The sequence below is a fragment of the Pinus tabuliformis genome, chromosome 2_1 (genome assembly GCF_031772625.1).
Source record: "Pinus tabuliformis cultivar Carrire ecotype Pingquan chromosome 2_1, CPIR1, whole genome shotgun sequence".
Classification (NCBI taxonomy): Eukaryota; Viridiplantae; Streptophyta; class Pinopsida; order Pinales; family Pinaceae; genus Pinus; species Pinus tabuliformis.
In genome coordinates this window covers 484,214,987-484,359,165 of record NC_142299.1, presented here as the reverse complement: position 1 = coordinate 484,359,165, position 144,179 = coordinate 484,214,987, and positions in this window count along the sequence as shown.

Genomic DNA, 144,179 nt, shown 5'->3' with positions numbered 1-144,179 from the left:
AAGATGATCAATGAAGCTGAAAGATGAAGTTGATCACTGATGTCAAAAATTGATCCCAATAGTACCAAATGAACATGATGGAATAAGATGATACTACATCGCAACTCGGATGCCAGCATATAAGATGTCGTTGTGGAGGATTGCAACATATAATGTGGATGGTGTCAACTAGAAACAACAAGAGCCAGTGACAAGTGAACCAAAGAATGCTGATGCAACCTGAGGTCTTCACGGACTGCCGCGATACATTTCTACACAATGGGAATAAATGATCTGAAGTCGACCATGTGAGAAATCATTTGATTACCGGTCATTGATGTATACCGTTAACAAACGTGAGACTACTCACTGATAATGATAATGAGAGTCAAGGTACTCAGTACAATCTAACAAGTGCGAATAAATGAGTTGAAGTCAAACACCTAGAAGAATCTATCAATCAGGGGACAATGATGGTTTCCCATTGTTGATAGTGAAGGATCTACCACTGATGACTGGAAACCCCAAGGTATTGCCAAATAGACTCTAGATCTTTGCCCCAGAGCAATGAGTCACAGTCGATAGGAAAAGATCCGCTAGAAGGAAGGCATTAAGGCATCGTTCATCAATCTGGCGCGAGTGTAACCCGTAGGCCAATAATGTGGAAGGAATCAGACGAAAAAGATGTAGTAAGCCAACCGAAGCACGTTTCTGGTGTACACAAGATGTAGCTAGTGCACGATAGAAACCCTCTGAACCAACCAATAATGAAAGCTGACACACAGAGGCGAGGAATCCACCAATAGGGTCAAATGGAAACCAAGGCACTGCACGAATCGTAATGGGTAATAGTGAAAGATGATTTCGAACACAAGGGAAACCACTCAGTCAAAGACCCATGATATTGATCGACGCTGAGCACAAGGTGAACTATCAATAATGAAAATAGGGCCAGGGTGTGGCTGTAGGCCTGCCCTCAGAGCAATATGTCATCATCGATAAGGACAAGACCCGCTAGCAAGAAGTCAATGGAGACCTTCCCAAATCGGCACGAGAAAAGGACCAATATAACTGATGTGATGAAAAACAAGACACTAACAACCAGGGATGGACGATTGAAAAATAGGTCAAAATACACCGCAGAGACGCCGAATTAGGTTTACTTCCCTTGAATAAAAGCATGACTCAATGATGACTATGTGGCAGCATATGATAACTCTGTATAAGTTCATCATGCAGGAGGCATGAGCGAACTCTCCATATGATTGGAATAGATAACCAATTGGAGGAGAATTGACTCAATAACAAGGTTAAGGTGTACCTAAGTCAAACTGAATCCCGCCCAAAATGGAGGAGAGACTTTCTTTTGAGTGCTTTGTTCAAGGGAGACACAACTGACTCTAGCTGCCAACAATATATGGAAATGTTGTCCTGTTCCTGCTCTTTTTTGGAATATATACATTTTTTTGTCTTTTTCTTTAAGTTGAAAAAAGAATAAAAGAATGCTATAGTACAGTGGAAAGAACGAGTGTAAGTGAAATAGATGATCTAGTTCCTGGGATGGGAATAATCCTATGCTCAATGCAGGGAGGCGAAACTGGTCAAGGACACTCAAAGGGATGTTCCTTCCATGGATCAAAGGGTGTGTCAAGTTGCAGAAGCTAAGTGATTGCAGGTGTTAGCGCTTGAAATTTCACCTCAGGCTGAAAAAGGTAAACTTCAAGGCAACATCAAACCACTTAGCCTCGTAGCTAGCCCTACGGGGCAGGAGAGGGCTCTCTCCGGTCTATCTCGGCAAAGATCTTCAACGGGAAGAGATAACCAATAAAGAACACTGATTTTAGGCTATTAAACTGATAAAAAGGTTTGATTTGGGATTTTTTAGGGTTTTGGTGGAAAGTTGGGGAAAGGCAATTCTGGGTGCGGGGATCGGACATAGTTTTTGCAGGGGGTTCTTTGGGGCAAGGTAGGAGACTGTACTGATGACTTTGAATTAAGTGAATGGATAGAAATGACCGGTGGTTGAAGGGAAAATACCCCTAGGGTCCTTTGGGCTAAGACTCTACCAGACTGAAAATTGCTTATACAAAGAAACACACACACACAGCCATCTTTTTTACTTTTAAGCAAATTCTAGTGTTTAGGGTACATACCTAAGGTCCTACGTTCGAGAAGACCGTTAGGGTGCAAACCCTTCTTGGAGTTCCCTTCTTCTTTCTCTGACCTGCAAGACAAACAAATCAAAGAACACAACAGTACATGTATAGAAGTTTATGTATAAATCATCTTTATGCTATAAAGTTAGTTATAAAAAATCTTTAAGTAACTACTTTCATAAGAATTCAACACAAGAATCTCATAAGCATAAAGAAAGATTATTCGGGAACAAAGACGTGTTTCTTTATATATAAAGGCAAATAAAGTACATATATCGGAAAGATATCACCTGAACACCTTTAGCAGGCTCCAAGCAAGCTTCCTCCCGGATTCGTTCCAGCCTCTAGCCTCCAACAAGAGCTCCTTCCAAGTCTTACTCAATGATGATGTCAAGGATGAATGATCACCAATACACATGGAAACAAGGGTTTCCTATGCAAAATGGGGGAAGTGCAGAATGCACCAAGGACTTCAGACCTGGTCTAAGGGAAAAATCTCAGCATAATAATCTTGCTCTCCTTTCTCTCTCCCCTTGGCCTTCCCTTTGATGTCTTTTTATACCCTCTCCAAAGTAGTTTTTTAGTTAGGAGTTGGTTGGGAACAGTTGGGCCACGGGCACTAACAGGTGATCCAGCAGGTAAACCCGCGATCACCGCCCGAAAAAGAGGAAATTATATTTTTTTAAGTGTTTTAATAGATACACGCGGGTTGGGTATGACAGACCCGCGTGTACACGCGTTTAACACAGGGCAAAGTCGCGTATAGGGAATAAAACACTGTTTTTTAAATTTTTGGACCAAGTCTGGAAGGAGGGGTTGCCCTAGGCCATAAGTGCAGCATCACAAACCATAAGAGTGAGATTTGGAGCTATAACAGATGCCCCCTAATGTATGAGGTCAGAAGGGGGAACATGATGGCCGAAATACATTAAGTAAGTACAAGGAGAGGAACTCTGCCGAAAAACCGAGGAGGACTTCACCAGAATTCAGCCTGCCAAGCCACCGAAAGGAGATCAGAAAGAAACACTGTCTGAGGCGGGCATACCCATGCTCAGGAAAAGTAAAGCATGTCCGCATATCGAGTACAAGCGGATCCACTAAGTATACAAGTATAAATGACTGTAAAAATACATAATGGATCATCTGATCATAATGAGTAAGTACATGTCTGAATATCACATATAAAACTGTCAATGATGCTGAAAGATGCAACGGATCACTGAAATCAAAGACTGATCCCATAAGGTACCAACTGAACATGATGGAATAGGATGGTACTACACTGCAAACTCAGGTGCCAGCATATAGAATGTCGCCATGACTGACTGCAACATATAAGGTGGAATGGTATCAACTAGCAGCAACAGGAGCAACTGTCAAGTGAACCAATGAATGCTGATACAACCTGAGGTCTTCACCGACCGCCGTGGTACATTTCTACACCATGGGAATAAATGATCTGAAGTCGACCATGTGAGAAATCGTTTGATTACCGGTCATTGATGTATACCGTTAACAAACGCGAGACTACTCACCGATAATGATAATGAGCGTCAAGGTACCCAGTACAATCTAACAAGTGTGAATAGATGAGCTGAAGTCGAACACCTGTAAGAATCTATCAATCAGGAGACAATGATGGTTTCCCACTGTCGATAGCGAGGAATCTGCCACTAATGACTGCAAACCCCAAGGTACTGCCAAATGGACTCTAGATCTTTGCCCCAGAGCAATGAGTCGGAGTCGATAGGGAAAGATCCGCTAGAAGGAAGGCATTAAGGCATCCTCCATCAATCTAGCGCGAGTGTAACCCGTAGGCCAATAATGTGGAAGGAATCGGACGAAAAAGATGTAGTAACCCAACCGAAGTACGTTTCCGGCGTACACAAGATGTGGCTAGCGCACGGCAGAAACCCTCTGAACCAACCAATAATGAAAGCTGACACAGAGGCGAGGTATCCACCAATAGGGTCAAATGGAAACCAAGGTACTGCACGAATCCCAATGTGTGATAATGTATGCTGATGTCGAACACAAGGGAAACCACTCAGTCAAAGACCCATGATACTGATCGATGCTGAGCACAAGGTGACCTATCAATAATGAAAATAGGGCCAGGGTGCGGTCTCTAGGTCTGCCCTCAGAGCAATGTGTCGTCGTCGATAAGGACAAGACCCGCCAGCAAGAAGTCAATGGGGACCTTCTCAAACCGGCACGAGTGAAGGACCAATATAACTGATGTGATGATAGACATGACACTGATAACCAGGGATGGCCGACTGAAAAATGAGTCAAGAGACACCGCAGAAAGGCCGACTCAGGCTAACTTCCCTTGAACAAAAGCACGACCCAATGTGACTATGTGGCAGCATATAATGAATCTGTATAAGTTCGTCATGCAGGAGGCACGAACGAACCCTCCATATGATTGGAAGAGATAACCAATCGGGGGAGAACTGACTCGATAACAAGGTTATGGCTTACCTAAGTCAAACTAAATCCCACCCATACGGAGGAGACTTTGTTTTGAGTGCTTTGTTCAAGGGCGACACTACTGACTCTAGCTGCCAACAATAAATGGAAATAATGTCCCTGTTCCCGCTCTTTTTGGAATATTTAATTTTTTTTTGTCTTTTTCTGATAAGCCGGAAAAAGAATAAAAGAATGCTATGGTACAGTGGAAAGAACGAGTGTCGGTGAAACAGATGATCTAGTTCCTGGGAAAGGAACATTCCTATGCTCAATGCAGGGAGGTGGAAAACTGGTCAGTGACAGTCAAAGGTATGTCCCTTCCACGAATCTGGGTATGTCAAGCTGCAGAGGTCAAGGGTATGCAAGGTCGATTTTTGCAGACGTCATGGTCAAAAGTGGGCTTAAACACGAGTCCAAGTGAAGCCGGCTATAGGCCAAAAGGTGCAAATGGTCAACATGTAATGCAGAAGTACAACTCAACACACATAGGAGCCTCTAGGGTATAAGGCCAGAACGAAGCGAGGGAGCAAAGAGGAATGAGTCTTCAACGCACAAGTCATGGCGGGACTACAGAGGACTCCCGAGCCTAGTGACAAAAAATCAGCATGAGTGCCAAGTGACGATCAGGTACTAACTAGGGCACCCATGATAAGGTAGGCTCTACCACACAAGTCATGATACTTCTAAGCAATGAGGAGGTTCCGCATCATAACTTGGTGGGGTCGATCCTAAGGCCAAAATGGAAAAGGAAACTGATAAATGCACAATGCAGGCGGAAAAACCTAACCTATATGCCAAGTTCGAGAACCAATACCTGTCAGAACGGACCAACCATAAACTTCCAGAGGAGAAATCTTCCAAGTTCTGTAAACATAAATAGGAACACTAGACACGAAGTTAATACATCCCACATATAAACTTCATATAAAATCTTTGTGTTATAAGATACAAAACTCGAAGATGCGTACCTCATATATACAATATGGTACAGGGAACCACGCAGCCTTGCGGCTTACGCATAATAGTTCTGTTGAACAAACCCCTTGCAGGGCTCAGGCCAAGGGCTCCTTTGGTAGTCATAACTCATGGCTTCAAAGAGTTCCTCCTGTGAAGGCAAAACAAGTTCTAAGAAATCATGAGAACTACAAGGATCAAAATAGGGAATTAAAGGGTCCCATGTCCCTATAGGAAGAATCTCTCGGTCAACTCTCGGGACCAAGTCCCAAGAAGGAGAATAATAAGTCAAAGGATCCTTCTTAGAAGCAATTGAACATTGAGGCTTCAATGCCACATAATTGACCCGTGGCGGGGTAGAGTCTACTTGAACACTTGGAACAAACCAAGGGGCATTCTGCAGTAAAGTCGAATTAGGGTGGTGATTGTCAGATGCAAGCTGATCAACAGTGACAATATTCCCATTATGAGGAAAGCACATTACTCGAAAGAGTGAAGACACCACAGCATTCATAGCATAGACATAATCACGCCCAAGTAGCATATTAAAGTCTAAAGGGCTATCAACCACCATCATATCGATTAAGACAGTCTTCCCACCTAAAGTGATAGGCACTTGAGGAAGAACACCCATAGATTCACCAGGCCTTCTATCATAGGCTAACAACTGACTCTGAGCTGTCAACAACTTTGGGGAACCCAAAGCTTTCCAAGTCAAAGAGGATATAATACTTGTAGAGGATCCTTCATCCACCATACATCGATAGACATTTGTGGAATTAACTCTGACCTTTATTTGGAAAGGTACAGCGGAAGGAAGACGAGGCTCAACAAGACTATCCCAATCAAAGGAAACACTCTTAGCACTTGGAGGGGGAACATTCGAAGAAACCGGAATGCCCCCTATACTAGAAGACTCTGTACTAGAGATCAAACAGACTCTTTTGTTAGGCACTTCACCCCCCAAAAGAGGAGTGTAATCGGCCAGCGATTGCACTGGCTTTACCACAGTTTCAACCGATGGTTGATGGGATTGATGAGAAACCATATCAAGTGTAGGAGTAGAAGTACTTTCAGACTCGGACCATATCCTTTGAACCTCTGGAATACCAGGGCATAAATGAGTAAGATGGTCTCCCTTGCATATCTTACAAGGGAACTTAGGTTTAAAACTTCTACGTCCAGGTTTCTTATCAACCTCCATTCCGCCAACATGACTAGCAGTGGTTTGCGGAGAGTCCTGAACATGACTTGCGGAGGTCGGTGACTCTTTGCTAGTATGACTCGCATTGACTAGACTCATGCCCCCAGCATGACTCGCAGCGGCTGAAGACTCATCTCCAACATGACTCGCAGAGGTTGAAGATGAAGTGCTAGTATGACTTGCAGTGACTAGACTTGTGCCCCCAGCATGACTTGCAGCGGCTGAAGACTCATCTCCAACATGACTCGCAGAGGTTGAAGATGAAGTGCTAGTATGACTTGCAGTGACTAGACTTGTGCCCCCAGCATGACTTGCAGCGGCTGAAGACTCATCTCCAACATGACTTGCAGAGGTTGAAGATGAAGGGATAGAATTATTTTTCTTCTTTGACTTCCTCTTTCTCCTCTTTTTAGATTTCTTGTTACAAGAAGGGGGAGAAGAAGGAATCGCAGATTTCTCTTTGAAAGAAGATGAACAATTAGCACCCATGTGATGCCCCTGAAATAAAGCATTCAACTGAGAAGCTTCAAGAGCATTCGGAATATTCGGAGTGGACCACAACCAAACGGGTAGTCCAACATTCAACCCAGGAATATTCAAAGTGGCCATCAAGGGAGTACCAACGTTTCCAAAGAAAGGAAAAGCACAAGGATCCCCTTTTGAGAGGGTACCTTGGTTGGTTTCCACAGGAATATTAGCCATATCTAAGTAATCCAAAGACCCTTTCCCTTGCGGGAATATAGAAATAACTCTTCAAAGAATATGGATAAGCAATCAAAACCTTTGCCCTTGAGGAGGCAACTCCACAACTTTTGAAAGAACAACCAAAAGCCTTTCAAGATCGGTAGAGTGGCAAGCCAGTCACTCAGAACACAAAGTCCAAATGTGACTAGACAAAAATACTTAAAGCCAACTATATACAAGGAGCAAAGAGCACTCACTATAAAGTCCCTAAAGAAACAGCTAGTCAAACAACTTTCAAGTATTTCCGCTCCGGGTGGTGAGGACCGGACACCAAAATACAAGAAAGTAGAGTCGAAGGGCCTTCCGAAGCTAGTCTGGGATGATGAGGGCCCAGTCCTATCAGCGAAGGTATCAGAGGAAGTTACGCTGACCTCCTAACAACAGCCTGCGCCGGTGCAAGCCCCCAAGCTTCGCAAGGGTGCCCTCCAGAAGTACTGTCGAGAGTGATACAACGTTGACCTCAGGTGCCACGGGATTCCCCTCCGCAGCCACCTATGCAGATCCCTAGGAGAGGCAACTATGGGTACCAACTCGTCGCAGAAGCCAGGCGGAACAGTCGTGAGGTAAGTTCGGACAAGTAGGAGAGGGGGTATCTCTCTTCCCTGTCTTCACAGACCCTCGTGCTTAACTCCCAGATCCGGAGCTTTCCTGGTCTTCCTAACGCTGTTGGATTTACTCTCTTTAATCAGACTCTTATGTTTGACGTTTTGTGTGGCCTTGGAGAGTTAACTCTCCACTCGCCTAATCCAAGGCCCTAAAATCCTAAACTTGTTGGTGTAATAACTAAAACAAAAAGTTCTAGTGGATTTTAATTAAGCGCTTGATTTTATTAGGCTGTTCTTTAAGTCAAAGGTAACGGAAGTGAAACTTGTGGTGTTTTTAGGACGCAAAAAGAAACTATCCTAACTACATGCACATGCACTTTTTCGTTTCAATGAAGACCAATTTCTATGAGGTTCAGATGTACTTCAAATTAAACAAAGTTTTTTTTTTGCTTTCTTTTCAAATTCCACACTCACAAAAGCTAACAAAACTATGCATGCCTAAAAGAGGATGCAAAGCTATGCTAATGCAAGAACTATATGTGAATGCAAGATTTTAAGACTACTCTGCAAACGAAGAAGGAAAGTTGCTGCTTTACCAAATTTTGTCTTGCCACTGAAATGCTTAGATAGAAGATGATTTGTTACTAATCATTTCGTCCAAACAATAAAAACAAGTTTTAAGATAAAAAACAAAGCACTTTCACTTCGCAAAAAAGGGAATCAGATGAGAAGCAAGTTTAAGAAAGCGAAACTCAAAAACTTTCAAAAGATTTTCTTTCAATCAAACCAAAAAGTCTTTTTCAAAGGAAAACTCTCAACAAAAAAAACTGACACTAATGATTGATAAACAAGCCACCAAACACTTTTGTGAATTGACACCTGCCAAATGATGAGAACTCAACAAAAATAAAATGTGTTCGAAATCGCTTTTGACAATCAAAAGCAGCAATGAAAGTCCAAGAAATCAAAAGACAAGTTTCAAGGAAATGGTAACAAACAACTTTCCCGAAACGAAGGAGCAAATGGTCATAAAAATGATTTCGTTAAGCAAACACAAATGTCATGAGAACAAAATGGACACAAAGATTTTAAGACAATCTTCCCACTCTGCCGAAACAGAGCAATCAAGATTCTTAAACAGAAACCTTGTGTGTCAAAAATCAATGACGCTTGCAATCAACGAAAAACAAGACTAGCACTCCTTATAACTAGAGAGAGTTCGAAGCAAGATGCCCCCTGTTAAACAGAGAACTGTCACTGGGAATTGACTGTTTTAAACTGACCCAAACCACCAGACAGACATTCAGCCAAAAGAAAAATTATAAATCTTGAAAATTATGTGATATACGCGCCTGCAATTATTTGCAGAATGCATGTACACGCGACTGTAACTAAGGAAACCTGCGTATACGCGGGTTTACTTAGTGCAACTTGCGTATATACGCTTCTGTAATCCAGAAAAAGTGCGTATATGAAGTGTTTCAAGAAAAATAAAAAACACAAACTGAAAAACTGGAAAAGCTTGGAGTTCAAGAAAATATCAGACAGTCAGAACCAACAAACAGAGGGACTGAGCCTTGATTGGATTGAGGACTACCCAAACTAGGAACAACAAGAGTGTTGTCCCCAGTGGAGTCGCCAATTCTGGTTGAAGGGAAAATACCCCTAGGGTCCTTTGGGCTAAGACTCTACCAGACTGAAAATTGCTTATACAAAGAAACACACACACACAGCCATCTTTTTTACTTTTAAGCAAATTCTAGTGTTTAGGGTACATACCTAAGGTCCTACGTTCGAGAAGACCGTTAGGGTGCAAACCCTTCTTGGAGTTCCCTTCTTCTTTCTCTGACCTGCAAGACAAACAAATCAAAGAACACAACAGTACATGTATAGAAGTTTATGTATAAATCATCTTTATGCTATAAAGTTAGTTATAAAAAATCTTTAAGTAACTACTTTCATAGGAATTCAACACAAGAATCTCATAAGCATAAAGAAAGATTATTCGGGAACAAAGACGTGTTTCTTTATATATAAAGGCAAATAAAGTACATATATCGGAAAGATATCACCTGAACACCTTCAGCAGGCTCCAAGCAAGCTTCCCTGGAAGGAGGGGTTGCCCTAGGCCATAAGTGCAGCATCACAAACCATAAGAGTGAGATTTGGAGCTATAACAACCGGTGAGGAGCTAAAGAGAGCAAGAAACCTTCAAGAGTTCTCTTTAGACAGATGAAAACATAAATATTAAGCAAACTTAAAAGCAGAGCATGGCAATCATGAATTCTACTTTAACACTTCATTTGCCTAATTTGCAGAAGGAAAAGTAAGAAGATGAATCACATAAAAAACTTACAAGTACAAAGAGAAACACACCATAATACATGTAACCACAGGAATCCCAAAAAGGACTGCAAAACCCTGGTCTTTCTTCCTTTGCCAAAATTGCAGAGATACAATGAGTAATACAATAGAGCTTCTCCCTCAAGAGTCCAACCTCTCCAACCTCTGAAAATGACTAAGAAAATACATAATATAGGCAAGCTAACACCTTTCCTTGCCTCTAGGGGTCGAGCTCATCCTTCTAGGAGCTGTTTCAACCAATTCTAAACTGAGCACTAAAATCTAGGCAGTCAAAACAACTTGCCTCTATAAGCTAGGAAACCAATTCATTCATTAAATGTTTGCTATTTCTTGAATGAATCTTCTAGAATAGGTAAATAAGTGTCATGTCAACATGAAAATACATTAATTACATCAAAGAGGGTGAAAAATTCCATCACAAGTCAAAACTGGTCAAAGCTGGGCGAATTCCTGAGCTGTAGATGAATTCCTGTGAAAACTGCCCAACGGGTCGCGCCCTCTTCCTGAACGGGTCTCGCTACTTTGGAGCTGATTTTGAGGTACTTCCAAGTGTCCAAATGAGGCAAAAGTGGGCTTGTTGGAAAGGTCTGGATGTCTACTTTCCAACCCAAGTAGAATTGCTGAATTTGGTGATCATTTTCCCCTCCAAAATTGCAATCTCCCAAGACTGCTTCCTGTGTGTCAAAAATGTGGCAGAAAGTCATTTTTTGCTTGTTTTTTTGACTTTCTGGAGGCCCAAAACTTGGTGAAATTTCTTGGAAATGGCTGAGCAAGTGTAACTTTCCATGACAAATCCAGAAATGCTGAGTTTTCCCAAAATGGAGTTTCCCAACGAAAGGGTCGCGTGCGGCGCGCGACCCATTGGTGGAGAAAACCTGTTTTTTGCCCAAAAAAAATCACAAATGACCCAAAATGCTCAATTTTTTTTGAAATTTGTGCTGGAGTTGAGTTATTTAGCATCATGCTCCTTCAAGGAAGCCTCAGCCAAGATATGGAGGGGATCGGACCTTTTCCTTCGTTTTTGTGCTTTGGCCAGCTGTCTTTGGAGCACCTTCATTTTCGCCTTGCATACGTGCATTCAGGCCCAATAGTGGTTTTTCATGGTCCGGAGAAGGCTCAACTTTTGGTTTTGACTCACGGTCATCACTTTGCTCATAGTCGGTTTCGGTTTCTGACATGGTTTCAAGAGCAAAGTGGCTGAAATTTACTGCTGCTTCTGCTCAAATGACCTGCTGTTTTACCCTGTTTGAAATGCTGCTTCAAGGGGACAAATAACACAAGGGAGATGTTAGGGAAGGGAGACTTCTAAGGGGAATTAGGGAAAATACATGAAAAGGGAATTAAGGGAAGGAATCATGATATATACAACATCATACCATGATCATTTGCAAAGATTTTATGGGAAGTAGGGTTTAAGTTTATATTATTGGATTTTAGGGATATGGGTAGGGTGTTGGGCCTTTGATATTTTTTAGTAGGGAGAATAGGTAAAAATGATAAGGGAGATGGTTGGGATTTAGGGAAAAAGTGGGGGTGAAAAGGATAACCTTGAAAACAACAAGACAAACCCTAGCTCAACTAACACTTTGACCTTCTTGAGAAAATATGCATTGGATTCATTATTTCAAAATGATGACTTTAAAATACATTCTCATGCTTTTCAAGCTTTGGAAAACAATGTATTTTAATGATGAGAGGCCTACCTGCAACCTTGAAGCAATCCGGGGTTATTTAGCAGCTTACTGGCGAAATTTGGTAGAGGAATTCCCAACAGGTCGCGCGCCCTCAACGGGTCGCGCTTGTGTAATTTCTGAACTGGAATGGGCATCCTGACGGGTCGCGCTCGCCCAACGGGTCGCGCGCCAGTCTCAATGGGTCGCGCGCAAGCAGACTAGACAAACTCACCCAAATTTTCTTCAAAACGATTCTCTCTATTGCTTTGAGGCACAATGAAGACTAAATGGAGGGAGAAAGGGGCTTTATAGTCTTGTTTTAAATTAATTTCATTTCAAACCCTCTTTCTAATATTTATCATGACACTTTTTCAAACTTTGAATGCTGCTGACTTTATGGTTTCCTTTTGTCCTGAAATTGATTGAATTGATGTTTTTCTTGAAAGTTTTTGCAGGGATAGCTTCTGAGGAATCTTGGCAAAGGGGACCAGGGCTGCATGCTGACTTTCAAAGAATTTTGAATTTTTGCAACTTTTTACAAAACTTTGAGAAAATGACCTTGGGCTTTAAAAACAGGGTTTTTAAATCCAAGGTAAAAATTAGCTGTACAAGATGAAATCTTTTTGAAGAAACACTTTGATAGTCATCCCTCTGGCCTGCTGGGCATTTATTGACTTTTAAAGACCTGACCTTAAAGACAAATTGGACCCAAACCCTAGACCTAGGACTTTTGACCTCAAGACAAGACAAGTAACCTTAAAAGAGTTTATTGACTGAAACAACTTGATCCAGCAGTGCCAAGAGGGGAATAAAGACACCAACTCCTCCATCAGGGTTATGGCATGCCTAATGGAATGCAAATGAGATGACACTGATGAGACACCTACTTATGCAAATGCAAAGAGCTTTGATCTCTGATGGAGGGCTACTAGACCGACTCTAACAGCAGGCTTGAGTTTGCAGAAGACGTGGTCAAATAAGTGGCTTAAACATGAGTCCAAGTGAAGCTGGCTCAAGGCCAAAAGATACAAATAGTCAAAATGCAATGCAACAGTACAACTCAACACAAAGGAGCCTCTAGGGTATAAGGCCAGAACAAAGTGAAGAAGCAAAGAGAAATGAGTCTTCAGAGGCATGGGTGCCAAGTGACAACAAGGTACTATCTAGGGCACCCATGATAAGGTAGGCTCTACCACACAAGTCATGATACTTCTAAGCAATGAGAAGGTTCTTCACCATAACTTGGTGGGGCCGATCCTAAGGAAAAAATGGGAAAGGAAACTGATAAGTGCACAATGCAGGTGAAAACCTAACCTATATGCCAATTTCGAGAACCAATACCTATCTAAACGGATCAACCATAACAATTTCCAAAGGATAAATCTTCCAAGTTTTGCAAACATAAATAAGAACACTAGACAAGAAGTTAGTACATCCCACATATAAACTTCATATAAAATCTTGTGTTATAGAATGCAAAACTTGAAAATGTGTACCTTATATATACAATATGGTATAGGGAACCACACAACCTTGCGGCTTACGCATAATAGTTCTTCTGGACAAACCCCTTGTAGGGCTCAGGCCAAGAACTCCTTTGGTAGTCAAAACTCATGGCTTCAAAGAGTTCCTCCTATGAAGGCAAATCAAGTTCTCAGAAATCATGAGAACTACAAGGGTCAAAAGAGGGAATTAAGGGGTCCCATGTCCCTATAGGAAGAATCTCTTGGTCAACTGCTAGGACCAAGTCCTAAGAAGGAGAATAATAAGTCAAAGGATCCCTCTCAGAAGTGATTGAACATTGAGGATTCAATAACACATAATTCACTCGTTACTGGGTAGAGTCTACTTGAACACTTGGAACAAACCAAGGGGTATTTTGCAGTAAATTCAAATTAGGGTGGTGATTATCAGATGTAAGCTGATCAATAGTGACAATATTCCCTTTATGAGGAAAGCACATCACTTGAAAGGGTGAAGACACCACAACATTCATAGCATAGTCATAATCATGCCCAAGTAGCATGTTAAAGTCTAAAGGGCTATCAACCACCATCATATTGATTAAGATATTATTCCCACCTAAAGTAATAGGAAATTGAGGAAGAACACCCATAGATTCACCAGGTCTTCTATCATAGGCTAATAATTGACTCTGAGCTGTCAAAAACTTTGGGGAACCAAAATATTTCCAAGTCAAAGAGGATATAATACTTGCAGAGGATCCTTCATCCACCACACATCGATAGACGATTGTAGAATTAACTCTGACCTTTATTTGGAAAGGTGCAGCAGAAGGAAGACGAGGCTCGAAAAGGCTATCCCAATCAAAGGAGACACTCATAGAACTTGGAGGGGGCACATTCGAAGAAACCAGAATGCCCCTTATACCAGAAGACTCTGTACTAGAAATCAAATAGACTCTTTTGTTAGGCACTTCACCCCCCAAAAGAGGAGTGTAATCAACCAGAGATTGCACTGGTTCAACCACATTATCAACCAATGGTTGATGGGAGTGTTGAGAAACCATATTAGATCCAGGAGTAGAAGAACTTTTAGACTTGGACCATACCCTTTGTACCTCTAGAATACCAGGGCACAAATGAGTAAGATGGTGTCCCTTGCATATCTTACAAGGGAACTTAGGTTTAAAACTTCTACGTCTAGGTTTCTTATCAACATCTATTCCGCTAACGTGACTAGTAGTGGTTTGTGGAGAGTCCTGAACATGACTTGCAGAGGTCAGTGACTCTTTCTAATATGACTTGCAATGACTAGACTTATGCCCCCAGCATGACTTGCAGCGACTGAAGGTTCATCTCCAATGTGACTAGCAGAGGTTGAAGATGAATTGCTAGTATGACTTGTAGTGACTAGACTTGTGCCCCCAACATGACTTGCAGTGGTTGAAGGTTCATCTCCAAAATGACTAGTAGAGGTTGATGATGAATTGCTAGTATTACTTGCAGTGACAAGACTTGTGCCCCCAACATGACTTGCAGTGGCTGAAGGCTCATCTCCAACATGACTAGTAGAGGTTGCTGATGAATGGATAGAATTATTCTTCTTCTTCGTCTTCCTCTTTCTCCTCTTTTTAGATTTCTTATTACAAGAAGGAGGACAAAGAGGAATCCTAGACTTCTCTTTAAAAGAAGATGAACAATTAACATCCATGCAATGCCCCTGAAATAAAGCATTCATCTGAGAAGCTTGAAGAACATCAGGAATATTCGAAGTGGACCACAACCAAACTGGTAGTCCAACATTCAATCCAAGAATATTCAAAGTGGCCATCAAGGGAGTACCAACATTTCCAAAGAAAGGAAAAGCACAAGGATCCCCTTTTGGGAGGGTACCTTGGTTGGTTTCCACGGGAATATGGGCCATATCTAATTTATTTGCAGATTCTTCCCTTACGGGAATGTACAAATGACCTTTCAAGGAAGATAGATGCAGAATCAAAACCTTTGGCCTTGAGGAGGAAACTTCACAAATTTCGAAAGAAAGAACAAAAGTCTTCCAAAATTGGCGGAGTGGTAGGTAAGTCACTCAGAATCTAAAATCCAAAAGTGACTAGACAAAAATACCTAAAGCCAACTATATATAAGGAGCAAAGAACACTCAACTATAAAGTCCCTAAAGATACAACCAATCAAGCAACTTCCAAGTATTTCCGTTCCGGGTGATGAGGACTGGACACCAAAATATAAGAAAGTGAAGCAAGGGACCTTTCGAAGATAGTCTGTGATAATGACAGCCTAGGCCTACCAGCGAAGGTATCATAGGTAGTTACACTGACCTCTAGACAACAGCCTTTGCTGGTGCAAGCCCCTAAGCTTCGCAAGGGTGCCCTCCAGAAGTACTGTTGAACGTGATGCAACGTCAACCTCAGGTGCTACGGGATTCCCCTCTGTGGCCACCTGTGTGGATTCCTAGGATAGGAAACTATGGACACCAACTCGTATCAAAAGTCGAGCGGAACAATCATGAGGTAGGATCCGACAAGTAAGAGAGGGGGTATCTCTCATCCTTATCTTCCCCAACCCTCGTGCTTTACTCCCAGTCACGGAGCTTTCCCGGTCTCCCTAACGCTATTGGATTTCGCTCTTTAATCAAACTTGTATGTTTTACAATTTAGAGCAGCTTTGGAGAGTTAACTCTCCTCTCACCTAATCCAAGGCCCTATTAATAAACCTAAACTTGTTGGTGTATTCTGATGACAATACAAAAAAGTTCTAGTTTATTTTATTAAGCACTTGATTTCAAAGGCTGTTCTTTAAGTCAAGGGATAAATGGGAGTGAAACTGTTACACTAAAAAATGTCACCATGACTATTTGCAGTTAGTATGGCTCCATCAACTGTCATACTATCCTCCTTGGCAAGTCTCATGCCTCAGCTTTTCATGTCAAACTCCAAGAAAGAGAGAAAAGTCATTTAAAGTCAATTATCTCTGGGTACGCAGTTTCTCTCAGCCTTACCTGCGTGTACGCAACCCAAGTTCACAAAACCTGCGTACTTGTACACTCTGTATGTAAAGCAATGGGTGCGTACTCCTGTAAAGGTCAAAAGGTGCAAGTTTCACTCCAAAAAAGTTACTTGTGGTCATTTCTAGAGCATTCTAGAAGCTTGTTTGACGTGTATTGAGCGCCTCCAGATGGTTCATGTATCCCTATGAAAGAGGAACTTATCCCATCAAGAGGGGAGCTAACCCATCCAAAGAGGGGCTTATCCCATTGATGGTGGACCTGATTAACTTCCTCTAGAGCACTATAAATACAGGCATTGGGCTAGAGGGAGGAGAGGTTGAAAGCTGAATATTCCTAAGGGTAGATGCTGCTGGAATTAGGACTTCCTTGTAGAAGCTTGTGAGGAGAGATTCCCATCCTTTCTTGTTTCATTTGGAAGTGGGTGAGCTGATCAAAGTAAAGGAAAACTCTTGTTGGACCCTGGGAGGGACTTGCACAACACCAAGGCTCAGGTTGTAATGGTTTCTTTTGTTTCCTATTAATACAAATAAGTCCATTCTTCTCAACAATTTGTTATTTATGAGTTGTTTCATATACTCCTTGGTCTGTATGTTAAATATGTTTTATTTTATGAGATATTCAGGTGCTATTTAATCGTTTGGTTGTTAGTGAATGCAGGTTTCGAAGAGAAGGAGGAGCTCATCCGGATCGACGAGGCTGGACTACTACAACAGCGTTGGACTACAGGTAGGATCTAAACACTTGATTTCTTATATGGTAAATGCATATTTAGAGAAGGATTGTTCTTAATTGTCTTGTTTGTCACTAGAAAGCCTTAAGCTTCTAGGGAGGTTGGTTTTGTCCGCAAAATTGACTCTTTCCGCATGACAGAAACCAATGATGTGTGTATGACTCAACCAAAATCAATGAAAAAGTAACTACATGAATGCAATCATATGGGTTCTACGAAACTTTTATAATGCAAAAACTTTTTCTTTTCTTTTCTTGCAACACACTTCACACACACAATGACTAAAAAGACTACTAATGCTTTAACAATGCAAGCTATCCTAATGCAAGGTATAATGAAGATGCAAGATCCTAAATCACTCTAAAAACGAAAGCAATTGTTTATAACCATTAATAATCCAACTTAAGTATTGAAGATAATATAAATTTTGAATGCAAAAATTATCTCCAAACAAGAAGGACAGATCGTAAAAGATCACAATTCACTTTCAAAAAATGAAAAAGGAACCAAAAACTTGGCTAAAGAAAAGAAAAACAATGTTTTTTAAGATCTTTTCTTTTTCAAGAAACAATCAAAACAACTTTTCGAAAGCACTCTAAATGCCACCAAAGACTCAAAGACCGAAATAAGAGCACAAGGAAACTTTGCAAGTCACAAATTCGACAACGAATAAAAACTTGAATAAAAAACGCTTCAACTTGCACTAAACGACCCAAAAGGCAGCAAAGAGCTTTGACAAACTAACCAAGAAGTCAGGAAAGAAACACTTTCAAATTTATCAAAAATAAACTTTCAAAAAGCAAGAAAAGTTGTAAGGCCACAAAATGACGGAAAGCAAAGCAAGTAGACCAATAATCAAGCTTGAAACAAAACTTAAAAACAATCTGATGTTATGGAGGACTAGAACAATGAAGAACCTCTATAAGAAGACTTGTGTGTTAAAACAGAAATCATAAAACTCACTCAAAAGCAAACCTAGGCCAAAAGCTTTTCAAAGCGGAAGAGAATTCAAAACAGTAAGCTCACTGAAAAATTAAATTCTTAAGATAGAAACTAACCACTCAGAAACCAAATAGACCAAGAAAAAAAACTTTTTGGGTAGAAATATTTGAAAAAAGCATGCAAAAAATGGTATATGCGACTATGTTCTAGCACAGGTGCGTGTAAACATGCTTCTAACAAAGAAACTCGCGTATACGCGGTTTTAGTTCATAGAAACAAGCGTGTGTACGCTTCTGTAAATAGAAAAAGGTGCGTATACTAATTTTTGCAAGAAAAATAAAAAACGAGGCCTGATAAAAAATATGAGACTTGAAGTCTGAGTTCCTATAGGAGCAGGAAATACTATCACAGCAAGGAAACCAAGAACTGAGCCCTGATTGACACTAAACAAACCAAACTAGGAATAACAAGATTTTTATCCCCAGTGGAGTTGCCAATTCTATTACGGGAATAAGTCCCTTGGGCTTTGGGTCAGAACCCCAATAGAGCAAGAGTAATCTACAGCAAGAAACACACATACAACTCAGGCAACATGCTTAAATAAACAAAATTTGTATGGATGAACATATTTGGATGTCCTTTGTTTGGGTAGTTCCACCAGGGTTCAGACCCTCTGCAACTCTTGATGATCTTCGAATATGCAAATCAACCAATCCGAACATACATAGCAACATATAGATAAATCACTTTAATGAAATCAAGTTTATATCATATAAGTAAGATGATTAATTATACATTCAAATGACATTCATACATGAGTTACATTAACATCTGATGCATAAACAAGGTCAATCTCAGGAACAAGACATCGTTTCTTTTTATTGTAGAAAACTATAATAAACATGGAAAGAGTTCACCTGAGTCTTGTTCTTCCAGCTCCAAGTAGAACTGTCCTCCAGGCCCATCTAGTCACAGTCTTCAACAACCTCCTTCCATAACCAATACCATGATATCTCAAGCAAGTGGGAGAATATCAAAACTCAAGGAAACAAGGGTTTCTTGAACTTGGGGAAGTGCTTGAAGCCAGAGATACTTCAGACTTGGTCAGGGGATAATCTCAGTATAGTAATTCTATCTAAACTGTCCTCCTTAAGGCTTTCCCATAGAAATCTTATTTATACTTCTCCCAATTATTTTTTTAGTTGGGAAATAGTTGGGAACAGTTGGGCCATGGGCACTAGGAGGTAATCAATAGGTAAAACAAGTGAACTTTGCCCATAGTGTTGGTCGGATAAATCATTCTTGCGGACAAGATCGATCTCCCTAGTATCAAATGATATCTAGCGACAAGCAGAACAAGCAAATCTACCTTTCTCTAAATATTGAGATTTATAAATAAAAACCAAGAGGTGTCTTTAGACCCTACCTTAAGTCCAATGCTAGTTTGTGGCAGCCACACTTCGACCGTCCGAATGAGATTCCTTTTAAGAACCTGCAAACAAAACAAGCACACATCAAATAACACCTGCATAGCCAATATAATAAATCGTATTCATCATGGTGATCAAGGAATCCATGAAATAAACCATAAGAGACAGCTTATTGAGAAAAATAAACTTGATTGTATTAATTTTAAACAAAAAAGAACTTTACAACCTTGGTGCTTTGATGCTATACAAGCTCCTCCCAGGGTCCAAGTAAGAATCTCCTCTACTTTGACAAGCTTCACACTCTTCCCAATGAGGTCAAAAGGTATGTAATCTCTCCTCTCAAGCTCAATTAAGAAGTCTAAATTCCAATAGAATTTACCCTAAAAAATATTCAGCTTTCAACCTCCTTAGTAACCATCCCAATGCCTCATTTTATAGTGCAGAGGAAGGAAGTTACCAGGTCCACCTATGAAGGGATAAAGTCCTCCTTCAAAGGGATAAGCTCCTCACATCAAGGGGTTAGCTCCTTTAGTTATGGGATGCATGAACCACCAAGGAGCGAACTTGCCACCTCAAGATTCCCTCTAGAAGCTTCCAGAAATAACCCAAAGTGAGTTTTTAAGAATGTACTTGCGCCTTTTTGACTTTTATAGGGGTTCGCACCCATTACACAGAAACAGAGTGGGCAGGTTCGCAGGGGACATGACCAGGGGGTGCGGGACCGCAGGTAATGCTAAGAGAAAGTGCGGAACCGCAGGTAATGCTAAGAGAAAGTGCGGAACTAGAGTTTTAGAGATTTTCAAGGACTTTCTCTCATTTTTCAAAGCTTGACATGAAGAGCTGAGGTTTAAGACTTGCATAGGAGGAAAGTATGAGTGGTGATAGACTCACACTAACTGCAGAATGTCATGGTGACAATATTTTATGCAATAGATTGCCCCCTAAAGTGCGACGTCTGTAATAGATAGTATTTGTCATCTAAGAAGAGTGAAGTACTTTATCATTTCGAGGATCATCTTGTGGAGAGCTTGGTTGGAACTTGTAAAAATATTCAATACAAAATATATATATGTGATCATATCACCGCTGAGGTAGGCATTCCCATACTCAGATCAAAACTGACTAGAAAACTAACTAAACTGCTCTTATATAGGAATGATCTTGTAATACATCACAAGTATAGACATATGTAGACATAGTATGGGAATAGCCATCTGTGTATGAATAGTCCACTGTATAATGAATAACAAAATTCTTCGCAGCCTGGATGGTGGAAACTAGATCCAGGGTCTTGATTTCCACTTCTTGAAATAGTACGATTCTATCCATGTGAATGAATATGTCGAAGTCGAACATGGTAGAAACCACTTGATTACCAGTCAATGATGTAAACTATTAACAAGTGTGAGAGAAACCACCAGTAATTTCAATGGCTCTCAAAGTACTCAGTACAATCCATGAAATGTGAATAGATGAGCTCATGTCGAACATGTCACTGAATCTTTTGATCGAAGGTCAATGATGTAACCTGTCGTCGAAGGTGAGAAACCTTCCATTGAGGCATGCAGATTCTAAGGTACTGATGATTTCTAGATCATCTTTCTAGATAATGAGCTGAAGTCGATAGAAAGTGATCCGTCGTAGGCAAGCCCACAACATGAAATCATAGATTAAGTTTGAAGAAATATAGTTGCAAGGACTGACTCAGGGATGGTCAAAATGGATGACAAATATTTTGCAGATGAATGGTTTATTTGCACTGACCTCTTGAACACATAACGACACTGCATATGGTTTGGTGACAATTGACCCAAAGCTAATATCCAGAAACCGGCTGAAGACTTTCAATATGGTTTGATTAACTGTTAGGCAAAGGATTCCCCAACCCAAGTGAACAAAAGGTGTCGTGTTCAAGAGTGGTTGAATGCTTTTCTGAGACACAAAGTATAACAAAAAGGTTCATTTTTCTCTATTTTCCCCCACCATTTCTGGCAAGTACCTCTTTATTTTTGACAAGCTTGAGGAGGATAACATTTTCTTGGTTATAAGCTCATCCTTCGGATGAGTCCAACTTAGTTTAAAATTCGAACCCTAAGAAGGAGTGGTCCGTTCGCGTTTGTAATTGAACAGGTCCTTTACTATTAAATTTTAACAAGTCCAATATAGGAGAAACTCAACGTTTTTCAATTTTAGGGAGTTAGAAGAAAAACTTAAGAAAACTCCATGGTTGTCCTTTTTCGTAAATTTGTGTCTCCCAAGCCTGAAAAAGTATAAAATAATACTTGAGAGAACTGCTTGACCATTACGATCAAAGAGTACTTTTCATAATTAGTGTCTCTAATCTAAAAAAGTAAAAAAGCGATCGACACGTCGTTTTATAACCAATATCGAATTTGAAACGACAAAATCCAGCAATCTTTTCATCTTTATGCGGTGAGAAAAGAGCTGTAAGTGGACCATCTTTGTAATTCCGTTTTAACGAGCTTAAAAAGAAAAACTCGGCAATCTTTTCATATTTTAGGAGTCAGAAAAGAGCTTAAAGATGACTCTAATGTTTTTAGTTGAAAATGATCAATTTTGCCTAAAAAATCCGATATGCTGCACAAAAACTCAAACATTACTGATACCTGTTTAAAAGTAGATAAACAATGCATTAAAAAGTTAACCCTTTAAAGTGAAGAATAAACAAATAAAAAATTCATTTATTCAAAAAATCTTATAAAAAGGGCTTTTGTGAATTCAATTTTACCGTTTGACTTCAGAGAGAGAAAAGAGAACTTTTGGGTAAGAAACTTCCTGTGAAGATTGCGGAAAATCCGTCTGTTGGAATCGAGAACCGTCACCTCCAGGTAATCCACATCACTTTAATCTTCCATTTCAACCATTTGAATTTTGTTTTTAGGTTTCTATTTTGATTTTTAGGAACAATTTAGTTTAAAAAACCGCTCACAGGGGTCCATAGGCGCAACATGCAAAACCTATGGACCCCGACTTTTTCTCACAGAGGAAAGAGCCAGGGGTGCACACTTGCTGCTTAGGCAGAGTGTGGACCTATGCACTGTCCCTAACTAGAGAGTGCAGACCCCACGACATAGGTTTTATAACTTCAATTTTTTCAATTTCTGCCCAAAAACTTTGAATTAAAATGTTCTAATCCGCCTTTTCTTTCAATGTAGGATATACACAATGCTTAGTTGGCGGGAATGGGAGCACGAAGATGTGGACCTTGCCACAATTAATAATCAACCTTCAATAGATGCATTGAAGGCATGTGGGTTATTTAAATTCTGGGCCATACCTGGCATGAGGGCCCATGTGGACTTTTTGCAGTGGCTGGTGGACAAATGGAATATACAAGACCAGTGTTTCATTATTGATGGCCACCAGCTCGAAATGGAGCCAGAGGACATTTACTTCTTGACTGGTTTGCCCAAGAGAGGTGAATAATTGACTCTATGCGGGACTAGGCCAGGTGGCCAGTCTGTCGATAGTCTCCGGCTAGAGTTTTGTAACGACCAAACAAAGGACAATTGATATCAAAACCATCTCTCGTCCTGAATTCAAAGTGATTGCATTTACTATCACCAGAATCTGCGGAAGCGTAGCACTGCATGTAGCCACTGGATCCCAAATGTGAATGGTAGTAGACTGCTATCGAGGCACCATTTTCAACTGGTGCGAAGCTGTGTTGGCTAATGTAAAAGGCCAACTGACTAGAGCAAAGAACAGACAACTAAAAAACTTTGGATATTGTTTCTTAGTTGTGAGCTTTGGTTTAGAGAGGGTCCCGATGTTGGTCCCACAACATCTTTCCGTTGGAGCTGGACTTCCCCGAGAGCCCAAGCTGATGCGTTGGGTTGTAGTTATGGCCCGTCATCCTGAGGAGGGTTCAGAGGTTGTTCGATTTCCTCTTGAGTATTTTCATTGGTTGGAGAACCAAGTTTTCGCGATTCAAGATTTTCCTTATGCTGGGATGGATTATCGTGGTGACCCAGACATGGATCTTCCACCAGGAGTGCAGTGGGATGACTCAGGTAAAATCATTCTCAATATTTTCTAATTTATTTATTTATTTTAAATCGTCCAAAACTAATAGTAAAAAGTTTCAAATGCAGATGTGGGTCCACGGCGACCAGCCACTCTCCGACCCTATGAGAGGAGACACCAACTGCAGCAGTACCAGCACCACGGGATGAATCTACAGAGACCCTGGCCGAATTGGAAAATCATCTAGAGCGTTTGACAACAGATATTCCAGAGACTAACATAGATGGCATTCCTCTTAGGTTACAACACTATGTGATTGGGGTCCCAGAACCTTTCAGGAGGTTCCTTTGTAGGGCGGCCCGAGCAGTGGTTTCTTATCGTGATCATCACCAGTGATAGGATGATTGCCTTTTGTAGACTCATATGACATTTTTTCTTTTTGTACTATCATTTTTTCCAATCATAAGGTGTTTTTCAACCTATGATCGAAGACGATGTATATTTGACACACTTCTATGCTATGCTATATCACTATTACTGGCTATCTTGTAAAACATGTTATGGAATGTTTTTTTAAATTTACTGTTTAATTATCGCAAATGTCTACTTAACATTCGAGAAGCAATTGCATTTGCTAATGTATTTAAATATCTTGGAATATGCTGATATTCAATATAGTCAAATTCACGTTCCAAGAGACGAACTCTCAAAAATAATCTTAATAACACTGGATTTCTAATGGCATAAACTCTATTAAGCTGCAATACAACAAGTTCAAAATCTAACCTCACAATCAAACTCCGAATTCCAAATGAGATGGATTCAGATAATAATTCAATCACTGCACTATACTCTGCAATGTTGTTCGTTGTTTGACTGAGGCTTACCCCATGCATAGATACCAACTCATCAGAGGGTGAATAGATAACCCAAGCTGCGAAAGAAATGTTCTGTGTATTACGACAAGCACCATCAGTGAAACCAATGTATGTTTGAAGAGATGTTGACATCTGCAATATCAAGAGTAAAATCAAGATAAGCAGGAATAATGACAAAAACACTCTTTAAACGAAGCACACTTTTCTAATCTAAAATACACCAGCTAGAAAGAAAACTAATCTAACTTAATTCTCCACACCTAGATTTAAGCATAATATTTCTTCAGATAAATACCATTTCTGGGCTTACCTAAAGAGATACCGTCAAAATCTACCAATTCATAGGCCCCTTTTGCCAGCTTTCTCTTAACAACATAATGACCATGCCACATAGGTACGAATTTTCCAGCCCCTAGCTTATTATTTGCTTGATCATATAGTAAGACGAGGTCTCGTTCCGAAAAATTATGAGGTGTAACATTTTGATCGTACTGAGCTTTAATTCGTTTGGCATGAGTTTCGATTGCTAGTGCAGCATCACTCGATTCTCATCTAGCTGAGCCAAGTACAACAAATGTTTCTCCTCTTCAGAAGTGGTTGGAAGTAATCCTATGGCTATTTGCAATGACGGGATTTTGCATTCAATGGGTAACACAGCTTCCAAACTGTAAACTAGTTGGAAAGGAGTGAAACCAGTTGATGTTTTTACTGAGGTTCGATACGCCCAAAGTGCTAAAAATAACATGTTATGCCAATTCGACCTATGAATCCCAATGATTCGTCAGATCATAATGACTAGAAATTTGTTGATGGCTTCAACCAGACCATTAGCCTGTGGGTAATATGGAGTAGAACTATCGTGACGCAGGCAAAGTTGATCTGTTAGTTCCGTCATCATGATGTTTCGAAAATGACGCCCATGATCAGTGATAATCGCTTGTGGAACATCGAATCTAGTAATTATATGATTGAAAACAAAAATTGCAGCAGTTTTGTCGTCTGCCGAAAATGTAGGCATTGCCTCGACCCACTTGGTAAAATAATCTACTGCAAGGATGATATACGCATGCCCCCCGGCCGAGTGAGGGTTACATGTAATAAAGTCGATACCCCACTTTGCAAAAGGACTGACGGTGTTAGAGTCGGTCTTGTTGGTCCTCCGTCAGAGATTAAAACTCTTTATGCATTTCATTTTTAGGAGTCCCACTCCATTCACTCAGTTGCATTCCGCTAGGGCATGCCATAATCTGATGGAAAAGGTCATTGCTAGTCATTTCCCCCCATGTCTGGCTCCTGCTAGGCTTAGGTCTTTTGTCAATGATCATAAAGTCCATGACAGTCAAGGTTTGGTCCTTTAGAGGACAAAAGTCATTTTCGATAGTTAGGTCTAGGGATTAATCAATTTGGTCTCCAATCATGTCCAGTAAAGCCGTGCAGGCAAGAGTGAGACCCTTACACAGTTATGATTCAGAGAGTTTCATCGTCATGTGGATAGACTTTGACTCTTCTTCAAAACTCTGTTTTGAAGAAAAGTCAAGCAATAACATTTGTGATAAAATTTTCAAAAAAAAGTCGTTAGTTTATTTCTTCAAGTACAGACATGGTTTCCGTGGACAAATGTCTTGTCATTCAATCCCTGCAAAGAGTGCCGAAAATTTCATCATTTGAGCTAAAATTTCAAAGGGAAAGTGAAAATCAGTGTTGCTTTAAGTCAGTGAAAAAGTGTCAAAACATAATGTTGGTACCATCCCATGACCTCCTTTTTTCCTCCTGAAACATATCATTTGCTTACCTCTTTCCATCATACATATCTTAGATCCCTTGAAATTGATTAGTTAATAGTACTATAGTTGTTAAAATGCATCAAAATTGATTTAGGAGTTTTATGTTAAAAAATTAGGAATTTTTAATAAAAAGACTACAGGAAGTTACAACATCCTGTAATTGGCTTATTGTTTGACATATGGCATGACAGCTAGGCTAAAGCAAAGGGTAGGGATGAAAAGTAGAATGTACAAGCATGAACGAATACCTATCCTACAGCAGAACCGACCCTCCTGCATGCGCGGTCAACGATGGTCAACGCACAACATTTTGGCGACAAAGGCAGCAACAGCATAGGATTCTAAACTGATTTAATTTCGTTCCTTTTTGAAATCAGTTCAGAATAGAAACATTTTAAAAATCATGACATGATAAAAGTGGCAACAGCCGCTTAATGAATGTACATTCCAAATGTATGCGGTGTTAGTTTTTAGAAAACATATGTAAACACAGTGGTTATTGTTTTTTAGTCTATGTATCGTTTTCGAAACGGAGCTCTTGGAACGTAATACGAAAAACTCAGTTGCAGTCACGATTTCATTCTCATATTGATTCTATAATTGTTTGATCACAGTCCAGTATACCTTTGAAAACGCGGACGGGCCCTGCGTTGAACTGGTATACTGTTATTTCATTTTATTCGCAACTTTTTGTTATTCAATGATATGCACAACAATTAGAATTGGTTTTTGATTTTATTAGAAATGCGTATGAGTGATGTTTATGATAGTGCTTGAACAGTTCATCACTGAGATCGTGAATCGTATCCTGTAAGGGATTCGATCTTTTGTTGTCTTTTAAAGCAACGTCATGAACCCTGTTTCTCATTTTAAGTATGCTTATGATTTCAGTATGTCTCTATCTTTCATGAATAAATATTGAATGCTGAGTATTCGCTGAACAGGGGTTTTATGCACAGTTTCTCTGTAAGGGGATTGAAATCTTGGTTTAAAGTGATACATAGTGTTTTAATTCGGTAGATGAAATCTTGGTTTAAAGTGATACACAGTGTTTTAATTTGGTAGATGAATATAGTGACAATGTTTTAATTAGGTAGATGAATTGAGTGACCTAAGTGTTTGGATGATAGGTAGCACACCTCAATCTTCCGTAAAGAAGTTCTGTAACCTACCATCATAACCACTTAGCTAATAATCCTTTATGTCTATAGATTGTAGACACATGCCTCTAAGTCTACGCATCCTGGTCGATAATAAATATAGCCTAATCTAGCACCCTAGATAAGACACTACATTTTGGCGCCATTGCCGGGGAGGCGTAGTTAAAGGATTTAAAAAATTTTATAAACAAAAACAAGCAAAAAACATAGATTTAGAAATCATGTTCACTTATGCCTACATCTAGAGATAATCAAGGTAGATTCATAAAAACCCCCCATCCAAAAACTAATTTATCATCAGGAGCAGACCTTTTGAAAAACACAACACCAGCTGAGGAAGTCACCATACAAGCATTAGAGGATAAACAAAAGTCAGGGAAAAGACTTACTCTCATTGAAAGACAAACTTTATTAGCACACAGATCGCAGAAGAAACACTTTCTTAGATCCTCTACACAAGGAGAAAGTAGTACAGTGACCGAACAATCTTTCTTTAATCTTCTCTTTGAAACAAGTGACACTGAGGAACCTATTAAGATGGCTGAGGAAGGAGATGGATCAGTACCACATCAAGGACGAAGAGATGAAGAAGAGTCAACTTTTAAGTTTCCTATTCAAGAACCACAAGAATATGATGAGATCAAAATGAAAAACATACCCCCATCCGTGCTACCAAACTTTTATGGCATGGCTTTAGAAGACCCTGACTCATTCTTGTTCGAGTTCGACATTGTATGTCGAACATATGGTTACACAGATGATGCCCATAGGCTTAGACTCTTCCCAGCGACATTAAAGTCATCAGCCTTAAGATGGTTCATGGGGCTTGGTGAGCAGGCGATAATTGTTTGGGATGGCATGAGAAGAATTTTTCTAAGGAAATATCAACCTTATTGTAGATCCAAAGATTCCAAAGATGATATCTTTAGAATGAACCAACAAGAGGATGAAACCTTAGAGGAATACTTAGAACGGTTTGTTTACAATTTACAAAAATCCAAACACCGAACTATGCCTCTTGATTTGATTCGCACAATATTCTTGAAATGCATCCAAGAAGAATGCATGGATGATCTTAATTTGATGGGAAAAGGTGACATTTCTGCGTTACCCTTTGAAGAAATCGCTGAGTTATGCGAAAAGTATTCAAGGAGCAAAGCTAAAATTGGAAGAAGAACCTTTTCATCCAAAGCTACAAAATCTGCTTCAACAAGTGTCACAAGGGTTGAAATAGGGAATCTGTTAGAAGAATTTAAAACAGATTTGTTAAGCACCTTAGGGAACCAAATTGACACTTTAAAAGCTAAGAAGAAACAAGAAGATGAAGATCAGATAATGGCTATCTTCTACCCAAAATGCCGAAAGAGACATGCCTTAAAAGACTGCCCATTAGAAAACATCCAAGTCTGTGCCTTCTGTACTGAAAATCATGATATACTTAATTGTTCTAAAGTAAATGTTTTGCAGAATTGTAATATGGCAGCTAATGCAGAGATGGAAAATGTATATTACATGGGAGCAAAAAGACCATGGCAGCCAATACCAGCACCTCAAGGTATGTTTCCAAATCAAAATTTACAATTTCCTGCTAATGATCAAATGTATGTTCAAAATTCATGGAATGTGCCCATGCCATGGCAGCAGCAAAATCACCCACAACAACAATGGAGACCATCTCAACAATACCCTCAATCATATCATACATATCCTCAATCCTACCAACCATATCCTCAGCCATATCAACAATATCATCAACCATACTCATCACATCCTCAACCATATCAGTAGTATCCTCAACAGCAAGCTGTTTACCAACCTCAACCTATTCAACAAGCACTGCCTGCTCCTCCACCAATAAATCCGCCACAACTACAATTTCCATCTAACTCACAACCTCCCAGACCTACTCAAATTCCTGCTCAAACTGTCCCAAATCCAAATAATAGAGCAGAGAGGCCAGCCTACAATGTAGAAGAGGGAACCTCATATCCCACACTACCCTTGCAAAATATTAACTTGAGGTCTGGTAAGGTACTCAACAAAGATTCTCCAATAACTGATAAACAAGAAGAAAACACAGAAAATGAAAACGAAATGACAAATCAAAGAAAACTAGACAATGGTACCAAAGATAAGCAAATGCAACCATTGCATCCACCTTTTCCAGACAGATTGGTCCAAATGAAACTTCCAATGTCTATACCACAGTTTGATGTTTTAGATGAACTCAGGAATGTCTATATAAAAATTCCGCTGCTACAAGCTATAAAAGACATTCCCATATATACTAAAGCCATCAAAGACATGTGCCTTAAGAAGCCTACTAGGAAAAGGATTGATCCACAAACCATTCATGTTATAGGACATTTAGCTGGCCTTATGACAAATACCATCTCCATGGAAAAGTATGTTGATCCTGGCATTCCCAAAGTGACCACCATCATTAACAACATACATATTCCAAACACTTTGATAGATATTGGGGCTGCAATAAATGTCATGACTCTTGAAACCATGAGAACACTCCAGCTCATAAATTTGCAACACACAACGATTGTTCTAGAACTAGCTGATAGGTCTAAAGTGATTCCTGAAGGGATTTTGGAGGACATAATTGTTTCACTGGACTCTTGGGAGTATCCAGTGGATTTCTTAGTTCTTCAACCCAAATCCAATCTAGGAGGTCACCCTATCATCCTTGGTAGACCATGGTTAGCGACCGCTGATGCATTTATAGGATGTCGATCGGGCAACATGATCATTTCACGAGGAACTGAAAGAAAACAACTCACTCTTTATCCATCGGCACAATCACCAGCAGTAGCACACAATTTATGGCTTGATGATAAATACAATGATAAAGAAGAAGTACAATCTATTTTTAGCATCGATCGAATCTATGATTTCCAGGAACAAAATAATAATGATTTGGTAGAATTGTTCCTTTCTCAACCAGATATCTCCGAAAATTTGAGAAACGACCAATATCATGCTGCAGATGTGCTTTTAGCCCAAAATTTTCAGGAAACATGCACCATTCAATCTTTGCAAACAACATTTCACGATATTTTTCCAATTCAATCCATCACAAGCACACAGAATCAGATCATAGAGATTAGTCCAGGGAAAACTTTGAACATTGGCAATCACCTAGACTCATCTCAACAAGAAAAATTGATTCGACTATTGAGAAAATACCAGAAGGCATTTGCTTGGGACTACACCGATATGCATGGGATTCACCCTGACACATGCACTCACCATATTTATACTGATAGTACAATCAAACCAGTGAGGCAACCACAGAGAAGGATGAACCCCATGTTTCAGGATATTGTCAGAGAAGAATTGCAAAAACTGTTAAGAGTTAATTTTATATATCCTATTTCTGACAGTCAGTGGGTATCCCCATTGGTGATAGTGCCCAAGAAAAATGGTAAGTGGCGCATTTGTGTTGATTACAGACAGTTGAACAAAGCAATGCTCAAAGATTATTTCCCACTACCATTTATTGACCAAGTGTTAGACACATTAGCTGGGAAATCATCATTCTCTTTTCTTGATGGTTTCAGTGGCTACAACCAGATCAGGATAACCTCAGAAGACCAGGAAAAAACCACATTCACTTGTCCTTGGGGCACTTATTCTTATAATGTTTTGCCATTTGGACTTTGCAATGCTCCAGCTACATTTCAGAGAGCTGTATTAGCTATTTTCGCTGATTTAGTTCATGATTGTGTTGAAGTTTACATGGATGATTTTTCAATGTATGGCAATTCATTTGAAAATGCATTAGAGAACCTTGAAATAGTTTTGAAAAGATGTATTGAAGCTAATCTATCCTTGAGAAATGAAAAGTGCTTTATGATGTTAAACGAGGGAATAGTATTAGGCCACAATATTTCTTTTCAAGGCATTAAGGTTGATCCAGCCAAGATCCAGATCATTGTTGATTTGCCAATTCCAAAGAATCAAAGAGAGGTAAGAAGTTTCCTTGGGTATGCAAGCTATTACAGAAGGTTTATTGAACATTTTAGTAAAATAGCTTTACCTTTGTTTAAGCTTCTAACAAAAGACATACTTTTCAACTGGAATGAGAATTGCCAGCAAGCATTCGAGACACTCAAGAAGAAGTTATCAACCACACCAGTCTTAAGAGGGCCTAACTGGAGCCTACCATTTTATATCTTTACAGATGCATCTGACACAGCGGTAGGTGCCTCATTAGGCAAAAAAGAGGAATCTTGTAATTATGCCATTTATTTCATTAGCAAGAATCTAACACCTGCAGAATTAAATTACACAGTCACAGAGAAGGAAACACTTGCTATCATTTATGCTGTGAATAAATTCCAACATTATATAACTGGTTATGAAGTCTTTGTACATACTGACCATTCCGCCATTAGACATTTAATGAATAAACCAATAACTAGTGGCAGAGTTACCAGATGGTTATTATTGTTACAGGAATTTAACATCACAGTGTTGGATAGACCAGGTAAAGAGAATCAGGTGGCAGATTTTCTTTCTAGACTGCAAAATCCAGGTGAGACTGTTCCGGTTGAAGATTCTTTTCCAGATGAAAATTTATTTGCAATTTCCATAGTGAATCCTTGGTATGCTGATTTGGCCAATTATTTGTCTACAGGAAGGACACCTCCACACTTTACTGCAAAGGAAAAGAAGAGACTAGTCAAACAAAGTGCTATATATTCATGGATTAATGGCGATCTATTTTACACTGGTTATGATATGATTATTAGAAGATGTGTAAGAAATGATGAGATAATTGATATTTTTAAATCTTGCCATGATGAACCGTGTGGTGGGCATTTTGCAGCTAAGCGAACAGCATTCAAAATTCTCAGTCTTGGATACTACTAGCCATCCATTTTCAAGGATTCCAAGAAGTATGTGAAGAGTTGTGACAGCTGCCAAAGAATGGGCAGGCCAACAGCCACAGATGAGATGCCACTTCAGCCCCAAGTACACTTGGAGCCATTTGAAAAATGGGCTCTCGACTTTATAGGACCCATTAACCCAACCTCCAATGGTAAGAAGTACATCTTAGTATGTACTGATTACATAACAAAGTGGGCTGAAGCAAAAGCACTAGTTAGAGCCACTGAACAAACAGTGGTAAACTTCCTTTTTGAAGAGATTTTTGTAAGGTTTGGAGTACCAAGGGAGATAGTGACTGATCAAGGTACTCAATTCACTTCAAAGTTAGTGAAGGACATCACAGACAAATACCAAATCAAACACATAAGAAGTACACCTTACCATCCACAGGCCAATGGGCAAGTGGAATCCACAAACAAAACCCTGGAAGGGATCATCACTAAAACTGTGGCAATGAACAGAAAGAATTGGGAAGAGAAGCTCAAAGATGCACTCTGGGCTTATAGAATTACATGGAAGAATACTACTAGATTTACACCATACCAGTTGGTGTATGGCAAAGAGGTAACGCTTCCTATTGAATTTCAAATAAATACTTTTAGATTGGCTGCAGATTTGCAAATTGACTTGAACCAAGCACAACAAGAAAGAATTCAGCAGTTGAACCAGCTGGATGAAATGAGGTAGCAAGTAGAGGAAACAAAAATCCTCATGCAAAAACAAAGGAAGCAGTGGCACGATGCAAATATCAAGAAGAAGCAGTTCAAGGAAGGAGACTGGGCTTTACTTTTTGACTCTAAGTTCAGAGATAATAAAGCCAAGTTTACCACACATTGGATGGGCCCATACCAAATTATTCAGGCTTACGACAATGGTGCAGTCAAGCTCAAAACTATTGATGGAGAAGGTCATTCCTTTACTGTCAATGGTCATCGCCTGAAACTTTACACAAAGCCCATCAGCAAACACAATTTCCTCCAAACAGTATCTCAAGAAAGAGAGGTTGAGATACTGCAGCCTCCAGCTATAGTATCTCCGCCTTAGTTCATTTTATTTTCATTTAGCTATTCAATATATATATATATATATATATATATATATATATATATATAAATCAAAATAAAAAATATATATATATATATATATATATATATATAAAAATAAAAATAAAAAAATAATACAAATTCTTACTTGAAAACCAATTTGTTGGCTGGTAAGGATTTCTTGTCGTTCTTGTTTCAATTCACTCATGACTTGAGGACAAGTCAACATTTTTGTGGGGGAGAAGCATCAATATTTTTATTTTATCTCCTCATTGTAAATTTCTTGTTTCAATTCCTCACTGTAAATTTCCATAGAAGTTGTTTCAGCACTCTAGATGTCAATAAAGAAATTGTTGTTGTCCTTATTTTATCTCAGAGGGACTTGGTTAAAAACATTATGCAGAGGGATTTGTTCTATCTAGAAGGTCATGTTACCAACACCAGCAGTAAGGGGACCTGTTCAAGACATATAAGAGGGACCTGTTAAGAGACTGTTACCTCAAGATTACTTCAACAAAGCTGTATCAAGTTTCAACAAGGAATCTACAAGTTACTGGTCACCAAGACTTCATCAAATATCAGAGATCAAGGAACTTGTATACATATAGTTCTCTTTTCTAGAATTCAAAGAAGCTGCATGAACATTTTCCAGGCCTCAGAGGGACCTATTACATTCAAACCTATTCCAAGGGGACCTGTTATTAACAGCAAGAGTAATCAAAAGAGACTAGTTCTACCTAGCATGCCAATGCAACACTCAAACAACCAACAAAAGTGTAATGTAATCCTTATTCTTAACATTTAATTTCTTAGATTAATTTTTAATGTTGAATTTAATAACTGACTGTTATGCTCAATTTCAAAGACACTACATTTTCCATCATCCCTTATCTTACTGTTAATTCCTATCATCTTCCATACTCCAACCTATTTCATACCTATAAATTCATTAACCCCCTTTCATATCAACTCTATTATATCAATTAGATCTTACAGCCATTCCAACATCTTCCATTTGGCTGAGTACCAATAGAAGCAGGACACGTGGTGAATTGTTTTTTTTTTTTTTTGTAAAAGAAGAGAGAAACAAATGTTATGCGGGCTTATTCATTGTATCCCACACGGCCGAATTATGATTCCACCACCCGATGAAGCCAAATGATACAGAGGACTCCCTGAAATCATATCCCAGTACCTCAAATACGCTTCCAGCGCTTCTATGATGGCATCCATACGATCAGTACAACCATTCCTCTGTTCCAAAAGATGAATATGCTATGAAGTAAGTGTAGTTGGTTATTTCATCATCATTCTCAGTTATTTCATGTTGGCATTCGACTCCAGTGACTTCCACAGTAAGGATTGAAAGCCGTGAGCGCCACAAAAGGGAAATATAGCCATTCGGGTTCGACTTCCACCATAATCACAAGACAGTCAACCGAGCATCATATGGGTTACTAAAGGAGCGACATCACCAGGTCAGCAGTGTTGGGGCGGAAGACAAAAAGGTAACAAATCGAAACTTCTTTGTTGAAATTGCAAAACATAAACAGAGAAGAGTTAGAGCACAAATCTCTGCCAAAATGACCAATAGGGTCGAGCCGAGTATGTTCGACAGTTCCCAGTATCACGAAGATTGCATTTCAATTCTCAAAGAAATACAGTGGCTGCCCTTTTTAGAGAAATTTCGTGGAAGTAATGAAGAGGTTACCAAACAATTCGCTTTTACATTCAACGGAGAGAAAGCCCTGATAGGTAATTTTTCATTCAGGGTTTCAGAAGACACCATAGCCCAGTCAATAGGGATCAGCCCAGAAGGGGAGAAGTACTTCAAGACAAAGCAATTTAAAGAGAAGTCATGGACTCAATTTATGTCCAGATCCAGGGTCTCATCTGTTAATTGGAAGAAAGGCATTCCAAGGAGTTGGCTGGTGCATCCCTGGGACGAGATGGTCTATATCATCCAGAAACTCGTAACTTGTGAAGGCCATTACAATATTGTTTATCTGTACCACATTAAACTACTGTTACACTTGAAAAGGCAGTGTGTTATTAGTCTACCATACTTCCTATTGCAAAGCCTAACCAAGATGTCGAAGACCATCCAAAAGCAGAAAGGAAATGAAGACAAGAGCTTATATCACTTTGGGTTAGTTAAAATTCTTATTGAGTATGAGTTGCAGAGAAGAGGGAAAACGTGGAAGGAATTCTTGGCCGCCAACCAAATTAAAGATGAAGAAGAGAAAGAAGAACCGCAGGAGAACTTAGGATTCATGAATGATATCGATGAAGAGATCCAAGTACCCAAAGAAAGCAAGGTACCTCCACCTGTGAGCAGCATAAGGACTAGGAAAATGAGAAAAGAGGATGCTCAGAAAGCAGAGCAAGATAAAATTTTTACCACCTATTCAAGAAGAACGAGGAGAGCATCAAAGGCCCAGTTACAAGAAGACCAGCTTGAATCTAATGCACCTATACCGATGGATATTGAGAGTAGTGCCCACTCACAACCTCGACCGGGAGCTGAAATGGAGGTTGAAAGCAATAACAGGCAAGAAAAAGATTCACCCCCTACCACTAAGAAACAGAAGAAACTGGAAAAACAAATTGAGAAGTTAAAGGAAGAACTCATGGAGGCCAATATGCTGGAAAAAGCTATCAAGAAAGAAAATGAAATGCTTGGAATACAGAGTAAAGAGACTCAACAGAAGAATGAAAAGTTAAATGAACGAATCAATGAACTTGAGGCTGAGCAAACAGATATCTGTAAATGGGCCACTAAGTGGTACAACCAGAAGAAGACCCTCAAGGACAAATACAAAAGATTAAAGCATGAGCTCCATGGTCAGAAAGATGCCCAGGTGAAGAAGAATGTGGATACATTATTGAAGGCAGCAGAGGTACAGGCAGGGACAGAGTTCAAGGGAAGCACTTCGGGGTTAGCATGAGGTCATGCTAATTCATTAAGTCGGGGAGAGATGTTGATACCATCCCATGACCTCCTTTTTTCCTCCTGAAACATATCATTTGCTTACCTCTTTCCGTCATACATCTCTTAGATCCCTTGAAATTGATTAGTTAATAGTACTATAGTTGTTAAAATGCATCAAAATTGATTTAGGAGTTTTATGTTAAAAAATTAGGAATTTTTGATAAAAATACTACAGGAAGTTACAAAATCTTGTAATTGGCTTATTGTTTGACATATGGCATGACAGTTAGGCTAAAGCGAAGGGTAGGGATGAAAAGTAGAATGTACAAGCATGGACAAATACCTATCCTACAGCAGAACCGACCCTCCTGCATGCGCGGTCAACGATGGTCAAAGCACAGCATGTTGGCGACAAAGGCAGCAACAACATAAGATTCTAAACTGATTTAATTTTGTTCCTTTTTGAAATCAATTCAGAATAGAAACATTTTAAAAATCATGACATGATAAAAGCGGCAACAACCGCTTAATGAATGTACATTCCAAATGTATGCGGTGTTAGTTTTTAGAAAACATATGTAAACACAGTGGTTATTGTTTTTTAGTCTATGTATCATTTTCGAAATGGAGCTCTGGTTGGAATGTAATACAAAAAACTCAGTTGCAGTCACGATTTCATTCTCATATTGATTCTATAATTGTTTGATCACAGTCTAGTATACCTTTGAAAACGTGGACGGGCCCTGCGTTGAACTGGTATACAGTTATTTCCTTTTATTCGCAACTTTTTGGTATTCAATGATATGCACAACAATTAGAATTGGTTTTTGATGGTATTAGAAATGCGTATGAGTGATGTTTATGATAGTGCTTGAATAGTTCATCACTGAGATCGTGAATCGTATCCTGTAAGGGATTCGATCTTTTGTTGTATTTTAAAGCGATGTCATGAACCCTGTTTCTCATTTTAAGTATGCTTATGATTTCAGTATGTCTCTATCTTTCATGAATAAACATTGAATGCTGAGTATTTGCTGAATAGGGGTTTTATGCGCAGTGTCTCCGTAAGGGGATTGAAATCTTGGTTTAAAGTGATACACAATGTTTTAATTCGGTAGATGAAATCTTGGTTTAAAGTGATACACAGTGTTTTAATTTGGTAGATGAATTGAGTGAGAGTGTTTTAATTAGGTAGATGAATTGAGTGACCTAAGTGTTTGGATAATAGGTAGCACACCTCAATCTTCCGTAAAGAAGTTCTGTAACATACCATCATAACCACTTAGCTAATAATCCTTTATGTCTATAGATTGTAGACGCATGCCTCTAAGTCTACGCATCCTGGTCGATAATAAATATAGCCTAATCTAGCACCCTAGATAAGACACTACACATAACATTAGAAAAATGGGTTTTTGGAGAAGTAAAAATTTAACCCATGACTTCCAAGTCTTTATATACCAGTTTTCACCAAAATCAGAGGCATTGTGCAAATCAAGTGCATAGGGAGAAATTGGAAAGTGTTTGAGAGGCAAAGTGCGTGTTTGGAGAGAGTTAAAGGCAGTTTCCAGGAGCACGGTGCATATACACAGGGGTGCGGTGCACACACAGGGCGCGGCGCACACAGAGCCACCCCTCAGTTCAAGTTTTCAACGGGTGCGGCGCACACCCAGGGTGTGGCACACTGGGTTTGGCGCGCAACGCACACCCACAAAGGGCCAAAACCATGCAAAATCACCTCAAATTTCTTATGAAGCCCATCAAATTGAAAGGTAGGCTCTATGACATGACTTGTTCATCAAAGTTTATAAATGATATGGTGGTTTATGGCTATGTTTGAATGCAACAAAACTCATAAAATCAACCACAAGAAAACACCAGAGGCCATTGTTGCTAGGGTTGCATAATTATGGTATTGAGGCCAATGTTCCATTTTCACCCACCATTTTTCCGTCACCTACCATTTTTCCCTATTCTCCCTTTCTCATTTTCCCTATTATCCCTACCTTAACACACTACCAAACCCTATTCTCTTTCCCCTCCTCTTATTTGTTAACATAACACCCCAAAAACCTACCTCATCAAATACCCAAACCCCCTACATATCCCTAAACAAACTTCTCCCCATAACCCCTATTCCCATCACATTACTCCCCTCATAATACTCCCTTTTGTTTCATTGTTCCCCTTGGTGGCAGATATCACAACAACACCTAGTTTCACACCATCATCAAAGGGAAGCCCAAGTACAGTACATACAACAGTCATGGCATCTGAGGGTTCATCAAAGTATGAGGTGGAAACTCAAAGTGATACAGCCTCGGAAGAGTAGGCTCCCTGGAGACATCACAAAAGAGGCAAACATGTTAGGGATGAGCCAACCACCCTCACAGAATTGCAGGCATGTCCTCTTGCTATGTCATGTTTCCAGCATCTATCATGTTTTGAGTTTTGTCAAAGAGTGGCTAATGTTCAAGTTCATCATGAGTTGCCCCGTCTTTTTGTGCTTCACCTACATGGAGATCACTCTATCTTGGCCAGGGTCACCTTCACACTGACACTCGAAACTGTCTCATTAGCAACTGGCATACCGAATGTTGGAGAATCATGGCACAAGAAACAGAAGGTTGATAGGCAGCATTATGCGCCTTACATTAAGGACAGTTGCTTGAGACAGCTCACAAGAGTCTTTCCATTCCGATATTTGAAAAATGAATATGCTCCACTCATGAGGTTGATCATGTAGTACTTCAGCGGTGAGAGGAGGTTCTCTCGTCTATATTCCTATCACATCAGGTTGCTCATGCACTTTACTAGGGTACGGATGATGAACATCCCATATTTCATTTGCAGGAAGATAGAGAGGATGAACACCTTCATGCAGCACAAGACCCCTCAGCAGTAGATTAACGGTGTTTATCACTTTGTTCTTATTAAGATTTTGGTGGATCATCAGTTGGGATTGCAGGGCATTACTTGGGATGACTTCATCTCCCGTGACCTCTTCAACACCTCACAGGTATTATCAGAGGTTGAACATGAGATAAGGGGTCCTTCTCATCAGTATGAGCGCCATGAGGCCACTACTATGCCAGTTTTCATCACCTATCAGAGAGGTAGTAGGCATTTGTTGGCAGCAGCAAAGCGAATGTTATCTCCACTCGAGGTGGAAGGGGCCTCACTTTCGACATCAACACTATAAGTACAGGACAGAGGTAAGGAGCCAATGCATGATGAGGGGCCTTCAGGAGAGCCATCAGGTGAACGAGAGACATAATTCGTTCTCCTTCATGATGATGATATAGATACAGAACCGATAAGTGCACAACTTAGAGAGATCATCCAGGAGCAGCAATCAGAGATCGAAGCCTTATCCCTTGACTTGGAGAGGGCTAAGTGGAACATGAAATATCTGGAGTAGAGGAAAAAATAGCTGGAGGATCAGCAAGCGATCATGGAGCTACAAAAAATTCGTGAGCATCACCAAGCTACACAAAGGAGAAGAGTTGAGCTCACGTCATTGGAGCAAGAGATCAATGAGGATCGGGAGGCCAATCTCGAGAGAGTTAACATGAACTTGGAGAGGCTGCTGGACAAGGCCGATAAGGACCATGCCTTACTGAGACACATGGATTTCCACTACATGGCGCGAAACAAAGTGTGCAAGGCCCGAATCAGGGATTTGAAGGCGAAATTGAGTAAGGTAATCGAGAAGAAAAAGAGGCAAAGGGAGCTCGATCGACTTCAGATATTGGCTGAATCCTCTTTGGCCCAGCGTAACACTTGATGAGGAAGCTCCAGCCCAAATTTCAAGAAATTTGGGGTGATTTTGGTCACATGGCAAATTTTTGTTCACAACACAGGTTTCTTCTCCCTGTGCACTGCGCCACTGGCGGACGCTTAGGATTGGGAGCTCAAAATGACAAATGGCTTACATTTTTGGATTCAGAATGCAAAATCACAACTACTGGTGCTTGGACAAGAAATTTTGGCATGATTTGAGTCTCCAGGAGGTCAACAACACTCAAAATATGACCTCTCTGCCCCTATTTTGACACACAGGAAGCAGTCTTGGGAGAATGAAGATTTGGAGGGGAAAATGAGCACAAAATTCAGAAATTCCACTTGGGTTGGAAATTAGACAGGCCAGGCTTTCCAACAACAGCCTTGGGAACAATTTGGACTCTTGAAGGTGCCTCAAAACAGCCTCCAAATTGGCGCGACGCATATAGAGAAAAGGGCCAAATTCACCTCTGTTTCGCGAAATTTCGATTCGTGAATTTCACCAAGTGGGCCCGCTCATATACACTTCACTTTTTTCGGCAACTAAGGCAAAGTTTAAAGAGTTTGGCTTCTATCCAAGTGGCAAAGGAAGGCAAACGGTCACCCAAGCCATTTGTCATCTTTGTAACGCTGCACCTGTAGCTAATAGTTGGCTTTCCATCTCCATTTTGTAATGATTTGAGAAACTCCCCAACCCTTGGTCGTTCTATTTCCTCATGGGATATTCTATTTATTGTATGCAAACCATTTGCAAAGGGTTGGCTTGTAATTTCTGGGAGACTATGGGAGAGAAACTCAGTTCTTCATTGTATATTTTGACAGAGGATTAATGAAAGGCAGCGACTCTGTTTCATGAGATTCATGTGGTTGTGAGTGTAGCAAATATGTCTCTTATGTTTCATATGTATTTCGTAATGTTTCACAGTTCATTTCATATTAATTTGCAGTGAAATTTTCTAAGTTAGATAGGGTAGAAATCATTTTTATTGCTCTGCCTGTGGAAAAATTTCATGTTCAGTGTTCTTCTTCCGTTGAAAAGGATTCATTGTACTTATGCCCTTTTCACCCTCCTAAGCAATTCCTCCGTTACGTGTTATTTCAAACTAAATTGCTAGACTTGCCGCCTGTCTTGCCTCATGAAGTAATCTGTACCTTTGTATTAAATTCTCTGTTCATTGCTATCTGTTGGTCCCATACCATCCCAGAAACTCAGTCATTCATAAAAAATCGCTTTCTTATATCCATATTTACTTACTAGCCTAAGATCAATATTTCACTATTAGTCATCTCAGACCATTCCGTTTACTTATTCGCTGAGCGTGACTCGGAGAGAGCCCTCTCCTGTTCTGGTAGGGCTAGCTACCAGACTGAGCGTGGTTTGTGGTTACCCTAAAATTTGCCTTCCTTCGGCCTAAGGCAGATTTAAGTGATAACATAGTGGCGACTCCACTGTTGAGATTGCAACAAGATGATGGAGCTTAGTGAAAAGAGTTGCCTTCACTAAGTGGGCCCACAGGCAAATTACGGCACAGGTTCTATTTTGGGATCACAACAGGGATGATCATAGCAAGAGTGACCACAGCAGGGATGATCACAATAGGAGTGATCACAACAGGAGTGATCAAAATCTATTTTTAGGTTAGCTATAAAAAATAGAAAAGTCAAATATTATGGTCTCATGATAATATTTGCACTATAAAACTGATCTTATTCTCTTGGAGCACTTCAATTTGAGCTACAGATGTGGCACATGCAGCTGTCAGAAGGAATTACGCTTTCTTTGTGGGTCAGTTGAGTTGTTGCATGCATGACTTCAATTAGAACTCAATCAGTTGAGTTTGGTGGAGTTGATTGTAGAGTTGATGGAGTTGTGTTCAGTTTGACTTGGTTAAACTAGTTGTAATTAGTCCAACTACAAATAGACTAATGATGAGTTGTTAAACTAATTATTAACTCATAATGCAACTATAGAATACATCAGTTAACTCAGTTGCATGTCAGTGCATGTTCAGTTCAGCAGGGACATGTGTTAGAGGATCAAATTGCTATTAGTTTTGACTATAGTTGTGCATGAGGATTTGCACAACCAAGGGATTGAGTTATGCCAATGAATTGGCCAATACCAATTGACTATAGGCTCTGCTCACGTCTTTCCCAGTGTGAGTGATTCTTTTGAGGTAAATACGAGTTTGGTAAACCATTCTCATTCATTCTCAGCAGGTATTGTGCAGTGGAGGCAGGCAAGCAGTGGAATAGATTTGGAGATCAAATCTGAGCTGTATTGTGTATAACAGGTGGAGCTGGTACTGGATTGCTTGTGATAAGTATTGTACTATGTTTGTTACATGTTCTTAATCAATATAGTATACAGATAGTTGTGGTTTTTAGCAAGATGTTTTCCCCGGGAAAATACTGTGTTGATATGTGTGATTGATGCTTCTATGTGCGCATGTTATTGTTTTTGCTTCTGTAAATTGATGATCAACGTAGAGGAGCTTATGTATTGTGTATGTATTCTGCAATAGTACATGATCAGGATAATCTCCATTGAACATGTGTTTATTATTCAAAATTTCTATAAGGTATCGGAGTTGTTGATCATCAGATCTACTATTCAGGAAGTGTTTACATTCTATTTCTTCAGGCAAAGTCTGTAATCAGGCCAGGTAGCCTCTGGATTCATCCTTCTTTTGGAAGGTGAGATGTCCGGTGAATGCTCATACAGTCAATCTCTGTACGAGAAATATTGTGTTCTCACGAATCTTAGATCCGAGGCGGTTGAGTTGGTTGCTGGTGGAATTCGAATTTGCAGCAGTGTTTTCTTGGTGTCAAAACTAAGATGTCTTTCACAGGATTGCGATTGGAGTATGCCCTTGAGGGTAGTACGAATTATATTGCATGGAAGGACAGGATGGAGGCAGTGTTAGATGATAATGGGCTGAAGGAGTTCGTGGATGCGGATGTCCCAAAACCTACTGATGCTGCTGAAGCTGAGGCTTGGCAAAAGAAGATAGCAAAGTGTCGAAGGATTCTGTTGGAGGGCATGAGGGATCACATTGAGTCTAGCCTCCATGTAAAGGCTACTCCATATTTGATGCGGAAATCATTAACATAATTATTCCAAAGCAAGAGCAACCAGAGGAAGTTGGTGCTCAAAGATAAACTCAGAAACATCAAATGTGAGAAGGGTGATACTATGCCCAAGTATCTCACGAAGTTCACTGAGTGTCGAGATGAGCTGGGAAGTGTGGGGGTTACTGTCGATGATGAGGACTTGGTGAGCTTGGCTCTCCTTGGTCTTCCGAAGAGTTGGTATTCCTATTAGGACTATGTCAATGGTCGGGAGAAATTTCCAGGATGGGAAAGACTGTGGTCAGATCTTGTGCAGGAGGAGATCAGGCGGAGTACCAGGGACAGATCTTCATCAAAGGTAACTGATGAAGAAAATTGCACTTTGGCTGCCAAAGCAAAGAAAGGGAAGAGCAAGAAAGCTTCTCAGTCTGGTGCGAAAGGCAAGAAGCAGGACATGTCCAAGGTGAAGCGTTTTCACTGTCACCAGCACGGACACTATGCCACTAATTGTCCGCAGAAGAAGAAGAACAAGCAGGCTGCTGGATCTTCAGCAGGAGAGGCTCTAGCCTCGTAGTTTGAGCTTGATTTTTCATTGATTGCATGGTTGGTTTCAAGTGTGATGGGATCGGTGTGGTTCTTGGACAGTGGTGTGTCTTTTCACATGACGGGAGATAGAGATTTGTTTTCTGATCTGGAGGACAAAGATCTTGGAGTGCACATCGAGATGGGCAATGATGGTAGATACAGTGCGACCAGTATTGGTACCATTTCCTTTGAGAGGGAGTCTAGTAAGCCCTTCATATTGAAGGAAGTCATGCATGTTCCAGGATTGAAGAAGAATCTCATCTTTGTAGTGATGTTAGAAGACAAGGGGTATGATGTTGTTTTCAGCAAGGGAAAAGCTTTCCTGCGCAGCAAGACAACTGGTGAGACTCAGAAGATAGGGGTTCGAGTAAGGAACCTTTATCAGTTGCATGTAGATGGATGCATAGCAATGGCAAGCAAGGCAGAAGGATTGGTGAGCCGGGATGATGGCGAGTTGTGGCACAGGAGATTGGGTCACCTTCACCATGGAGCCTTGAAGATACTGCAACAGATCACTACAGGGCTTCCTAAAGGCACTCTTGCACAGTCAGATCAGTGCAAGGGGTGTACTTTGGGGAAGTTTGTGAAAGCCACCTTTCATGAGAAGGATAGTTGTGCCACGACGATCCTTGAGAGAATTCACACAAACGTGTGTGGACTTTTCTCAGTTGCTTTGAGAGGAAAACACAGGTATTATGTGATTTTTGTTGATGATTTCTCTCGTAAGTGCTGGATCTTCTTCATGCAGAAGAAGAGAGAGACATATTCAAAGTTCTGTGAATTCAAAGCACTGGTCAAGAAGGAGTCAAGGAAGAAGGTGAAGGCTCTTAGGAGCGATAATGGTGGTGAATACATCTCAGACGAGTTCAAGGATTTCTGCAAGGCAGAAAGGATTCAAAGAGAGCTCATAGCTCCCCATAACCCACAGCAAAACGGGGTAGCTGAGCAGAAGAACAGAATGATAGTGGGTGCTGCACGGGTGATGTTGCATGATCAGGGCCTACCCCTTCACTTGTGGGCGAAAGCATGCAATACAGAAGTTTATGTGCAGAATCATTGTCCTCATAGGATACTTGGCATGAGTACACCCGAGGAGGCTTATTTTGGTAAGAAGCCTGATCTTTCTCATTTGAGGATTTTTGGTGCTAACGTTTACATGCATGTGACGAAGGATGCCAGGAAGAAGTTGGAGCCGACTACAGAGGTTGGGATATTTGTGGGGTACACTGATATGCCCCACAACTATCGTGTGTATTTTCCAGATAGTGGTAAAACTGTTGTGCGACGGGATATAAAATTTCAGGAGGAGAAAGCCATGAAGTGTTCTCTTGAGAGGGAGCTACACTTGCATACAAATGAGGAGCTATTAGTTCCTAAGGATGAGCTTCAGGACATGGATCAGCCACAGGACGAGGTTCATGGAGTGGAAGAGACCACTCATGCAGCACCAACCATCAGAGGGCAAAAGCGCTTGATAGAAGTTGAGCGACTGGCTCAAGATGCAGGGAAAGTTGTAGGACCACCTACAACCCAACGCAGGCAGAGACAGTCACCTGATCGATACACTGGATACATGGCTCTTATGAGCAAGTGTGTTGTGACTGAGCCATCCTCTTTCGGGGAAGCTGTGGAGGATCCTGCATGGGTAGACGCCATGGTGGAAGAGTATGATTCTATTGTCGTAAACAGTGCATGGGAGATTGTTCCTAGACTGGAAGGGAAATCAGTGGTGGGTTCGAGATGGATCTACAAAGTTAAGCAGGCAGTTGACGGGAGTGTGGAGAAGTATAAGGCAAGATTTGTTGCCTGAGGCTTTTTACAGATAGAGGGGATCGATTATGAGGAGACCTTTGCACTTGTAGCAAATTATTCTTCCATACGGACAATTCTTGCTCTCTCAGCGCAGATGGGGTGGCACATTCATCAGATGGATGTGAAGACTGCGTTCCTCAATGGAGTCATTGAGGAGGAGGTGTACATTGAGCAGCTCGAAGGCTTTGAGGTCTTCAGCAGCGAGTCGCATGTGTGCAGGCTCAAGAGAGTGCTGTATGGGTTGAAACAAGCACCACGTGCTTGGCGCACACAGATAGACAACTATTTCACAAGACTTTTATTCTCCAAGAGCGAGGTGGATCCTAACCTATACCAAATTGTGGTGGAGGGTAAGTTGCTTATCGTTGTACTGTATGTTGATGATTTTATTCTAACGGGTGATGAGCTGTTGATACTGTCATGAAAGAAGGGTCTTGCTATAGAGTTTGAGATGAAGGACTTGGGCCTCCTTCATTATTTCCTAGGATTGGAAATATGGCAGCGCAGTGGTGGACTGTTTGTTTCTTAGGGCAAGTATGCTCGGGAGATACTGGAGAAGTTCAACATGCATGGTTGCAAGCCTGTTGATACTCCTCTTCCTGGAGGTTGGAGGAAGGAGGATGCCACTTCGGGAGAAGAAGTGGATGCCACTGTTTATCGACAGTTGGTGGGGTCGCTAATGTATTTGGCCAATACACGACCCGATATATGCTATGTAGTTAAACAGCTTTCACAAGCTATGGTTAAGCTTACCAAGCTCTTCTGGAAGGCAGGCAAGCATGTATTGTGCTACTTGAGAGGCACATTAGGATATGGATTGTGGTACAGACAGGAGGATGAGGTGAAGCTATGTGGCTTCACAGATGTAGATTGGGCAAGTAGCCCAATGGATAGAAAGAGCACATCAGGAGGGGTCTTCAATATTAGATCAACAGCAGTTTCTTGGTACAGCAGGAAGCAGAGATCCATGGCACTCAGTTCAGCAGAGGCCGAGTATATGGCAGCACATTTGGCTACATGCGAGGCTATATGGATGAGGAGGATCTTGGTTGGTTTGTTCAGTTCTCATTTGGATCCTACTATGATTTACTGTGATAACCAGAGTTGCATTAAACTCTTGGCTAATCCTGTATTTCATGATAGATCTAAGCATATTGACATCAGGTACCATCATATCAGAGATTGTGTGCAGCGGAGGATCATGTTACTTTCATACATTCCAACAGAGGATCAGGATGCTGATATTCTAACGAAGGCTCTCACTAGGAGCAAATTTGAATACCATCGAGGCAGGATAGGGGTTGCTGATAATCCATATCTTGTTGAGAGGGAGTGTTGAGATTGCAACAAGATGATGGAGCTTAGTGAAAAGAGTCGCCTTCACTAAGTGGGCCTGCAGGAAAATTATGTCGCAAGTTCTATTTTTGGATCACACCATGGATGATCACAGCAGGAGTGACCACAGCAGGGATGATCACAGCAGGAGGGATCACAGCAGGAGTGATCAAAATCTATTTTTAGGCTGGCTGTCAAAAATAGAAAAGTCAAATATTATTGTTTCATAATAATATTTGGACTATAAACTTGATCTTATTCTCTTTGAGCACTTTAGTTTGAGCTACAGATGTGGCACATGTAGTTGTCAGAAGGAAATATGCTTTCTTTGTGGGTCAATTGAGTTGTTGCATGCATGACTTCAGTTAGAACTCAATCAGTTGAGTTTGGTGGAGTTGATTGTAGAGTTGATGGAGTTGTGTTCAGTTTGACTTGGTTAAACTAGTTGTAATTAGTCTAACTGCAAATAGAATAATGATGAGTTGTTAAACTAATTATTAACTCATAATGCAACTATAGAATACATCGGTTAACTCAGTTGCATGTCAGTGCATGTTCAGTTCAGCAGGGATAGGTGTTAGAGGATCAGATTGCTATCAGTTGTGACTATAGTTGTGCATGAGGATTTGCACAATCAAGGGATTGAGTTATGCCAATGAATTGGCCAATACTAATTGATTATAGCCTCTACTCATGTCTTTCCCAGTGTGAGTGATTCTTTTGAGGTAAATATGAGTTTGGTAAACCATTCTCATCCATTGTCAGCAGGTATTGTGCAGTGGAGGCAGGCAAGCAGTGGAATAGATTTGGAGATCAGATCTGAGCTGTATTGTGTGTAACAGGTGGAGCTGGTACTGGATTGCTTCTGATAAGTATTGTACTATGTTTGTTACATGTTCTCAATCAATATAATATATAGATAGTTGGGGTTTTTAGCGAGATGATTTCCCCGAGAAAATACTGTGTTGATATGTGTGATTGATGCTTCTATGTGCAAATGTTATTGTTTTTGCTTCTGTAAGTTGATGATCAACGTAGAGGAGCTTATGTATTGTGTATGTATTCCGCAATAGTACATGATCAGGATAATCTCCATTGGATATGTGTTTATTATTCAAACTTTCTATACTGGGGACGAAATTCTTTGTTTGTTAGTCTTCTCTGTTGCATAAATGACAGGCTTAACCTACGAACACCCCATACTTCGGATAATTCTAAGCTTCCGGATGATAAGTTTAGGATTTGATAGGCTAAGTAAGTTGTTCATGTCCTTTTGATTTTTTTGAAAATAGCACGCTGGCTTCGAGACGATATACCAGAGCCAATCCAGACCCGGATCCTCCTCATATCTACGAAAACCCCAATTTGATTCCAAGACTTCTTTGTCAAGAGAGCTCTATAACTCCCGTGTTCAAATCCCATTCATGTCTTGACATTTTTGAGTATCTTGAAGAGCTTGAGTTTGATGAGTGGTTTGAATTATCATTGTTCGAGACCAAATCCGAAAGGACTGTTGACTATACTGTCCCCAATCCACAATTTCTTGTAGACTTGGAGACAGAAAGGGCTAACTGATCAATTGATAATTACATTATAGCTCAACTTCAAACTCCAATTGCTAGCCCCTTAAAAACTGTGCACACTCCTCCAACACCTCCAAGGCCAAATCCACCAAGAGTAATGGTTGCCTGTTTTGCATCACTTGTTCTGCCTTAAGTTCTAGATGATATGCCCGCAGATTATCAAAGCAAAATCCCATTTTTTGATGGCACTCCTAACAACATTTCTGCTCAGCAACATGTGGAAAGAATGGCAGACTTCTATGAACTTCATGAAATCGATGCGGAGAATGTGGTAATGAGACTCTTTGTACAGACATTTGCAGGTGAAGTGAGGAAATGGTTCAGAGGTTTGCCGGTGGCACGTATCGCTACCTTGACCGACCTACAAGGACAATGTTTAAACCGATGGGAAGTGAAAAAGAATACCCTTCAAATTCTGGCTGAATATGAACAAATCAAACAAAACACTGGTGAGTCGGTCCAAGACTATTGCGTTAGATTCAATTCAGTGTATAATGAAATTCCAGATCATCTAAGGCCACCTGTGGGACTAGCTATGATGAAATTTCCAGATGGTTTTGATGCTGACATGGCCTGCCAACTGAGAGAGAGAGCTGGAAACAATGGAAGACATACAGAAAATCATGGTCAGCGTTGAAGCAAATCTGTTGTCCAAGAGAGATAGAGCAAAAGCAGAAAAGAAGGTCACAGTCAAGGAAGAGTCTTCTTCGATGGATCAATTACTCAAGAAGGTAGAGCAGATGCTTGAAAGGATGAAACTCGACAAAACTGAGCCACAAGTTAGGAATCCTAACTTTCGTGCCCAGCAGCAGCCACAATATAGGATAAGGCAGAGAGATCAACGAGCCCAAGATCAAACGGCACAGCAGCCAGTACAGCCACCTCTTCAGCAAAATTTTGTCAATGGACCGGACTGTAACGAGGAAGGGAAGGTAATAGGGGAAGAGAACCACTTCTTTACTCTAGATGATCTGCCTAATTATATTACTGGACAGGAGGAGTGTGCGGTGAGTTCAGTTGCACACAAAGACGCATATTTCATTATGGCAAGTGATACTATTTTAGAAGAAGAATCAGAGGAGTATCAAAGGGGGTATATGAATGCTCTGTCCACCCAACAGTAGCGATATTCACTTAGAAATAGAGATGTGCCGGTCAAACCAATTCAGAAAAGGAAGGATGTTGAGGCATCAAAGAATGATTCATCAGTTACAAAAAGGAAAGGAAAGGAGGCGGCTGGTCCGGAGAGTAGCAAATCACCATCAGCAAAACAATCACATCAGCAAGCTGCATCGAATGAAAAGGAAAAGAAAGAAATCACAGTCAAAGAGGTAGAAAAGATTCCCCACTTTTAATTTAGAGAATGAGATTTCTAAATTAAAGGTATCCATCCCCTTGACTGAAATAATGAGGAACAACAGTTATAGAGGGAAAGTATCTAAAATGTTGAATTTGGACCCAATGTCTGAAATGGTGAATGTCGAAGACGATCAACTTGAAATGATTTTTGGGCTAGCATTGAATGGTGAGTCTCCTGATAGTGATGTGCCACCCTTTTATATCAGTTTAAGATTGCATGATTTTGTGTTACATAATGCCATGTTCGATTCCGGAGCTTCTCACAATCTCATGCCCAAGGCTATCATGGATAAGCTTGGTTTGGACATCACCCGGCAATACCATGATCTCTATTCGTTTGATTCCAGCAGAGTAATATGTATAGGACTCATCAAAGACTTGGTTGTGAGTCTGGATCAACTCCCAATGAAGAATGTTTTGATGGATGTTGTTGTAGTAGATATTCCTCCCAGGTTTGGCATGCTTCTTTCCAGGTCTTGGGTAGTGAAATTGAAAGGGACACTACAACTACATTTATCCTATGCAACAATTCCAGTGTTTGGCAAAATGAGGAAATTGTATCGGGAACAAAAAATGAAATACATGATCACAAGCAAGGAGAAACTAATAAATCATCTGATTAATTATGTACATACAGATTTAGAGTCTTTTGTTTTGTATTCAGATAGTTTTAACGATGTAGATAGTCAGTTAGTAGAAGCAGATGATATTCCGAAAATAACAGAAAATTTCAGAGGAGTTTTAAAGAAAGAAGGACAAGAAAACCAGAACATCGTTGAGTGATCAGCTGAAAGTAATGGAAAGCAAGTAGACCAAACACAACAAACATATTTTCAACACTTGCAAGAGGAGGAAGAAGGTTTGTGGACCATGGATTTCGATGGAGCAGTGGGAAATGATGGTGTTGGAATTGGAATTTAGGTACGTAGTCCTTTCTCTGCCCCGAACAAACTGCCTAGTAGCGTGTGGGTATGCTCTTACAAGTTGGCTTTCGATTGTTCAAACAATGAAGCTGAGTATGAAGCTCTGATTACTGGCCTAAAGATTCTAAGAAAGCTGAACACTAAGAGGATTTCAGTATATGGCGACTCTGAATTGGTGATTAAGCATGTCAGAGGTGAATATCAAGCAAAGCATCCTCGGATGCGGGCTTACCGTAATGCAGTCCTGGACATCCTAAAATTATTTTTAGAATACACCTTGACATGTGTGCCTCGTATACAAAATAGTGTTGTTGATGCTCTTGCTAAGGCAGCAAGTAGTTTGAAGATCCCAATGAACTCTAGTAATAAATTCGAAATCCATGTCAAGCATCGTCTGACTGTCTCAGACAATCAGAGGTATTGGCAAGTTTTCCAAGATGATGAGGAGATTGATGATTTTCTGCAAAACAAAGGTAAGTTCAAAGAAACATCAATTGATGTATAGAATGACGATGGTAAAGGTAATGGTATAGATGATGTGCAGATCAATCAAATGGACGTGTTGCAGCTAAAGAATAATGTTATTCCTAAAGGTTTGATACCTTTAGAAGAACTCTTCGATCAAGATGATGTAGCCCGCAAACAACATTGCAGCCAACTGAGAAGGGTGTGGAAGAGGTAAATGTCAGAACAGCTGCTAATCCTAAATTGGTAAAATTGTCTAAAGCATTGCCACCAAAGATCAAGGACAAATATATCAGTTTGATGTCTTCATTTGCAGATGTGTTTGCTTGGGACTATTCTGACTTAAAGACATATGATACCAATATAATTCAGCACACTATACCCATCAAGCCCAATCGAGGTCTGGTCCTTTAAAGGATAAAAAGTCATTTTCGATAGTTAGGTCTAGGGATTAATCAATTTGGTCTCCAATCATGTCCAGTAAATCCATGCAGGCCAGAGTGAGGCCCTTACACAGTTATGATTCAGAGAGTTTCATCGTCATGTGGATAGACTTCGACTCTTCTTCAAAACTCTGTTTTGAAGAAAAATCAAGCAGTAACATTTGTGATAAAATTTTCAAAAAAAAGTTGTCAGTTGATTTCTTCAAGTACAGGCATGGTTTATGTGGCCAAATGTCCTGTCATGCAATCCCTGCAAAGAGTGCCGAAAATTTCATCATTTGAGCTAAAATTTCAAAGGGAAAGTGAAAATCAGTGTTGCTTTAAGTCAGTGAAAAAGTGTCAAAACATAACATTAGAAAAATGGGTTTTTGGAGAAGAAAAAATTTAACCCATGACTTCCAAGTCTTTATATACAAGTTTTCACCAAAATCAGAGGCATTGTGCAAATCAAGTGCATAGGGAGAAATTGCAAAGTGTTTGAGAGGCAAAGTGCGTGTTTGGAGAGAGTTGGAGGCAGTTTCCAGGAGCGCGGCGCATATACACAGGGGCGCAACGCACACAGAGGGCGCAGCGCACACAGAGCCACCCCTCAGTTCAAGTTTTCAACGGGCGTGACGCACACCCAGGGCGCGACGCACTGGGTTTGGCGCGCGGCGCACACCCACAAAGGGCCAAAACCGTGCCAAATCACCTCAAATTTCTTGTGAAGCCCATCAAATTGAAAGGTAGGCTCTATGACATGACTTGTTCATCAAAGTTTATAAATGATATGGTGGTTTATGGCTATGTTTGGATGCAACAAAACTCATAAAATCAACCACAAGAAAAAACCAGAGGCCATTGTTGCTAGGGTTGCATAATTGTGGTATTGAGGCCAAGGTTCCATTTTCACCCACCATTTTTCCCTCACCTACCATTTTTCCCTATCCTTCCTTTCTCATTTTTCCTATTATCCCTACCCTAAAACACTACCAAACCCTATTCTCTTTCCCCTCCTCTTATTTGTCAACATAACACCCCAAAAACCTACCCTATCAAATACCCAAACCCCCTACATATCCCTAAACAAACTTCTCCCCATAACCCCTATTCTCATCACATTAGTCCCCTCCTAATACTCCCTTTTGTTTCATTGTTCCCCTTGGTGGCAGATATCACAACAACACCTAGTTTCACACCATCATCAAAGGGCAACCCAAGTACAGTACATACAACAGTGATGGCATCTGAGGGTTCATTAGAGTATGAGGTGGAAACTCAAAGTGATACAGCCTCGGAAGAGCAGGCTCCACGGAGACATCACAAAAGTGGCAAACATGTTAGGGATGAGCCAACCACCCTCACAGAATTGCAGGCATGTCCTCTTGCTATGTCATGTTTCCAGCATCTATCATGTTTTGAGTTTTGTCAAAGAGTGGCTAATGTTCAAGTTCATCATGAGTTGCCCCGTCTTTTTGTGCTTCACCTACATGGAGATCACTCTATCTTGGCCGGGTTCACCTTCACACTGACACCCGAAATTGTCTCATTAGCAACTGGCATACCGAATGTTGGAGAATCATGGCACAAGAAACATAAGGTTGATAGGCAGAATTATGAGCCATACATTAAGGCCAGTTGCTTGAGACAACTCACAAGAGTCTTTCCATTCCGATATTTGAAAAATGAATATGCTCCACTCATGAGGTTGATCATGAAGTACTTCAGCTGTGAGGGGAGGTTCTCTCGTCTATATGCCTATCACATCAGGTTACTCATGCAATTTACTAGGGTACGAATGATGAACATCCCATATTTCATTTGTAGGAACATAGAGAGGATGAGCACCTTCATGCAACACAAGACCCCTCAACAGCAACTTAACAGTGTTTATCACTTTGCTCTTATTAAGATTTTGGTGGATCATCAGTTGGGATTGCAGGGCATTACTTGGGATGACTTCATCTCCCGTGACCTCTTCAGCACCTCACAGGTATTATTAGAGGTTGAACATGAGATAGGGGGTCCTTCTCATCAGTATGAGCTCCATGAGGTCACTACTATGCCAGTTTTCATCACCTATTAGAGAGGCAGTAGGCATTTGTTTGCAGCAGCAAAGCGAGTGTTATCTCCACCCGGGGTGGAAGGGGCCTCGCTTCTGACATCAGCACTACAGGTACAGACAGAGGTAAGGAGACAATGCATGATGAGGGGCCTTCAGGTGAGCCATCAGGTGAATGAGAGACAAAATTCGTTCTCCTTCATGATGATGATACAGATACAGAACTGACAAGTGCACAACTTAGAGAGATCATCCAGGAGTAGCAATTAGAGATCGAAGCCTTATCCCTTGACTTGGAGAGGGCTAAGTGGAACATGAAATATCTGGAGCAGAGGAACAAATAGCTGGAGCTACAAAACATTCGTGAGCATTGCCAAGCTGCACAAAGGAGAAGAGTTGAGCTCACGTCATTGGAGCAAGAGATCAATGAGGATCAAGAGGCCAATCTCGAGAGAGTTAACATGCACCTGGAGAGGCTACTGGACAAGGCTGAAAAGGACCATGCCTTACTAAGACACATGGCTTTCCACTACATGGCACGAAAGAAAGTGTGCAAGGCCTGAATCAGGAATTTGAAGGCGAAATTAAGGAAGACAATCAAGAAACAAAAGAGGCAAAGGGAGCTCGATCAACTTCAGATATTGGCCAAAGCCTCTTTGGCCTAGCATAACACTTGATAAGGAAGCTCCAGCCCAAATTTCAAGAAATTTGGGGCAATTTTGGTCAGATGGCAAATTTTTGGTCACAACACAGGTTTTTTCTCCCTGTGCACCTTGCCACTGGCGCGACGCTTAGGATTGCGAACTCCAAATGACAAATGGCTTGCATTTTTGGATTCAACATGCAAAATCACAACTACTGGTGCTTGGACAAGAAATTTGGGCATGATTTGAGTCTCCAGGAGGTCAAAAACACTCAAAAAATGACCTCTTTGCCCCTATTTTGACACACAGGAAACAATCTTGGGAGAATGAAGATTTGGAAGGGAAAATGAGCACCAAATTCAGAAATTCCACTTGTATTGGAAAGTAGACAGGCCAAGATTTCCAACAAGCACACTTGGGCACAATTTGGACTCCTGCAGGTGCCTCAACACAGCCTCCAAAGTGGCGTGGTACATATAGAATTGGGCGCGACGCATATAGAGAAAAGGGCCAAATTCACCTCCGTTTCGCGAAATTTCGATTCGCAACTTTCTCAAAGTGGGCCCGCTCATATACACTTCACTTTTTCCAGCAACTAAGGCAAAGTTTAAAGAGTTTGGCTTCTATCCAAGTGGCAAAGGAAGGCAAATGGTCACCCAAGCCATTTGTCATCTTTGTAACGCTGCACCTGTAGCTAATGGTTGGCTTTCCATCTCCATTTTGTAATGATTTGAGAAACTCCCTAACTCTTGTTCATTCTATTTCCTAATGGCATAGTCTATTTATTATATGCAAACCATTTGCAAAGAGTTGGCTTGTAATTTCTGGGAGACTGTGGGAGAGAAACTCAAATCTTCATTGTATATTTTGACAGAGGATTAATGAAAGGCAGCGGCTCTGTTTCATGAGATTCATGTGGTTGTGAGTGTAGCAAATGTGTCTCTTATGTTTCATATGTATTTCGTAATGTTTCACAGTTCATTTCATATTCATTTCCAGTGAAATTTTCTAAGTTAGATAGGGTAGAATTCATTTTTATTGCTCTGCCTGTGGGAAAATTTCATGTTCAATGTTCTTCTTCTGTTGAAAAGGATTCATTGTACTTATGCCCTTTTCACCCTCCTAAGCAATTCCTCTGTTCCGCGTTATTTCAAACTAAATTGCTAGACTTGCCGCATGTCTTGCCTCACGAAGTAATCTGTGCCTTTGTATTAAATTCTTTGTTCATTGTTGTCCGTTGGTCCCATACCATCCCAAAAACTTAGTCATTCATAAAAGATCACTTTCTTGTATCCATATTTACTTACTAGCCTAAGATCAATATTTCACTATTAGTCATCTCAGACCATTTTGTTTACTTATTCGCTGAGCGTGACTCGGAGAGAACCCTCTCTTGTTCTGGTAGGGCTAGCTACTAGACTAAGCGTGGTTTGTGGCTACCCTGAAATTTGCCTTCCTTCAGCCTCAGGCAGATTTAGGTGATAAGAGATGGAAATTATAGGGTGGAGAGGAGCAGGTGGAGCATGCATCTTTCAATAAAAAATTTGACAATTGTGGCATTTTCGGACCGCGTAAATACAATCTTTAAACAAAGGCAGCCAGAAATAGCCAGCGTGCAATATCTTTTGGGCTGTGGTATACCTAGACATATGACTGCCACACGCTCCAGAGTGACAGTCATTTAAAACCTTTTCAGCTTCTTCATGCATTAAACAACGTCGGAAAATGGAGTCCGCCCCACGACGATAGAGTGTATCTCCAATGATCTTGTATTGTTGGGATTGGAAACGTATTTTCCGTCGCTGAGATCATGAAATCTCAGGCCGAAAATATTGGGTTTGGAGATAAACTATGATATCTCCATACCATGGATGAAGAGTGCTGATAAGAAATAAGGATTCGTCCGCAATGGGCTCTTCCGCCACAGTTTCAGTATCAGCAAGCAGGAAGTCACACATCAACTTCGGAAAAACTAAAGATTTCTTTGACTTGGATTTCTTAAATTCCAAGTCGAATTCCTACAGGATGACAATCCATTTGGAATACTTGCCCCCTAGCAATTGTTTGGTCAAAATATAGATCATAGGGTTACAGTCAGAAATTACAATAGTTTTGCGTAGTAAGATGTAATGATGAAATCTTTGGACAACTTGAATAGGTGCCAAGGCCAATTTCTCCACATGTGAATGTTTTAGCTCAATCAGATTTAAAGTTTGACTAAGGTAGTAAATCACATGTTCACTACCGAATTCATCGTCCTGAACTAACACCATTCCGATGGTGGAATGAGAGGTGGCGAGATACAAGAAGTAATCATGGTTGTAGTTGGGAGGATGCAATAACGGTGCATGGGTCAACGCGTGTTTAAGTGCATCAAAAGATTTGTCAGCTATCTCATCCCAAAAGAATGGAGTATTCTGTTTCAACAACCTGGAAAAACCCTTTGTTATCTCGTCGTAGTTAGGAATGAATCGACGTAAAAAGTTTGCTTTCCCTTGCAAACTTTGGAGTTGGCGAAGAGTCGAAGGAGGAGGCAATTTGACAATAGCTTCAACCTTCGAGGGATGGACACGAATGCCGGCTTTCGAAAGAACAAATCCTAGTAAACGACCTGTTTCTATACAGAAAACACATTTGTGTGGTTTCAACCTAATTCGATAATGCCTACATCTCATAAAGATTACTCATAAATGAGTGAGATGATCGGCTCTGTGTAATGAATGAGTAGGTAAATCATCGAGATAAGGTTGTACAATGTGTTTGATGTCATGAAACGCGTAAGACATAGCTCTTTGAAAAGTTGCTCCCGCATTCTTCAGTCCAAAAGGTAATTTGCAATAAGCAAATGTCCCCCATGGACAAATGAAAGCCGTTTTTGGTTGATCAGCAGGTAGAATATTGATTTGATTGTAACCCGAAAAACCATCCATAAAGGAGAAAATTTCATTTCCGGCACAATCGTCAATTATTTGATTGATATAGGGAGTTGGATAATTGTCTTTGGGACAAGCTCGATTAATATCCCTATAATCGATACATATTCTTATCGTTCCTTTCTTTTTGTTAACAGGAACAATATTCAATACCCAATCCGTTAAGGGAATTGGATAAATGAAACCTGCTTTAAGTAATTTCACAATTTCTGCTTTAATAGCAGCTACTTTTCGCGGGTGGATCTGACGCAAACGTTGCCGGACGGGTTTAGCATCCGGGTAAGTTTTGATTTCATGAACAACAATTGCTGGATCAATTCCTAGCATTTCTTCATATGACCAGGGAAACACGTTGCGAAATTCTTGAAATAGGGCCGTATAAGTTTGGAGTTCATTTTCCGTACAGCAGGCACCTATATGAATGTTTTCAACAACTCCAGGTTTAATTGAAATGTCAATAGGAACCGTTCGAGAAATATTTCCCAAATTTAACTTAGAATTAGGATTTTGCAATGGATCTTGTGGTTCTTTGACATAATCAGTAGTAAAAATAGATTAAAAATCATTTTCAAAATGATCAATCTCAGGTAAGAACGAAGATCTATGATGGAGATCTTCCCATGGTAAGTCATCAACAGACATAATTTCACGAATCTACTCATCAGTATGAACAAGTTCGGAAAAAGTTGTTGAATGTGAGTTTGATGTTGAAAGTGATTCTCCATGGACCACATTCATCAGATCAATTTCGGTTGAAGAAGGGTTGGAAAATGACAGTACAACCTGATACACAATTTCATAGGGACTCAAAGGCATAACATCACCAAATGAATCCATCTCAGATTCGGAAGGTACGATCCAAGGATCATCATAAACAATAGTGTCTAATGAAATCATCTGAATGGCTGCAGTAGAAGGCGATACGTTAGGAGGAGGAAAGGAAAAAGTTCCTAGTAAACCAGAATCTTTAACTAATCCTACTCCAACATCCTTGTAAGGGATAGTTGTTTTGCTGACATGCTAGATACTTTTAGAAGAGGCTGGGTCAGATGAATAGTAAGTTAGCTGGTCTATAGTTATGTTTTTTCCATTATGAGGAAACTTTATAAGCCGAAAGACTGATGAAACAACAACAGTCATAGCGTAAGACCAACTACGACCCAAGAGAAAGTTGTAATATAGAGGGGCATTAACCACTTCCACATCTAGATTAACAATTTTTCCTTCAACCCCTATAGGTAAATCCTATAGAATGCTAAAAGGATGGAACCCACGGCCATCAAAGGCCTTTAGAATCGTTGGGGATTGATTAAGTGTAGGAGAACCAAGTGATCTCCAACACTGGATCGACATAATACATGTTGGAGTTCCCTCATCAATTATAGTCCTAAAGCAAGGTTTATTTTTGACTAACAGTGGAATTTGGAAAGCCATTTGATGAGGTAAGCGAGGTGTATTATTTTCTAAATCGAAGATTATAAGGTTCAAGTCCTGAATATCAGCACCTTCTATAGCCGACAATGGCAATTTACGCTGTGCTGGACATGATTGCAGCACCTCCAAAGCTGACATTGCTGAAGGGGAAATAACTAAATCTTCAACAATGTTATAGTTCTGAGCAGCTCTCGCATGCGGATTGAAAGCTGACTTTCGAAGTATACCTTTAGCAGGTGGTTTGATTACTAAGTATGGGTTAGGTTTCTTGATCTGTAGCGGATCAGAACCAGGAGTTAAAGTTGATGGGTTTGAATTAGAAGATTCTGCTTCCTTACCATCAACAAGACTTTTACTTCCATAATCTTACGATCATGTCGCAATCCTAAAATGGGACATCATCATTATGGGTTCTTTTGAGGCATTTGAGGAAGAATTGATCATCTTACTATCTTGAGTAGGAAAAGGATCCTTCAAGACAACAGGCGTTTGAGTACCTTAGACGATTTTCACAACCTCAGCGCGATGAAGACAGTCTCTTGTAAAATTCTATTTGCCACAAATGAGACAAGGATAACGAGGTTTATGTTTCTCGTTAGTAAATTCCGTTTTATCTAATTTATCTTTCGAATTTTGCTTATTTTTCTTCTTCCCTTTCTTTTTACCGCCAGATTTTGATTTGGCCGTAGATGATTCTACGACATGAATATCGGCAGGAATTTCAGCGGAAGAGTCTCCTGTCGGGGAATCTGGTAAAGTTGTGATAAGAGAAGAATTCTTTGAAGATTTCTTCTTACTTTTGGTGTTAACTGAACCAATCATACCATCAACAGCATGAGACCTTGAAGGGGTTGTAGTTATTTGATTTTGTTTCGGAAGGTCGGGGATTTTCTCATGTAAAGTAACTGACTGTGTATAAACGAGGTCAAGGTACTGAGATTGAGCAATCACTTGCTCTTCAGTAACAACTCCTGCCTTAGCTACATCATCAGTGATTTTAGGTAATAATGATTTAACAAACCATTCTGCTAAGATTTGATCCGGAATAAAAACTTTCACTAAACGACGTCGACGTCTCCATTCATGGATTTGATCTAAAATATAAGTGGATGTTGACTGTTTTAATGAAGTTAATAATTCTGTGCCATTGTCATATCTGACAGGCAACTGAAAATGAGTTAAGAGCGAAGTGGCTAACTGAATAAAGTTATAAAAGGAGGCTCGCGGTAACTCAATGTACCACTTGGACGCAAGACCAATTAGAGTGCGTTGAAAAGGACGTAAACGAATTGAATCATCTATAATGGAGTTAGATGCACACCAGAGGTGATAAGTCATCACATGGCTGATTTACCTTCAAACTTTGGGATATCACTTGGCAACTTATTCGGCATTGGCGGCCAAAATGGAAAATAATTAATCGGATCGTTCGTAAGGCGCAAAAAATCAGGGAAGTCCAAACTTGCAATGAACAGTAACTGACGGTTAGGGTCTCGAAAACCTTAGGTCACAAGACCAGTCCTAGGAGGACGATATCCAGGATAACTTGGAATTGGAATTGCATTTGGGATATTATATCCTCCCAGAAAACCAGGATTAACCAAACCATACTGGGGTTGTTGAGGTTGCTGATAAGTATATCCAGGGTACGGTTGATACTAGTAGACTAGGATCTGCACAGTAGGACCGAATTGGTACTGTCCCTGGCATGGTTGATAAGTAAATTGAGGTTGACTTGTAACAACTGTACTTGGACCAGGTTGTCCTACAGGCATCTGAACCAAAGTTTGAATTGTGGGTCCGCACTGAGGTAAAGATGCTTGAGGAGTTGATGCAGGGACAGTAGAAACTGGAGCTGCCGATACTCCAGAAGTAGGTGGGGTAGATTGAACAGATGCTGCAGTAGTTGCAGCAGTCGTTTGAGGCGAAGTTCGAGGCGAACTAGGCCCATACTGATGAGCTAGACTAGGTGCAGAAGTTTGAATAGTAGGCTGGACATGTTGCTGGGTCGAACCAGAAACTAAATGTTGTCCAGATTGAGATGACAACTGCACATTAGGTTGCAAGATCTGTTGAGATTGAGATGGGTCCCACACCATGCTCATTCCGGGGTATGGACCCATAGAAGGTTGAGCATATTGAGGACCATAACCGGTTGAGGGTAGGGTTGATAATTCAAAGGTACATTTCCAGCACCTTGGACAAATGATTGACCTGAAGGTGGTTGGAAACCTTGGGTTGGGTACTGACCTTGAGGCATGTAATGAAACTGGGGTTGACCTTGAGGCATATATTGACACTGGGGTTGTCCTTGAGGTACGTACTGAGTCTGGGGTTGACCTTGAGGAATGTACTGTCCCAAAGGTATGTACTGTCCTTGAGGTTGCCCCCTAGGCGGTAACTGAGTACCTTGAGGTTGCCCCCCAGGCGATAATTGAGTACCTTGAGGTTTCCCCCCAGGCAGTAACTGACTACCTTGAGGTTTCGGATTTGGAATAGTACCTGACATCATAAGAATATCTTCTACACTCAATGGTTTAGTTCCGTTATTACCAGTTGATAACCCAGGTTCAACAGGTTGAGGAGATGCTCCTGAAAAAGTACCAGTAAGTGACTGATACCCAGAAGGAACAGAAGGACTGCCATACGGAAATGATTCTGGAGATTGGGAAAACATGGATGACTGTCTCGACATATTAAAAGAAGGATAATAACCTCTAGGTGTTGGATGAAAAGGAACTCGAGGTGGTGAAAAACTGAGACCCAGATTTTCTAAAAAGTTGGTCAATGAAAGATACCAAGCGTCCCTCCTAGGTGGACTATAAAATATTGATTCACGCTCCCTAAGTTCTATAGTTGGTTGATTTTTAGGGATAGATATACCTTCTTCCGGATTAACAAGTTCTTCAATAGCAATAAGTCCAGAAGGAAGATTTTGGGTAATGATCCTTCCAACCCTGGGTGAACCAGGACCACTGGAAGTTGGAGAAGAGAATATTGACGATGGAGTAGCAGCAGGTTCAGTTTTAGGCTCAGAAATTTCAGGTTCTTTAGCTAATTCACTAGTAGAAGAAAAACTACCAGTAACTTCGGAAAATGAAATTGGTTCGGAAATATACTCTGTTGCTTGAACTTGATAATCAGGATGAACAACTAAAGAAGATTCTCTTTCTTCCAGTGACCCAACTCTACTGTCACTAGGAGTTACAAGAGCTCGTAGCCCTTCAAGCTAGCTTGGTGAATACTCGGGAGGTTGCCCTCGAAGTCTACGGGATTGTCTTGGTAATTCAGCCACGATTAAATATTTTAATTACTTCACACGCAAACAAAGAAAAATCTCAATAAAACCACCTAAAGTCTCTAAAGAACCAAACAATTTGAATCACACGCCTAAAAAATCTAGGAGTTCAAACCACACACAAATAGTAACTTTCCGTACAGAAAACACTAGTTGGTGATGAAATCCAACGTCGCAGAATTCAATACAGAAATGGCGGTTGGAACAGTTGCCCCGACAACCTGCTTAATGAAACAGATTGGCACAAGTTTCTTCACTAAACCATCTCGAGTGAAGAGAACCCCCCAGAGAGTCCAAGTGAGTCTAGTCGACGTCTACTCCAGGTACAGTGGGATCTTCCCTCCACCGTCACCTTAGGAAAGAACCCTATAGATTATGGTCACTATGGTTACCAACAGAAACAAATATACCCGAGGGAACAGTCTGTGATTCGATACACACGCAAGGGCAGAGTAACAAAGCTCAATCCCCTTGAAGGCTCCTTGACATAATCTAAGGTTTACTAGCAAGTGACCCCAGGCTCCTCGACAATGATCAATCCGAGGTTTATCGTTTTTAATATGTGTATATCTTCTATCATTCCCAATGAGGAAGGATTGATTACCCCACTGGTTCGGATATGATCTCGTGCTTGACTCCTTTAAGAGGAGCTTCCCAGAGCATAGATGTAACAATTGGAATTTATCTCCTACCACAAGATATAGCTACTTGTTTGTTTTAACTATCTTGGAGAGTTAATTACTCCCTACTCCAAGATACTAGCCTAAGCTATGTTGGTGATAAAGAGCCCTAGAAATAAAAAGATTGCTAGATAAATTTTACTTTAAGCGTTATTTTTATGGTTGTTTCTTAAGTCAAAAGGTGTGGAGATGAAACTTTATGGTGTGAAGACTCGACTCCAAAACACTAAAAATGCACCTAAGATGATAAACAATCCTTTTTCTTCAATGAATATCTAGCTAAAGAAAGAGTTGAGAATGCAATTTTTTGAAAAACAAATCTTTCCTTAACATATAAATGAAAAAAAAAAACTTTTTTGTCTTTTCCAACAAACTCAAAAACAAGACTACTAATTATGCTCACGAAAAAATCGTTTTTCTTTTTCCAGACTCAAAACTACAAAAAAAATTCCTTTCAAAAGAGATTTTAAAATTTCTAGAAAACACTCAAAACTATAAAAATCTAATCTTGAGATATACAACTTCTAAAGCCTAATTGAAGCAAAAGCTTACAAAATTTCTTTTCAAGGACGTTTTACTTAGTTATTCAGCAAACTAAGGACTAATTCGTTCAGGATAAAAAATTAATCAAAAAACGCCCATCTTATGTTTTCTTTTTAAAAATGAAATTCAAAACTTTCAAAACAAATTCTTTCAAAGCTTTGCAAAGAAAAAACGAGATCTATTTCTCCCCAAAGGCAGATTTCACAAATCAGTCAAACTCATTAGGAAGACCCAAAATACCAAGGTAATCTGAGGTCTCTTAGGCTTTTAATCTCTAAGTTACTATAAAGACCAAACGTAAATCAAGCTAGGCACGCAAAACTTCTAGAAAATCACCTAAAACCAAAATGCTAATGGAACTCACCTACAAGAATTTTTTGACAAGACACATGCAGATCTAAGCAGAGGCTAAAAAACATAAACAAATCCTAAGCTTAACTGGATGAATAGATTTTAGGTTTTTCAAAAATTTGACAGGGTCCACAGGCGTCTTGTATAACCAGGTGCGGTACCGCTCTGTGTAGTAAAGCAATAGTGTGGGGATGTCCGCACTATGTTACGAACAGAATGTGCGGTCCTTTTTCAAAAGCGTGAAAAACAAAAAACAATTCAGACTCTAAATAACTACCTAATCCCACACACATCAAGCAAAAACCAGAAACAGAGAAAAAGTTTCTCAAGTCAAAGTAAAAGCAAAGGAAAAAAACCAAAACTCAAGTCCCCAGTGGAGTCGCCATTTTGTTGGCCAAATAAATCGTTCTTGCAGACAAGACCGATCTCCCTAGTATCAACTGATATCTAGCGACAAGCAGAACAAGCAAATCTACCTTTCTCTAAATATTGCCATTTATAAATAAAAACCAAGAGGTGTCTTTAGACCCTACCTTAAGTCCAATGCTAGTTTGTGGCAGCCATGCTTCGACTGTCCGAATGAGCTTCCTTTTAAGAACCTGCAAACACAAACAAGCACACATCAAATAACACCTGCATAGCCAATATAATAAATCATATTCATCATGGTGATCAAGGAATCCATGAAATAAACCATAAGAGACAGCTTATTGAGAAAAATAAACTTGATTTTATTAACTTTAAACAAAGAAGAACTTTACAACCTTGGTGCCTTGATGCTGTACAAGCTCCTCCCAGGGTCCAAGGAAGAATCCCCTCTACTTTGACAAGCTTCACACTCTTCCCAATGAGGTCAAAAGGTATGTAATCTCTCCTCTCAAGCTCAATTAGGAAGTCTAAATTCCAACAGCATTTACCCTCAAAAAATTCAGCTTTCAACCTCCTTAGTAACCAGCCCAATGCCTCATTTTATAGTGCAGAGGAAGGAAGTTACCAGGTCCACTTATGAAGGGATAAAGTCCTCCTTCAAAGGGATAAGCTCCTCACATCAAGGGGTTAGCTCCTTTAGTTATGGGATGCATGAAACACCAAACAACGAACTTGCCACCTCAAGATTCCCTCTAGAAGCTTCCAGAAATAACCCAAAGGGAGTTTTTAAGAATGTACTTGCGCCTTTTTGACTTTTACAGGGGTCCACACCCATTACATAGAAACAGAGCGAGCACGTCCGCAGGGGACATCACCAGGGGGTGTGGGACTGCAGGTAATGCTAAGAGAAACTGTGGAACTAGAGTTTTAGAGATTTTCAAGGACTTTCTCTCATTTTTCAAAGCTTGACATGAAGAGCTGAGGTTTAAGACTTGCATAGGAGGAAAGTATGAGTGGTGATAGACTCACACTGACTGCAGAATGTCATGGTGACAATATTTTGTGCAACACATAGTTAAGGGAGTTTAATTTTTTTAAGTGTTTTAACACATATATGCGGGTTGGTTATTGACTAACCTTTGTGTACACGCTTTTATCACAGGGTAAAGTAGTGTATAGGGAGTAAAACACTATTTTTTAAAATATCTGGACCAAGTCTAGAACGAGGGGTTGCCCTAGGCCATAAACCAAGCATCACAAATACCAAGGGTGATATTTGGAGCTATAACACAAGGGAAGGAAACAAAATGGTTGATTCCCTTGCTGTAGCTGCAAGCTGTTTCAGGCCCCCTCAAAATCTGCTCCTCAGATATGAGGTAGAAGTTAGATATAGGCCCTCAATACCTAATAATGTTAAGCACTAGTTGGTATTCGAGGACGACAAGCAAGTGAAACGATTCATAGAAGTCATTAGGGAGTTTTCCCACTCCACCATCAATCAAGAAGAAGAAGAAGCAAATCAAGAAGCCATTTTGTGGAAAGACACAGTGGCTGGGCGCAGTTTTTTTCAATTGAAAGGGAATACCATCCCTCAAGGACTGGACCCACAGGAAAGGATTTTTAATAAGGACGACATAGTGTCCAAAACAATGGCCTTAGAGATATATGATCAAGTAGAATACTACAACATCCGCTGAGAGGAGTAACCCTGAATGATCAAGCTATCAAAGGGAATCACCTTGCAATACAGACAAAGGTATTTAAATCTATTCAAAATTTACAAGGATGTATTTGCTTGGTCTTATGAGGATTTGAAAGCATTTGATACTAACATCATTCAGAATAAGATTCGTTTGAAGAGTGGAATAAATCCATGTAAACAGAAACTCAGGCAGATAAATCCACTTTTACTCCCCTCCATCATAAAAGAGGTGAGAAAGATGCTACATGCAAAGATCATAGTACCTTTAAGGTACTCTGAGTGGGTGGCCAACCTAGTCCCTATCCAGAAAAAGAGAAGAGAAATAATGCTATTCATAGGCTTTCAGATTCTAAACAGGGCATCGTTTAAAGAAAACTACGCATTGCCTAAGATGGATCATATATTGCAGAAGGTGGTTGGCTCAGCCAGAATGTCCATGATGGATGGGTTCTCTAGTTACAACCAGGTGGCAGTCCACCCTGATGATCAAAAGAAAACTTCTTTCACCACCCCGTGGGGAACATTCATGTATGCTCACATGCCCTTCAGTCTTATTAATGAAAGGGCCACATTTCAGAGAGCCATGGAAATTACTTTTGTAGGGGAGAAAGACAAATTCGTGGTGGTTTATTTAGATGATATCACAGCCTTTTCTAAGACAGATGAAGAGCACATTGTCCACTTAAATCTCACCTTTGAGAATTGCAGGAGGTATGGTCTTTCTCAGAATCCTAAGAAATCCTAGTTCGCCATAAGTGAAGGGAATCTACAAGGACATATAGTAGTGAGGGAAGGTGTGAAGATTGATCCAAAATGAGTCAAAGCCATCAGTAGTATTCCTCATCCCAGGAATAAGAAATAACTCCAAGCCTTTTTGGGGAAAAAAATTTCTTAAGGAGGTTCATACCCAACTACGTAGAAATTTTCAAGGGTATTACAAACATGCCTAAGAAGGAGAATAAAGTCAAGTGGAGCCTTGCCCCTAGAGATTTTTTCATTAGAAATAAAGAAGATTTCACTAAAGCCCTGGTACTAGTTAGCCCCAACTATTCAGTGCCTTTCTACATATTTTCTTTCACCTCTCCACATACTATTGCCACAGTGATGCTACAGAAAAATAAACATGGTTATGAACAACCCGTCGCCTTCTTCAGCCAAGTTCTGAGGGATGCTGAGCTGAAATATAACATCCTGGAGAGACAAGCCTATACACTAGTCAAGGCTTTGAAGGAATTTCGTATGTATGTGCTACAATAAAAAATCATAGCGTTTGTCCCAACGACATCAGTCAAGGACATCCTGGTGCAACGAGACAACGAAGGAAAAAAGGGTAGGTGGATACCTAAAATACAAGAATATGAGCTAGAAGTAAATCCTACCAAGCTCATTAAAGGTTAGGGGTTGGCCAAGGTTTTATCCGAATCTAATTTCCAAGCTTTAGGGATAAACCTGATGACAGAGGAAGGCAGACCAGAGGATCATCAGAGTGGGATTAAAACATCTGAGCAGAAAATATATACCAAATATGAGGGTTCACCTTGGTATAAGAACATCGTTCGTTATCTCTTATTCCTGAGGTGCCCGTTGGGGCTAGATAGATCCAAATACTGAAGTGTAAGATTGCAAGCGCAAAAATACATCATATCCAATGGTCTACTCTACTGGAAGGACTTTGTGGGAGTATTACTACTATTTTTGGTAGAGGAAGAAACCCATGAGGTGATTGGGGATTTTCACGGAGGAGTTTGTGGAATAAACTACAACTACAAGACCACAACACATAAGACCACAACACATAAAATCCTCAAGGTAGGATTCTATTGGTCTACTCTATTTGGAAATGTTCATTGCTAGGTCAGGTCATGTCAGAAGTGCCAAATGTTTGCTGAGAGGAAAAAGCTTTCTCCTCTCCCCCTAATTCCAGTACATGTGGAAGATCCTTTCAGATAGTGGGGTCCATATTTCATAGGAGAAATAAACCCACCATCCAGTGGCCAACACAAGTGGATATTAATGACCACGGATTATTTCACCAAGTGGGTAGAGGTCGTCCCAACTAGAAATGCTACAAACTCAGTGGTGATCAAATTTATGGAGGAGAACATACTATCACACTTCGGTTGCCCCTTCAAAATGATCATTGATAATTCTCAGGTCTTCAAATTTTGCCAAGTTCACCAGCTTCTTCCTAAATTCAATAGCATCATTGGGCACTCCACTACATACTATCCTCAAGGTAATGGCTTGGTTGAGTCCTCAAACAAAATTGTGGTGAGGGTGCTGAAGAAGACCATCATCGAAAATTAGAGGAACTAGGATTCCCAACTGAAGTTTTCCCTATGGGCCAACCGAGTAACTCCTAAAATATCCATAGGGAAATCACCTTTTGAGCTAGTGTATGGCAAGGATGCAGTCTTCCCGATCCAATTAGTAATGTCAATGGCAAGATTACTACAATAAGCAGAGGAAGATCCAAGTGCCTTAACGTGAAGGATAAATCAGTTGGTCGAGATTCATAAGAATAGAGAACAGGTGGGGCCCAAATTGTCAAATTACCAACAAAAGATGAAATCCTCATTTGATAACAAGCTAAGGATCGACCGCTTCAATTAGGAGGTTTAGTTCTCTGCTGGGACGTCTGATGGGAAGACAAAGGCAAACATGGAAAATTCGACCCACTATGGTTTGGCCCTTTCAAGATTGTAGAAGAAAGAGGATATAACACATACATTCTTGGTAATTTAAATGGTGAATCTCTGGAACTGCTGGTAAATGGTCAATTCCTTAAACTCTATTTTCAAAACTAGAGGTACCTATCTTACACCCATTATAAATATCGGCGTGTGTATTGTAATTGTTATATGTAATTTTCAGTTTATCTTAGAAAGTCCATTTGCACAAAATTATAGTTTGTAACAATGTAAACTTTGAAATAGGAACTAATACTGTTACCCGTTTCATAGAGATAGCAAAAAAATGACCTGATTTTGAAAAAGGGAGATGTAGAACACACATGTTTTTTTAGAGCATAGTTTTTGAAACTTTAATTTTTTTCATGTACATTACGTTTTACAATGGTATTGATTTTCATGCTGATTTAAAAAAGTGAGTATTCTACATCACACCTTTTTATTAAAAGACTATTTTTTGACTTTAAATTTTCTAGTGTATGAAATGTAAATAGTTATTTTCTAAATTTGATAGTTTTTGAAGTGGTCGTTTTCTTCATATTTTCTTGTTTCCTATTTTAATTTTAATTTTTTTTGTAGTGTGGTTTTTATCGTTTTGCATTTTTAAATTAGAAAGTCGATAGTTTGAATTTTAGATAATCTACATATTTATACATCCTTAATTAATTTTTCAATCCACATGAAACAATTGTTTCTAAAAAACAATATTTTTTAACAATGGGAATAAAAATAACCATTTTTAACATAAATATAACAAAAAAATTACACGTTTTGATAATTTTTTGCTAGAATTGTCATGTCAAAATCACAATTTTTATACAAAAATTTTAACTAAAAATGGTTAAAATAATAGTTTTTTTGTTTTTTGTTTTTTGTTTTGTTTTTTTTCCTGAATTTCATGTCAAAAAAATAATAATAATCACTTAAAAAAAAAAAGTTAACTTAAAAATCAATGCGAAAATCACAAATTACAAATATTGGACACATAACAACTTTAATTGATTGATTATTCTTTTCATAAAATTTCAGAGTCAAAACATTGCAAAGCTTCATTTCCTAGTATAACTTAAATTTAATCAACAATGTCACGTAATCCAAACTCTTCATCCTCTAGAGTTTCATCATTGTCTTCTTCCACAATATTTTCTACTTCCTTCTGCTCATTTTCATCTTCTAATGGGTCTTTGAAGTCTGCGAATCTCCCAATGTATGTCTTTCCAAACATTCCATGTAATGGTGGTTGGGGTTCCTTTGCCTTTTTTGCCACACATGATTCACTAAAGACCCCTTTCTTCAACCCAATTTTTTGCATTGCATTTGGAAGAAATTGAAGAGCATTCATTCTTTGCTGAATGAAATTGCATTGTAATGGATCTTTCTTAATTGCAATGCAATTTCTTCCTTTTTGAAGGCAGCATCCTAGTGTTGTACCTAATTATCAAGCACAAAAAAAATAATGAAGTAAATTAGTACAATGACATATTAATTAAAAAAAGAACATATTGAAATTCAATTCCATATAACAAAACTTACCTGAGCCAGAAAATAAATCCAGAACCCAATCTTCTTCATTTGAACATATGTCTATAAGATAGTTAATCAATAATTGTGGTTTTTGATAAATGTTAACTATCTCTCCTTTTGTTTCTTTGTCTTCATATGTTAGTTTTCTCACAACAGCATCATAAGTCAGTATTTGGCTATGACTCTTTCCGTCCACCTGATTAAAAATCAAACATACAGCTATCATCTTTTGCCCAACTATCAATATGAATGAACTCACAGTCATTTATAAATTGTTGATCTTCATTGTTAAGAAGATTTGACTTTTGACTGTAACATGAAATAGTAAAAGTTCCGTTAACTTGTACATAAATGAATTTTTCAACATTAATCAAATATACCTTTTAAACGTCTTACCATGTAAGCTGCATCCTTGAATTTGTTTTCCCCTTGAAGCTTGACAATATCATTACCCCCGCTACCCATGACCCACCACTCTAATAGCCCTTTACCATGCCCCACCCCACTCTACGCCCCTCACCCAAGCGCCCCCTACCCAACTCGCCCCCCTACCCATGCGCCCCCCGCCTCTACACCACTCCTTACCCCCCCCTCAAACACCCTACCCACGCCCACACCCCTACCCCTCCCCCAACCCCCCTCCAACCCCGTACCCATGCCACCCTTTAACCCTGCCCCCCCGACCCCACTACCCCCCTCCACGCCCCGCCAAACCCCCATCCCCACCCCGCTACCCACGCCACCCCCAACCCCCCTAACCCTCCACCCAAACCCCCTAACCCCTAACCCCCCCCACGCACCACCACCCCTAACCCCCCCTCCACCCCCCACCCACGTCCCCCCCCTCCACCCCCCAACCACGTCCCCCCCCCCCAACCCCCATACCCCCTCTCCCACGCGGCCACCTCCACCCCCCTCTCTTCCCCCACCGACACGGCCAAACCCCCTACGCCCCCCCCTCCCCTCCCCACACCCGACCCCCACCCACGCGCCCGCCCCCTCTCCCCCGCTCCCCCCCCCTCTCCCCCACTCCGCCCCCGCCCCTCTACCCCACTCTTCCCCACCCACGCGGCCACCACACCCCACCGCACCCTCTCCCCCACCCATGCGGTCATCACCCCCTACCCCACCCTCTCCCCCGCTCCACCCCCTCTCGCCCTACCCCCCCCCCCCGCTCCCCTCTCCCCCCCATCTCCTCCCCTCCCCCTCTCCCATTTTCCCCTCCTCCTCTCACCTAGCCTCCTTCGCGCACCCGGCCGACAGCCCATCGATTCCCAGAATTGATGGGCTGCTGGCCGAGCGGGGCAGGGCGTCGCGGGGGTGGCGATGGCCTCGACCGCAACACTGCCGCGGCCCTCCGCCCTGCCCGACCGACGATCCGTCGATTCTAGGAATCGACGGGCTGCCCAATGGGCGGGGCGGAGGGCCGCGACACCCTCGCAGCCCTCCGTTCCACTCGTTGGGCAGCCCGTCGATTCCTGGAATCGACGGATCATCGGTCGGGTAGGGCGGAGGGCCGCGGGGGTGTTGCGGTCGAGGCCACTGCCACCCCCGTGGCCTTCCGCCTCGCCTGGCCGGCGGTCGATTGATTCCTGGAATCGACGGGTCGCCGGCTAGGTAAGGAGGGGGGCTGCGGGGTGGCACTGGCCTCGGCTGCGCCTCCCCCGCGGCCCTCCACCCCGCTCGGCCAGTGGAGGGACGTGGGGGTGGCGCGGCCGAGGCCTCCCCCGCGGCCCTCCACCCCGCCTAGCCGGTGGAGGGCCGTGGGGGTGGCGCTGGCCTCGGCCACCCCTGTGGCCCCTCGGCCCGCCCGGCCGGCGACCGGCTCGGCCGCACCACCCCCACGACCCTCTACCCCGCCTAGCCGGCAGGGGGCCGTGTGGGTCGAGCGATTGAGGCCAGCGCCACCCCTGTAGCCCCTCGCCCCACTCGGCCAGTGGCCTGTCGATTCCGAGCGCCACCCCCACAACCCCCTGCCCTGCCCGGCCAACGGTTGGTCGATTCCCGAGCGCCACCCCCGCAACCCCCCGCCCCGCCCGGCCGGCGGCCGGTCGATTCTGGGAATCTACCGGTCGCTGGCCGGGCTGGGGCGGGGGGACGCGAGGGTGGCGCTGCTCGATCGCGCCACCCCTTGCAGCCCCCCGCCCCGCCCAACTGGTGGCTCGTTGATTCCAGCGGGGCGGGGCGGGGGCCGCGGGGGTGGCGCGACCAAGCAACACCACCCCCGTGGCCCCCTCCCCACCCGGTCAGTGACCGGTCGATTCCTAGAATCGACCGGCCGCCGGCCAAGCGGGGAGAGGCCACGCCACCCGCGATGCCCCCCTCCCCGCCCGGCCGGTGGCCCGTCGATTTCGGGAATCGACGGGCCGTTGGCCGGACGGGGCGGGGGACCGTGGGGGTGGTGCTGTCGGACGGGGCGAGGGGCTGCGGGGGTGGCGCGGGGCGGGGTAGGGGGCTGCGGGGGTGGCACGACTGAGGCTAGCGCCACCCCTGCAGCCCCCCGCCCCGCCCGGCCAACGACCGGTAGATTCCCAGAATCAACCGGACGCCGGTTGGGTGGGCGGAGGGCCGTGGGGGTGGTGCTGGCCTCAGCCGCGGGGGTTACGGGCCACCGGCCGGCTGGGACGGAGGGTTGCTAGGGTGGCGCTGGCCTCGGCTGCGGGGTTGATGAGCCGCAAGCCGGGCGGGGCGGAGGGTCTCGAGGGTGGTGCGGCCGAGGCCACCGCAGGGGTGGCGCGGCCAAGGCTAGCGCCACCACTACGGCCCCCCGCCCCGCCCGGCCGGCGACCGGTCGATTCCCGGAATCGATCGGCTGTCGGTCGAGCGGGGTGGGGGGCCGCGGGGGTGGCGCTTGCCGAGAATCGATGGGCCTCCGGCCAGGCGGGGCGGGGGAGGTCGTTGGCCGGGTGGGCAGAGGAGGTTGGGTGAGAGGGGGAGGGGAGGGGAGTGGGGGAGAGGAGGAGGGGAGGAGAGCGGGGGGAGAGGGGAGCGGTGGTGGGGGGGGGGTGGTGGGGGTAAGGGGGGTAGTGGGGGAGAGGGGGCGGTTGTGGGTGTGTGGGGGCTGTGGCCGTGTGGATGGGGGGGTGGTGGGTGTGTGGTAGGGGCGGGGAGCGGGGGAGAGGGGGCGGGCGTGTGGGTGGGAGGAGGGGAGAGGGGGGGGTGGGCGTGGGGTAGGGGGTCAGGGGGTGGGGGGAGGGGCGGAGGTAAGGGGGGAGAGAGGGTGGGGTATAGGAGGGGTGTGAGTGGGGTAGGGGTTTAGAGGGGGGGGAGGGGGGAGGCCAGGGGGGTGCATGGGTGGAGGGGTAGGGTGGTTGGGTAGGGCGCATGGGTAGGGGGATTAGAGGGGGGGTAGGGGGGTGGCGCGCATGGGTAGGAGGTAGGGGAGGTGGGTAGGGGGGACTACATGGGTGTGGGGTGTAGGAGGGGCGGGTTAGAGGGTGAGGGGGCAGGTGTGGGTAGGAATGGGAGTGTTGACGAGTCATGTGGGGATGTGGAGAGGGGGTAAGGAGGCAAGGGCACGGGGTGTGGTTGAAGGAGGTCAAAGTGTCGAGAGTGGGGGGTTGGTGATAGGGTGTTAAATGAGAATTTATGACGCATTTTTATGTTGTTGGATTATATGTCTTAATTATGATAAATTTTATTGTTTAAAATATCTACAATGCAATATTAAATTAGAGATATAATGTATTTTTTATTCAGTATACAAATAATGACTTTTGAATTCATTTAGTGATGTAATTTGTTCATAATGTCATGGTTTTTTAATTTTATAGTTGAAAAAATTTCAATTTCTTTTGTATCTAGCATGTTATGGTTGAAAACTTGTTAAATTTATACTTAGGAAAGAAAAATGATATTCTACCAAAAACATTAATGTGTTTTTTCCTCATAAACAACTTTGTTTGAGACATACAAATTTGGTTTTATTAGCATTTTTGAAAATTTTTGAAAATTGACCCTAAAATAATCATTGTTCCAGTATCATCACTTTCATTTTGAAGCTATATTTTGCACGAAAATTTCATAGTAAATTTCGTAGTCACTGCCATTTTTAAAACATGTTCAAAATTGATGCCTAAAAAATAAAAACATCGTTCCAGTATACACACTTTTCGTTTTTAGCACTGTTTTTTATGTTTTTTTGGGGTTTTTTGGCCTGAGTTCCCGTTTCAAAGTTTACATTGTTTTGTTTAAAAATGACTCTATTCCCAATGAAAGGAAGGCTAATGGTCTGTACGTTCTCAGCACATTTTCAGCAAGGCATTGTCCCTAGTTCGAGCCAATGTTGTCATTCACTACATTATGATTTTTCAGTTGATCAAAGTTGCCAAACAGTAGTGAATATTGAAGCCATATTCCAAGCCACAAAAGAACTCAATGCCACATTAGACCCTTTCCATTTCATAGTGCTCTGAAAAGTCTTTCCAACTGTATATAGAAGTCCAAAAATGGACTCCTGGATCAGAAGTTAGAGCAGATTAAAGATACCCCTTTCACAGCCACAGAACAAAGGAGAAATGGCTAAGGGTTGGGCTCATCGCAAATCACAAATCAAGAATTATTGAGGCAACACCAAAGAGGAAGACATCAAAAGTTACGATCGGTCGATCGCTGATATCGCAATTCGCCTATCGTTGGGTCCAATCCATCGGCTTAGCCGGCATATCGGCGGGTCACGACGTAGAGTACCGATATCACATATCGGCGACCGCAGGTGCAAAGGGGTGTCACATAGGCATTTGGCCATCGAAATCGTCGATCATCGATATCACAAATATAATATCAACAGGACTAGGCTTATCGATAATTGAAGGGCCCTGGGAGTTCATCGCAATTGGTGAATCGACGGATCAACAGGGGTACCACTCTAAAAAACTTGCAATATTGCGATAATAGTGTAAAGCATCGAGAAAATGATTAACAAAGAAAAGCAAGAAAAAACCAAGGGTAGGCAGCCCCTTTCTCTCTATTCCTGGGGGGACACGTGGCGAAATATGGTTGATCCTACATATCGGATTTCTCATAGATCGGGGATCGACAATGTTAAACAGGACTGGGTTTAAATAGGTCGTGATGTGGGAAGTGTTGATATAATGTTAAATCACTGAGGAAGGTAAAAAATCTTTAACAAATAAAATCAATGCAAAAAAAGGGACATGTCATAGGGTGACATGTGGTAGTGATGACGTCACCCATCACAAACCACATATTGGCGATCGCACAATTTAAGGCCCTCCTCCACCGTAGTCCCTCCAATCTTGCGATTGCGATATGCGGGGGATCCTCTCAGATACGATATTTTATTTATCATATCATATGAAGACTTCGCATCCGGACAGTCGACCTGTGCTATGAAAAGAGGTGAAGGGGTCTATCTCTCCCAGCTTGCGATTGCGATATGTGAACACCCTGCCGGATGCGATCTATTATGTGTTATATGTTATGAGGATTTCGTATCCAGACAATTGGCCAACGCTATGAAAGGAGGTATAGGGGCTTCCTCTCCCGTACTGCGATTGCGATACCTCGGGTGGACCCAATCTTGCAGATCAATGATCGCAATGTCAAGGGGAAACATTAAAGGTAAAATGTTATAAGTCGTCAGTGTGCGGGATTTCATAGAATAAAGGAAAAAGGCCCCCAACAGGTTGTTCAATGGCCCTAGTGCCCGAGGACTAAGCACCTAGTCATAGCTCCTGGTCACATGAAGGAAAAGGGGTTGAATCATAAGTGGCCAAGGGGGATCAAAACTCGCCTGTTTCGTGAGGTTATAGTGAGAAGGGCCAGCATAGGAAATTCCTCTGTATTACACCATGAATGCATTATCAGGCATATCAGGGTGCCGATAGTGTTTTGCAGAGCTTTAAAGGCGTGATGGGTTGGGAGCTGTGGCTTTTAAGAAAATAGATGGTGCATTCAAACTTGACATGGGATGATCTATAAAGGCCCATTGTGACACAGAATCAGGGTCGGTGCCGATAGGAGTGAAAAGGGACTTAGTAGCTTGGGAGGATTTAATTATCAGGCATGGTGTCCCATACAAACGGAAGACGAACTACCGCCCCAGGGTCTCCTGCTTCAATGTTGCTGCATGAAACTGATGGTGCTCACTCCCATCTTCAAAGGACGAATGGTTCAAGAAGTAAAGTCAGAAGCGACAGGAATCAGTTAAAGCAACACAAGAGGCCATACAAAGAGCGAATTGCAATTGAAAGTAGAGGAAATCATAGGGATGGGCACAAAGATATTTAATTTACATTTCCATCTAATTGTTTACTTATTTACTATCTTGTAATGTGCCTCCTTTCAATGAGGTAATTAATTCTGCAATGTTTTTGGGCCACAGAGTCGTTCCTGGCTGAGATAGCTAGTCAACCTGACATATGAGACTCAGCCAAAAGATATTTTTGTTGTAATGAATGTCCATGCTCCCCTCTCCAGATAAATAGGGGGAAGAAACACTTAACAAAGGTTCAGAAATCCTAAAGAAAACTCTACATGTTATTTTTAGACTGTATAAATTCATAATACAGATCTTTGAGAATATGATGAAATGGTGGTGATTACCCCTTCAAGTATTACAATATGTTGTCCCTCTGTTAAAAAACATTATGTTCATGTTTCTTCTTTGAACTCATGCAATCATAGCTGCTAGAAATATTTCAAGCTTCCTCATAGATTCATTTGTATAGATATGTTAATGCATGTGCCTATAAGTTTGTCACAAATTCATTTGTATCGACATTGCTAATGCATGTGACTGTATGGATTATTGAAATTATATCTTTAAATATGCGCTACATGAATCATAGCATTCAGTCCCTCTCTTATCCATTACATCTACTTTTAACTCAAATAAGTATAGAAATGCCTCAAGCTCTTTGTGTTAATTGTAGAATTCTTGATGCCTTAAGCTCTATTTGATGAGCTGCTTTTTCTCCTTATCCTCACTCATTTTCTCTAAAAAAGCTTATTAAACTATAAGTCCTTGAACCACTCGGCCTCCACTATTTCATGCATATATTGATGTGATTTGTACATGTGAAGAAATACCCGAAATCCATGTCTTACTCCTTTAGACGAATGAACCAACCCATTCTCTTATATATATATATATATATATACATATCTATCTATCTATCTCTCTCTCTCTCTCTCTCTCTCTCTCTCTCTCTATATATATATATATATATATATATATATATATATATATATATATATATATATATAAACTATTTGTGAGGTCTCCCTTTTACTGAGAATAATTTGAGACACTCCAAATCTAGATGTGCTCAGGCACTAGTCTTGTAAGCAATTTGAGGCTATCTTTGGGAGCGACAACAAAAGGTTCCAAAACTTATCTTGACCATTTGGAGGGTGAAGATGAAGCACATATCATATCAATCATGAAGAGTTGAAGATATAGTAGCAAAGAAAATAACTTGGCATCGATGCATTATAGTGAAGTCTTATGTCCTAGTCACCAAGTTGTATCTCTTCAAAGTATCAACACAAGAGTGTTGTTTTTTATCATGTATTTTTTCCACATTATTGGTGAAACATAATTATATAATTTATAAAATTGGAAAATGTAAAATGTGTGGAAGCCCAAGGGTGACAAATGGAATGAAAATAATCACTAGGAAGTCCAAGAGTCATGTAAGAGCTCAAAAGTCATATGGGAGCTCAAGAGTCATGAGGGAGGTGAAAAGTGACATGTGAGGTGAAAGGTCACCTCACTAGTTATAAATAAACCCTCATAGTTAAATCAAAAGGAATTTTCACCTTAGCTTCTCTAGCTTGGCATAGGAGAGAATATCATTTGTTAGAGGAGCAAGTGGCGACTTAATGCTCCACCACTGGGGTTAGTGTTACATCATTGTAATTGTGTACTTTGAACTTTCACTTAATATCTTGAATCTCTTAGAGCCGACGCACTTTCATGCATGTATCATGGATGTTGTAATACTATTCTTTTAATGTTTATGGTATATGTTTGTGTTCATACATATTAATGAAAATAAATTGTTTTGTTGGCTTTGGTATATATCTTGTTGAATGTGCATTATTACTTGCTTTCATGATCATTGTTACTTTGTGAACTATTTCATGGGTTAATTAATGATTCTTTCTATGATCATGTGTTCCTTTATTATGATAGTACAATTACTTTTATTTCAAAGTCTGAATCTTTCTTTTATCATCCATGAAAGTTCTTTGTATGCATTGAAATTGGTGTTTCATAAAGTTAACTCACTTTCTTATCATAAAATTATGTGCATACTCTCTTGTGTTGATAATTGAAATGAAGGAAAATATTTAAGATCAATATAATGGTGGCTAGACAGAATTCCCAGATGGGACTCCTATCCAAACTGTTGTGAGGTCTAGTTGGGACTTCATAACAGGGATATCCCCTATGTTGGCGGACTTCTAACACTGTCAACAATTGGCACTAGAAGAAAGGAATGTGACAAGATGAGCCTGTTGATTCTATTTTGAATATTTCATCTTCAATGGCTCATTCCCAAATAATAATCCTAAGATTCTTTTCTAATAGAGAAAATATTGCAATCCCTATGAAACTAATTCATATCTTGTCTCAATCAAAGTTTGATGGTGAGGGTGGAATATCCATAATTGAGTATACACTTTTGTTTCTTAAGTTTTGTGATTCTGTTGAAGTGAATTGTGAAGATGTTGCTTGTAAATTATTCACCCTCGTACTTGAAGGTAATGTTGAGCAATGGTGTCATACCTTACCAGCTGCTTCTATTCATTTGTTTGAACAACTTTTCAAAGAGCTTCATCAATATTTTGACAAGCATAATTATAAATATGTGTCAAAAAGTATTTATCAACTTAGAATGAAACCTAATGAATTGCTAGAAGTTTTTCTCGGTCAATTTCTTCATCTTTGTTATGATTTTTCCAAAGAAGATGTGGAGTCGTATTTCACAGGTGAAAATTTTCAATGTTTGGTTCGAATCTCCTTGAAACAATTTGAATCTGATCCCTGAATGTTTTTTCTCTTCTAACTTAAATCAATCATGAGGCACCTCCAATTTCAAAGGAGGAACCTGCTACGTGTTTTGTCCCTTCTCCTTCTCCTTTCTCATTACCAAATAAGGTGGTCCCTCATATCGATCTTGATATTGGGAAATTTTAAAATCAAATCATTGATCCATTCATCCCACCTTCATTTCTTTCCCATGGTCCATATCTTATCTAGGAAAGATTTTAATTTCCTAATAAGTTCACGGAGCCTTAGGAAAAGGTTGATCCCCTGATTTCTCAAGGTGAAACTAACATGCATAATTTAAGTCTTGAATGTCATATGATTGAAAATATTGCTTCTTTAAGGGATACATGTCATCATTTATCATTTGCACCTCATGGCTCATTGTACCTTAATTTTTTCGATCAATCTTCTTCATCACCATTTGCTTCAGTCACTCTTGATTCTCAATCTGCTAGTTCAAATGGTGATCAAGTATGAGCTAGATATATCTCACAGTTAGAGGAGAAAAATGGTGACTCATTCCATATTTCTTCCCTTTTTCAAATTCCTCTATTTAAAAATAGTGCTTCTACATTATTAGGTGATCAATAATGTCATGATTTTGATAATTAGTCAAGTGAGATAGAATCCCTTAACCAAAATGAATCCTTAAGAAACCATCACATGATGACAATGACTCTAGTGATATATGTGGTAATGAATTCCCAAATACATTGGATGATCTCTTGTTTTCTTAAGAAGACTTAGATTTTCAAAGCTTTGATTAGGAATATGATTTGATAGGAATTTCTCCCTCATCTCACTAACCCTTGTGTCGAGATGTGTGTAATGAATCCACTGATATATCATGTTCTTCCAAGTTTCACTCTGATGAATTATATCTCAAGTCCACACAAGGTGCTATGATTGCCCATGATGAAGAAGATGATGTAGTAATCATTGAACATCTTTCTTACAATTTGGGTAATATATTTGGTGATGTTGAGACATTCGATGAAACTGTTGATTCGAGAAACTCTTATCTAATTCATAATACTACACTATAATTGTGTATGCTCGGTGGATCCTCGTGTTTACTTGCATAATTTATTTAATTACCAGTAAATAGTTGCTATTACTTTTAGGACTCTCATTGACTAACTATATAGATAGATATAAAATCATTACACTTTATTATATAATTACATATCTCATTACTACAACCTTTTTTCTCTATTTCGATATATATTATGGATTTATCTTAACTAGTCATGATTGTTCTCTTCGATTGTAGCTGATGCAGTTGATTCTTCATGTTTCTCCATCTTCTAACTTCACTAAGGAAATAACAAAGTTAAAGCTAAAAAATATAAAATCCATAAATTATAAAGATGCTCTCTCCCAAGAATGTTCTCTAATTACGATTTCTACAGAGTAGAGGTTATGAATGATCTCATTAAAATTAAACCTTGCTAAAAAATTTTATGATAGTTGTCTTCACACAAATGTTGACCTCGCGATGCTTATTTAATCATTCAACACTTGAAATTTTAGGTACTTGACTGGAATTTGAGGCATTTTAGCTTTAGTTGAAGGTTATGTTAGGTTCTCGCATCTTTATGAGGTCCCTGAACTAGGTTAGATCTGAATGTTCTCACATAATTATTTTCTCAACATTGTTTCAATGTATTTAAGCTCACTCTTGAAGGATTTTCAACATTTCCAAGTTAATTCTCTTAATCCTTAAGATATATTCTCTGATCGGATGGAAGATTCTTGTATGGTTAACTCTTATTCATGCAAATCCCTTGTATCAAATATAGGGTTGGAATGCATTATTTCATGGATGTACACAAATTTGAAACTTGCCTTTTAAATTATCATCAGCTGAAAGATTTTTCCCTATAAAAATATTCTGTGAATGATCAGTTTCTTATCTCTCGTGTATGTTATGAAGTTAATCATTTTTTTTTGCACAATCAATCATCTTGAGTGTCAGTAAATGCTTGAATTATCTAGTGGAGTAAATTCTGTGTGCTAACAAACTAATTTCTCACATCAATGTGAATGTTGGATATGATTTGACACATGCTTCTAATATGTTGTCAGATTTGTATCATGATTGGTTTTCCATATTTACAATGCCAAAAATTGTTATAATCCGAAAATTTATCATGTTCCTAGTCTAATGTGTAATCAATTGCAAGAGGAACCAATAGAGAATTGAGAACATTTTGCCAATCCACACATCTAATCATAATAATGGTTTTAATAACTTTCACTCAATTAATTATTTTCCTCCCAGTACATCTGATGATATTTGTTTTACATCCGTTGATCTTATCAAGTCCATTGATCCTTAAGATTTATTATCTAAAATGTTTAGTTACCTATTGAGAATTTGAGGCACTTCAACTTTTATTGATGGTTATGTCAGGTTCTCATGATCTGGAATTTTTTTCTATGCAAAGATTAGACCAAATTTCCCTCACAAGATTCTATTTATAATTTTGTTGTGTTGATTCAAAGTTCATCCTCCCAAGGATTTCAAGATTTTGAAATGGGTTGTTCTGACTATCATGATTTAATCGTTGAATGGTTAGAATAATCGTACTTAGAAAGCTTTGTTGCTAATAATAACTTTCAACCTTTCTTGATGTTTGTTAAGATTGAAAAAATGGATGAACACACATTTGCAAGAAACCTTCAAGGTTTGTATGATCATTGTTCTAATAAACAAGGTAAAGTTGAAAGCTAGTTAAAGCAGGTTGTTATATCACACTTTTCTTCCTGTAGACGTGACCTTCATCTTTATGTGCAAGCGATTCAGGAAAGTATTTTTTATTTTATATTATCACTAATGGTTTATATATTTCTACTTGCATGTCAGGAGCAACTCTTGTGGTTGCATGGGATATTATACTTCACATTATCCTATCCTTCTAGTTAGATAGATTAGAGTGTAGGTTTAGTTTCATTCTAGTCACTTTTTGATCCAATATCTTTTACTTATAAATGCATCAGAATTACATGAAACAGAGATAATTAACCATGGAACTTAAAACAATGCAAAAATAAAACGATAAGCAAGAAAATTATGACACAAATATTTGATTATGGAGTTCATACAATTTGGACTATGTCTCCAAGACTTGCTCAATAGTGGGGAGACCTTCTTTCATTAAGTGGCATAAAAAGAGATAAAAGTAAAAGCAACATTCAACTACAATACTTATACCTCCAGTATGGAATATGGACGAAGAATGGAGAGCATAGCTTCAGAAACAGATAGTACCACTAAAATCCTGGTGAAAAATCATGCAAAAACGTCTATCCGAACGCCCAATTCAGATAATCGCGCCTTCTGCACCTTCTCGGAACCTCCCTACTGCTCAAGGCAAGGCCCTGGCTTGCTGCTAGGTTAGGGTTTGCTACGCTTACTAGCTTCTGAACTAATATGCCATTCCTCTCTGCCTTTCTCCGATACGGGTGGTACTTTATATAAGCTGGCAACAAAATCCCTCAATACCCGGGTAGTTCCAAACAAATGATGAAGTTCAACAAGCGGCCATTTTCCAACAGAGGTTCTCAGGGCCCTGAATAGTATGTGGAAACAACCCTTATAGACATGGAAAAATCCTTTAACAACGTGTTGAACTTGGTGGTTGATCCAGATTTAAACAGAATGCAACAAATTACAGAGATAACCATAAACACAGAGATGCAACATAAATAATACCTCATTTCATTAATGTAAAATACTGAAATATGCTTGCAAACAACAATGGAAATAAACCAGCTAGGGCGATGGTAGCTTATCTCTAAGAAGAGATGTGGTGGCTACATGCCCCTGACTGTGTTACAATGAGGCTTGAAGGCCTATTTATTGTTGAGAAACAATGGAAAACCCTAAACATCCAAAAACCTAACCCTAGAAGATGAAACACCAAACTGTGGGCCCTGTTTAGGTAAATTGGTACATCAACTTCCTAGGGTCATAACTTTGGCATATGATCTTTGTTTGATGTGCACAATATCTCATTAGAAAGATCTATCTGAGAACTACAACTTTGGGAAGAGAAACATAGGCCCGTGGACACATGTTGCTCCCAATTTTTCCAAAAAAAATGTCGTTTAGGGTCTCAAAACGGCTCCAGAAGTTCAAGACTCGAAAAACTGCTAAAAATAGTAAATTGTGCTACAATTAAGGACACTGAAAAGCTGAAAGAAACAATGGTGGGGGTCCAAGTGGACTTGGCTAGTGGCCACCAATATCCACCTGGATCATTCCTCCCCCCTTAGGAAGCAATGGTCCCCATTGCGTTGAGTTCCTCCATGAGATGAGGAAGCTTCTGCTGAACTTGGTCCCTCGTGAGCCACTTGCCCTGGTGAAGGAGTTGGCTTGCTTTGACAACTAGATACAATTGAATATTCTATTGGTGAGTGTGCTTGATTTGTGTGTCCATGATCTGAACAGTTGCAGCTTGTTCCATGTAATCTAGATTTAACTCTGTGGGCATGAGTTGTTCTACAATGTCAGATGTGTCTAGTAATGGTGGAAAGTATGGCTGAAGGTGGTCCACATTGAACACTAGGTACAGGAAAAGGAATGGGGGAATGTTGAGCTCAAATGAATTGTCTCCCATAGCCTTGGTAATGGTGTAAGGACCATATCGGAGTTGTTTGAGTTTCTGATAGGCTCCGGCAAGGTGTTCCTTTTGCAAATGCAACCAGACTTTGTCGCCCACCTAAAACTTTTGTGGCACCCGATGCTGATCATGTCTCTACTTTTACTTGGCATTTGATTTCTCCATAATGTTATGGATCTGCTGGCAAATATGTTGGATGTGCTCAATGAAGCTGGTTGCCTTATCTGTTTTAGACTAGACATGAGCCGAATCTACATGAGTAGCTGCAAATGGCATGACCACATCAATGGGACATAGTGGCTGGAATCCCAAGCCCACCTAAAAAGGGTTGTGGCTAGTCGAGCTGTGAAGAGCCCGATTGTAGTTGTGCTAAACATAGGGGAGGCTCTCATCCCATGTGCGTGGATGCTTTGAGTTGTACATGCACATAATGTGTACGATCATCCTATTGACAACCTCTGTCTGGCCATCAGTTTGAGGATGGAAGGCTGTGGACTTAGTGAGTTTGGTGTCCAGCGTCGACTAGAGACTAGACCAAAATGTACTAAGGAACTTGCTATCCTAATCTGAGATGATAGACTGTGGGATACCAAAGTGTACCCACACTCGTTCAAAGAAGAGTTTAGCAGTGGCTTCTGCTGTGATATTCTTCTTGTAGGCTGACATAATGGCCATCTTCGAGAACCTATCAATGACCAAAAAAACACAGTCATTTCCATGCTTAGTGGAAGGAAGGCCTGACATGTAATCCATGGAGATGGATTCCCAAGGTTGATTAGGGGTAGGCAGCGGGGTATAGAGGCCTTGCTTCTTGATGGTCGGTTTGGAAATGGTGTAGGCAGTGCATGATATGATGTACTTCCTGACATCCTGTCGAAGATTCAGCTAATAGAAATAGTTTTGTAGTACTTCCACCATTTTCTCGACCCTGAAATGCCCAGCAACCTGATTGTAGTGTGCTTCCCAAATCATCTTGGCACGCTCTATTGAAGCAACACAAAGTTGACCCAGGTCGCATAACAGGGCATCCTGGAGGTGAAAATATGGAACATGCTAACCCTCCAAGAGTGTCTGGTATGTGTGGCCAAATTCTAGGTCACTTTTGTAGAGAAGTGGCCAATTAGAAGTCTCGTGCCCACAAGAGTTGAGCACGGTGGTTAACACCATGATCGGTGGTCAACTAAGGCAATCTGCAACATTATTGGTGCTGCCCTTCTTATACTTGATATTCAAATGGAACTGTTGCACGTATGTGGACAACTTCTGATGGTGATCATTCTGCAATTTCCCTTGGGTCCATATGCACTGCAGGGGTCGGTGGTCTGTGTGGATGACTGTTTCCTTCCCCCAAATGTAATGCTTCCATTTTCGACAGGCTTGCACAATGGAATACATCTCTTTATCATAAGTGGGATAATTTTGGGCTGTGTCTGAAAGTGTCTCACCGTGATATGCCACTAGATGCCCGTGTTGAGTAAGGACTGCCTCAATAGCATAGTTAGAGGCATCTGTCTTGACCTCAAATTGTTGTTGCAAGTCTGGTAATGCGATCACTGGTGTTGTGTAGAGGCAATATTTCAACTCTGTGAACACCTTCTGTTGAGATTCAGACCAAAAGAATTTTGCTTTTGCTCCTCCCTTGGTGACTTAATGCAAGGGCCAAGTGATATGAGAAAATCCCAACACGAACCTGTGGTAGAAGTTGGCAAGACCTAGAAAGTTGCAGAGCTCTGTCAGAGTGGTTAGAGATGGCCAATCCCGAATGACTTGGATCTTGGCTGGATCCACATGCACCCCTGTTCATCAATAATGTATCCCAGATACTGAACCTGGGTCATGCCAAAAGTGCATTTCTCCAAATTGGCATACAACTTATGTTGCCGCAGTGTTTGGAGAACCTATCGAATGTGGTGGAGGTGCTCTTCCCAACTCTGGCTGAAGATTAGGATGCCATCCAAGTATACCACTACAAATGAGTTGGTGAATGGTCACAAGATGTCATCAATTAGCCTCAGGAAGGTTGCAGGAGCATTCGTCATTTCGAAAGGCATAACCAACCATTCGAAAATGCCCTCCTTGGATTTGAAAGCAGTCTTCCACACATCAGAGGGTTCGATTGGTACCTGGTGATATCTTGACTTCAAATCAATCTCGCTGAAATAGATTGCCCCCTTTAGTTTGTCCAAGAGGTCATCAATCCATGGGATCAGGTACCTATTACAGACAGTGATCTTGTTCAGCGCCCGATAGTCAATACATAGTCTCCAAGTCCCATCCTTCTTCTGTACCAACATGATCGAGTTCCCACAGGGTGATGAAATCAGACGGATGTGACCTTTCTGCAGCAGCTCCTAAATCTTCCTCTTGATTTCATCGTTCTCCAGAACGGAGCACCGATAGATTGGTCCATTGGGCAGCATCGCACCTGGGGTCAGATCGATGGAGTGCTGGACCTGACAGTGCAGAGGAACCCTTGCAGGGGAGGTGAAGATGTCTTCGTACTCCTCCACAACCTTGTCCATGTGTAGTTGTCGTGTTGAGGGGCCCTGTCTGGAGGTCATGGCCACCATCTTCTTCTTTCATTGAGGGCGTATCATCAGGAAAACAAATTTCTTAGTTTTGGAAATGAGCTTACTTCATTGTTTTGCAGTAACCAAAGAGATGGTGGTAGGCGGTGCTATCTCCGTTATCCTGTACAACGTGTTTCCAAAAGTAACAATAACAGCACGGGGCCTTGATTCATACACAACATGTCACTTCCACAAGTATTGTTGTCCTAATAATACATAACAAAATTCAGGGGGAGCAATGTCACACAATACCTCATCCGTGAAGGGCTTGATGTTGTATGGAAGGTGACACTGCTGGCTCATGCGAAGATCCCGTCCTTGGTGAAGCCACTCGATGGTGTATGGTTGTGGATCTAATATGGTTGGTAAGCCCAGTTGCTTCACAGCCTTTGTAGAAATGAGGTTCTTTTGGCTCCTGCTATCGACAATGAACTGTAGTGGGCAGTCCTTTAACCACATTTGGGAGTGGAAGAGACGCTCCTCCTCCTATAGATCTTTGGGTTCCTCCTTCCATATCTTCATGGTGGAAATAGTGGCGTTGGGATCTGCATCGATAATCTGCTTCCCTTTGTCATTCCCCTTGTTGGGTTCTGACTAAGAGTCGAAACATGCATCTGATTCTGAAACCTTTAGTTCGGCCACTAGTGACTGCTTGGCCCGACACTCACTTGTGTTGTGAGTGGAGCTCTTATGGAACTCACACCACTTTCCCGTGTCCTTTTTTGGCTTCACGACGTTGTTCTTTGCTTGCAGCTTTGGCAGGTTGCCTTGGGCCGCCCCACCTTGGCTTTGTCCTTTGTTCTACGGTTTGGGGGCACCTTTCCCTTGCTTCAGATTCGCAGATCCAAAGTCTCGCTCCTTTTGTTTAAACTTTTTCTTGATCTTGACGGCATATTGGTATGCTGTGCCGAGTGAGGGGATGTTTAGGAATTCTATTTCTTCCTGGATGTACTTGTGTAGGCAGCCATGATATTTGAGTACCAAATTTTGCTCTGAATCCTTGATACCCAACTTTGTGCGAAGGGTATGGAAAATATTGGTAAAATCCAGCACATCTTGGTCCCTCCCCTGCTGCAGCGTGGTCCACTTTATGTATTGATCTTCATAGCTTCTAACAGGGTAGTACTGCTCCTTGATGGCATACCGAAATGAATCTCAAGTTGGTGCGGTTGAAAATATTGAGCCTGTAATTTCATCCTTTTGCTCGCAGTAGGTTTCCCACCAGTCCTTAATGTGGGGGGCTGCTTTGAGAAGAGTGAAAATAGTCTTTTCCTAACTGGAAAAATCATGAACAAAAAAATAACCCTCTAACAGATTTAACCATTTATCGACGACATCTGCATCTATCTGACCCTCGAATATGGGGATTTCAAAATTAATTTGTACCTTAAATGGTGTGGCATTTCTAGAGTAGCTGTTGGAAGTCGATGTATTTCCCCTGGGTAGTCACTAAAGGATCTGGGCAAAGTTGTCCATCATCGCATTCCTTTATCGCTCGAGGGCTTCTTTGAGGAAGATTTTGATAGGATCTCTTGCCCCCTTGTCTTTCTTTTCATCCGCCATGGGAGGCTGTCGGGATTCGTGATGCTAGTCTTGCAAAGGTTCAACCAGTTCAAGCCCTAACTCCTTATATCCTGATCTCGTTGGGGACATGCAAAGAAAAACAGAGAAAAAGTAGGCCGCTCTAATACCACTGATCCAGATTTAAACAGGAACGTAACAAATTACAGATATAACCATAAACAAAAAGATGCAGCATAAATAATACTTCATTTCATTAATGTAAAATACTGAAATATGTAGGTTTTAACGCTGTACAGAAATTACCTGCATACGAATTCTAAAACACAGAAAATAAACAATGCGAGAGAATAACACATAAAACACATATACACAGATATTTTCCCCTGGATCCCAAAACCAAAATTTTCCGAAGCACTGCCCTAGACCCCATAAGGTGGGGGTTACGGGTACGCCTCAAACCCCATGTGACCTACCCCCCTTTAACCCCCGGTTAACTACGTGGGCTAGTCATGGAAAGAATATAACACAACCCAACATTCTCCCACTTGTTGTTTTCTTTCCATAGGGGGCCACAAGAGAGCTTAGTCATTTATCTAGCCCTGCAATGCCCATTGTTTCTCTACACCAAGAGAACTTCTTAGAGCTCACAGATTTTGTCAATGCATCTACATTTTTCTTCAAAGTGTCCACCTTTACCAGCAACACCTTTTTGTCTTCTATCATATCCCTCACAAAGTGATACTGAATAACAATGTGCTTTGTCTTTGAATGATATGCAGGGTTCTTTGCCAAGAAAATTGCACTTTGGCTGTCACAGTCTATCCTTACAGCTTCTTGTACTAACCCCATACTTGAACATAGTCTCTGCAACCAAACTGCTTCCTTGCTTGCATGAGTGGCTGCCATGTATTTTTCCTCTGTAGTTGCTAGTGCCACTACAGATTGTTTCTTACTCATCCAATTGGCTGCACCTCCAAATAGGTTAAACACATACCCACTTGTAGATCTTCTCTGATCTAGATCTCCAGCGTAGTCTGCATCAACAAAGCCACGAATATCCAACACTATGTCCAATCCTGGTCTTCCTTGGTAGCACAAACCATAATCACTAGTGCCATGCAAATACCTGAAAACCTGCATCAGTGTTGTCCAATTCTCCTTCCCTGGTTTTGGCATAAACCTGCTCAATACTCCCACTTCATGTGCAATGTCTAATCTAGTACAGACCATTGCATACATCAGGCTATCGATTGCACTTGCATATGGAACATGGGACATGTCCTCTTCCTCTTCTTGTGTCTTGGGACACTGTTCAGCAGATAACCTCACACCTACAGGAATAGGAACCTTCACCGGTTTACTATCCTGCATATTAAACCTCTACAATATTGTCATGACATACTTCGTCTGGTTTAACCAGAACTTCCTCTTTGTCTAATCTCTTTTAATTTCCATGCCCAAAATATAGTTTGCGGCACCAAGATCTTTCATGTCAAATTTGGAGGACAAATGGGTCTTCAAATCATGGATAATTTCTTTGTCATTTCCAACCAACAACATATCATCCACATATAAGACCAGATAAATAACACAGTCACCAATTAATTTAAAATACACATAGTGATCTGCTTTGCTTCTAGTGAAGCCAAGTCCCCATATAAATGTATCAAATTTCTGATACCACATCCTTGGTGACTGTTTTAGCCCATACAAAGACTTCTTTAACTTACATACTAGTTCTTTCTTACCCTTCACTGCAAATCCTTTAGGTTGCTTCATGTAGATCTCCTCTTCCAGATCCCCATGAAGAAATGTTGTCTTCCAATCCATCTATTCTACCTCAAAATCAAAAGCAGCAACAACAGATAAAAGTAATCTAATAGAAGTTACCTTGGAAACAGGAGAAAAAATATCACCAAAATCAATTCTAGGCACCTGGGATTAACCTTTTGCTACCAACCGAGCTTTGTATTTCTCCACTTTTCCTTTTGCATTTGTCTTCTTTTGAATACCCATTTGCTGCCAATGGGTTTTCTTCCAGCCGGCAACTCCACTAGATCCCAAGCCTCATTTTTGTGCAAAGATGCCATTTCATCAACCATGGCCTCTTTCCAGAGTTTTCCATCCTCTGAATCCACTACTTCCTTCACAGTTCTGGGATCATCATCAGTAACAGATAAAGCAAAATGTGAACAGAAAGTAGATGGATTATACCTTTCTGGCTACCATCTTTCTCGAAATGACTTCTCACAACCTGAGTTTGTGGCTCTTCATCTTCTGATTCCTCCTCTGCTCTAGAGTCTGAGTCTTCCTCCTTTAGCTTAAACTCTATCTTCTCAGGTTCCTTTGGTTAGACTTCATGTTTAATAACATCTTTCAGCTCTCTGAACACCACATCTTGGCTGTACACAACCTTCCTTGTTACTGGGTTCCAAAGCTTATAACCCTTTAAACCATTCTTATACCCAATAAAGATGCACTTTTCATATTTACTATCCAACTTGGTGCGTTTCTCCTTTGCAACATGTACATATGCATCACATCCAAATACCCTTAGATGTGAAAGAGAGGGTTTCTTACCAGTCCATACCTCTTGTGGAGCCTTATCCTCCAATGTTGATGAAGGTGACCTGTTGACCAGGTAACATGCAGTATCCACTGCCTCTGCCCAGAATTCTTGTCCTAACCCGACACCACTGAGCATGCTTCTTGCCATTCCCATCAACGTCTTGTTCATTGTTTCTGCAACTCCATTTTGCTGAGGTGTATATGGATTAGTCTTTTGCCGTGATATACCACACTTCTTACAGAATTCTTCAAATTCCTTGCTACAAAACTCTCCACCATTAAATTCTTTAAACCTGCCAAAGACTTCAAATTTCTTCTTAAGGAAATATATCCATGTATTCCATGAGAAGTCATCTATAAATGATATATAGTACACACACTTACCTAGTGATGGAACCTTCACAGGTCCAAGCACATCATTGTGCACAAGCTCTAATATCTGTTTCGCCCTCTTACTACTAGAGGGGAAACTCACCCGATTCTGCTTCTCGTATACACAATTTTCATAGAAATCAAAATCTAGAGATCTATTACTCATACCTTCTACCATACCTTTACCATGAAGTATTCAAAGGCCCTTATCTCCAATATGTCCAAGCCTTTGATGCCACAACATGGTCTTCTCTCTAGAGACCACTAGATTTTTTGCTCCACTTTCAGGAACCACAGAACTATTGAACCCATCAACAACAGTGCTACCTTGCAGCTTGTACAGAGTTCCAATCCGAACTCCCCACATCAATACTAGTGCTCCCTGAACCATCTTGCAAGTATCCTTCTCGAACACTATTTTTACACCTGCATCATCCAGCTTGCTAATAGAAATAAGATTTCTAGCTAATGCAGGAATATGCAGAACTCCTGGAAGTGTTCTAACCCTTCCACCTTGTAGCTTCAACTTTACTTTTCCACGACCAATGATTCTAGCCTTCCTGTCATCCCCTAATAAGACATCACCACCATCATATTTCTCATACTTGCAGAACCACTCTTTATGGGGGGTGAAGTGGAAGGATGCACCTGAATCAATCAACCATGCCTCGTGATCTACATGTGTACTTAAAGAAGCCAAGTACACATCTGCACCTTCATCTGAGGTGGTTTCACCTCTATAGAAGGAGCATCATCAGATCCATTTCCTTTATCAAGAGCTTTAGATTTATAGTCTCTTTTGTAGTGCCCTTCCTTTCCACATTTCCAGCACACCACCTTTACAGGTTTTCCTGGAGATTTAGATCTCCCACTCGATGACTTATTTTTGTTTCTGTTCTGGGACCGTCCTCGTACAGACAAAGCATCACCATTTTGGCTCTCCATATTTTCTGTCTCATCTCCTTCGTCAGCAAGGATGAGACTATTTCATTAAATTGCAAGGCAATTGCATTGCTACCTATTGCAATAACCAAACTATCCCACGAATCTAGTAGAGAACACCACAAACTGATGCACTTATCTTCATCTGAAATTTTAATATCAACAAATGCTAACTGACTTACCACAATATTAAATGTGTTCAGATGCTCTGTCACCGAGACTCCATCTTTCATCCTCAGGTTATACAGCTTTTTCCGTAGGAACAATTTATTCACTAGAGACTTAGATTGGTACAAAGTCCCTAACTTGTCCCACAAAGCCTTCGCCGTAGCTTCCCCTGATACATTCAACAATATTGAATCTGAGACACAGAATCGTATTGTGCTCTTTGCCTTCTGATCCAACTTCTTCCGTTCTTCATTGGACACTCCCATTGGTTTAGTACCCGGATCTACGGCGATCCACTGATTTTTATCCACCAACAGATCCTCCATCATGAGTTTCCACAACTCAAAAATCTGACCATTAAATTTCTCGATCTCTATCTTTCCACTGTTCGCCATCTTCTTTCACCACTAGAATCGATCTCGCAGATCTCCCACTGAACAGGGTCTACCACAGGCCCAAGTGAAACCCCTCAACAACAAAGGCGTCCCCTTGAAGCCAAAATTGCTCTGATACCAAATGTAGGTTTTAACCCCGTACAGAAATTACCTGCATACGAATTCTAAAACATAGAAAATAAACAATGTAAGAGCATAACACATAAAAGATATATACACAGATATTTTCCCCTGGATCCCAAAACCAAAATTTTTCGGGGCACTGCCTCGGACCCCATAAAGTGGGGTTATGGGTACGCCTCAAACCCCATGTGACCTCGCCCCCTCTAACCCCCGGTTAACTACGTGGGCTAGTCATGGAAAGAATATAACACAATGCAACAAAATATGCTTACAAACAATAATGGAAATAAACCAGCTAGGGTGATGGTAGCTTATCCCTGAGAAGAGATGTGGAGGCGACATGCCTCTGACTATGTTACAATGAGGCTCGAAGGCCTATTTATTGTTGAGAAACAATGGAAAACCCTAAACATCCAAAAACCTAACCCTAGAAGATGAAAAGCCAAACTGTGGGCACCGTTTGGGTAAATTGGTACATCAACTTCTCGGGGTCGTAAATTTGGCATATGATCTCTGTTTGACGCGCACAATATCTCATTAGAAATATCTATCTGAGAACTACAACTTTGAGAAGAGCAACATTGGTCTATGGACCCATGTTGCTCCCAATTTTCCTAAAAAACGTCATTTAGGGCCTCAAAACGGCTCCAGAAGTTCAGGACCAGAAAAACTGCTAAAAATAGTAAACTGTGCTACAATTAAGGAAACTAAAAAGTTGAAAGAAACAATGGTGGGGGTCTAAGTGGACTTGGCTGGTGGCTACCAATATCCACCTGGATCAGCGGCCTTTTACTATCAGTGTTTCGCTGCAATCAACAATTTCATCATAATAGAGACCAACCCATACATCAAGCGGCCTGCGATATAGTGGACCTGATGGGAGGATTAAACATAACATATAAAATATCAAGTCTGGAAATCCCATCACAAATCGTAATCGTCAAAGCCCATCAAGTAACATATATATGGGCATGGTGCTTGTGCAACATGCAATTGCGATATCGCAATCACAACCTGATCTTGTCGGAGGTCGATTATGGACCATTGCACCTTACGATGTGCGATTGTGATTTGTCACATCACAACCCTAAGTACCGAGGTTTGATTCTTTCACCTTCTCCTTTTGCGATGGGTGACTGTAATTTGATCTCATTGCAACCTTGGGCCAATTTTCCTTAAGCCATGACCTCTGCTTTCTGTGATATGCGATATGTGGGACCAATGGTAGCCTGCCACTTGGCACTTCCCCATTCGCTGAGAGTATCTACGACGTCATCTCCTCCTGCCACTTGGACAAGTCAAACATAAACTTTGACTTTTTCTAACTTCTTCATATGAATTCAGATTTGACTGTCGTTCACACTGTTGGAACTAGGATGATGAGCACTTTGATCCGATGCTAAGTTTATCCAAATTATGCCACTTTGAGTTTTGAGCCTTTTACCATGCCACTAGTACTTATTTAAAGATCCACCTAGATCAATCCTCCCCACTAAGATCTTTTGCACAACCAAAAGCCCTTTCAGTCAATTAGGAAGTGAGGAAATTGTTCCCTCACTTTCTCTTTATCCATCAACCGAGCTTTACTCGAATGCATTATTTTGAAGACCACATGAATGTACTCCACCAAAAGCATTAACACATCCAACACACTGCTTGTGTCCTCGCCGAACCACACTTTCAACCACCTTCACGCAAAGCTGGTACATCCTTTGCAATCATATACAAACCAGACATGACAAACAACCCCACACTTGCCAAGCATTTATAACACACACTCTTTGGTCAAGTTTTACATGATAGAAACCAATACCCAAACTACTCATAATAAAATTCCACAAACATCATCGTTATGTTTTGAAGTGATGGAAAACACATCATCACTTTTTACATTTACTTGCAATGCATGATTTACAAACTGTGGCCATAACAAGCTACTATCTAAAAAAAGACCATCTTTTACTTAAGAAAGTAAATGGGTCATATTCCTGTGCTGGATTTGTTTGTGGAATATCCTTAATGACTGGATCCTTCATGGGTTCTTTTTGGGCCTAAAGTGTCTGGCATGTAGGTTTCTAATGTTCATCCTTGTTGCAATGATTCTTCCTTTTTTAGACATTCTGGATCATCTTGGAACACTTTCTCCCGATGTGCTTCTGATAAGTGTTCATGGATCCCTCATTGTCACTGAAATGTGATGAGGTGACCTCATCATCTGTCGTTGGTGGGCCACTGGTTGTTTTGGAGCATTCCCTAACTTCCTTCCTGAAATACCTAAGTCCTGCATGACGAGGCAATTCCTCCACTTTGATGGCGTTTGTGATGCCCTGACCATTAATGTTGAGGCCCTTCCCCTCATACCCCATTTTCTTCAACAGTTTGGATACGATACCCGTAGTATGTTTTTCAAAAGCGGCAAAAACATCATCAGGAAAGGTACATGAAACCAAAGAGTCACTTTTTACCTCAAGCTGGTTATGTTGCAGCTTTTCTAAGGCCTCGTCCTTAACTTGCAACTAGGATAGCAACCTTTTTTTCTCCTTTTCTACTTCATGTAAGAGTCACCTTAGCTCAATATTCTCTACTTGAATGCTTTGGTTGATATCCTCAAGTTCCTGGAGCCATGCCGCATTGGGTGTCCTTTTCACCTTTGGTACAATATTTATTGAAATTTTTGCTTCATCGCCCGAATCAGAACTGAAATCAACCGGTCCGTCTGTTACGATCCCAAGAGATGCAATCTTCCTTTCGTCACCAGAATCTGACTCTGGGTCAATTGGTCTACCTTGTGCGAATCTCGTAGTTGTGACCTTCTCGTCTTCATCTGATTCAAACTTGCAATCTTGTTGCATGGTGGTAGTTGTCTTCTGTCTCTCCTTTTTATCATTCTTCTTAGGCCTTAGCTTAGGGTGCAGTTTCCATCAATTCTCTTTGTCGTGTCCCTCTTTCTCACAATGTGTACAAGAGGGATTTCCCTCTCTTCTCTTGTCAGTTGCGGCTCCTTTTGGGTGGTCATTTTTTTCATGCGTCCCCCTGCTATCAAGATGAATGGCCCTCACACTGGCCTCATCGATAGTAGTAGGCTCGAACTCTAGTAATTATTGCCTTATGTAGCTATGTAAGGAATTGATATACTTAGTTATAATCTCTAGCGAATCTAATAGAATGCTCAAATTCAATGGTTGTTTCCTAAATTCTTTGGTTAAGTTTTTCAAATTTTGACCCTTACTTTTCCTTAGGTGTTGCCATTCCATTACTGATTTTTGTTTATATCCCAGAGGGTACAACTAATTCTTCAATGCAAAAACAAAATTTGACCATGAGGAAAGAAGGTTACCCACATTTTTGCTACCTTGCAATCTACTCTCCCACCAAATGAGAGTGGTGCCACTCAGTCGAAGGGATGCCAACTGGATCTTTGCCTCATCTTCCTTGATTTGTTGAATCCAACAATAGACCTCAATTTGTCTAATCTAATCGTTAATATTTTCTACATTACATTCTCAAGTATACATAGGCAAGTCAAAATTTACATCTAGTTTAAGGAAAGGTTTCTTAGATGTATGCCTATGACGTCTACGAGAATGATGAGAAGAAGAAACGGAATCGTCACTAGAAGATGGAGAGGGAGGGTGATCCACCATCTCCATGATGTACTGATCTATTGTCATCGACATCTTTCTTCTTGTGCCTTCTCATACTCTGAAAATAGCTTGTCCACTTTCTCTATCATATTGTAGAATACCGTGTAAATTTTGTTCCTCTTCCCAATGAGATTCTTCATTTTCCATGCTTCTTCATCATTGTGCATGTCCTTCTTCAGGAGCAAAGGACTTAATCTTTGCTTCACCCTTTTGTAGCTTGTTCCAAGTTAGCATATACTCATGTAATTCACATTGACAAAGACCTGCTCTAATACCAAACTTGATCAAAGATATTTTACTTATAGATGCATTGGAATTGCATGAAATAGAGCTTATTAACCATGGAAATTAAAAGCACATAAAAAAATGCAGAAATAACACGATAAGTAAGAAAAACATGACACAAATATTTGATTACAGAGTTCAATAATGGGGAGGCCTTCTTTTATTAAGTGGCATAAAAAGAGATAAAATTACAATCAACATTCAACTACAATCCTTATACCTCCAAGCTAGAATATGGACGAAGAATGGAGAGCCCAACTTCAAAAAAAGATAGTACTACTGAAATTCTAGCAAAAAATTGTGTAAAAACGCCTATCCAAACACCCAATTCAGATAATCAGGCCTTCTACACCTTCTTAGAACCTCCCCACTACTCAAGGTGATATCCTGACTTGCTACCAGGTTAGGTTCTACTGCGCTCAATAGCTTCTGAACTAATCTGCCAGTCCTCTCTGCCTTTCTTCGACACAGATGGTCCTTTATATACGCTGGCGGAAAAATCCCTCAATACCCGGGCAGTTCCAAACAAATGACGAAGTTTAGCAAGTGGATGTTTTCCAATAGAGGTTCTTGAGGCCCTGAATAGTATGTGGAAAAAACCATTGCAAACATGGAAAACCCCCTTTAATTGTAGGTTGAAAGCGGTGGCCTTTTATTATCGGCATTGCCCCATAATCGACAGTTTCATCGGCGTACAGACTAACCCATACATGGAACCACTGGGAGGATTAAACATAACATATAAAATATCGGGTTCGGAAACCCCATCACAAATCACAAACAACGGAGCCCATCAGGTAACATATATATTGGCGCAGTGCTTGTGTGACATGCGATTGTGATATTGCAATCGTAATCTGATCTTGTTGGAGGCCGATTCTGGACCGTTGCACCTTGCGATGTGAGATTGCGATTCGTCGCAATGCAACCCTGACTGTCAGGGGCCGATTATTTCACCTTCTCCTTTTGAGATGGGTGATTGCGATTTGATCACATCACAACCTCAGGCCAATTTTCCTTAATCCATGACCTCTTCCTTCTACGATATGCGATATGTGGGACCAATGGCAGCATGCCACTTGGTGCTTCCCCATTCACTGAGATTGTGTGCCATGTCATCTCCTCCTGCCACTTGGAGAAGTCAAACATAAACTTTGACTTGCTCTAACTTCTTCATATGAACTCGGATTTGAGTGTCGTTCACACAATTGGAATTAGGATGACGAGCAATTCGATTCGATGCTAAGTTTATCCAAATTCTCCACTTTTAGTTTTGAGCCTTTTACCATGCCACTGATACTTATTTAAAGATCCACCTGGATCACTTTTGCATCGCATTACAACACTTTTATCTACATTCTCTTTCTCATTTGGGGTTTTTTCTTAGCATCATCTTCCAAGTTTTTACATGTTACTTTCCTTTCTTCCTTTCTTTCTATGCCATGTCACTATGTTTAATTTTAATAAGACTTTATGTGAAAGTTGCATTGTTTGGCTCTAAAGTAATGTGGTGAAAGTTTTAAAAGGGGAAAAGTGACAACTGACAATGCTTAGTTAAATTTTAATCCCTTTCTTTGTTTGTGCCTAAATATTTTATGAGTCCAAGATGGTTAGACGGAAAATATGACTCATTCGAAATGAAAGGTTTAGTGGATCTACGATGCTTGTATCTATCATATAATATTCTTTTCTTGAAATCGCCATTTATATTAATTGGTTTTTAACATATAATCTCACTCAAGAAGAGAAGGGAAAGGAGAAAAGCTTAAGAGAGCACACTAACTTGAGAGGCATATAGATAAGAGTCTTTGCAAAACAAGGAACAACCTCTATTACTCATTAAATAAGTTGGGATCCCTCTTCGACCCTTGATGAAACAAATGCCTATAAAATTCCAATGAGCATCAAGTTATAAAAATAACAAAGGGTGAAATAAGCGAAAGGCTTCCTGCGTAGAGGAGTGAAGCAAGCAATTTCACCGAGGTACTCAACAACCTCGCTAGTAACAAAGCAATGCTTGTGATTCCGTCAAGTGACTTTGCCGGGGTACTAAACAAGCTTGATAGTAGCAAAGAAACACCAAAGATAACACTAAGACTTGATCATCATAAAATTATGAATATATACTATCCCTCTCCCTAATCCAAACAGTTGAGATATGGCAAGTTTTGTCAATGTGTTTGAGCCTACAAGAGGAATAGGAGAGACTACATCTATAACTGGGATAATTAAGGAAGCTAGGGTGATCTATTGGATGAGACAATACTTCCAAAATGCTAGACTTTATGCTTAAAGCTATACACAAACAAAGAAGTTGTGGTTCTTCCAGTGAATTGCCAAGTGTTGTAACTGCTACACCCCCCTTCAAAATTTTGGCTATCTTCAAATTTTGGAGCCTCCTTATGATCATGCCATGTTTTGTTTCAAGCCATTAGCATTGTGTTTGATCATGTTATCTAAGTGTTGAATTCTTCCTTTGAGAATTCTAAGTGTCAATCTACTTTCTTTCACATGCCCAACTCTTGATGTCTTCACAAGCACACATGACAAGATAGGCTAAGTGCACTTCATAGTGACAGTGTTGGGCACTCTTTGTTAGCATTGATTGTGTAGCCCTTGCTATCCTTCATTGTGCATCCCTTGCTAACAACCATTGCACAGTCCTTTCCAACCATACTTTTGTAGTTCCCTATGACAGTGATTGTGCGTTTCCCAGTATCAGTGTAAGGGAATTCTCTGCATATAATGATTACACACCCCTAGTTAAAAAGGAGAGTGTACTACTTCAAGTTAGTACTGTCAAAACTCTTTGTGGAATTCAATTCACTCTTGACTCCTAGTTTCCTAGCATGCACTAAGTGACCTCACAAATCCTAACACTAATTGCATGTTTGCTCTCCCTATATAAAGAATTCAGTCTGTAGCTCATCTCACTTTTATTTTTCGCTTTTGATATCTTCACACTTTTGGGGCACAAGGAGCATTCTCTCCTCATGATTGCAAGTGTGCCACCATCTGGGTGAGTTTCTCAAATTTCTCTTTTTCTTTCGCATCTAACATTTTCACTTTAAATTTCTTTTACAATTGTCACTTTTGGTTGCTTTCATTCTTACATGTGTCGCTTGTGTTCTCTTTTGTTTTTCCATGCGTCACTTATATCTTAAGAGCACCTTGGAACACCTTTCAGAGGTAGTTCCAACACAATCTCTTGCACTAGTTTATTCTCTCTATCATAAGAACATGTGTTGGAAACTCTCCCATAGCATAGTGCATCTTTTGATTATGGTTTACACTTGTGTTGTAAAGGCTTAAATCCTAACTATTGCACTTGGAGATAAGTGTTGTTTTATTGCTACTTCAACGTATGCATGTTGGTTTTGGGTATTGTGCATATCTGTGACATGTGTTTGATTTTGAATGTGTGTGATCATATTTGGGACATGTTTGTATTATCTTACTCTCTTTTTCTTGTCTCACTGATTTAACACTTAGTCAATTTCAAAATCCTTCCTTGTCCTCACATCATGCATAAGTTATGAACAAATTTAACCTTTAGTCAAGTGATGAGTGCATTGTGCACTTTCAAGCCTCAGTAATGAGCCTCTTGCTACTTATACTTTCCCTTTGTGCCCATCTTGAGAACATCTCCCTTTACATTGTGCACTGTGCATCCCTAGGGCACAACCACTCAACCCTTGTTGCTTACACTTGGCCACTTCACAAAGCCTTGATTAGACTTACGTTCTGTTGTTCATTGGGGACTCCTAGTTGATAGTGAGGTCATATTTAACTCCTTTCAATCGCAACTTGTGAAATACCAATCCCTCCCTTCCTTAATTACACATTGAGCATTCCTAGGGCACAGTGATCCAATTTCTTGTTGATTACACTTGCCCTCTACACAATGCCTTAATAAGCCCTGCCTTCATTGTGCATTGTGTAGTCTTAGTGTAAAGTAGGTTCATTACTTGTCCCTTGCATTGGTGACCTGCTCAATCCCTAGAGCCTCCTCCTCAATCAATGTGCATTGCAGAGTCACTATGCCCAAACTTGTCACTCTTGTCTCTTCGACTTGCCCACTGCATAGGTCCTCGCCTCTCTCCCTTTCCATTATGAAATGTGCACTTCTAGTGCCCAGAACTCCATCCCTTGCCTCCTTAATCTATGCTCTGCACCCAAGAAGGCTCCTCTCTAATATTTGCACACCGTCCCATCACAGTCAGCACCTCACATGAGAAAACAAAGATATAACATGTGATTTTGGGGGCTGATATTGTCTTTTCATGAGTGAACTTCATTTATAGGTGCTATCATCATATCATGGAAAGATGATGCTCACGGAGGTCAGCAACAAGAGGTTCCAAAGAAGATACTTGTGGAGATAAGAAACAAAGATACTACGATGCAGGAGTAAAGGAATCTTGGACCACAACAAAGAGATGGAAACTCATGTTGACTTAGAAGGTTCCAATTCTTATCTTGATCCTTTAGAGGGTGAAGATGAAGCACATCTCAGACCAATCATGAAGATTTGAAGAAATAGAAACAAAGAGAATAACTTGGCATCGATACACTACAATGAAGTCTCATGTCGCAATCGCCATATGTATCTCTTCAAAGTGTCAACACAAGAGTGTTGTTTTGTCTCATGTATTTTTTCCACGTTGTTGGTGAAATGTAATTATGTAATTTCAAAAATTAGAAAATGTAAAATGTGTGGAAGCCAAAGAGTCACACATGGAATGTAAAGAGTGACTAGGAATTCCAAGAGCCATGTAGGAGCTAAAAAGTCATATGGGAGTACAAGAGTCATGAGGGAGGTCAAGAGTCACATGGGAAGTGAAAGGACACCTCATTTGTTATAAATGAACCCTCATAGCTCAAGAAAAAGGACTTTTCACCTTGGCTTATCTAGTTTGGAATAGGAGAGAGGATCATTATTTAGGAGCAAGTGGTGGCTTAATGTTCCACTATTGGGGCTAGTTTTGCATCATTGTAATTGTGTAATTGGAAATTTCACTTAATATATTGAAGCTCTTTGAGCCAGCACACTTTCGTTCATGTATCATGGATGTCGTAAGACTATTCTTTTAATGTTTACTTTATATGTTTGTGTTCATACATACTAAAGAAAATGAACTATTTTGTTTGGTTTGGTATATATCTTGTTGAATGTGCGTTGTTACTTTGTGAACTATTTCAAAAGTTAATTATCAATTATTTCTATGCTCATGTGTGCCTTTATTATGCGAGTGCTAAAACTTTTCTTCTAAAGGCTCACTCTTTCTTTTCCCATCCATAAAAGGGCTTTTTAAGTATTGCAATTGATGGTTCACAAAGTTAACTCACTTATCAGAAAGTTATGTGCATACTCTCTTGTGTTGATAATTGTGGCCAAGGAAAATCTTTAAGAACAATATAATGGTTGTTAGGTTGAATTCTCAGATGGGGCTTCTATCCTAAATGGTGTGGAGTCTATTTGGGACTTCATACCAAGGAGACCCCATATGTTGGTGGACTTCGAACAATGTCAACAGATCCTAAACATAGGAAACACGTAGCTGAGGAAAAACCAATACCCTCAAATAATTGACTTGTATTAGAATATGAAATCCTTGTTAGGGAAATATCCTCAGGTAGAAATGCTAACAAGGATGGAATTTTACTTATGATGGATGAGCTTAAACTTCAAATGAAGGATTTTAGTTAGATATTTTGAAGGATAGAGGCACACTTCAGCATCCCACTCGATCTAGGGAGTCCACGTCAGCAACGATAAGAATCTATAGTGGATCCTTTCAATTCCATACCTTGTCCATGATTTTTCGTTTTCATAGGCTTTTATCATATTTCTAGTTATTCAAAATAGTCAAGTTATTTAGCTTACGGCCATTAATTTTTAGAATGTATTTTGTATACTCTATCTTCAAAATTTTACTCGCTAAAAAGCTAAAGCATTGCCACTAACCTAATTTCCTAGTAAAATTTGTATACTCTATCTTCAAAATTTTACTGGCTAAAAAAACTAAAGCATTGCCACTAACCTAGTTTGCTAGTAGAAAATTAGAACATACTCAAACTATTAAACATATATATATATATATATATATATATTTTTTTTTTTTTTCCTTTAAATGAAAATATGAAAATTTTACCAAAAAATGCAAGTTCAAAAAGTGAAATTAAAATTATAAAAAAATGAATATGATATTTGTATGGCAAAGTAGTAGGCATACAAAAACGATAACTTATAGAGTAGAAAATTATTACAATTCTTTAATTATTTTATGGTGATATAGTTGAATTAAGGCTTATGTGATCCATAATATTTATAAAAAAAAATCGGCGTAAATCACATGTAAAAAATATTTGTCGTTTCGAACCAACTTGTCTTGAGGATGAACAACACTAGTTGGTTCGAAACGAGTCGACAAATATTTTCTACAGGTGATATAGTTTTTAGTAAAATTAATATTGTATTTATATAAATTCTATTTTAAAATGTATGTTAATTTTAAGTAGGTTAATAGGTATTATTAGATTAGAAATGTTTTTAGAATATAATATTTATTATTAATAAATATTACGTGGATAGTTAAATCTAAATAATTTCAAATACTTTTCATTATAGTTGATAACAAAATGTTTTTTTTTTTTTTTTTTTCTAGTTTAAGACTAACCTAAGTACCCACGGGGGATTTGAACCGGTGACCTATCGCAAGGAGTGCCTTAACAGCGCACCCATTCACCGTCAATCCAAAGCCCCGTGGGCAGTTGATAACAAAATGTTGAGATGAAATTCAAAACTTAATTGGGAACACTTTTCTCTTTATACTTTTAAATATTTGTTTATTGTAGTTAAGTGTTTAAGTAGTTTCCACTTTAATTTCTATTTCTCACATTTTTCCATTCTAATTTATTTTTCTCCATTCTCTATTCATCTAAATAATTTCAAATATTTTTCATTGTAGTTGATAACAAAATGTTGAGATGAAATTCAAAACTTAATTGGGAACACTTTTCTCTTTATAATTTTAAATATTTGTTTATTGTAGTTAAGTGTTTAAATAGTTTCCACTTTAATTTCTATTTCTCACATTTTTCCATTCTAATTTATTTTTCTCCATTCTCTATTCATGCATCTACTCGCTCGCTCACTCTTGTAAAGAGATTGGTGTGGCTACTTCACTACACACAATAATAAAATCCATGATAATTTTTAGCATAAATCATCAAGAAGATACTTGGCATCAAATTATATATATATATATATATATATATATATATATATATATATATATATATATATATATATATATATATATATATATATATATATATATATATATATATTAATTTACAATATGTTGTTTGGTAGAATCATTTGAACTTTTTAATCCTATATAGAAATTATCTGTAAACAAATTCTTATAAAAATGAAAAATATACAATAACTAGGACATAAAATATTTATAGAAATTTTTTTCCTAAATCCAAAATTAGAAAACCACATTGATTTTTCATTATTTTATTTTCAATGTTACAATACATTATATACATGTCGAAGGATTTGTAAAATCTCAATCCATTAACCCTCTTTTAGAACATAATTGTAGTTCTATTGATCAAATCTACAAAATACCATGGGAAAAACCATCATGCTCAAACCATGCGAAAAATCATGTGTGGGTTTGCCCACAATCCTTCAATCTTCCCAACCATGATTGGGTCCACATGTTTTTTTGTTGTTGCCTCGAACTCCCTGTGACCCGTAGCACCACTTGAGGCTAGTCGTGCAAAGAATATGACACATATCCAACACCACTTATGGCAAACAACATGGATGCTGGTGAATTTGTGGCTCTAGCTTGTCACACTATGCTAATTTTGGATTTAAATTCATGGCTTATAGAGATTATTTGTAATCATATAAAATAAACTCTAATTTGGTTCAATTTTCATTTGTTGTTTATGCTTGTCTAATCTCATTTTTATTGAACTACTCAATTCGTCCCTCATAAATATGTATCTTATTTCCATTTATGTATGGAAAACAAATCATTAATTTTATTTTTTATAGCACTAGGGAGAAAAGTTGAAGATTGATAATGGACAATGCTATTAAAGATAAGATTAATTTTAACAATAATATTACATAAGAGTAAAATAGATATTTGAATTATAAAGCTTATAGTTTGTGAAAGGCTATAAGCAGTGTATTGTATGATGTCAGTCAAAATATGTCAACCACCTTTAATGTCATTGTGCTATTGTTATATATAAAATTACATGAAATATGTTGAGATATTTATCAATTTATTTGAATTTAGTATTGTGACTAAATCTTAATAATAACTTTTAATTAATGATAAAAATCACTTTAATATTTGAAAAAAATATTTGAATTTTTTATTTCTCTCAACCAATAACGATGTCTTTACTAATTCATCATTGAGATTACCAATTTATAATGAGGTAATCCTAAATTCTTTTACACTTATTGTCATAAAATAATTTCATCAGAAAAACAACATGATTTTGCATTTGGGAGAAAAAGATATATCTCTTCTATGAATAAAATTATTTAATAAACTAAAGTGTGAAAAATATTGTAACCCATGTCAAAGATAAATAAGCTCCTTTGCCGCATAGTCGTTTGACTTATGTTTTATAATTTAATTGCTGTATATGAATGAGAAAGGGAAAATGTTGCATTTTGTTTCTAGTTTTATACTATACAAATATAAATCATCTAATACAAACATTACATACATGTATCAATTTTTTTTTTTTTTTTGCTAAATCTCGTTTTGAGAATAGTAATTGGAAATGATGATTGCAAAAGTAAAATGAGATGCAACTTATAAATCCATAGACACCAATACTTATAAATCATCCTATCTTAATTGAAGGCTACTAAATTCAATATATGAATAATCTCTACTCCCTTCAATATAAAAATCTAGCAACATTATCCCTATACTATGTATTGGGTGAATTGATCCCTTATCCCTATAAAAGCATATTTGCACACTACAAAACTAAGGAAGTTTATTGGATGAATTGATCCCTATAAAAGCATATTTACACAATACAAAACTTAGGAAGTTTATCTCTGTGGATAAGGTTATTATTGCATTGAATTCAAAGATTTTCTTGATTATTTAAAACTTCAAAAATATTGTTCCATTCCTGTGAATTTTCTTATTACCCAAGCTGATTTAGTTCATTTTTGTTGGAAAATCTCACAAAAGCTTCAGGATTGTTACGAAATTATGGAAGAGCTGGTAGTAGATCCGTTGTGTCTGAAATTTTTCTCAGAGTTGAAATTTTCTAGTCACAATAATAGAAATCACTGCCATTGGAAATGCAGTCTTACTCAGGGGCACCAATATATCGAAATATATAAATAATGCAGTAATGTACATGCGCCATTGGAATTTAGGCCAACCTGTATGCAATTGCCTCTCTCCCTGCAGAAATTCAAAGAAACAAAACAAACTGAAACCGGACTCTTAGCATGAATTTTCATCTTGACTCCAAGGATATTCCACAGAAAAGGCGATGCACCTCAGAACAATATTATCCGGTAATTTTTTCAACACCTCGTAACAAAGACATTCCATTCAAAATATTGTTTTCTTTTCGGCTTCAAAGCTTTGACATCTCCACACCGATAATAATAACCTAGTTTGCGTTTTGCACTAAGGTCAGCTCAAGGAAGGCCTCCAATGCCACAAGTCCTTCCAACTCATATTAAGTGATGTAATTAAAATATTTTAATTTGTAGGTGGTTGGCTACGCTCTTGGTGTTATAGTGGCAGTTAGGAAGTTTGATCTTGGGTCTCCTATAGATTAAACTTAGCAATTACTAATTCACCATATGATGAAAAAAAATAAAAAATAAAGAGTAGTGATGCAATTAAAATATTTAAACTGTAATATAACATATCAACAAAACACTAGCCACCCTTACGGAACATAGCATGAAGCACAATCTGCTCAAGGGTAACATAGAAGCATTTAAAAATGGATGTGAATGTTTAAGTATCCCAAATTTGCAGACATGGTTTATGTGGTTGTAGCAATCATCCAAATATAACTTTGTTTAACATATTTATGAATAAGGAAAAAATGATAGATAAGATGATCAACAAAAAAAAATGGATTAATAAAATTGATATTTCTATATATATTATTTAATAATAAATAATTATTACAAATCGATAGAAAAGATGAGCAATGAAAATAAAATTCGATATTTAGTTAATGATTAACATATTAATAAAATTGATATTTCTATATATATTATTTAATAATAAATATAATTATAAATTTATAGTTAAAATGATTAATGAAAATATAAGATAGATTAATAAAAGTTGGTATTTAATTAATAATTAATAGTAATTAATAATTTTTTATAGAAGACATTGATTTGTTTTTTTATAATTATGTCTTAAGGTGTTTTTTCTAGGAACAACTCTCATAAATGCTACTTTGCACCACTCTGTAACGTCAAATCTATTGTTAGACGATTGAACAATTCTCTACCCTTCGATTAATACAATTTCAACTAAATGAATATAGTTTCAACTAAATAAGTGATGGCATATAACCCTCTCCATATTTTTCTTTCCATATTTTGCTTTTTGTTTTCATTTTCAGAAGAGAACTCTGCTTCTGGGGTTTTTGAGACAATTAGATCTGGCTAATGTTGGCTCACAGAATGGACAGGAGACACGATCAAAATACTGCAACAACACCATATCAGAACAAGGATGAGAGGGTTTTGAAGCTCAACTTCATGGATTTGGCCTTGGCGAAACAATCTCTCCTTTCATTTCCAACTGCACCAGTTCACAATGCCTCAACTTGTCGACAAACTGTTTAACTAGTGAGATCCGACGGAGTATGGTTTTACTCTTTAATGTTTATGTACTTTCAGTGACCTAGGTTTGCAGATTCTCCTTCTGAAGATGATATAAACAAGACAGGAAATGATTCTAGTTCATCTTACTCAGGATAGGCACACCGAGCAAAGAAACAAAAAGTGAATCGTAATCTTGGCATTCCACTTGGTAAGTTCATGCCAGATGTTCCCTCACATAGTATTACCTCACCAGCCTTTATGAAGCCTCATACATTTTTGGAAAGGAATCCTAAGTCTACTTGTTTAGATCAAGGCCTTTGTTGTAGTTGAAGCTACTTTTGGCTGGAAAAACCTGTTATTTTTTTTTGTTGATGGTTGGTTTGCACAGACGAAGCAGTGGATCATGTCCTCCCATCCTATGTTGCAAGAAACATATAGTACAAGACCATAGTAGGCTCGTTTCCAGAAACACATGTTGTACAACCTTGAAACATGTTTTTAGCCTCACAAGCACATCCCACATATTGGAAACATGTTTCATTGACCGGAAATGCATTTCCCAGACCATACCAACAATTGTACGACACAGTTCCAACACTAAATCTATCATTTTAACTTGGATTTTAACTATGTTTGACAAAAAATGCTTGCAGTTAAAAGTTGAGCTTAATAGTCCCTCAGACCTCATACCTAAGCTGACCTTCGGGAAGTCCCTGTTATGCACTCCAGCCTCATATTAAAAATATTTAAGAACATAAGCTTTTAAACTGTAAATTCTTCATGTATTACTTCTCTCAAGTATATCCAACAAAATGAAACAGAGTATTGTTACAAATAAGAAGTAAATACAAAATTTAACCCATAAGACATGCAAAGGAGTGTTGTAGAGAATTTTAGATTAAATGGTTGCGTGGCTATTTAGGAATAATCAGAAAATCTATTTTCATCTCTCGAGAAAGGAACCCGATGGAAATATAAAATTTTCAACCATATCCAACAAAACGAAATGGACTGTTATTAGAAACACAAACTAAATAGGAAATTAAACCCATAAAAGACATCGAATGAGTATTACTCCACAGGAAATGTAAAGGAGTATTGCAGATAATTTCTATATGAACAACTTACATGGATATTGAGGACTAAGCTGAAAATTTATTTTTGGGTCAGTAGAAGGAAACCTAATTGAAAATATAACTTGTTTCCAAAGAAGAAAAAAATAAAATAGAATAAAGTTATATGTGAGGACAACTCACTTACAAGGGGAAAATCTAGTGGAGAACGCTTTGTCATTTTCTCTTCATCAGGCGCCATATGAACAACCAACCTTCTCCTGGAAGTAAGACCTCTGATGTTCTGTAATCTCATCAAAGGTGCTACAGGTGCTACTGAACATGTAGGACAGACGTACATGAAGGTTTGTGAGGACATGAGGACGGGTAGAGGGCGAACAAGGGTGAAGAAGCCATGGCTATGGATGGGAAAAGAAGGAAATTGGACACAAATATTCATACTTTTAACTTAGGCTTTCTTTCAAATCAACTTATCTTTTGATAGAAGATCATCACTTTACCCAAGTAGGATGTAGTTAAACCGTTGACTAGGGCTGGCATCTCTTGGACATTACCACTAGGATATCATTCTTAGAGAAGAAACATACACCAAGGATAGTACCACCTTGTGCCAAATTGTACCTTTAAAAGGAAAATTGTTGTACATTTTTGTCTTTACAGAGAAGTGGTGAACAAGACATTCAAAAACTTATAGGAAAAATGATTCTAGCAAACTTTCCCAACAAAAAGCATAATCGTGGCAATGAAATTATTTAACATTGAGTATTGATGACACCGAGGTTGTTTACTTTTGTATCCTCCTTAGGTTGAATATGTTTGGACAATTTGTAGAATTTGAGTAGTGCATGATGTTATGATATGACCTTGAGAGAAAGGAATAGAGGAAATCAAGGGTTGTCTATATCAAGTGCATTTTGAGAGAAGTCAAGTGTAATCCATCTCAATGTGAATTAGGCATGTAAAAATGTGAATGGTAAATAATGTGATTTTTCTATAATATTTATGCTTCTTAATGTGAATGGTGAATCTACAGTACTGTACCCTGCTTCCAAATTCTTCATTATACATATCCACAATTGTTTAAACTAACATTCTCTTTCTGATTGGATGTATTTCTCTGAGCAGGGTGGTATACAGTCTTTTGGATCTTGTTTTCTCCCTTAATTGTAAGTGCATAAAAATATTAGATTTATAGGACAGGGTACCATTAATCATGTGAGCCAATGATCTTGGACGGTTTTTTATTGAATTATTCAAAACTTATTTCCATTTGATATTCCAAAATGTGTAGATAGTTTTGTTGGTTGGAACAATGCTACAAGTTATAATAACAAAGATTCAGATCTGTATAATTTTTTCCACCTTACATTCATTTTGTGGATATCGGTAAGCAATATGCTCTTCCAGTAAAGAATAAATTCTTCTATGTAGAGTCATTTGGTTTACTATGGTAATGATCGTACATTTTGTAGTCTTCTGTTTGTTGGCCTGTGGTTTAGTGGTTGAGACAAGGCATCTACATGTTAATGACCCAAAGTCAAACTTAGATATCAGAGCCCTGAATTTAAGTTGGTTGAATTTGATGAGATTTATTTGCAATATTAATTCAATAATTAATAAAAAAATAGTCTCAGGCACACTAAATTAACTTCAGTTTATACAGCTTTAGAATTTCATTTCTGTTACATCTATGCATCTTATTTAGATTTGACTTTATGCTTGCAGTACGAATTTGACCTGAGATCTTGTTTTCATGACAATTTTGTTTTGATCATAATCAAAATCATCTTTGGGTAAGTATGTGATCACTTTTTAAGTTTTCCCATATATTTTTCCATGAAAAAAATTGTGTTGACTTTTAACTAACACACACCCTTGATTCATTATCTGCATTTCTCCTTTGTGAGATTTTGCTATAACCTTTATGCTTCTTAATGTGAATGGTAAATCTTTAGTACTCTACCTTGATTCCTTATACCATCTTTGACCTCAAAGCTTGCATTTTGTACTTGTGGATTAATTAAACTATTAAGGAAAGACCCATATTCCATGAGGATTGGTGGAATGACCAATTTCACATGATTTTGAATAGTCCACTCAACACTTATTGCATCAGGTGATGCTCACAAGGCTGAAGAAGTGGTATTAAAATTAACAAAATGAATCAAGTAGCATCAATAATAAGCTCTAGGGCTTGCACTCCAGTAACAATGACTTCCTGGAAAGGTCTTTCATCCCATGACTCCAGGATCAAGTGTATTAAACCTTGAAGTTTCCTTCCATAGTCAAACCCACTTTGTTGGCTACCTATTTGAAAGCAGTGATTTATTTATGCATGACTCAAACATTTGGGATATCATTTTTAGCAACTAGTTATTAATGGGAATGTTCTAGTTGTCATAGCTTTTTGTATTTGAGTTTTCAAGATGAATTAATTTTGCAAAATAGTCTCTTTATTGGTTATAACCTATGGAATTTAAAATAACTAATTTGATGCAAATATGTTTATAGGAATGGATCATGTAGATTGAGGAAAAAGACATCACTACATTGCTAAAGTTCTTTTGGTAGGTTGTCTTACCATTATTTGTATTATTTCTCTGAGACAATCATATGGTTTTAATGGTTCATATGTGGTAAGTATACTTAAGCATTTAGTCATTGTATGACTCTTTTCCAACCAAGTTTGAACATATTTTTCTTAACCAGTTTATGATGGTTATGATATTAATCATGTATTTGAGCATGTAGATTTATGATATTATGTTGGGAAACTGAGTGCTTGTTGGATTTTCCTTACCTTATATTTTGTATCATTGAGCAACTTACTGTACTCACAGTTTAGTGTGATCGATTTAACTGTATATCTATTTATGGCGAGTCAAATGGAATTTCTTCTCTTGTCTTGGCAAAGTTAAAATCACTAATGGAAAATCCATAATAATTGAATAATTCAGATTGTAGATCAGATAGAGGGTGAGATCTAGATATAAATCTCCTATAAGTTAAGAACCTTATTGAAAAGTTGAATGATCCATGGCCATCTTTTGCACCCAAGTGGAAGAGGCATGTCACTTTAACAATATTAATAGACTTAATGTATGTGATTCTAATAAAAATCTAAAATGGAAAATAAATGAGGCTTTCATGTCTTTTGTTTTTATCCCTCTCATGGTGTTAAATCAATATGCAGTCAAGATGGATATATGATATTAATAGGAAAGTTTTGTCTGCTTGGGTTGTAACGTGGAAGGCCAATTGATATTCATATTTTTTACCTATGCTTTCTTTCAAATCAGCTTACCTTTTGACAGAAGATCAAGGCTTAACCCAGGCAGGATGTAGTTAAACTATTGACTAGGGCTGGCATCTCTTGGACACTTACCACTAGGATATCATTCTTAGAGTAGAAACATACACCAAGGATAGTACCACCTTGTGCCATATTGTACCTTTAAAAGGAAAATTATTGTACAATAACAAAGATTTTGTTCTGCAGAACACTTTCCACCTTGCATTATTTTTGTTGATATGGGTGTTAGAATATTCCAACACATAGGAAATAATTAAGCATAACTTGGTCTAGTGTATAGTTAGTTAACGTGTGTTTCTTTAGTATGTTTTTTTTGTAACTTACAATCTACCGGTCATGATATGTTCTAGACATGAAGTGATCTAATGGTTCATTCTCTCCTTGGTATTACCGACACTTGATCCGTGGCTTAACACCTGATTGGTCCATGATCTCTATTTAAGATCATGGAAGGTCATTTGGTATGTGATCATTCATGAGAGAAGCTTCTGTAAATTTTCTTTCTTTTGCATTAATAAATTTCCTGAAGTGGTCGCGTTGGCTCAAACCGTGGATTGTTTCCCTCTTTGAGGGTTTTAACCACGTCAATAATACTAGTGTATTGATCTATGATTTGTTTGTGAGCGCTATCCTTTGGTGTTCTATCTAAGGAAATTACCTTGTAAATTTCTACATGGTATTAAAGCTATTTGAGGGCCACATCCGTTGGTGATCCAAATCCGAAGTCGGTACAACTGCATCCAATTGTCTTTTCTTATATCTATTGTTTATGATTGCGTTCGGGCCGAGAGGATTGTTCTATTGTGTTAGGAGAATTTGTTCCAGTGAGGAACCCCTTTCGTTTCATTCGAAAAGGTTTCTGATAGCCCTAGGTACGTTATTTTTAAGATATAGAGGTATATAATATTTATTTGTAGTTATAGTTATTTATCTCTCTATCTATTTCGGTTTGCGGTCCTATAAAAAAAATTATTACCGGATCTATACCTTTCATTTCTGCATATGCTCTCTTCCCTACAACTTTGTGCGATCTAGGCAAACCAGAAACAGAAAGAAAGGATTTTTCTCATGTCTATGCTCTTTTCCGTTGTGCCTTAGTGTGATCTCAAAAAATGAGAAACATTGAGGAAAATATATAGTTTCCAGCCAAATCTAACTTCAAGTCATAAGGCTTGGATACCTTTGCTTGTTCGATTGGTTTGTGTGGTTTTTTTTTGTAGGCAAAAAGGGGTTTTTAAAGTAAGCATGCACCCCAAAGCTTTAGTGGGAAAAAAAAATCTCCTTCCTCCTTTCCAACAATTACTAACCTTTTAAACTAGCTCACTTGGTCTCAAGATACTTTATGAAATAGAGGTCTTGGGTTCAAATCTTTCTTTTTGTTGAGTTACTTTTTCAAAAAGCGCATGTAACTTATGTTTTAAAGTTACTCTATGTAAAAGTGTTCTCACCCATTATAAAAAGTGAGTCACTTATAATTCTAAAGTCACTTTATCTTTTATTTAAATTACAATTTAGTGGATAGTTCATAAAGTACCATTGTAAAAATGACTTTCACTTATTTATAAAAGTGAATCACATAAAACATTCATTTTTTAAAAAGTGAGCTAATTAGATTAAGTTTGGAAAGGGGGCTTTTTTTTTATTTTTTAAATATAACATTATCATCAACTTCCAAAAATTCACGTGGTTCATTGGTATCTTCAACAACTTTCCTTCAAAAAACAATAACTTCCTCAAAATCTTGGAATTACCACTGAGGATGATCAGATCTATTTTTCTTTACAATATTCCCATCATGATCTACTTCTCAAATCAAAAATTCACATTTTCAGAGATCACGAGGCTTTCCAAACAACCACCATGAATTTTGCGATCTAATCGCTAATTGGATAGAACAATCTTACTTGGAAAGCTCTGTCACAGGTAGAAAGTTTCAATCCTTCTTGCACTTGCTAAGAAGCTCCGTACAGACAATGACGCACCCGCAAGAGGCTTCTGAAGTTTGTTGAAAAGTGGTATCCATAAAAGAGGTAAGAATTTGTATTAGGTAAAAGTAGTGGTAGTGACACGTCTTTCTTCCCACAAGCAAGACCTTCCTTCCCATGTGCAAATTTTCAAGTTTCTATATTTTATATTGCACATCATTTTTTATCTATTTTCATCGTTTGTATATTTGTGGATGTAGGTCAGGAACGACTACGGTGGCTTCACTAGAAATTTTGTTACACGTAACCCTGACCATATAGTTGTTAGGATAGGAGTACGATTAGCTACATCTTATTTTTCCCTTCCTTTCACTCGTAGTCCATCCTGGTTTTCTTATTCTCGTTTTACATCCTGTTTTCTTTGGCCATTTTATTCTCTTGTCTTTTGATTTTTTTTCCTGGTTCTGTTTCTTTTTTCTTTTTGTTGAGTTTTCCATTTGTTTTCACTATGCTAATAAGTGTTGTGCCTGGACCTGCGTCCTGGCTTCTGAATGTGTATGTGGTTGAAGTTCAAAGAGTTTTGTGACACTGCATCCCTTGGCTAGTCCTTTGTCCGTCTTCTTTTTGTTTGGTTGTAACTTTTGGGCACTGGAGTCTTGACGGAAAATCCATTTCATTCGTAAGGAGAGCTTCGGTCCAACCATGAACCTGTGTCCAGTTTGGGAACCTCATGCCTCTACTCAGTTTTTTGCTTTGGTGTGTTCAAGCTTATCCAACTAGTAGAAACAAAGAAGGGGAAAATCAAAACGAGAAAAATTAAATCAAAGGTCTTTACATGTTTCTCTGAAGGAACAACCTCTCTTGCTCTCAATAAGTTGGGATCCCTCTTCCACCCAAAAAATAAATAAGTGTCGATGCACAGTTGTCTTTAAAAAAACAACAAAGGCAAAAGAAGAGAAAGGCTTCCTGCGTAGAGAGGTGAAGCAGGATACTCCACTGGGGTACTATCCAGGCTTGTTGGAAGTGGAGCAATGCTTTTGTTTCTACATGACTCCATCGGGGTACTATCCAGGCTTGCTGGCAGTGGAGCAACACCAAAGATGAAAAAATATACTCTGAAAATCTTAAGCTTGTGAGCCATACTACCCTTCCCAATTTGAAACATTGTGATCTGGTTGAATCTCGTGTTGTGTTCAATTGAGTTGGTACAAGGCGAACCATGTCTGTCCATGGGGCAAGTGGGGAAGTAAAAGTAATTTGCACGATGAATCAATACTCCCTAATGGACCAAGGCCTTGCATTGAACGAACGAAGGCAGAGAAGATGGAATTCAACCAATGTGTCACCAAGTGTTGTAGCAGCTGCAACACCATCCAAAATTTTGGCCCGTACTTAAAATTTGGATCATACTGTCGATCACATGATCATTCGTTCCTTAGTCATTTATTGATAAGATGATATCAAGCTCTCCTCTTAAGAGTCATTCACGCTTTTATCTTTATATAGTACGTGTCATCTTTGGGCATGGGATTATCGCTTGTCATGCAAAGGGAAGTTTGTTTGCTTCAAGGGGAAATATTTGTGAGAATGGGTTGTTCTCATCACATAGACATGTTTCACACTCATTTCACGCACTCTTGCACAAGTGTCATCTTTATCCTCTTAAAGTTTATCATCGGAGCCACACTTGTCATAAGCTGTCACAAAGGTTGTTGCATTAATCGAAGTATGTGTTATATGTTCTAGATGGTCTATGTTGTATCACTAAGTGTTCAAGTGTGTGATCATAGTTAAGTTCTATCATTGTTCACATCAGTTCCACTGATCCCACACTTAGCCAAATTCCAAAATTTCCCTAGCAACCTAGCCTCATCCAGCTTTCCTGAACTGCAGACTTCACATCTGTAACCCTCAAGCTTTTCCCTTGCCTTCTGGAACTGTGCAATGCACAGAAAGGAAAGCCTCCCTTAGAATTCAAAATTGACATTGGTTTCCTCCAGTGTCCTTCCCTCAGCCAGAACCCACTATCTCCAAAAACTACACAGTATTTTCCCTCAGTTTTCGAGTCTGCTTTACATCCTGAAACTATGAAGATGTGACCTCCCAAAGCCTCATCCTACAACAGTTCCTTGCATCCAAAAATTGCACAGTTTTGTCCCTCACCTTCTCAGTTTGCCTTGCATCCTAAAATTGCGCAGATATGTCTTCCCACAGCCTCATCCTGCAACATTCACTTCCCGCTGAAACTATGCAATTGTGTCTCTTAGGGGCCACAAAGAAGGATGACATGCTAGATGACTCTCAAGGAGCTCAGGAGAAAGATAAGCAGACCAAGGAAGTATGATAGAATATCGGGGTCACATAAAGACTCCATCTGACGCATAAACCTTTGGAGGGTAGGTATGGAAAAGAAAGCGCATCTTTTGAAGTACACATCTTAGTGTAGCTTGAAGGATTTCTTATCATTTTCATATCATTTTGTCTTCAATGACATGCATGGTTGCAAGCACTGAAATTCATTCCATGTGTTTCCTCTATGTGTCTTTCTCCCTTTCACTTGTCGAATCAATTGTCATCTTTTTACATGTTTGGTTTTTATGTCATGTTTGCGAACTGTTCTGGTGACCATGAAGGTTGGTCTTTGTGTATGCAAGTTGTCCTAACCATCTAAACACCTATCGCACTCATACACAAAGTTGTAAGCACTTTCACATAAGTGTTGTCACGGTCATCCAAAGGTCTATCCCAAGTGTCGCACTTGTTGCTTTTCACTCTAAACAGTCTCAAAAAGGGAAATGCTTTGTCTTTTTTTCTTGGTGGTCTATTTTGTTATGTTGTCGAAGTATGCTAAGTGTGGTCACAATGTCGAGTCCTCACAAGTTCACTCGCCTCTCACTCTTAGCCATTTTACTAAAAATCTCTCCGACCAGACAACCCCCTCTCCCCATACCCCAATTGAGATGCAGTGCGTGGTATCATCCCTTAGTAATGATTCTATGCCACTTAGAACTGTGCAGTGCTTGAGGCTATTCCTAGGACAATTTCACTACACAATCCTAGAGGTGAGTAGTCTACCTTCCTTCCCAGAATTACGCAGAAGCTGCCTCAAATCCAAACCTGAACTGTGCACTTCGCAAGGTCAGTCATCATGCCTCCTCCCTGCCTGCTGGAACTCTGCAATGCATAGAGACCTGAGCCTGGACTACTCCCAGAAACTATGCAGAGGTGACCTCGCTTAGTCATGTCTCACTGCTCCCAGAAACTACATAGAACTATCCACTATGCCCACCGCTTCCCAGTCTTGTTTTCCCTTAGAAAATTGCACAGAGGTGCCTCTTAGGACCCCACCTTGCAGTTGCCACTGTTGACCTCAACTACGCAATCCTGCCTCCCAGTGGCCACTGTGCAGTTTTCCTTGATAGTGAAGGTTGTCCCCCAGAGCTCCTTATCCAATCCTGAGTTGTGCTCTGCGCAGTCTTAGTGACCAATCTCCCTCCCTGTCACCTAGAACTGCGTAGTGCGTAGTTACTGGGCCCTCTTCCTAGCATGTCATCTCTCCCAGGCTTGGACCATAGGAAATAATGCATCATCTTAGACTATGAATTTTTGGATTTAATTTCGTCCCATCATGAATGAATTGCAGGAACAGGTACACTGATGGGTCATGGAGAGATGAAAAAAGGGACGAATAAGGAGTGAGAATTTTAGAAGACTTACTTGCAATGAGATGAATGAAAGAAGCTCAAGTGAAAGGAACACATGCATGTAACCATCTTATAATACCAAGACCATTAAAGACCCCACGACATCAAGCCATGCAGAGGTGAAGACAAATAACATCCAAGAAAACATCCATCACTCAGCAGCAACAACAACTTGACATTGCCACTACAGCCAGCCAGTCCATGTGAGTAGTGTCATGTCGAGTTGTGTCATGAGTTGTTGAGGCCACATCACTACTATGGGCCATATCTGTTATCAGATGAAAAGTCAATTGAAGGTGAATGGTCATGAGGGTAGTCCAAGAGTCACAAGGGTCAAGCATCACCCTTGGCTATATATACCCCTCCCATTGTATGGGCAAGTACCTTTTACCTTAGCTCCTCCCACATATCCTTGAGAGCTTTTCAGTCAGTTCTTTGAGGAGCGAGGAGTTGCTCCAATGTCCCACTAATCAGACTAGTGATGTATGGTGTACAAATGTGTCTTGGGAATTTTTCTTAATTTGGAAGCCTATTAAGGCCAACACGTTTCACACATGTTTTGCAGATGTTTGTAAGACTACTGTTAAAACATTTGTAATGCATGTTTTCTTAACCTGTACTAAGATAGTTGAACTACTCTGGTTGTTTTAGCACTTCCATTGTTGAGAATGTGTTGTATTAGTTATCATTGTTGTCTCATCCTTTTGGACTACTCCGTAGGACATTAGGAAGACCATTCTTTTTTACTAGTTATAACGGTTGTCACATCCATGTGGTCTACTCTATTAGATGGCGTATGTGTTTTCCCTTGCACTTTAGTTTTAATGACTGCCACATCCACCATGGACTATTTCGTTGGATGCTGGACATCCATTTCTATTTCACGTGTGTCTCTTCCTAGGTGGTACTACTACCTCTCACTTAGAGGCTCACTTTACTCCACCACTTTACAGTAAGAGAACCTTGACATAATTACATTACGCACTCACCAGGGAAACGTACCTTGTTGTTTGAAGATACTAGCATAACACTGTCATGTGCTGACAACTAGAGCCAAGGAAAATCTCTAAGTATATGGTAATCAAGACTTTATACTTGATGGGACTCCTACACCAAATGGTGTGAGGTCTAGTTGGGACTTTATATCAGGGAGATCCCTTTGGTTAATGAATTTCCAGTACTATCAACACTCTTATAGAAAACCCTACCCATCCTATAGCAAACCTTGCCTCTCTTATAACAAACCTTGCCTCTCCTATGTCTTCTCTTATTATACTTTCTCAAGGGAAACTTGTGTCTTGTGCTTCTTGAAGGTCATTGACCTAGTGGTGGGCCTACCCACAAATGCTATAGGTGACTTGGTTTTCGTTTTAGGAGGAGTGACCTCCTCAATATTTCCTTCACTGGTTCCTACTTCTTCATTTTTACTTGGTTATTCATCAATAATGATAGGAACCTTTGTGGGAGCTTGTGGTTTCACTTGTCTAATCCTTGTGCTCTTCCTAGTTCTGAAATACAGGGGACCTTGTGTTGGTTACCTCCTCTTGGGAATGACAGGAGTGCCTAATGTGTCCAATGTTGTTGCTACTTCCTATTCAATATCTCCTATAGATAGACAAGTCTGATGTAGTTTTTTCTCTGCTTCTTGGGGTTTAGAAGTATTCTCATGGATTATTATTTCTTCTACTCACTTCTCCCCCTATTCTCCTTTAATTTCTTCTTCTCCTTCGTCTTTGTTGCCTCTTTTTTCCTCTTTTTTTCTCTCCTCTTCTTTTATTTTCTGCCTCTTTTTCCTCTTCCTCCTCTATTTCTGCTCCTTCTTCTTCTTTTATTTTACCTTCTTTACCTCCAATGCTAGAGGCTGGTGTTTCTCCAAGTGTGATGGCTTGGGTTTCTATGAAATATTCCTTATCCATGTCCATGAATTTAGTCCATAAGATAGGGATCCTTAAGTGGCTCAAAGCATCCATCACTATTGACTTGATGAGGCCATGGTGAGCTAAGTTTTGGTGCCTTCCTTCCCTCACCTTCTAACTCATCTTCATGATTAACTATAGGAGGAAATGGGGAACACTAAGTCTTTGAGGGAGAGGTAATTCTGCCTTGAATATTAGCTCATGGAGCAATCTGAAGTGGTAGGCATAACCACACTCAATCTCCCTTCAATAGATATATACTTGAGGATATGGTAAGTTACCTCATCCCAAGGGTAAAGTAGGCTTTCTCTTCTTACTCCATTCTTATATTCTAGAGGCTTCTCTTTCAAAATGAAGAAGTTTTTCCTAGCTGTGACACTCATTGCCTTGTCTTCTTTGATCCACCTAATTCTTAGGGGTACGATGGTCAATCTACTTATGGTTTCAGGACTTAGAGATATGGCCAACACTCTGACAATAATAGTGGCACTGTCTTTATCTTGATAATGTAATGCCATGGAAAATTCATGAGCAAGATCACCATCGTACCCCTTTAACAACTCAAAGAAACCCAACAATTGGTGTCTTCTGAATATGTCCACTATAGAATGGTGTTGGTGAATACTCTTGGTGTCTGAGGGTTCTCTTCTATTTAATCCTCCCCTCATTTCTTCTGCTATTCCTCTTTGGTTCTATTTAGGTGTGGATTTCAAAAAATAAAATAAAAAATCTCAATGATGAAACAATGTTAAATTCCTTGTCAATAGTGAGGGAGAATGGTGCTAGAATTGATATCAACCAAACTACTTTTCTCTTCTTCTAACCACAATCATTTCCAAAAATACCTCCTACTACTTAATTGGTTGTTACAGGATATCAATTTCAAGCAGACTTATCATGCAAATGGATGTAAAAACTATTGGGCCTCTGTTTGTCCTATTCTTACACGAAATATCTCACTTTGTTGTTTGGCTAAATGATTATTTTCAAGAATATTTGTTACTTCCTTTGTTTTATCAGGATTAAAACATTATTAATAAAGGTTTGCTTGTTGCAGGTTTAAAATTAATTTGATCATGCTTTTATATAGGCTATGGACCTGCATACCATGCAATGGATTCCTGCACTAGTGCAGGCATGTTCAAGTGTAGGCATGCTTATTCTAGGCATGATTTTATGGCTTCCTGCACTCTGAAGAGTTTATGGACTGCATGTTATCCCTCTACAATGCCTTATTTCAGAACGTGGAAGATTTTGAAGAAGGTGTAATTTAGGTGATTCAAATTGATGAGGCAGCTCTTAGGACCGGATTTCCTCTGCACAAGGTTGAAAATGCTTATTACTTGACTCAGTTGAACACAGACTCTGCATCACTGATTGTGGTGTGTAAAATGCCACTCAGTTCCATACCCACATGTGTTATTCAAACTTCAATGATATTATTTCTTCCATCAGTGATATGGATGTCGATGAAATCACCATTGAAATATAGTGTTGGAATTGGTTTTGGTGTCGATGGCATTCGCTCTACTCACATTCCAAGCATGGAAGAAATTGCAAATCATATCAGCAGACATCACGTTTATTTCCGGCTTGACCAGCATGGTCGCTGCTATTGGACTTGTCCGTTGTTCTGGACTAGCATTGATGAAATGGGAAGTGCTTCCACCTATTTGTAGAATGTGAATTGGAAATTGTGTGAAGGCATTGGATATTATTTTGGCCAATCACAAATTTCCATTCCAGAGGAGTCCGAAGATGGAGTTAACAATAATTTTGTGTTATACTAGCCAACAGTTTTTATACAATTATTCCTAGTCGTTCCTTCTTTCCACGAGGTTTTCTATAGGATGAAGGCTTTCGTAAATTTTTAATATGGCAGGGGGAACTTCACATATGCTTGGATATCATTTTTTGGATTCGATGAATGGATTCCTCATGAGAAAATTCTAGGAGCTGAAATCCTGAGCAAAGTTCTGGTTCTACCTTTCTCGAAAGGGCTTTTCCAAGAATTGATGCATGATACCATGCAAGCAGGGGAGGTTCCCATTAGCTATTTTTGGCATGGAAGATGTGATGGGCCGATAGATAAACCCAAAGACGCTTTCTTCAGGTCTTGATGAATACTCACGAGCTTCACATCCAAGTGAATATGAGCCATGCTTTGTTTATTTATTTATTGAATCTAATGGTTTTAAATTTTGTGTGAACCAGGCCACTAATAGAGGGTGTGAGTTGGCTAGGTTGGCCACTAGACCAACTCGACACCACTCTACATATTTTAGATTAAATTATATTTAAATTATTTGTTGTGTGAAATTCTTATCATAGGATTTAATTACCTTCAGTCTCTTTCCTCCTCCAAACAGATGTTATTTAATTTGTTGTAATGTTTTCCATTCAACTGCAAGATTGATTTGGTTTTCTGCATTAGAAATTGTTCTTGCACCCGAAATCTTTCTTTATATCAAATAAGGATTGCGTCCCTTAAGAACATCTGAATGTACAAGATCAGCTTATGCATTGAAACTCTGCCTTTATGAGTTGTAATGTGCAACTTGAATCCTTTGAATTGATTCAGATATGTTTAATTTATATTCCAGAACCTAAAGATCAATTTAAGTGTTTATGGTTTCAGGGTATTAACGCACTCATTCAGTCTATGCCTACAAGAAACCATATATTACTCAGAACCAGAGATCGCATATATATTTCCATCATGATTCTTGCAGAGCCGACATTTATGAAAATGAAATTGCCTCATGTTTAAAAATGATAATGTTTATTTTCCATTGTAGTTCTGGGCAAGTTTACAAGATTTATTTATAGGGACAAGGAAGGCGAGAGAATCTATATTGAATCCATTTCTTTCATAAGTTTTACAAAATAAATATTGCCAATTCTTTCAGGTTAATTTTACACAGAGGTAGATGCAGTATAATTAGTGCAGGCATAATGGTTTTTTTTTTTATTTACTCATGAATTTATTCCAGCATTTACAGTCTTTTGATATTGTGCCAACACTACTTGGTTTCCAGTTCTGATTTCCCTTTTGTTTGCTCGTACTTAGAATTTCGTTTCACATTATTAAATAGTACAGGATTGCCTTGTATTTCCCGCATGATTTTAATGGTTTGGATTGGTGTTTCTCGAATTCTCTTTTAGTGCAGGATTTCATTTATTATCAAGCGCAAGATAGACTAGTGTTTGTTTTGCAACTTGCCACGGACTCTCTTTGACATTTCCAGTGCTGCGCCTCGAATTTCACGAACTTTCCAGATTGACAAATTAAATTTTGGTACATTTATAAGCCCTATACTACACCCAAAATTTTGGCATCGTTGCTAGGGAGGTGCTTAGGGGATTGACCTTGGTGACCTGATGCATTTGTTTTTTTTCCTTCACCTATTTTCTCTTGCAATTTTATGTTCTTTGAATTTATTTCTTTCCTACACTGTTGCTTTAAGTTTTCTCATTTTCTCTAATGTTGTAAGAACTACCCACCCTATATATATATATATATATATATATATATATATATATATATATATATATATATATATATATATATATATATACACCATTCATGTGCTAACGAATGCACTAGTTGGCTTGTTATAAGCAGGAAGATGGTATTTTGAGGAATCATCTAATGAGGAATTTTTATGCTGCTATATATATATATATATATATACACCATTCATGTGCTAACGAATGTACCAGTTGGCTTGTTAAAAACAGGAAGATGGTATTTTGAGGAATCATCTAATGAGGAATTTTTATGCTGCTACAGAGACATACAATTCATCCAATGAAGAATTAACAATTGAAAATTTTAATATTTTGATTGAACATAAGAATGATATTATTAAATCTTTGATTTCAAAATTGGATGATTGGCAGGAAGAGCAGAAGAAGGATGACAAACCATTGCTTATATTTTGCATCGACTGCAGAAAGAGACACTTCCTTGGAAAGTGTCCACTAAGTAGCCTGAAAGTTTGTAATTTTTTTGAAGAGGATCATCTAACAGAACATTGCTCAACACTACCATTATTACTAAAGGCACTCAGGAAATCAAGTAAGGAATCAAATTGACTACCAGGTATAACTCAAAACACATCACCATTTTATACTTGGAATAATTTTTATCATCCTAAGTAGGTTCCTCAACATGTTTATAATCCTGCAGTTTCATGGAAGACTTCTAATCCTCCTCCAATTTAACACCTTGCTTCATGGCCGTAGTGGCCCTCTCCTTGGCCCTCATCCTCAAGCCAAATATCTCCATGGCCTCAAGAATCATTTGGATCCTTCTCTCTAGGGAAATCTCCCATGAAAATTCAATCACTTGAGCACCAACAACAACCACAATTTCTTTCCAATGCACCATCAAGTCATCCTCCTCCATGGTCCCAGCTGCATGTGCAACCTTACCCTAATCCTTGCCCTAACCCTAGTCCATACCCTCATCCATACCCTAACCCTAGTCCATACCCTTATCCATACCCTAACCCTAATCCATACCCTTATCCATACCCTAGGCCTAACCCTGATCCATACCATAACCCTAATCTATATAATTGTCCTAACCCTAACCCTAGTCCATACCCTAGATCTAACCCTAGTTCAAAGCCTAACCCCAATCCAAATCGAAAGCTTAGTCCAAACCTTAACCAAAACCCTAGCCCAAACCATCTTCTAAACCCTAATTTAAACCATCAGGTTGCAGAATAGTTTGAAATACCTATTATTCCCGTTATCGAAAACGATATCACATCTTCCATGTTGGGAAAGGGAATGAATTTGGAAACCTCCCCCATTACTACTAAACATTTACCCAAGGAAGATATAATTCAAAGACCACCAGAGGAGCAATTTTCATTGGAACTTGTTCTCAAAATGTTGTTGAAGCTCAAAACTGTAGAATCTCTCTCAACCATTCTTGTCAATTTGGAAATCAAAAATTTGAGCCTGAACTTGAGGGATTTATCTTTTGTCTTTCACCAGATTCTTTGTGCCTCCAGGAGAGTGACTATCAAACTGTGGATGACTTGCATTAGTTGAAGAATCATACATATGTGGATTCCATTGAATCCTAGTTTGGAGCAGTCATCAAGCCACCTTATTTCCTCATCATTCAGAAACTTTTGGTACCATGTCAATTGAAACAATTGGTTTCTCATGCTTTGGTATGTCTTAAAGTCTATTCTTTAAAATTAATTGTGATTATAATCAACATTGTGTTACGCACATGGCTTCATTGGAAGTATGCCTAAACTTAAAGGTAATATTTTTTTCTTTAAAAATACGGTAGGGTAATATGAGAATAATGAATAAAGATGTATAATAACACTCTTGAACTCGTGATTCCCTAAAAAGCACAACTTTTGAAATTTTTATTATACACTCTCATGGTAACACTTGTCAGAAGAACTTCACACTTAATGCCTCATATTTTAAAGTGACTTTATTTGTTGATCAATATGTCGGTGAAGGGTATTGTTATAAGTTACATATAATACTTCTCTCCTATTCAAACAAACTATAATCTAGAAAACCTTTTCAAGTCCCCCTTCGAAGGGACCGGTGAGGAACCTCCTATGGTGGACCATGCCTACAAAACTCTAATAAGCTTTCATAAAGAACCATGCCATGACCAACTCAAGGAATCATTTTAGTCGTTATCTCATATATTTTTTAAATAAGTCTTTAGGGTAGCATGACCAACCAGTAAAGAATAGTAATTAAAAACATTTCACACCATCCTGCACTCTTAAGGAGTAGATTTACTTCCCCACCTATTAAGTAACCTATCTGAGGTTAATCATAATTAGAGTTTTTGATTCAAACATAAACAAATAGTTGAGGGATAGGAGGTCTCATTATGAACCGACCTACTATGATCATGAGTCCTAAGGGGAATGACATTACCACACTGTTCACCAAGCCAGGGTAATGTCTGTCGAAGAAGCTGGAAGACAAGAGGTCTCATCGTGAGCCGGCTTGTTCATTCTTGTTAGTTCCTGTGAATGGAACTATCATTAGCTGGTTACCAAGTCAGAACATTGGCCTTTAATTAACCTCTAAAAAGAGAAAAAAGTAAATTCTCTTAAATAACTCTGAGTCCATATCTAATAGGTGGGACACAAGCATTTCATGAGGTTAAAACGTATCCCTATCGAGGCTATAGATGCCTGTTGGTAGCAGGGCCATGCCTGTGGTATTAAAGTTAACTCTACACTATAATTTACGTAGTTGTTTTTTCTTTCCTTGAACTCATTATCAATCTCTTCGAGAATGGCTTTAAAAGCCTTCTGTTTTTATACCTTGGAGTTCTATCCCTTTTAATGATTTTTATGGATGTGGGACCCTTAGTGCAAGTAATTCACTGCGCACAAACAAGAGGAGCTTCAACTATACATGGATAATGGTAAAATGGTCACTACGGGAAGGCATTACTATGTTTAATTTTAACACCATGGATTTTAAATCATGTTGCTCATATTTACAATGAGGATATTAAAGCATAACTTCTGATCATGGATGACTCCAAGATATTTTTGGAAATTTTAAAAGTTGGTTATTTTATTTGAGTAATAACACCATCCTTGCAACTTAGTATTTCTATGGCAACTTTTGTTTTAGATTTTCTTGAAACCAGTCTAAGCAAATAAAGAATCCAATAAACACTTTGTTTTTAGAACAAGTCTTATTCAGTGTAGAAAATGTGATCTCACATAATTATAGGAACATCATTTTGAATGCCTACAAATGTTTCTAATTTTGTTTTTTGCAAGGGAGTGATAGTACCAGATTTCCTTGCACGAGGACATGCAAAATGGACAGCATGCGAGGTTGTTGGGCCTCCGTTTTGTCATATTCTTACTCGGAATCTCTCATGCTGTTGTTTGGCAAAATGATTATTTTCGAGAGTTTTCGTTACATCCCTTGTTTTATCATGATTAAAACATTATTAATAAAGGTTTTTCTGTTGCAGGTTTAAAATTAATTTGATCATGCTTTTATACAGGCTATGGACCTGCATTTACCAGCCTGTACCATGCAATGGATTCCTGCACCAATGCATGCATGTTCAAGTGCATGCATGTTTAGTTGAGGCATGATTTTATGGCTTCCTGCACTCTGAAGAGTTTATGGACTGCATGTTATCCCTCTACAATGCCTTATTTCGGAACATGGAATATTTTGAAGCAAGTGTAATATAGGTGATTCAAATTGATGAGGTAGCTCTTAGAAGAGGATTTCCTCTAAGAAAGGTTGAAAATGCTTATTACCTGACTCGGTTGAACACAAACTCTGCATCACTGATTATGGTGTGTAAAATGCCACTCAGTTCCATACCCACATGTGTTATTCAAACTTCAACGATATTATTTCTTCCATCAGTTATATGGATGTCGATGACATCACCAGTGAAATATAGTGTTGGAATCGGTTCTGGTGTCGATGAAATTTACTCTGCTCACCTTCCAAGCATGAAATAAATTGCAAATCATATCACCAGACATCAAGGTTATTTCCGCCTTGACCAACATGGTCGCAACTGTTGACCTCGTTTGTTGTTTTGGACTAGCATTGATGCAATGGGAAGTGCTTCCACCTATGTGCAGAATGTGAATTGGAAATTGCGTGAAGGAATTGGATACTATTTTGGCCAATCATAGATTTCCATTCCAAATGAGTCTGAAGATGGAGTTAACAATAATTTTGTGTTATACTAGCCATCATCTCTTTATACAGTTGCTCCTAGCCATTCCTTCTTTCCACGAGGTTTTCTATGGGATGAAGGCTTTCATCAATTTTTAATATGGCAGTGGGACCTTCACATATGCTTGGATATCATTTGTTGGATTTGATGAATGGATTCCTCGTGAGCAAATTCTAGGAGCTAAAGTCCTAAGCAAAGTTTTGGTTCTACCTTTCTTGAAAGGGATTTTCCGAGAATTGATGCATGATACCACGCAAGCAGGGGAGGTTTCCATTAGCTATTTTTGGCATGGAAGATGTGACGGGCCGAGAGATAAACCCAAATATGCTTTCTTCAGGTCTTGATGACTACCCACAAGATTCACATCCAAGTGAATATGAGCGCCTAAGATGTTTGATGGCTCTTGCAATGGATCGTGTGCTTTTAATTTCCACGCGAGTTGTTCCATGAATAATAAACTGCAAAACAAATTTTAGATCTTAAGCTGCTGAATCAAATGCACTATGAAAATGTTTCTGGAAACTTGAGGAAGAAGTTGGTCCACCCACAACATCATTCTAGGAAAAGAGGAACAACTTGCCAAAAAGAGTTCCTATTTTGACATTTAGTTATAAACTCCATTTTATTCCTAGAAAATTGTTAAGATTCACAATCTTCCCCTCTTGTATTTCAATTGGTTGTTAAAAAGCCCCAATTTGTAAATCGATGCCTATATAAGTTTAAGAGACTGCCTGGAGCAAGAGATTAATAGATCAGTGGATAGATATACATGCATAGAGACAGGGACACGCAGAGGCATAGAAGCAATGTGTGGAAGGGAGGAGTCGGTCCTAATGTAGCATTATAACCCGTGGATCGCTCCTCTTATTTGGTGGAGTTAAGTGTTGCCTCATGATGTAAAGATTGTGTTTTCAAGAATTAATTTAAGCATCGATAGCCATGCTATATTTATCTATTTATTGAATCTAATGGTTTTAAATTCTGTGTGAACTAGGTCATTAATAAAGGGTGTGAGCTAGCTGGGTTGGCCGCCAAACCATCTTGACACCACTCTACATCTTTTAGATTAAATGATATTTAAATTATTTGCTGTGTGAAATTCTTATTGTAGGATTTAATTACCTTCAGTCTCTTTCCTCCTCCAAACTGATGTTATTTATTTTGTTGTAATGTTTTCCTTTCAACTGCAAGATTGATTTGGTTTTCTGCATTAGGAATTGTTCTTGCACCTGAAATCTTTCTTTATATCAAATAAGGATTGTGTCCCTTCAGAATATATGAATGTACTAGATCGTCTTATGCATTGACACTTTTCCTTTATGAGTTGTAATGTGCAACTTGAATCCTTTGAATTGATTGAGATTTGTTTAATTTATATTCCAGAACCTGAAGATCAAGTTAAGTGTTTATGGTTTCAGGGTATTAACGCACTCATTCAGTCTATGCCTACAAGAAACCATATATTACTCAGAACTAGAGATCGCATATATATTTTCGTCATGATTCTCAAAAAATCGACATTTATGAAAATGAAATTGCCTCATGTTTAAAAATGAAAATGTTTATTTTCCATTGTAGTTTTGGACAAGTTTACAAGGTTTATTTCTAGGGACAAGGATGAGAGAATCTATATTGAATCCATTTCTTTCATAATTTTTACAGAGTAAATATTTCCAATGCTTTCAGGTTAATTTTACACAGAGGTAGATGTAGTAGAATTAGTGCAGGCAGAATGGTTTTTTTTTAATTTACTCATGAATTTATTCTAGCATTTACAGTCTTTTGATATTTTGTCAACACTGCTGGGTTTCCAGTTCTGATTTCCCTTTTGTTTGCTCGTACTTAGAATTTCCTTTCGCATTGTTAAATAGTATAGGATTGCCTTTTATTTCTCACATGATTTTAATTGTTTGGATTGGCGTTTCTCGAATTCTCTTTTAGTGCAGGATTTCATTTATTGTCGAGCGCAAGATAGACTAGAATTTGTTTTACAGGTTGCCACGGAATCTCTCTGGCATTTCCAGTGCTCCGCCTCGAAGTTCACGAACTTTCCAAATTGACAAATTAAATGTTGGTACATTTATAAGCCCTATACTGCACCCAACAAAAACAAGGAATTAGGGCATCACTTACTTCTTGCCAAAATAATCTTTTGTGTGCACGATGGTTTTGAGACAATTTTGAGCCCCTTTGTTTCCTTTTTCACCTTCTAATTTCTCTTGTAGCTCCTTCTTAGCCCTCTTGTAACACTTACAGGACTACCTATAGCTTCCTCCTGTAGCACTTTTAGATAGGGTTCAAAACTTCTTGCTAGAACCCTAGGTGGTATGATACAATAACTCATCCTTCCTCTACCTATTTTTGGAATGAGCGATGGTACAAATGAACTCAAGCCCAATACATAATATGCTCTTTGGAGTAAAATATTGGAGCACTCTAGTGACATGGTATTAACGTGAGTTTCCTTTTTTGGATTGTTCTCCCCATTCCTTGTAATAATTTCTCTCTCTTCGTGATTATAACCCCACTCTTCAAGGACACCACCTCACTTTGAGTTGGAATATCCATGTTGCATGGGTGACTTAACACAAACTTAAGTTTACTAGACGAGGGTGGCCAAGTTCACTGGCCACCTCAAACCTATTAAAACAAACTTCTCTCGATCATTATAGATTTTAGTCATTTTATGCACAGGGAAGAGGTGAGGGTTGCCATACCTAAGCCTACCTGTGGATCGAATTGCTAGAAAATGGTTGCATGTTGGATCTAGGACATATAAAACTATGATCTTAGATGGAGTTGACTCTTTTACTTGTTTTCTATGCATTTCTTCATAACTTGATGATACCTTCATTGATAAATTGGTTGTGTGTGTGCAGGTGCCTCTTTGATGTCCAAGATGTTGATGCTGGTGGGATTCCATCCTGAGGATGATGTGTCCCTTCCTAGTTGCAGACAATGCTCAATCATGCTTTCTGTGGGTGGAAAAAAAAAGATATCAAGGATTTCTGTTGTGACTACACATGCTGCTACAGGAGGAGTGTTATGAGGAATTTTGCATTCCAGAGCACCCTGACATGGGCCTACCTGCACTGAAGCGCACTTACCCCTGACCAAGGCTGCGATGGTCCCTCAAGGAGGCATTTCTGGAGGGCTTCAGGCCAAGAAACTCTCAGGGAAGGAGGAATTCAAAGTGTTGAATTGTCTAGGGCATGTAGAAATTGAATTAGGGTTTGATGAGCCCCAATAGTACTGATCTAAATGATGGGAGTGATGTGCCCAAATGGATCTGCAACAGTTTCCCCCTAAAGCATGAAGTCAATAATATCATAAATATGGCTTCCAGTCAACCATCTTCCCTAAATGGTCATCTTATCATGGGTCTATATATGTAGACGACTATCCAATTCGAGTCTTTGATTAGATCTCGTAAAGTCCCCAGTGGAGTCGCCAATTTGTTATGAGGAATTTTGCATCTATGGATAAATAATAATTCCCTAGGTAGGTAGTTATACCTAGAACAACAGATTTAAAGCACTTATCCTTTTTCTATAGATGATAAATAAGATAACGGAAACAAAGGAACTACTTGTTCTTTCACTTTCCTTTTGTCTCCTTTGTATGGCTCTCGTCACTCCTCTTCGAACTTAACTCGCTCAAAAATTACCTTCAAGCATAAACAAAAGACAGAGAACCAATCAAAGCAAGAGATCTATCAACTATAAGTAAATGGAATCAGATACATTCACACATATAAACATCATATATCAAGATAAGCATATGGAAAAAGGTGTAAACAACTTTATTAAGTAGAAGGAATAATTACAACCATGAAGTCTGATCCATTGTCACTCTTCCAGCTTGGGTTCCAACCAACATCACATTGATAGCATAGCACTCCAGAAGCATAACAATACTTGCTTACAATCTCAATCCTCAAACCAGCAGTATCTCCTTACAAATTCTCAAATCCAACCGTTGATCACTTAGATGAGTGCTCAATTTATAGGAAAATGGAGGAGGTTTGGTCATAAATGAGGGTATTGAATGGCCTTCCAAACTTAGAGTTAGTTTCCATGGAGGAAGGGATGAGAGGATAGGAGGTTACTTAACTCATTCCCTATCCAATTTCGAGCTCATAGGAGATGATAAGTGTGGGAATCTTCTAGATGGCTCCAAAAGATAAGAATATTCCCAAAACCCTATGATGATTTCACTCAAACTCGCCTAGCGTAGGCCAAAGTGGGCCTAAGTGCTCTGGAAAGCACCCTAACATGGGCCTACCTGCACTGAAGCGCACTTACCCCTGACCAAGGCTACGTTGGTCCCTCAAGGAGATAATTCTGGAGGGCTTCAGGCCAACAAACTCTCAAGGAAGGAGGCATTCAAAGTGATGACTTGTCTAGGGCATGTAGCAAGTGAATTAGGGTTTAATGAGCCCTAATGGTACTGATTTGAATGATGGGAGTGATGTGCCGAAATGGATCTGTAAGAAGGAGTTTTATCCCTATAGAAGTATTTTGATCCTCCCTTGAAGTATTCATTTTGCATGATGTTGTTGAGTTATATGGTGACAATCCATGAGGATAAGGTTATATTCACGAAGAAGTAGTGTAGACATTTGAGAAATAGAAAATTGTGGCATCTGTATTTTTTAAAGGTAGGACAGAGTGGGAATTTTGAGCAATTTTTGGTGAAATGTAGTGGATGGGTGATGGATGGATGATGCGTAAATCATTGGAGGATCCCCTTAATCATTTCCTAGAGGAATCATGGCCTTTTGGGTCGTTCTTCTCATTGTATCCCCCTTCTGTAACTTCGTACACTCCTCCTGTAGCATTATATAACCTGCTATAGCACTATAGGTCCCTCCTCTAGCATCACGGTGAGGAGGTGAAATTCAAATTTCTTGTTGATTGGATGGTGGAGAGAGATGGTTATATGAGTGGAGAGTATGGAGATGAGGTGTATGGATGAAAGGATGGATAAGAGCTTGCAGGTTTTATCATGTAGCTATAAAATATACCAACTGTGTATAGTCATGTAAAAGAAGAAAAATGTTAGCAGGAATGATGTAAGCTTCTTCCTTGGGTTCCTATTTTCTCTTTTTTTCTTTTTTCTTTTTTTCTCTTTTTTTGAGACAATAAGGTTTCCTCTATGGAGGTTTTCAACCTGCATGCCTTCCCTAGGTGTCTAAGAGGAGGTTTTCACCTAGGCATCTTTATTTTTTCTTCACTCCTTTTTTTTTATCCTGGGATGCCTTAGAGAGGTTTTCAACCCTAGAGTTTCCCTTAGATGCCTCATAAAGGTTTTAACCTAAGCCTTTTTATTATTTTATTATTTTTTCAAATTTATAAGAATTATGTGGACTAGAAGTTGTCAAAATCTCAATCACATTTAATTCTCTGTTGAATGAACTAATAAATTCTTTCTTGGATAAAGATCCTCTATATAGCTTCAACCTGTAACCATTTACAAGTAAGGGAATACCTTACTCATCAATGGTTATGATCTGAAAAGATCCATTTTCATGACATTTTTCTACTAGTTATGTACCCAACCATCTTGTCATTAGCTTCCCTTTGAAATATTCAAGCCTAGAATCATATAACAGGGCCCAATCTCTTTCTTGAAAAGTCTTTTCCCTGATATTCTTGTCATGCCATACCTTTCTTTGCAATTGTATGACTTCAGTGTGTAGGAGAGATTGCATCATGAACTCATATAAGCCATTAAGTTGGAGTAGCCTTTCTTGATGTGTGAATTCTAAGCCCAACTAAGTTTTCATCCTCAAAGTGTTATATTCAAACTCAAATCCTTCTTCCCATAAACCAATTCATATGGAGTGAACACAGTGGTGGTTTTCCAAGTGGCGTTATAGGCCCAATTGGCCTCTACTAGTCTCTCTGCCTAATCTTTTCTACTGGTGCTAACAACCTTGGTGAGGATGCTCTCCAATGCTCTATTTGTGACCTCTACTTTCCCATTTTCTTTAGGTTGATAGGAAGTGGATGTATTGTTCTTGATATGGTGTTGCCTCATGAGATCTTCAATCAAACTTGATGTGAATTGTGCTCCTTGATTGGTGACTACCTCCCTTGGATACCTAAACTTGTAAAATATGTTTTCTCTTAAAAACTCAACCACTTTCTGCTCAGTTTTGTCTTTGACTTCCTTTATGTCATCCCACTTTGTCAAGTAATTGGTGCACACAATGATGTACCTCTTTTGTCCCGATGGTGATCGATTGGCCTAATGAAATACATGCCCCACTTGTCAAATGGATCTAAGGCCACTTGAGGTTGTAGGGGAATTTCGTCCTTGGGTGTGGGTTTTCCCATCCTTTGGTACTCATCACATCTAGTGGTGTATCTCCTTGCATATTGAAGTAAAGTGGGCCAATAGTAACCAACCTATACAAATTTAAAGGTTGTCCTCTTAGCAACAAAATGACCCCACAAGGTCCATCATGACATGCTGAGAGGATATCAAATACCTTATATTCTCTTATACATCTCCTTAAGATTTGATCTAGCCCCATTTTGAAAATATTTCCCCCAATGCAAGTGAAATTAGAGTTTTCCCTTACAATATTGCTTTTCTCTCTCGATGATATATTAGGAGGGAACATCCCTGTAACCAAGTAGTTGGCTATGTCAACAAACCAGGGAGAAAGCATCGAGATGGAAAAGAGGTGTTCATCTGGAAGTTGATCATCCACCATCTCCTCATTACCTATAGGCAAGACTATTCTAGACAAAAAATCTACAACCACATTTTCTTTTCATGGTCTTTCAATAATTTTCAAATCAAACTATTATAACAATAAAAACCATCTAACTATCCTAGCATTGACATTAGGCTTATTCATCAAATATTTAATGGCTACATGCTTAGTATGAAAAAAAGTTTGATACCCAGTGATATAGTTCCTGGATTTTTTCAAAGAATGTACTACAACAAAGAGTTATTTTTTAGTGACAATGTAATTCAACTCAGCTTTAGAAAAATTCTTACTAATGACATAGACAACATAAGGAAATTTATCTTCTACTTTTCCTAAGGCTACCCCCACATATAAATTTGATGCATCAGTATGGATATGGAAAGGCAATGTCCAGTTGGGACTCCTAAGGATGGGTGCAGTGGTCAACTTTTCTTTCAATACTTCAAGGTCCTTTTGACAGCTGCCTATCCAAAAAAAATTTGAATCCTTGGCTAGTAATACAAACAAATTTGAAACCACTTTACTAAAGTCTTTGATGAATCTCCTATAATACCTTACTAATCCTTAAAAAATCCTAATATCTCTTTTATTTTGAGGGGTAGGGACGCTTTTGATGATGGAAATATTGTTTGGGTCGACCTACATCCCTTCTTTGGATATGGAATGGCCAAGGACAACCCCTTCATTCATCAAGAATTCAAATTTCTCAGGGCTCAATGAGAGATTCATTTAAATAAACTTCTTCAAGACCTTGCACATATTGGAGAGATCTTCATGGAAGTCACATCCATAAGGATTTAAATCATCCATGTATATTTCAACAGAGTCATGAACAAGTATAGAAAAAATACTTAGAACTGCCCTTTAAAAAGTAGCAGGGGCATTGCACAGACCAAATGGAAGAACTCTATAAGAAAAGGTACCCCAAGGACATGTAAATGTGGTATTATCTTAGTCTTCAGGGATGATCTGGATTTGGTTGTATCCACTAAATCCATCTAGGAACGAGAATAACTTCTTCCCTACAAGGCCATCTAGGACATCGTCAATGAAGGGCAAAGGAAAATGGTCCTTCTTTGTAGCCTTGTTGAGTTCCCGGTAATCAACACATATTCTTTACTTCCAATTCTTCTTTGGAACTAAAATCAAAGGTGACACCCACTCATTATCTCAAATGGGGCATACGAACCCTGCATCCAATAGCTTTTGTGATTCCTCTTTCACAATGTCCTTAAGATTTTGGTCCCTCCTTCTCTTGGGTTGGTGAAAAAGCTTGCATCCCTCCTTGATGTAAATATGATGAGTACAAACTGAGGGATTCACGCCTTTCATATCCTTATAATCCCAAGAAAAATCATCCAGGTCTTTCCTCAGCACATTGAATAATTTTTCTTCTTGTTTGTCCGAGAGAGAGGGGTTGATCTTTAAAGTTTTGGATGGGCCAAACTCTACAATTTTGACATTTTTTGGACTTGAGTCAACAGGGCATAAGTCATTATAAGGACTACTCCCATATGATTTCATCAAATAATAAATTGGTATGGGAGTGGGAAGTTGGTTATGAAGAATATGGTCAATGAGGTCATATTCATTAGGTTCTCCCCCTCCTATAACAGTATCTAGAGTGCATATTAGGTAGGGTGTTGTGTGATACAATTCATCCTCTTCCTCCTCTTCAAACCGCAAGGGTAAGTCATGTTCAATATAAGCCTGAGCAAGAGGATACAATACCATTTTTTTTGATAAATTTCCATTCTTAATAGTAATGTTCCCATCCCTATAACTAATGTGGGCATTACCAGTGGCCAACCATGGTCTTCTTAAGATGAGTGGATAGCCATTAAACTTGGTTTTGGGTTGGATAACTAGGAAATTAGTAGGATACTCCCAAGATTCAATAGAGACCATAACATATTCAACAATTCCCTTAGGATCTATGATGGATCTCTCTTCAAGATGCAACACTATGGTGGTGTTCCTTAAAACCCCTTGGATATTTAAATTTAGCATGATTTCCTTAGTCATGACATTGATTGTAGCCCCAAGATCAATAAGGGTATTGGGGACTATAATGCCATCAATTTTCACATCCACTACTGGGATTCCAAGGTCTAGATATTTTGGGAAGATTACCCTCCTAAGCATCAAATTAGATAGTTTCCCAACAACATTGATGGTGGGGGTGTCTCTTTTACTTCTCCTAGGATTTTTGAAACATTTCTCCTTGATAAGATTATTATAGATGGGAGCATATTTAATGGCCTCGAGAAGGGGTATCTTAACACACAAATTTTCAATTCTCCCAGAAGTTCAACCTCTTCTGGGGTGTGTTGGATAGGGTGGACCAACCTCTCAGGAAAGGGAGGTATATTGACTTGAGGAGCACTCACTTCCTTCTCTTCTTCAAACGCTTCAGTTGGAGAAGGTGGGTGGTTATCTGGGAGAACTCTCCTAGACCGAAGGTTGATCTCCTGGATTTCCATAGTATAAGCAGGATAGGATGTCTCTCCATTGTAGACCTGTTGTGTTTGGTTATGGTTCAAGTTTGGATTAGGTTGAGCAGGAATTTGAGGTTGCTTAGGTGGAGTAGTATGAGTGAGCTATGGTTTAGGTTGGGGTGGAGGTTGTAAAGCAGGAGGTTGGTTGACTTGAGGCCTCCACCCTTTTGATGGGTTGCCCCATTGAGAAGATTGGGGTGGATATGGTTGAAACGGATGGTTGACAGGTTGAGGAATATATGGAGGATCATAAGGCTAAGAAGGAGGTGTGGACCATGATGGATGAGTGGAAGATACCAAGGTTGCAAAGGTTCATTCTGATTCAGATTATAATAAGAGTAATGTGAACCTTACATGCCTTATTGACATGGCCGAGGACCTTGATGCCTTCTTTGATTAATGAAGAAAAGTTGCTCTGACCCACCTTATACCACTTGGTATATAGCTTTTATTCCTATAAAACAGGGGGTTGCATGATTTTGTTCACAGAAGAGGTAGACTTCTATGACATTCAATGGGAATTCATTCCTAGGATGTATTTTAGTGCATCTAGGGTGGAAAATAGCTAGTTCCCTCCCTGCTTCCTCCTACTTTTTTCTTTTATCCTGGTACCCATTTGCAATTCATAGGTATGCAACATTTTTCTGTTGAAATCCTCGATCATGATCCATATCTCATTCTTAATGGATGTTGTGGAGGGAGAAGAACTGACCAGGCCTTGACTATCCCTACCCTTCTTCCTAGCAACCCTAGAGTGATTCTTGAATACAGTTTTGATGTCATCGTAGGAAAATTGATAGATATATCCTCCAAAAAACATGCTGATGGTTTCCCACATATCCTCCATGATCCCTCAAAGAAGAGCTAGCTTGACTGACTCAGGATCAAGGGTACAGTTGGCAATCCTATAACTGAGTTGAGATGTCTCCTCATAGTCCTCTAGGGATTCATCATGTCCAAGAGTCATCCTAAATATTTCTTCCTTGGATTATTTGGACCTACAATAGTCCCTATACTTTCTTTTTAAGTCTTGTTTCATTTGGTCCCAAGTAGTGATGCTACCCCCAAGCAAACCCATAAACCAGTCCAAGGGTTCATCTTTAAGAGTAGAGGGAAATAACTTCATCTTCTGCTCATCATAGACATAGTCAAAGGTCCTACAAACAACAACAAATTCAAACATTCAGGTGTCAGGATCCTCAAAGGTTAATCCATGGAAGTGTGGAAGGGTAGTAAGGCTTATGTTCTTCATTATAGCCTCTCCATTGGTTTCTCTAATGGGGAAAACCTCATTGTCCTTGTTTTCAGCCATAGTTTTCGTAGGTGAAGTGTGTTCTTCTTCTTCCACAATAGGTTCTTCAACAATTTCTGTTTGCTCACCTAGAGGGTCTCCTAACTCCCTTGTAGTCAGATAGGGAAGTTCATAGTCAACAAAAAAGAGTGAAGGTTGATTTCTTGAGCGTGTTGGGGTTTTTGGTAAGAATTTTCCTTGATTATCCCTACTCCTACGAGGCATGAAAGTTTTTTTTTTTCACTTTTTCAAAAACTGAATGAAAAAATAGAAAATAATGCTCAAGAAAAAACAACATCTACTTAGGCACCTCCCCGAAAAAGGTGCCAAAAAGTGGTGAGCCTTGGTATTTCATCAAGAAAGTTGCAACTCCCAAGGGCTCCTCAACTCAAATTATCAACCCAAGGTTTGTACAAACTTAGAGGTGACAGTGCTATATGCACAATATGTTAGATTCTAATCATGCCACCCTCAGTCATGACATTAGATAAAAGTGCAAAAAGACCATTTCTCCTACTGAACTATAGTGAAATATTGTTGATGAAACTACAATGGAAATCTAATTCTAGCTATGAAAGTGGAAATGTCATTTTCTCAACTTGTAGATGTTAATTAATCATTTCATGGAAAGTAAAAGGGTTAATCTACTTGCAGAAAGAAAGTTGCTCTATCTTGCATAATTCATCAAAATAGCAACATAATTTCATGTATCATCTACCTATTTCACACTTGATTCAAAATCAAAAACCTATCTTGCATCATACTTGTGATTGAAAAACACTAATTTCTACTTTGTTTTGTAATGAGGAAAAGGAATGGTTGGAGTGGTCTAGGAGCTTCCATTGATCATCAAATCACAACTTGGGGTCATTAGTCATCTTGAGTGAGCTAAGGTTGAAGTGGGGATCAAAATTGGTGAAGAAAAGTGGTGCTACAGGCCTGCTATAGGTGCTACTACAGGAGGTCCTGTATTGCTCCAGGAGGGCATGTAATGCTATAGGAGGGGTTTTGAGAGGATTTTTAGGGTGAAAATGATGACATGAGGGAATGAAGAGGTGGATTGAGGTTATAGAGAGTGGAGGAAGTTGATTTGAGCCTCTTAACCAATCCCATGACCTCTCATAGGTCTGTCTTGCACCATGATGAATGCTCACAGTGTCCTAAGTTTACTAGGAAGAGTGACTATGGAAATAGAGTTTTGGGACAGAATTTAGGGGTGGAAAGAGAATATGGAGGAGTCCAAGATGGATGTGGAACAAGTTCCCTCCCTTGCAGATCAACAAATCCTTGTAACCAACCACATGCATACATCCATTGATCATTAACAAAGTGATATAAACTATGATGGAAAATATGAGTTTAATTTAAATAACATCTATTTTATGCCATAACACTACTCTGATCACTGAATTGACTTCTAAGCAATAGAAATAAAATGTGAAGAAGAACAAATAACATTCGTTTATTTCCAAGAAATCATAAACACAATATTTTTGTATTGAGATTGTGAATCCTTCCAACTATTCTACCACAAGAGAGGTGGTGTAGAAGCTTGCAATCACGGGTTTTTATAGCTTAAACTCTACTAAAATGAAAGAAAAATATGAAATGCTTCGAATCAAGGAAAAAACAAAAGTACAAAAGAGGGACCAAAGCCTCTAGGTTGGGCCCAAACCCAAGGGTCTCAACCCTCTTAAGCTAACTCAAATGCAAGTTAATAACCAACTTCTCATTATCAGAAAGTAAAAAGCTCATACATCACATAAAAGTTCAAAATGACAATGTCAAGATCTGAGCTCAATAGTTTCACCTAGCTAAATAAAAACTGTAAATCCTAATGAGCTTTTAATCTTGTCTATTTATACAAAAGGGTAGTTGATATAAGCTCCCTTGAAAATAGGAGTGCTTCCCTTCTTGATCTCAGAAATGATGGATCTTTTCCCTCTTGAACTTCACTTGTACTAAGAGTTACTTGGCTGCCAATGAATTCGAACTGGTGAGAGAGGATGTTGTGATCCCAAGCTGAGTTAGGGAGTTAAGGAGGTGGAAAAACCCCCTAGATTCTCTCTTGGTTGTCTCCATCAAGCCCCTACATAGTAATTGCCTAAAAAATGCTTCTTTTTCCTACAATTAAACCACATTAGGCCACATACTATGAAAAACACCTTTTACTCTTCTTACTAAGAATAATATAACCAAAAATGTGAATTAATGTGAGAAAATGATAATTTTAAGGTTGGAGGATGGCATGATGATCTTCAAAATATACCTATTGATGGGACTCATCACCTAGGCTATACGATATGCACCATTTTACATATATGGTGGTAATCCCTAGGCCCATTGAACTCATTGATCTAGGTTTTCATGATAGTATATGATCCTAAACCTATGTTTATATGCAAACAAATGTGGCTAATGCTACATTTTCATCACATGTTGCCTTATTTAAATCATGATATATCTATGCTTAATACAAACCTCCATGACATAGGTTAAATCTATCCTCATAAACCCTCTATATAGTTCTATTCATATTTGTTAGGATGATGTTACATAATGTGCAACTAAAGACACTACAACCATAACCATGATCCATCACTTTAATAGCAATGCATAACTACCTATCACTAAAAATCTAAGCCATATGCGTCTCTTCCAAAAATTGAGTTTTTTTATCTAACAAATAATCTTCATCCTTCTACTCTCAATCCTTGTACTCTATCACTATTTCATCACAATAATATTTATAATAATACCATCTATAAAAAAACCTATAATATTATAAATTTCTTAGATTTTAGTGACGTATCACCACGTGGAAAAGAGAATCTGTGTCTATTATGGTTCTAGTACAATATTGTCTTTACTAGATGTTTTGGGTTATCGAATGTACTAAAGAACACAAAGAGCACCTCAAGGTCATGTTACATGTATTATGATAACATCTATTGTATGAAAATTTTAGTAAATGTGACTTCTTCCAATGGAAATTATACTATTTTTATCATCTTATCTCAAGAGAAGGAATGCTATTTAGCTATATTATTTACACTACACAACTAACCCTTAGATCTAACCACTTTCTCTTAAGCATCTGGTGGGAAAATCCATGATAAGATACCTAGGAAATCAAAATGTTGCATTGCCCAACGCATCTGATCTTAAAAATAATAATGCCATAATAGTGTGGCATGTTCCCAAAAATATAACAAAAGTGATATCTTTTATAGACATAGTAGAATATTATAGGAGATTCATTCAAGGATTATCAAAGGTTGTGTACCCAATTAGAACATTGCAAAAGAAGGGAGAATTTTTTCATTGAAAATCAGAGTGCATGGAGAACTTTCTAGAACTAAAGAACCTTGTCACACATGCCCCTATTTTGAAGAGTGTAAAACTAGATAGAGAATTGTTGGTTTGCACCAATGGTTGTAGGGAGGGGCTTTGTGGTTTTCTCATATAGGATGGTGTTGTAGCGGCTACAACCACCCTCCAAAATTTTGGCCTACACCAATTTTGGAGCCTCCCTTGAAGAGTTTCACTTGATGACTGCACACACTCGGGTTCACTTCGTGAGCGCGTGTGAGTCTTTACATCCGCCTTGCTTGTTCATTGCATTCAAGTCTCTACATGCTGATGTCTAAGTCATGCTTGCGACCGTGTTCTGGTTATGCTCAATGTCTTCGCTTCGTATGTCCTTGTTTTGTTCGCTATGAAAGCATCTATCACACTCACACACAGAGGCACATTCACTATCACACAAGCGTCATCTCGATCAATGAATATCAATCATGAGTGTTGCTCTTTTCATTTACACCGGCGGTCAGTCATCCTGAACACGTGTGTCTGGATGGTTTGGTCGTTTCGTCATCAAGTCATGCGAGCGTGTGTTCGTATGATCACCTATGCACTTTTTGATTGTTCGCACACTTAGCCATTTTTTCTGAAGTCTGACGAATAGACCCCCCTCTGATAGCTGGACCATCACCCAGCCATCGAATCAATCGATTATCAACCAGAATAGCGCAGAAGCACCAAGCTAGTCTTTTCAAGGTGCCCTGCCCGCAAGCAATTCAATCAACTCTCATGCTGGCCACCTAATAGTCGGACCTGGCAGTCACCCCGGGACTAACGCCCCTCAAAATTTGCGCAAAGGACACTGACATCACCCGCTCAACCGACTGAGGAAATTGCGCAAACAGGCCTGACAGACACCAAGTGCCTGTCCTTGTGTCCCTCAGAAAATTGCACAGTTTTTCAAGTTAGTCATCCCGACAGTCGACCAATTGTTCATCTCGGAAATTGCACAGTGTTCATGAGTAGGCCTTCCATTTCCCATTGGTCAGCTCAACTCAAAAATTGCATAGAGATGATCAGCAGGCTGGCCTCTCGGCCTCAGTGTAGTTTTCCTTGCCAGCAGCCCTTGGCAGCAGACTGCCAATTCCCTTTAGGAATTGCGCAGTTTCTGCTGGGAGTGACTCCAGCAACCAACTCACAGCTCAATCTGGGAATTGTGCAGTTTTGGCTGCCAGTGATCCAACAACAAACTAGCAGTTTCCTCTGGGAATTGCACAGTTTTGGCTGCCAGTCTCCGGCACAGTTCCCCCAAAAAATTGCGTAATCCCTGCCTAATAACCCTTCATGCAGCCCGACTTGTTTCTCTAGAAAATTGTGAAAATATGGTTTTCCATCCCCGCTGCCCATTCGTTCTGAAAAATGCGTAGAGCATGCCAGCCTTGCCTTCCAATAGCCTGGACTATTCCTCCCAAAATTTGTGTAGTTTTTCCTCCCAGCCGAGCCAAACCTCCCAGACAGTCACTATCGTCTCAAATTTCCCATCTCCATCAATCATTGACTCTTGCGTAGTTTTCATCAGCATTTCACAGAGCCATCATCCTGCTTCACAACCTTGTTGCCTCTCCTAGTCACGTGCATCCGAAATGATCATGTGCCATGGTAGACTAGGAGGTTTTGGATTTGATTATGTCTTGTCATGAGTGGTTGTAGGTACAGGTACACCAACAAACATGGCAAGACAACTAATGGGATGAATGAAGGGAGCACATGTAGAATGACAGGTTCACCAATGAATAAATGAATGAAGCATGTGAAGCGGATGAACGCGACGAACATGCACCTATGTGAACAGATGAGCCTGTCAAGCCTTCCAGCATACAAGAAAGGAACAACATGCTAAAGATTTGTGAAGTGAACCAAGGACCATCGAAGACTTTGCACACTTTGCCATGTAGAGGTGAAGCTGTGATACACCATGAATACATCCATCACTTAATAGGACTATAGCTCGTCATACACTCCAACAGCAGCATGAATGTACCAGCATTCTCATGTCATGTCATGTCGAGTCACGTCATGTCGAGTCACGTCATGAGTCATGTCACCCACATATCCACTATGGGCTTGTTGTCAATCAATGTGATGTAACGTGGAAGCCCAAGAGACCCACTTGTTGAACAAAGAGTCATGTAAGTCGAAATTTCATGGAATTCAAACAATCATGAGGGTAGTTGAATAGCCACAAGGGTCATTTTCACCCTTGGCTATAAATACCCCCTCATTTGTACATGTAAGGGACTTTTTCACCTCAGCTCCTCCCACATAGCCAAGAGAGTCTCTAATCTTTTCTTTGAGGAGTAAGTAGTGGCTCCAATGCCCCACACATGGGGTTAGTGATGTATGGTGTAACAATGTGTCTTGGAACTTTCGCTTAATTCAAAATCCTGCTAACAGGCCAGTACGTTTACACACATGTATTGTATCTATTGTAAGGCTGATCTTTAACACTTGTAATGCATGTTGCTTTTATCTGTGTTCTACATCTGAACTATTTCACTTGTTGTAATGCATAATCTATTAATGGAAATGTGTTGTATATGTTATTAACATTGTCTCACCCGTGTAGACTGCTCTCCCGGATATCAGATAGACCTTTCACATGAAGCTTTTTATAACAACCGTTGCACTCGTTCGGACTGATCCGTGAGTGTTGTACATGTTATCTTACCTTGTATGTTGTGACTGCCACATCCGTGTGGACTGCTCTGTCGGAACTTGTGCATGTCCTGTTGTGTTGTGTGTTCCTAGCAGTGTTGGGACTGCTCCCAATCAACCTAGAACTCACTCTCACCCTCCCCCTCGATAGTGAAAGAACCATTGACACAGGGGAAACTTACACTCACCAGGCACATGAACCTCACTTCTCGAAGACAAAGAAAATCACTCTCCTGTGCTGACAAGCAAGAGCTGAGGAAAATCCTTAAGACAATGGCAATCGGGCCATCATATCGGATGGGACTCCCAGATCAAATGCTGTGAGGTCTAGTTGGGACTTCATACTATGGTGATCCCTTGAATGTTGGCGGGTCCAGCACTGTCAACATTTCTGGTGCTAGAAGGAGGGCAGCTAGTTGTACATGGCTCAAATTCCCCTCACTCTCACTCATCAAACATATGGTCAAGGCAATAACTCACACTCCCTCTCATGTGACTTTGCAATTTCTTACTCCTCACTTCCCAGAATTGAACACGAGATTTCATATCAACACCTTTGCTCCATCTGTCCCGTCACTCGCTAGTTCGTGAAAGCAGTCGGGCTGATCCCAGGCATACATCATCCTCCACACACATCTAGGAAGCCAAAGGCCACTCCCACAGGAGTTGTTGTATCATCGGTGGAAGAAGTACTCCTTGCCATGCTTGAAGGTCTAGAGGAAGCTATTGAAGCAGAGAGGAACCTCCAATATTCCTTGAAGACTAACAAGGCACTCTTGTGATCTTGGGATTGAACTCTGGTATAGAACGTGGAGGGGAAGGCAGCGAAGGAGGTGTAGGAGGAGATGAATCGATAGACTCAGATCTAGAACCATCAGACTCTGAAGGAGAGGAAGAAGACAAAGATATAATTGACCCAAATCTTGAAT